The sequence below is a fragment of the Castor canadensis genome, chromosome 2 (genome assembly GCF_047511655.1).
Source record: "Castor canadensis chromosome 2, mCasCan1.hap1v2, whole genome shotgun sequence".
In the NCBI taxonomy this organism is placed as follows: domain Eukaryota; kingdom Metazoa; phylum Chordata; class Mammalia; order Rodentia; family Castoridae; genus Castor; species Castor canadensis.
In genome coordinates, this window is record NC_133387.1 from 144,957,695 (window position 1) to 145,101,873 (window position 144,179).

The 144,179-nt window shown below is 39.7% G+C and overlaps 5 protein-coding genes across 14 annotated transcripts in view; 1 reads left to right on the forward strand and 4 right to left on the reverse strand.

The window, feature by feature from the left end:
- Positions 1 to 16,394: 16,394 nt before the first annotated feature.
- On the reverse strand, positions 16,395 to 30,749 carry Rsl24d1 (ribosomal L24 domain containing 1). The gene is made up of 6 exons (XM_020159679.2): positions 30,593 to 30,749; positions 26,438 to 26,551; positions 22,691 to 22,763; positions 20,020 to 20,083; positions 17,997 to 18,082; positions 16,395 to 16,832 (listed from the first exon to the last, which is right to left on the reverse strand). The coding sequence occupies exons 1-6, from the start codon at positions 30,671 to 30,673 to the stop codon at positions 16,759 to 16,761; spliced, it is 492 nt and encodes a 163-aa protein (XP_020015268.1). The 5' UTR covers positions 30,674 to 30,749; the 3' UTR covers positions 16,395 to 16,758.
- A 1,098-nt stretch (positions 30,750 to 31,847) lies between these two features.
- Rab27a (RAB27A, member RAS oncogene family) lies at positions 31,848 to 98,885 on the reverse strand. Of its 4 annotated transcripts, none has more exons than XM_020159699.2 (6): positions 98,732 to 98,885; positions 53,600 to 53,771; positions 47,558 to 47,643; positions 46,072 to 46,175; positions 45,295 to 45,418; positions 31,848 to 34,040 (listed from the first exon to the last, which is right to left on the reverse strand). In XM_020159699.2, exons 2-6 carry the CDS (start codon positions 53,750 to 53,752, stop codon positions 33,845 to 33,847), a joined length of 663 nt encoding a protein of 220 aa, XP_020015288.1. In that variant the 5' UTR covers positions 53,753 to 53,771; positions 98,732 to 98,885; the 3' UTR covers positions 31,848 to 33,844. The 4 variants fall into 4 exon arrangements, with proteins under 4 accessions (XP_020015288.1, XP_020015287.1, XP_073922088.1 ...); XM_020159698.2 differs by having other exon boundaries at positions 98,639 to 98,774; XM_074065987.1 differs by lacking the exon at positions 98,732 to 98,885 and adding an exon at positions 81,030 to 81,182.
- A 9,478-nt stretch (positions 98,886 to 108,363) lies between these two features.
- Positions 108,364 to 110,037, reverse strand: Pigbos1 (PIGB opposite strand 1). The gene is made up of 2 exons (XM_020159678.2): positions 109,871 to 110,037; positions 108,364 to 108,750 (listed from the first exon to the last, which is right to left on the reverse strand). The coding sequence occupies exon 2, from the start codon at positions 108,658 to 108,660 to the stop codon at positions 108,496 to 108,498; it is 165 nt and encodes a 54-aa protein (XP_020015267.1). The 5' UTR covers positions 108,661 to 108,750; positions 109,871 to 110,037; the 3' UTR covers positions 108,364 to 108,495.
- Positions 110,038 to 110,098: 61 nt separating this feature from the next.
- The window catches only part of Pigb (phosphatidylinositol glycan anchor biosynthesis class B), a 61,828-nt gene continuing 27,747 nt past the window's right edge, over positions 110,099 to 144,179 (forward strand). The window contains exons 1-14 of one of the 4 annotated variants that reach the window (XM_074065992.1): positions 110,099 to 110,380; positions 111,198 to 111,331; positions 112,343 to 112,462; positions 115,925 to 116,029; positions 118,115 to 118,245; positions 120,479 to 120,619; positions 127,723 to 127,774; positions 129,522 to 129,733; positions 130,372 to 130,436; positions 133,956 to 134,169; positions 134,896 to 135,076; positions 135,403 to 135,536; positions 141,191 to 141,266; positions 143,271 to 144,179. The exon at positions 143,271 to 144,179 is cut by the window's right edge and continues 3,934 nt beyond it. In XM_074065992.1, the coding sequence (XP_073922093.1) occupies positions 110,245 to 110,380; positions 111,198 to 111,331; positions 112,343 to 112,462; positions 115,925 to 116,029; positions 118,115 to 118,245; positions 120,479 to 120,619; positions 127,723 to 127,774; positions 129,522 to 129,733; positions 130,372 to 130,436; positions 133,956 to 134,169; positions 134,896 to 135,076; positions 135,403 to 135,536; positions 141,191 to 141,266 (1,701 nt within the window). In that variant the 5' untranslated portion in view covers positions 110,099 to 110,244 and the 3' untranslated portion in view covers positions 143,271 to 144,179. The remainder of the gene's footprint in view (positions 110,381 to 111,197; positions 111,332 to 112,342; positions 112,463 to 115,924; positions 116,030 to 118,114; positions 118,246 to 120,478; positions 120,620 to 127,722; positions 127,775 to 129,521; positions 129,734 to 130,371; positions 130,437 to 133,955; positions 134,170 to 134,895; positions 135,077 to 135,402; positions 135,537 to 141,190; positions 141,267 to 143,270) is intronic. The other 3 variants (XM_074065996.1, XM_074065993.1, XM_074065994.1) reach the window with 3 other exon arrangements.
- Positions 129,518 to 144,179, reverse strand: part of Ccpg1 (cell cycle progression 1) — a 47,844-nt gene continuing 33,182 nt past the window's right edge. For 3 of the 4 annotated variants that reach the window (XM_074065991.1, XM_020159692.2, XM_074065989.1), the window contains 3 exons: positions 143,448 to 143,569; positions 138,600 to 140,002; positions 129,518 to 136,484 (listed from right to left, as the gene is read on the reverse strand). In XM_074065991.1, the coding sequence (XP_073922092.1) occupies positions 136,295 to 136,484; positions 138,600 to 140,002; positions 143,448 to 143,569 (1,715 nt within the window). In that variant the 3' untranslated portion in view covers positions 129,518 to 136,294. The remainder of the gene's footprint in view (positions 136,485 to 138,599; positions 140,003 to 143,447; positions 143,570 to 144,179) is intronic. The other variant, XM_074065990.1, reaches the window with a different exon arrangement.

A 144,179-nucleotide genomic window follows, 5' to 3' on the forward strand; every position in this document is an offset into this window, starting at 1 on the left:
TATACCCTGAAGGAGGCTGAAGATGGGCTGAGTGCCTACTCTGCCTCTTCTCACAGCAGATCCCAGGTCATGTAATAAATCTCCTTTCTCTGCCCTTTACCACTACCATTTCCCTATTTGGCACACAGAGGCAAGAGGCCAGACCTGACATGTGGAATCCCATTGAGTTTGGTCCTTGGGTCCAATGCTCCAGTTTCAAATGGAGCATATATAATGCTTAAAAGTTTAGATTTCTGTACTAAAGCCAGGTTGCTATCACACTGAGTGAAATCTCATATTTGGGGAGATAGTTACTTAGTTCTATAAATTTCCATAACCTCTCTTTCCACTGTCTTGGAGCCTGTGGAGTCCTGCTGGATCAGGACTTCTAAAAGGCAAACATGTCTAAAGAGCTGTTCTATATGGCCGTTTTTGCTGACTATAAACGGGGTTTCCAGAACCAAAGGGAGTATGTGACTCTTCTTAAAACTGAAGATGTTTATGGCTAAAATGAAACAAGTGATGTGCTTATATGTACAAAACAAAAAAACCAACCCAGTGATGCCTGTCAACTAAACAAAACAAAAATCAGACTAATCTGGAAAAAAGTAACTCGTGCCCATTGGTCTGGGCCAAATTCAGAAGCAACCTTCCTGCTAAGGCCATTGGACACAGGATCCATGTGCTGGTGTACCACTCAAGGATTTCAACTAATTCAAAGTAAATAAAATGAATTTCTGCTCTTATTTTTTTAAAAAAAGTTTTCCATAGCCTAAATTGTACTTGCTCCTTTCCATGGTATATAACTTTTTTTGGTGGCCCTGGGATTTGAACTCATGGACTCACATTTGCTAGACAGGTACTCTACCACTTGAGCAATAATTCCAGTCCTTTTTGTTTTAGTTATTTGTCAGATAGAGTATTAAGTATTTGCTGGGGCTTGCCTTATACTGTGATCCTCCTACCTATACCTCCCTAATAGCTGGCATGATAGACTTGTTTGTTGAGATGAGGTCTCACTAACTTTTTGCCAGGGTTGTTCCAATCTCTGCCTCGTAAGTAGCTGAGATTACAGACATGAGGTACTGTGCCTGATTTACTGATGGAAAATATCCCAGCTCTTCCTTGTAAACAAGTTCATTTCACTATTATCTTCTTTCATAATGTTTTTTCCATTCAAATCAACAGCTGAGTAATTCAACCCATGTATGCAAGTCCCATACCTTCTGTTGGTGAGATGTAGAGTAGAGATGGGAGGACAGAGGGCAGAGGAAAAAGTGAAGCCAACCCGTATTCTGTTTCCATTAGAGACCTTACCCAGAATCTGTCCTAAGCTCCCTAGCTTCTCCTATTGGTGAAAATACTTCCTGTTCAAGCTTTTGTGACTGTGTTGGAGACACTTGCCCCAACTGGGAGACTGGTGACATTGTTATCAGTCACCTCAGCTTGCTTATCCACCTGCCTGCATTATCTTTCACATCCATCCAAATTGCCACCACAAGGTCAGCCAAAGACAGGCAGTCTTTCCATGTGCGTTCAGCAGGAGCCCAACTCCATGCCCTCTTCTGCCCACGACTTCTCAGCCTGGGTCCAGAGCCTTAAGCCATTATTTTCTACCCAGCACACACAAGCCATATTTATTTTTTCCCTCTCCAGCAGTAGAGCAAAGATAAGTTATTATATTCAAACACAATTCCTACCCTACGGTTCAGACCTAAGAAATGGCTCACCTTCCCAGGAGAATCTTTCAGATCTTTAAAAGTCCAAAGTGACTCTGGTTATAGTCAATAATTAGCCCTAAAGTCGCCGATTTCATTTGTCTGTTTTACTGTCAAACTCAAGGTGACAGGAATGTTCTCTTGGAAGTGGGCCAGCCCTTCAAGTCTCATTGCTCTGTCTTCAGCAAGCATGTAGTTTGGGGTATAAGACCCCTGGTAACCCATAACACCTTTCTAGGGCTAGAAGTTCTGACAGCATTTTGGAAAGGTTATCACTTTTTCTCCCTGTGAGCAAAAACTGCAATGTAGCAGATTTTTAGCCAAATTTAGGATATCAAAAGTGAGTCCCTCAGCAGCATATGAGAAAATGTATACCACTTTACTCTTGGTTACTATTTCCCAAAAGAACAGTCTGTCTTTTTTTCAGTAATTGTTTCCCATAGCAACTTTTTCCACACCAAGAGTCACAGGAGTAGGCCAAAGTTGGTCTGAGAAGATCTGTAATATTTATCCCCAAGTTGCCTTTCATGAGTCTCAGACAATCTCAGATTAGGTCAGCTTTCTCAGCCCTTCTGAAGTGGGGACAAAGTCTTTGGAGAAGACTTTAGGTCCTTTGTGGTCAGTTTTGGGAAACAGATGAAAATATTTTACAAAGAAGCAAATAAGCCATGAAAAATTCTATACTTCAGCACAAAGTCCATGCTGACATCTCAGCACACTGAAAAGCTTCCCTTTTGGTAATGTTGGTCCACATCTCAGAGAGTTAGAAGGAAAAACAGTAAGAAATAATTTTCGTCTTCATAGACTAATTTGTTCTTTGACAGAACCATACAGCTGAACAGCATTTCGTAATAAAGCACTTGGGGAATTATTTGAAACAAAATAAGCAACATTCATTCTTTCACTCATCATTCTATAATTATTTATTGAATACCTATTGCATACCAGGCTCTTTGGGACTCAGTGGGACTTCCAAACCTGAATAAGCCCTGCTGGAGTCCCAACTGTAGGAATTTGAACAACCTGTTTGAAAGGAAAACATCAGCATTAGTAAGTAGCATTAATAAAAGTTCCTGCTAGGAACTATGCCAAGTTATTCTCTTACAGGAAGGTATAAAGGAAGTCAGTGTGATACTGCAGACTTTTTGGTCAGCACATACACAGCTAGTGACTGGCAAAGTCAAGGTGCAAACCCAAGCCACTCTGACCCCAAAGCCTATAACTGAATGAAACCATAAGATTCACTCAGAGAAGGCAGGCTGGCAATTCTTAAGAAGGAGATAGTACTTCTCAGTCTTTCTGTAACTTGTGGCCTCAAAAATGACTTTCACCTAGACTTGATGGTGCCAATTCAATATACATTTAACACACTACCTAGAAAAGTGTCTGACTTCTAGGTAGTGCTGGGTAAATATTTGTTGAATGAACCTCAGTCTTTTTGAGCCATAGTTTCTGTCGTTAATTTAGCTGTTTGTCATCTGATTGGAAAAACCAGCGTCCACTTTACTAAACATAAATATCAGCAAAATCAAATGGCCTACAAATGAGACCAGAGCTTACTTCAGTTTCTTACCCTCAATATACGCACATTTATTACAGACTTACATTCCTATACTAACATATTACAGGATTATAAAGCAAACACAAAAGTATATACATTATAAAAGCATCATTAAAAGCTATATAAAACAAAAGCTTTAATGTGTTCTTTCTAAACCATTATGATTATCTTGCAAAGCTCCTGGATGGTCACAGCCCACTCTAGAGACCCCTGCATTGAAAGATGGTATCAACTGAAGCCATATTGGAAGGCTTTTCTTCAGAAGGCCAAATGTTCTGTCAATAATCTAACTTTTATCCAACATAAATCCTCAGAATCAAATAGTCCTAGTATAAGTAAATGCCAGATCAGTAGCTCTTAATTGTGTACTTAAATTATAAGCATTTCCCAAAAAACACTATTTCTAATAGCAACATCTAAAACTGCATGGAAATGGAAGATGATCCAAGCACAGATTCTGGCCAGAGCTGTGTCTACTCTCTTCTACCAGGGGAAGAAATAGTAAAAGCTGTACGACTTCCTGAGCTCTGTGCCAGAAGCAACTGATGCAAAAAGAAGAGTATGTCAAGAGTGCCGAGGGGCCTATGAAGAAAAACCCATCTTCACCCATATCAAGTGCTCAATAAAAGTTTCCGGAATAGTTAGGAAATCGAGAATAGTTAGAAAATCAGAGCTCAGGTCTGAGAACCTGAAGCAGTTTCTATTGACAATGCACTCTGAAGTATTGCTTTTCTGGTAGGGGATGGAGATCATTAGTAGAGATGAAGGTCCTTGGCGCTTAGGAGCTTGGAGAGTTCAGAAGACAGGAGAACAAGTAGCCCAATCTTATCAACACCATCACCAAAACTATTTCCACCCTCCCCATGGAACTACAAGCATTCCAACATTTCCCACACCTAATGCTTGCTTAATACAAAACTGGGCAAATTCTGTGGTGGACAGTTGCTTGTGTTACCCAACTTACAGCCAGAAACAAACCAATTTGAGACTCTTGCTCGACAAGAGATAAGACAGTAAGAACCCTAGTGTAACACTTCTCAGCTAAGAGAACTTTCCAGGCTCTGTCTGAAAATGGAAAGAGGATAAGAAGTGTTGAGCCTTGAAGCCAGTCCTTATGGTACACACCTGTAATCCCAGCACTCAGGAGGCTGAAGCGGGAAGATCGTAAGATCAAGACCCTGTCTCAGAAAAAAAAAGTCTTCAGCCTTATTTGGGTCACTTTAAACCCATGTGTGGTAAGACATACAACTTGAGTCTACTTCAAAAGGAAAAGAGATCCTTTCTTATGCTTTCTCAGTGACTAATTAAGATAAAGACAATAAAATAATAAATATTCAATGTATATAGTAAGCTCTTTATCTGCATTGACAAACAAATACTGACATCCACAATTTAGAGATGTAAAAATTGACATTTACAGAAGTCAAATAATTTTCCCAAGTTGACAGTCAAGATTCAAACTCTGAATTTAGCTGTGCTAAATTAGAGCTTTCTTTTACTAAGCAGCCTCCTCTCCTCTGGACTGGCCTGGCTCCAATCCCTGTCAACCAGGATCTTAGGTCTAATGCTTGAGTCCTGGCTGATAACATCTCCCCTAGCCTCTCTGCTGACATCCAGCCTTTACAGCCTCTGCTTGGTGAGACCGCACATTCAGAATTCCGGAAAACATGTCATCCTGATTCTAGCAACTCTCTGCTGCCCCCTCCTGGCACCCAGAAGAACAGACTTCAGCTAATCCCTTACCAAGGAGTGCTAAGAACGCTTTGTAACTTTAAATTTTCTAAGACTAAATTAGTCTTAATATATTTTTATTTAACGTGGCATATCCAAAATATTATCTTTTCATATGAAAAATTTATTAGTGAGATAGTTTACATTCTTCTTGGTTTTTGGGTTTTTTTGGTGGGGGGAGGGAGGCAGGAGAAATTTAAAACAGGGTCTCACTTACATAGCCCAGGCTAGCCTTGAACTGGTGATTCTCCTGCTGCAGCCTCCCAAGTGCTGGGATTACAGGTATGTACCACCACGAGGTGTGGCTATATTTTATATTCTTTTTCCATCAAGATTGGGCATATATTTTACACTTAACAGCACACCATAGTTTGAACTAACCACATTTCAAATGCTCAGTCACCACATGTAGCTAGTGGCTACTGCAGTTGACAGTTTAGCCTTTGACACTAAATCCACTCTTCACATCCCACAAAGTTAGTTTAAATAGTTCCTGTCTGCAAATGAAATGGCATTACCAAATTTCATCTTAGAAAATGAAATCTAGAAATGCTTAGCTAATATGCTACACCAAACTAAACTTAAGTATAATTGATGTATATCACTTGTGAGATAATCTCATAATAAGGAAAACATCAGTTTTACATTCAACCTGCCTTAACTTTAAATACCAAGAAGTGACGATAAAATGATCTTTACTAATTATAATAGTGAGGAATCAGGTATTTGTTTACATTTTCCTCAGTAAGATAAAGAATAACAAATTATAAAATAGTCTCAGGACAGAATTTTATACATCATTTGTATCAATAAGCTAAAGCTACATAGATGCACCAGATAGATATAACTAACAATAATAATGTTTACTGAAACAACTGAATGATACAACAGGGTACTTAGAGTATGAGTCCACATCTTAAAAGTTTAAATACATGCAAAGTAATGCAATAGGTTGCTTGTGGATATACACTAAAAAAGTGAAATTATAAAGACATGCTTGGAAGGTTAAACGTCCACTTCAGAATAGTGGTTCTCTGAGGATGGAGGGAAAATGGGTGTAGTGTAGAAGGGGAGACTTCAACAACCTCACTTGTATTAGTTTTGAGGTAACAAAACCAGAAAGCTCAATTCTTAATCTAGAGAATTTCTAGATAATGACCAATCTGTATTCCAAGGTAGCTCATTTTTCCATAAGGCAAACCCACACTTCAACAGTAGCAGCTTAGGGAAACACAAAGAGACAGCTACTAAATATTGAATTTACCACCTAGACAAGTCTGAGAGAAATGACTTTCTGAACAGTCTAATGATTTAAGTTAAATGGAGCATGACAAGGACGACTCCACAGTTTGCTCAGTCTGTAGGATTTCTACTCAGAGCTACACACAGAATAAGAAATTTTAAAGTAATTAATGCAAAGTTACTTATCTGCAGGCATTTGGAATTTAATACAGTGCTTATAGAGGATTTATTCCTAGACACCTTATCAACATCTCCTAACCCATCTGTGCTTCTGCAGTGAGGTTTCTAATACTGAAGCCCTCTGATAATTTCTACTCACTCCATTATAATTATGCAAAACTGCATGTTTTGTTCTGTCTGATCCTAGTTCATTTTAAACACTGATTAAACGGGAAATAAATCGATGTTGGAATTATCATAAACTGACACTTCTCCCTAGAAGCAAACCATCCACTAATGAATTAATTGTACTCCTTATTTGGGGAAGAACACACACACTCGTGAGCCCCAGAAAATGAGTAGGTTAGAAGAATGACACAAAGCTAATTTGAAGAAGCTGTCTGGTACAGGATATGCAGGCTCTGATTAGAAAAGAGAAAACATATGATCCGCCCTGCCCAACTGACAATACCTTGTCCTTCCAGGGAACCAAAGAGAATGAGAATGATAGATTCCCTGAATAGCACGCTCACAGTCGAAGTAATGGAAATCCTAAGTTCACCAGAAACAGTTTCTGCGAAGACCACAAGTCTTCTACAAACCAACGTAATGCCACTGACCCTGGGTTCCCTGCAGATAAAATGCAGGGGCTCATTAGAGGTATTTTATGACTAGTCTTTATTTTCACAGTGGGCTTAGAAACCACAATATTCCAACCCAAGTAGTGAAACAATTACCCCATAGCTTTTCTGGATGTGAGCCCAGATTGGATCTGTCAGGGTACAGTTCTCAGCAATTGCAGCATGTGCTGTGCACCTGGCCTGTCTTTTTGGTTTCCATGCTGAAGGACAGAAGAGGCTCCTCTGGCTCTGTTGGACTAGAACCCATGAACTTCTAGGAGCATGCTATTTAATGCAAGGAACAGATAATTTCCCTAGATAGACATGGTTCATAATTTAAGCCGGCAAGTACATCAACCCATGTTATGAAAAAACCGACCAGGCGTTGCCCAGATTCCATCTGAATAAAGGCATCAGTAATACAGGCAATCATGTGTGCACAGGGAAGGATAGGGAAGAAAAGGGGGGAGGAAATACCTGAACCATTTCAGAAAAATTCCCAGGTCTCGTCCAAATTTTAGCATTAAATTTTTAATAGTTATTTGTTTCCTAGTATATATAAAGTCAGTCCATCCTCACTTAAAATCATGTCCAAGCCTGGTGCCAGTGGCTCACATTTGTAATTCTAGCTACTCAGGAGGCAGAGATAAGGAGTCTGAAGCCAGCCCCACATAAAGAGTTCACAAGACCTTATCTCAAAAATACCCACATGTGAACTAAACAGAACTTTCTCAAAAGAAGAAATTCAAATGGCCAGAAAACACATGAAAAAATGCTCACCATCTCTAGCAATAAAGGAAATGCAAATTAAAACCACGCTAAGATTCCACCTCACCCCTGTTAGAATAGCCATCATCAGCAACACCACCAACAACAGGTGTTGGCGAGGATGCGGGGAAAAAGGAACCCTCTTACACTGTTGGTGGGAATGTAGACTAGTACAACCACTCTGGAAAAAAATTTGGAGGCTACTTAAAAAGCTGGACATCGATCTACCATTTGATCCAGCAATACCACTCTTGGGGATATACCCAAAAGACTGTTACTCCAGAGGCACCTGCACATCCATGTTTATTGTGGCACTATTCACAATAGCCAAGTTATGGAAACAGCCAAGATGCCCCAGCACTGACGAATGGATTAAGAAAATGTGGTATCTATACACAATGGAATTTTATGCAGCCATGAAGAAGAACGAAATGTTATCATTCGCTAGTAAATGGATGGAATTGGAGAACATCATTCTGAGTGAGGTTAGCCTGGCCCAAAAGACCAAAAATCGTATGTTCTCCCTCATATGTGGACATTAGATCAAGGGCAAACACAACAAGGGGATTGGACTATGAGCACATGATAAAAGCGAGAGCACACAAGGGAGGGGTGAGGATAGGTAAGACACCTAAAAAACTAGCTAGCATTTGTTGCCCTTAATGCAGAGAAACTAAAGCAGATACCTTAAAGCAACTGAGGCCAATAGGAAAAGGGGACCAGGAACTAGAGAAAAGGTTAGATCAAAAAGAATTAACCTAGAAGGTAACACCCACGCACAGGAAATCAATGTGAGTCAATGCCCTGTATAGCTATCCTTATCTCAACCAGCAAAACCCCTTGTTCCTTCCTATTATTGCTTATACTCTCTCTACAACAAAATTAGAGATAAGGGCAAAATAGTTTCTGCTGGGTATTGGGGGGGGGAGCGGGAGGGGGTGGAGTGGGTGGTAAGGGAGGGGGTGGGGGCAGGGAGGAGAAATGAACCAATCCTTGTATGCACATATGAATAATAAAAGAAAAATTAAAAAAAAAAAAATACCCAACACAACAAAGGGCTGGTGGAATGGCTCAAGAGGTAAGAGTACCTGGCCAGCAAGCAGGAGACCCTGAGTTCAAACCCCAATGCCACCAAAAGAAAAAAAAAAATCGAATCCAAATAAACTAAAAAAATATATCATTTGGCTGGGCACCAGTGGCTCAAGCCTGCTTCAGGAAGCATAAATAGGAGGATCAGTCCAGGCCAGCCAGAACAAAAGATGAGACTACCTCAAAATAACAGAGCAAAAGGTGTGGTAATAGAGCACCCACCTAGCCAAGCACAAGGTCCTGAGTTCAAAGTCCAGTACCACCAAAAAATAATAATACTTAAAACACTCATTTATTTAGAAGGTATTTGTCTTTTTGATGCTGTATGTCATTGAGAGCACAGTTTTTCAACCTGGGTACTATTGACATTTTAGCTCAAATAACTTTTTTTTTTGTTGGTAGTGGAGGATGAACTCAAGGCATTGTGCTTACTAGGCAGGCTCTCTACTGCCTGAGCCACTCCGCCAGCCCCCAAATAACTCATTGTGGGGGATGTGTATTATGGAACGTTCAGCAGCATCCCTGGCTGCAACTCAACAGAGCCCGGTACCACCAACCTCCAAGCCGTGTGACAACCAAAAGTGTCTCCAGATGTTAACGAATGTCCTCTGAGAAGCAACGCCACTTCCATTTGAAATTCACCATTTTAGAGGAAACCTATCAGTTTTGAAACCAGTGATTTTCATTTAGTGTATCTTTCTGCAGCTTCCTTCCTAATGGCTTCAAAGTAGTCCATTATATGGTGTGCAATGATTTTTAATCAGTCCTTTTACCCCATGTTATACTAAAATACAGTGAACATCTGTGTACATGCATATTTGAACACATAGTTATTTCCTTAGAATGTATTTCTTAAGTAGGATTTTGCAGTCAAGGATTTTTTGGTTTGCTTTGTCACTTTTGACACCTATGGTAGGTACCATCTTCCATTTGAGATTGGTGTCTGCCTTTATCTGCAACATTCTCTCCCACCCTCCTCCACGAGTGAAGGATTTATATCTGTTATGGTCACAGTATCCCCACAGTGTCCAGATGTGTTTGGCACATAGTACTAGCTTTTAATATTTGCTGAATGGGTGAAGGGGTAGTAGTAGTGAAAGAATGCCAGGTAAAATTTCAAACACTTTGCAGATTGCTAAAGTCGTCCAAGTTACTTTATCCAAAAAGACTTGAAGTTGATCCTGAAGTTACAAATAGCCTATAAATACATTCTGCCTTCAGAAAAAAAGGGAAGGGTATTAAGAAGAGACTGCTTAAAGTCCAAGATTTCAGTTTCAAGTTTTCAGTTAGAGTGAAGAGATTTTGGTAAAAGTGGGGGGGAAAAAAACCCAGGGGTTTCTTTAGAAGACAATACTTATTCACTGCTCTCATAGTTATACAAGCTTCCTTCCTGGGTGAAAAAAATAGAAAAGTCAGAAAAGTAGTAAAGACAGAAAGTGCTTACCTTCAATGCCTTTAAAAGTCAAGAAGAAACTCAGATGATTCTCCTTTGACTAAGTCATCTTTTTTTGTGATAGAAATCCTCTAAAGTGAGACCCAGTAGTTCATCTGCATAACATTTGTACCTGTCCATATCTAATTAATGGACTTTGAATCTCTACGTCATTGAGAAAGCACATCTCTGACTAAAAACAGGCTTCATAAAATCTTCAATAATACTTAGACTTTCTGCTGATGCCCACCCACAGATGGTACAATACGCTTTTCTTAGCATAAATCCCCTCCCCCCAGTTCCTTTCTCTCACTCCTCTTCACCTCTCTAGTTTTGAAGTTAGGCAGGTTTTATTTTTGTGAGAAGCTAGACCATGACAGGAGCACCAGCAGGAGACAAGCTTATAACATGGCTCATTTAGGATTCATGCAGGTGTCTTAGCCAGGAGTTTCATAATGGGGAGAATTAAAAAAGGTAAAATATGTAGATCCTGGCAAATGGACCATAAACTCTCTTGCTTAACTCCAAGGTTACATAGATCCAGACAGAATATTAATCAAACTCCAATAAAAATAGAAATGGTTGTCTTTGTACCCCAATTTATTTTAAAAGTTGAGAAACATCCAGTTGGCTGTCATAGAAGAGTTATTAAGTACTTGGAAAATTATGTAACTGCAGTTAAAGTTATCCAAACATCAAACTAAAAATGTTTCCATTCTTTTGGCCAGCATTTTGATCACAAAAAAAAAAAAAACCCTGAATATTTAGAAAATGTTTCTTTGAGGGGGAGGGGGGAAAAATAGTCCAAATAATGTATGTACATATGAATAAATGAATAAATAAATAAATAAATGTTTCTTGAAAAGGTATTGTTCAAATGAATTGCCTAAACGAAGAAATTTCAAATGTCATATATCAGTAGTTTTCAACCTGAAGAACACATTAGAATCACCTGGTAGCTTTTTTTTAAAAACACCAATGGTTGGGCACCAATCCAGAGGTGTTCATTTAATTGGCCTGGGGAGTAGGGCCCAGGCACTGTTAATTGTAATCCTGCCCCAGAAAATTCCAATGTGCAATCAGCTTGGAGGCTGCTCTCTCCATGCTACTGTAACCGGCCTTGACTATTATGATCCAAACCTTTTATGATACAGTCTTAAGTCCTTTTTGTGCTACTGTAACAGAACACCTGAGACTGGACAGGCAAGTTTTATTTGTAGTGATAAACTCCATGACAGAGGCACCAATGGAAGGCAAAATTATGACGAGTGCTCATTTAGGATTCAAGCAGGTGTCTTAGCCATGATTTCATAATGGGGAGAATTAAAGATTTGTTGTTTACAGTTCTGAAGGATGAGAAGTCCCAAGATCAAGGAGCTGCATCTGGTGAGGGCCTCCTTTCTGCAATGTCCAATGATGGAAGATCAGAAGGTGAGTTCAAGCTCAGCCTCAAGCCTTTTATAGTCAGCATGATTATTAAGGTGGAGCCCTCATGACCTGAACAACCTCCAATTAGGTTCCGCCTCCTAACTGCTGCATTGTGGATTAAGTCACCACATGTGCTTTTTAGGGGGGACATAGTCAAATCATAGCAGACACCTATTCTCTAATGATTGTAGGCTCCCCATCAATTCAAAGAAAGGATTTGCTCAGTTGGGCCCATGCTATTTCTGAAGTTTCAATTAACTAACCCAGAGGGGATTAAGTGTTATCTTGTGTGCTGTGCATTGTGACAGTATCATCTTAGATTCGCTGTCAGAAAGATGACTCAATAGCACCTTGGGTGTCTTCAAAACCTACTTTTCACCTCAGATGAAACTTGATGCTTGATGCTTGTCAGCATCAGAACTGTCATCCCCCAGGACAAGGACAGAATTCTTGTTGGCAGTAATCCCAACAATCTTGGAGAATTTAAGAACTGGCACAAGTGCAATAAATAGCTATTAGATTTAAATAGTTCTGTAAAACATGAACTGTAACTAGAAGAATATACTTTCCAATGACTCAAATTTGCAAATATAACATGAACTCTTTTGTTGCTAAATAAGGTAAACAATGCCTCACACACAATAAAAATTTTAAAATTAATACTGAAATTGCTCATAAATGGAAGCAGCTGTTGAAAAAATTTAGAATTCTTCTCTAGATGACAAGATTAGCAAGCATTCCAAGGCTAAATGTAAATAGTTCCCCCAATAATTATATTGTAACTAGTGGCATTGCTATAGTAATTTTTCAACAGTAAACCTCAAAAAACTTTATTTAGCTAAATTTGCTGTTTTAATTACACTCAATCTTAGAATATCACCCATCACACCTAAAACTGGTGAAAGTATCACTCTAGTGACATACAAAATTAAACTACTCCATAAACTCTATTATTTCCTCTAAAACATTTTCTTTTCCTGCTAGATTTTTTTTTTCCCTTGCATGCACCAGGTATCAGGCTAGCTGCTATTTAGGATTTAGGCTAGTAATCAGTCACACTGAGCTCAAATCTCAGCTCTGCTAGTTGTGACTAGGGACATGGATGGACGTACCCAACTTCCTTACCTGCATGCTTCTCATCTGCAAAATGGAGAGGACTAACTCACAGGACTGACGGTATCAGGTGATGTCCTGATAACCCTATGTCCATTGTAAGTTGAAACTCTGGGACAAGGTAGTACTTTATCCTGTTTGCAAATGCGTAGCTAAAAGGCACTGAGAAGTTGCAACCTGGGTGTTTTATTCCTTGAGGTGTTTTCCCCTACAAAACTTTTATTTTCATTGTGTATCCTAATGTATCTTCTGGTAATTCTTGTGGAACTTCTAGAAATGGAGAAATTGTAATCTCTACAAATCAAAAAACTACCAGCTGTGGTGTTGTGGCAACAAGAATATGGGAATATTGAAGAAAAACTCAATGGAAATCCAATATCCAAGTGCCTATAATTTAACACAATCTGAGCAGTATTTTGTATCATTATCTGCTTTTAGAGTAGTGGTACCTCTTAATGTACTGACATTAATAATTTTTTACTACCTACACTGCAATCCTTGGTATTAGGAAATAATTGATAACATCATTAAGTATAGACTAAAATACTGTATGGGGTAACTCATGAACTAATTTTTTTTCCAATACTAGGAATTGAACCCAGGACCTCCGGTGCTCTGCCACTAGAGCTATGCTCCCAGTCCTTTGTTTTTGTGGTAAGATCTCCAGCTAACTTTGCCAGGGATCCTTGAACTTGAGATCCTCCTGACTCCACCTCCCACATAGCTGGGGTTACTGGCATGCAGTCATACCTGGCTAGGCTGTCATGTTTTTCATTGGTGTTCCTCCAAAGAATTCATGGCTTGATTTCTTAAGGCCCACAATATAAGATGGTTTACTCATACTTTTTGTTGGTAAACTGTGGACATTTGGTAAGTTAGGTGTATTAAATGTATTTTCACTTAAGATATTTTCAACTTACAATGGACATAGGGTTATCAGGACATAACCTCATCAGAAGTGGAAGAACATCTATATACACCCTTACTAGACTATAGTAAACAAAGCAAGTATTTAACAGCTGGCATTCTAAAAACAGGCATGCACTGTACCACTGAGCTACATGCCCAGCCTCCCCCTAGGGTTTTAATCTTACTCATTTGAAACTATCATGTAGGGACTGGAGGTAATGGTTTTATTATGATCTTCCCTGGGGTACCAGTTCTTCTTCTAAAACATAAGCTAAAGGACAGGAGAGGGTGGGGGGCCAAGTTCCCTTGTATCACGTATATAGTCTATAAAATATATGGCTACTTATTCACTTAAAAAAAAAAAGCTACTAGTTTTTTAGAGCAGGAAAGCTATTCCCCCTCCCATTTCTAAAAACAATGTCTGGGGAACATGATGTCCTTCTTAATAACTGAACTTTCTAGCTAATTCAAAGGCTAATGCTAATACTGAGATTAAATGCACTGTACCTAATGTAGCCACAGCTATCACCAAATCCTAACCCCACCTTTCTCCCAGGTCAAAGCCCACTGCTGCTGGTAAGCCCACAGTCACACTTAGTAGTTAACATTTTAATGCTAGCTTACATGGTGGCAGCCTTGAAGTATTTTATATGATTGAATCCTCACAAAAACAACTCTAAGACTTGCCTTATTATGGTCTCTATTTTTTCAGATGAAGAACCCAAGCCACAATCAAGCTGGATGTCACTCAAGTAACTTGCACTCATCTCTTGGCAATCATCTGGGCTTGTGAGGACTGCATCTGAGACGCTGGCAAAACACTGTCTACATACAACAGGGTGACTTCACAGACTTGTATGAATATAAATTCCACCCCCTCCATCTTTTAGCTGAAAATTCTATGGGCCTCAAACTTTGGCATCTATAAAATTAAAGTATTCTATATAGCTCATAGGGCATTGTAAAATCGACCAGTCCTTCTCCAACTCCTATCTACAGGATAAGTGCCCTCATAGGATTTCTATTTTTAAGGTTTTGTTTTTTGTTTTTGTTTTTTTAATGTGAAATTTTTTTTCTGCATTCTTAAAAGGCATCCTAGTCAGGATGGTGGTGCTTACCTATAATCCCAGCACTTGGAAGGCTGAGGCAGGAGTATCTCAAGTTTAAGGCCAGTCTGGGCTACGTAACAAGACCCTGTCTCAAACCACAACAACAAAAAAAAGAGTATCAAAAGGCATCATAAAGAATACATATTAAGGATGTTGCTTTCTCTGATTTCCAATACTGCACAGGTCTTAAAAACAGTTACAGCACATAAAAGCTGTGTAGGGAATGTCTATCCCTGGAGTGCTCAGCATAGGTCTCAGCCAGGTAAGCTGGTAAAGCAACCTAAAAGCACCAAGAAGGCACCTCAGGCAGTGTTTTAAAAGAAGTAACTCACATATCTGTGACCCAACTAGACACAGAACGGTCTTAGAATAAACCTGTGCATGAATGTCCTTACAGCTTAGAATGATATTGGGGTCCTCACAATACTATATTGTGACAGTGACAGAACCACTAGGACACTACATCTGAACACAATGTAAATTCTTCAGCTCAGCCAATTTCCCCAAACTGATGGGCTCAAGCCACAGCAGCTTGCTCTCAAACTAGCGAGTACAAAACTTGTTTCCTAATAATAAATAATTTTAAACGTGTTCGTATTGAACATAAGTATGGTAACTAGAAAAAAAAATCAAGAAATACCTTTCCTTGTATATATCATTCCCCTTAGTCTTTACATAACAAGTGTTTCCAAATAAGCCACATTTTATAATAAGAAAACAAGGCAAAACCACACTGGAATTTAGAACTTCTAAAACGTGTCCAGAGATGGATCCACATTTTACTACCTAATACTAAAATAACAGATTAACCATTACTTTATCATTATATAACCCCAAGGTTTATAATTTATTCCAAATTCTGTCCTTAAAAAACACTATGCAAGCTGGTATTTAATATCTTCATGCACTTAATTATAAATAAAAATATACTGCCATGAAATATTAAGCACATTATTTCTCCTTAATTAACTATATTTCCTATTAAAGTGGTGTGTATAGAGGAAGTTCTTCTAAGTAACAGATACTTCATACCTTTAAATAATATACAGGCACTTACCTTAGAAATGGTTTTATTTTATGTATAAATAATGGACAGATATTCTGTCCATAAATTCTGTTTTCCAATATCAGCCAGGAGGTTTTTTAAAGAAAACCACACAATAAACATTAAAAGGCACTGAGATTCTTCTCTAAGCTGGTAAAGTAGGGTAGTGGGAGAGGAAGAAAGGCTTGCTCTTTCAATAATCACAAGTTAGAACTGAGTACTCTCCAAAGCAGAAAAAAATACAGTGCCATTTCAGGCAAAGATTATTCAACTCAACTCTCCTCCCAACATCCACAATTATCAGAACAGGTAAACCAGGTCAAACATCACAGCATAACCTGGCTTCACTGTATGAGGCCACCATGCTCCTCCAAGAAGCCAATAAATCAAAAAAAAGAAAAACTGAAATCAGAATAAAAGACACTGAGGTTGTCATATAAACTTTTAGTTCCTTGTTATATCTACCTTCTGTAATATTAATAAAAGGAGAATTTTACTGCAAAGAAAATTTTATTTTGTATGTCACAGCCATGGAATTCTGTAGTAACTTACTACGTAAATGTTGCCTGGGGCCAGTTTGCAAATGTCATGATCATTGAATGGCCACAATTCACTTCTGTGTTCACACAGAGAACTTCTGAGATTTACTTAAGCACATCTACCAATGAAGACAGCTGCAATCTGAGATGCAACCTGACTCCATAATCTGATGTTTTGCAGGCAGCAATGTAGGAGAAAAGTATTTTTAATAGCCTTCCATCCAAGTGACCATATGTAACAAATCAATAATTTAGAAGTTCTAAGTCTGCACAGATTTTTAAATGCATATACAAAAGGCTATAGGCAGTGAGATTTCTAGGAAATATCCTCCATGTCCACATCCTGTTGTAACTGCTGTACCATTTTTTCTTCCAGCTGCTTTCCTTTGCCTTAAAAAAAAATAATAAAAAACACTGTCAATTTAATGTGACCTTGCAGAATTTATGTCACTACTTTGTAAAGGATCTCGACTTACAAAACTATAAGCCATTTCTAAGAAATTCAAGAATGGCTAGACTTACACAAATCTTATGAATGCATAAAGTAAGCATTCTACAGGCATCTATCATTTCATCCTCATAAAAACCCTCATTTAAACAATGAGAAAGTTAAGTCACAGAGACAGATTCACTTGCCCAAAGTCACTCAACTAGTGAGTCTATTAACTCAAAAAACTGGTATCTGAACCCTGGTCACCTGGAACCAGGGTCCACGTTGTTAACACTGCACTACCCACTTCCAAGTCGGCTGTTTACCTAACAAATAAGGTAACAATGGTTCGTTCCTGTCGCTTTTTGGGTATCAGTTCATATTATCTACATTTGAAACAAATGCTCCAGGATTTTGTCTATTTAGTTTTAATAGAATTTGGCACAAACATAACCTAGTAGGACTTACACACAAATCAACTCTACTTGTGGACCTTACTGAGGCAAGATTTCTCTTCTTCCCTTTAAATAGTCTGCATATGTAGTAAATTAGATAACAAACTGTGCTTCGATCCAGTTGAGTAAAAGACTAGTTTTCTAGGACCTCACAACAACTGCCCAAATGAGTGACTACTAGTAAGATTCATAAGTAACAGGTTTTAATACAAAAAAAGTCACACTCAAATTCTAGTGTCAGCACCACCCTGAGAACTACAAAGGTTCTGGGCCTTCACATTTATATTAGTTCCCCAAATAATTCCAATACAAACCAGAGTTTGAGAACCACTAATATAAAACATGTCTTTTAAACAAAACAGGCATGAGGCAAAAATCATCTATGACATTGTAACTCAAATCACTTCATTTAACTTGGAGAGATAATGAGTGCAAGACAGGACTGTATGAAGAGGGAAAAGAAATTCCATATACAACAGACTGGAACTGGAAAAAATAACGAATACATTACATTTAATAAATCACATCATATCATAAATGTACTGTGAAATAACACTTAAATGAAAAAATACCCTTAGAAAGTTAACTGATACCTAATTGCAGGGACCACAACTCTAACTTTGTCCTCTCTCTACATAGAGCAGAACTACCGTGCAACGTGGCACTCACCTGCGAGAGGGGCCCGGATAAGGTGGATGTTTTGCTTGACTTCTTTAATGTCCTGAACTTTCTGTAGCTCCTTATTTTTCTTCAATCTAGGATAAGACAAAAAGTCAAACTTTCAGTTACTAAGATTTCTTTAAAAGATATCAATTCACAATGTAGCTACTAAATTTTATTAAGTTAGTCACATAGATGAGAAACAGCAACGAGATGATTGCCCTTCTATTCTCTCCCTTTGCTTTGCCTCTCTTCTTCCACCAGGCAGAAACATCAACAGCTCTCTCAATTTACACCCAAATGGCAAGTGAACTCTCCATCTTATATTTATCCCGAATAAATATAAGGCAAAGTTACCTGCTGAGCCTAACAGATGTACATTTTCTTCCCTAACAACTCAATCTCTAAATTATTTTCAAGTTCCTAATTGGCTTAAGCAGGATTCCAAAACTACCAACTTATTGTATTCCTGTGCCTAGTCCACCACAAAATTGGGGCTCAATATATATTTTCATAATGAATGAGGGGTATGATTAAGGAACTAACGGACCTCAGAAACCAGTGATCATTATACACATACAGTGTTCTACTACATAAAACAATCTCTAATTATGCAAGTGCCTAGATCTTTTCTCCTCAAATAAATAACACAATCTGTGTTATGTACTTTTTAAAAAATCGTTCAGTAATTACAAGAGCACAAAACACCTATGACATTAAGCAGAAATGCTAACAGACTAGTTCTCATTCAGACCCCTTTTCTGAAGTGCTTTAGTATTTTCTGGGCAACAAACTACCAGCACATGCCTTTTTCTATAAGACTTCCATGGCATGAAAGCTAATCCTCCTGCTCTGAAGAAATAATTCCAAGCTGGGGCATGGAAAGTACAGGTTGAGGCTTGAAACTTCTCATTAACCATAAAACAATGAAGCATTCAAAGAATAAAAGGGAACCATCAAAATGAAATGAGAGCCTGTCTGAAGAACTCCTACCGGCCAAACTTGGGCCCCTTAGAAAATCAAAATAAATCATCATGACAATAAAGAATTATAACCCACTGAATACATGAGAATCCATGAATATATATATGCACATGACATAACCATGAATAAAGGAGTGAATTTTGAAACTGGGGGAAAAGGGAAAGCTCTTACATAGGACTGCCAAGTAAGAACCATAGAAGAAATGATGCAATTAGAAAAACCACTATTTGGTAATAACCACCATCCTGATTCAGGCAAGACTCTGAAATGGATGCTAAAACCAATAGGTGCAAGTGTGAGGAGAAAAGTGTATGCTTTTCTTATTGTGTCTTCCCTAAGATATGTATCAGTTACTAAAGGAAACTCTAGTAACTTTCCAGTGGAGAAACCAGCAGACACCACCATAACCACATGATCAAAGTTAATAGTAAAGTGAAGGTGACATCATATACCTCCTGATTAGAGGACACATCAGCCCTTCTGTGACATTCCTGCCAAAGGTGCCTAATCTAAATCTAATCATGAGGAAAACATTAGACCAGACCCAAATTAAGGACCATTCTATAAAATGACTTGACCAAAATGGCAAATGTCATGTTAGACAAAGAAGCTGAGAAACCATCCAAATTAAAGAAACCTAAAGAGATAAGATCACTCTTCAATGTAATGCATTAGCCAGAATTTTTCTGTTGCTATGAAGGACATTATAAGAACTTGTGAAATCTAGACATGGTCCCTGGAATACATAACAATAGGATTGCACCAGTGCTTATTTCCTGACTTCAGTAACTACACTATGTATATAAGAGAATGTTCTTATTTACAGAACATATAAACTGAAATGGCATTATGGCTTCAACTCACTATACATAGTGGCAATGATAAGTAAATGTGGCAAAATGCTAACAGAATAAGCAACATATCTTCATACAAGTCTTGCAAATTTTTTTAAGTCTGAAGATATGTCAAGCTTTTAAAAAATGCTAATGCCTCCCAAAATCTACTAGTACTTATTTTTTCAGGAGTAACTCTACACAACTTTTCATACCTGTTCATTATAAATTTAGCTTGACGTTTCTGTTTGATCTCTTCCACTCTCTTCATTGCATCAACTAGGAACAAACATTAAAAATTAGCACATTCAAGCAGTATGATTATAATTAACACATTTATGCACATTCAAGCAGTATGATTATAATTAACAAATGCTTTAACACACACTTCATTATTCTGATTTAAAAACAAATTTAAATGAAAAAACTGCAAAAACAGCCTTTACTGAAAAAGCTAAAAGGTATGTACTTGCGCTGTCATCAGTGTCGATTTGCACTTTTGCAAAAATCACTTCTCTAATTTGTGTTTTACAAAAGCCTTTACTGCTTTGAAACTCTCCTTCTATTTTAAACCAATCCAATGTTTTTCAAATTTTATTCTATAGAGATTTTGGATTTATGGCAACTAACTTCATTCTTAGTTTGTAATGTCCATAAATACAGACAGTACCCTTCTTATCACAAACACTTGGGATATAGATTGCAATGAACCAAATCAGTCAATACCACAACATTTCAACCACCATAATCCAACTGCTTTGGAAAATATCTATGGGATCCTTGGCTATACAGGAACTGCGTCCAACTGAGTCCAACTATATTCTAAAATCCATGTCAGTACTGTCATACCAAATGTTATTTTAAATTTTCTAGTAGATATTAAAAAAAAAAAAAAAAAAAGGGGCTGGAAAGGTAGCTTGAGTGGTAGAATGCTTGCCTCACATGTGCAAGACCCAGGGTTCAATCTCCACCCAGTACAACAAGAAAAAAAGTAAAAGATGAAATAAATAAATAAATAAAATTTCCACCTGGAAATTTAATGATATATTTTAACTCAACATATCTGAGACACTGTACTTTCCAAATGCAGATAAATATAAAAAATGTTTAATCAGATATTTTATTCCTGTCTTCATACCAAGTCTTCAAAATATAGCATGTATTTTACATTTACAGCACATCTCAATTCACACCAACCACAGTGACACATGAAATATGAGGCATGGGAAAATGAGCCAATCTCTCAGAAGAGTAAAATACATTTTTCTGGAATACTAATTGACAGCAATTTTGTTAACTGCAAAACAGAAGAAAACAATTTTTAGACTCTCATACTTTCTACTCAGATTTTCAAAAAGTCTACTTTTAGGATCCTAATACAAGAAGAATAACGGAATCTGTGCAGAAAAAAAATACAGTACTGCTTCTTATAAAATTTACAGCTATATAAATGAATGAGGGAGGTAATACCTGAACCAATTACATCTAATGAAAACCCTTAATAGGAGAGGGCAGTGGCTGTGTATGACCTATTCATCTTTGCCCATGAGAGGGAGAGCTTAATAAATGTATCTGAACTGAAATACATTAAAAACTGCAGAGGACATCACTATTAAACACCAGTACTTCTCTTGAGCAATGTAAATAACATGAAAACAGCACTGAGTAACTGAATATTCACATAACTAACATGAGTGTTCGTTTGATCTCCAGTACCACAAAAAAAAAAAAAAGAAAAAGTCAATATGAAGTAATACTGAATGTGGTCCAGAAATGTTGTAGAGCCTTATACCTTGACAGGAGTTGACTTTTGAAATTAATGTGAGAATCCTATGAACTTATTAACCTTTAAATAAACCCTAGAAATAAACTCCTTAGTCTGAATCAGTGTTATTTCCTTATCAAATAAACCCAATAAAATTAAATGCTTTTCAGAAATTAACTCTGCCTCTAATTACTGAACAAAATAAAAAGACTACTTAGAGTTATGTAGTAAAAAAGGCAATTCTGATATAACTCTGATACCAAAACAAGGTCCAAGAAGACAAAGTTTGGGAAACTGTCAAAAACTACTACAAAGGTTCATAGCTTTCTTATTTCTTTCCCTGAGGCAGCTGACTTACTGGAGAAAATGTATTGAAAGGGATGTCCTCCAATCTTTGATCCATTAGGAAAGTAATAAAACTTGTGGAATTCTAAGCTTACACTACAGTACACTACACTACACTACACTACACTACACACACACCTGAATACAGGGAATGGCTAAAGGCTGTATAAAGAAGGCAGGCCTAGAGCTTCAATCACATGCAAATATAGTGTGATCTATGAGCACACTCAAGGAACTAAGGTTTATACATGTGACTTTTTTCATTAGTCTCTGGCGACTTCAGGGAAAAAAAAAAAAAGACACAAGCTAGAAATTATTGCTTTTAATTTCAGTAGCCTATAACTTCATTTTACCTAAGTCAAGCACTTAGAAGTTCTCTTAAAAAATCTGTAATGATCACCTTAGGTACTGCACTTTTTAATTTTAAAGAAGCCCCTAAATTTTATGTTATACAGTAAACAGTTTATCCCTAAACCAACTGCTCTAAACGTATAAAGGTTTTACAACTATTTTAACTGTGCCACATTCACCTCAAACAAGTATTTTCCTTATCTACTTCACTCTGTGTGGCAATCCAAAATTAATAATTACACTATTTCTATAATGGGTACAACAGCCAATTCTGAAATTGGGATAACTTATAAAGCTACAAATACAACAAAAGCACTAAAATGAGGATGGAAAAATAAAAACCAAGCAATAAAAACAAGAAAATGGCATTTAAAGTTATAGTACTACCCCCCAAACCAGTCTCCCAGTGTTCCCCGGTGACTTACTTGTTTTATTCCATAGTTCTCGCTGGTATTTAACAGGTTCATTTCTACGTTTTTCAAATTCAAACGAGTTGTCCTGTAAGAAAGAACGGGTGGTGATAAGATACAAAGGTTTTTTTGGTTTTTTTTTTTTTTTCAGTACTGGGGGAAGGGTGGTAGAACTCAAGGTCTTGTGCTTACCAGGTGGTTGCTCTACCACTTGAGCCACGCCCCCAGCCCTTTCTATTTTGGTTATTTCTAAGTTAGGGTCTTGCGTTTATGTCAGAGCCAGCCTAGACCTCAACCTTCCTATTTATAATTCCTATGTAACCAGGATGGCAGGCATGTGTCACTATGCCCAGGTTTTCATTGGCAGAGATGGGGTTCTTTTTGCATGGGCTAGTCTCAACCTGCAAGCCTCCAGATCTCAGCAAGTAGCTGGGCATGGAGCCACCATGCCCAGTCAAGGAAGCATTTTTTAAAACATATATTCACAGACATTTTGAGGGGATGCATATGGTTCCTTAGGGCATCAGAGAGAATGTAGATTTTCAATCTTTTCCTACTTCGCATACCTCCGTGTACAAGACACCCTACTGAAAATCTCTCTTTATACAGGTAATCATCCAAGGGAGAGAGGTACACCCCATCTCTCAGAGAAGCGTATAACAACCATAGGGATTATACACAAACCAAAAAAGCTTCTCCAGTTCCCCCCTCCAAGATGAGACTCAAAGCCAGAAAACACTATTACACACCACATGAAATTAACATTTTTCATAGAGCCAAACACCCAGAATTTCATTATGGTTCAACCTACATACTTATCTCTTATACCAAAAAGGTATGAAACTATACATCTTCAAATAAATGTGCTGCTTCTCTGCAGAATATAACCTTTGCCCTGAATTTCTTCAGGTCCCCTCCAAAATACCACTTCTAGTTGTTAGTATTTTGAAAATAAATGATCCTTAATCTTAAAACAATTTTGGAAAAGCTATAGGCATTCCTAGGTTTCTAAATGTGACAATGGCATATGGAATATCGCAAACTCTATATTTAGCTATTTCATTTATAAACACATCACTTTGTCCAGAGCACATTACTGTGTGCTTGCTAGGTAGCAAATTACAGAAACTGGAAACCAGCAAATAACTGTGACTGGGCTCTTTCTTTACTCATGTCATGTGCACTGGAAGTGGCTATGCTACTTTTTGCCCACACTGAACTAACTTGGCCTTGCTTCTAATCCAGTAATATTCTGTATGTTCACTGAAAAGCTCTGGTGTTAGGGAGGCCAAGGAAAGGCTTCATACCAATGCTTGTAGATACTGCCCTTAAGGAGGAGAGGAGAATGAGGTTGTGGGCTTGTGGGAAGAGCAACCATGGAGGGAGGGGGCAACTTAAAGATCTTCCTCTACCAAGGGAGCCTGTGCTACAGTTTTCATCTTCTTGCTTTATAGGGATCAAATGTGGAAAGGCTCCAACAGACCCTTGTATCAATTCAATAACACCAATATGATCATGGGGGCGGGGAAATCCCCTCACCCCTTGACTTCCTACTAACTAATTTCCCTGTTCTCAGATACAAAGTCCTGCTAAGACACCACCAACAACAGGTTTGGCGAGGATGTGGGGGAAAAAGGAACCCTCTTACACTGTTGGTGGGAAAGTAAACTAGTACAACCACTCTGGAAAAAAATTTGGAGGCTACTTAAAAAGCTAGACATTGATCTACCATTTGATCCAGCAATACCACTCTTGGGGATATACCCAAAAGACTGTGACACAGGTTACTCCTGAGGCACCTGCACACCCATGTTTATTGCAGCACTATTCACAACAGCCAAGTTATGGAAACAGCCAGGATGCCCCACTATTGACGAATGGATTAAGAAAATGTGGTATCTATACACAATGGAATTTTATGCAGCCATGAAGAAGAACGAAATGTTATCATTCACTGGTAAATGGATGGAATTGGAGAACATCATTCTGAGTGAGGTTAGCCTGGCCCAAAAGACCAAAAATCGTATGTTCTCCCTCATATTCGGACATTAGATCAAGGGCAAACACAACAATGGGATTGGACTTTGAGCACATGATAAAAGCAAGAGCACACAAGGGAGGGGTGAGGATAGGTAAGACACCTAAAAAATTAGCTAGCATTTGTTGCCCTCAATGAAGAGAAACTAAAGCAGATACCTTAAAAGCAACTGAGGCCAATAGAAGGGGACCAGGAACTAGAGAAAAGGTTAGATCAAAAAGAATTAACCTAGAAGGTAACACACACACACAGGAAATTAATGTGAGTCAACTCCCTGTATAGCTATCCTTATCTTAACCAGCAAAAACCCTTGTTCATTCCTATTATGGCTTATACTCTCTCTACAAAATTAGAAATAAGGGCAAAATAGTTTCTGCTGGGTATTGAGGGGGTGGGTGGGAGAGGGAGGGGGCGGAGTGGGTGGTAAGGGAGGGGGTAGGGGCGGGGGGAGAAATGACCCAAGACTTGTATGCACATATGAATAATAAAATAAAAAAAAAAAAAAAAACAAAGTCCTGCTAAGGAAATCTAATAAATGAGTCTATTACAAACCTCATCTGAGCCTCACTGCTACATTAACTAATTAATTAATTAATCTCTTAATTTTCTCTCAAAATCCTTGAGTAGCACTTTCTAATTTGACTCCAATCCATTTAAATGATTTTCCTCTTTGTTTGCAAGGGCTAAAAGTAGTTTTGTGAGGCTAAGAGAAATCACTTCTACAAAACTGGAGTGGGAATTTTTTTCCTTTTCAGAAGTCTACAGAATGATGGTTTTTGGAATCATGTGAGAATGAATTATCTCCATAGCCAAATACGATAAAACACTCACAACCCTATTATAGAAACCTGTGTCGGTTACTCCAGAGGCACCTGCACATCCATGTTTATTGCAGCACTATTCACAATAGCCAAGTTATGGAAACAGCCAAGATGCCCCACCAATGACGAATGGATTAAGAAAATGTGGTATCTATATACAATGGAATTTTATGCAGTCATGAAGAAGAATGAAATGTTATCATTCACTGGTAAATGAATGGAATTGGAGAACATCATTCTGAGGTTAGCCTGGCCCAAAAGACCAAAAATCGTATGTTCTCCCTCATATGTGGACATTAGATCAAGGGCAAACACAACAAGGGAACTAGACTTTGATCACATGATAAAAGCGAGAGCACACAAGGGTGAGGATAGGTAAGACACCTAAAAAATTAGTTAGCATTTGTTGCCCTCAACGCAGAGAAACTAAAGCAAATACCTTAAAAGCAACTGAGGCCAATAGGAGAAGGGGACCAGGAACTAGAGAAAAGGTTAGATCAAAAAGAATTAACCTAGAAGGTAACACACACGCACAGGAAATCAATGTGAGTCAACTCCCTGTATAACTATTCTTATCTCAACTAGCAAAAACCCTTATTCCTTCCTATTATTGCTTATACTCTCTCTTCAACAAAATTAGAGATAAGGGCAAAATAGTTTCTGCTGGGTATTGAGGGGGTGGGGGGGAGAGGAAGGGGGCGGGGGCAGGGGGGAGAAATGACCCAAGCATTGTATGCACATATGAATAATAATAAAAAACCTGTGTCGGGGTTAATTAGCTCACATGTCCCTGTGTGTCGTCCCCCACCCCCACTCCCGTCCCCCGTCCCCCGTCCCCCGTCTCCTCCACCCACACCCATTTTACACTGAGTAAGTGCCCACCCAACAGCTAACTGAACTCACCACTGTCAGCTCTTTACCAGCTGCCTTTCGGAACGCTTTAGTCCACCGGACCTTGCGAGGATTGCGCTTCTTTTTAAAGTTTTTATGACACTTGGATTTACAGAATCTGAAAACCTACGAGAAAAGTTAAAATATTGCAATGTCAACATTAAAAATTTTCTATCATAGGATGCAATCCATCAGATAAAAATACTGTAAAGTCTGAGAAAGGACAGTGGTTTCTACTCACAGTTCCTTCTCCTTGCAACGCCATTTAGAAAGGTGAGGGGCATATCAGAATAAATGAAAACTGAACTTGTTCTGTGACCGTCAAATATCACCCCAATTAAAGGCTACTCATTCAGAATATAAATAAAAAACTACTGATCAGATTTTATGCAATAACAATAAAACATAATGATCTTGAATAAAGAGAGAACTTTTTTTAAGAAAATTTAAGTTCCTTCTCAATTCAGGATAATTCTCAAAATTACTTTTCTATATACCGCAATCAGGATAAAAGTTTCAAACAACCATTCTGAAATCTCCTTTAATTCTTTCCATCCTTCTTATCAAAAGCACAAAATAATTTTTTTTCTCATTTTTTGGCAGTACTGGGGTTTGAATTCAGGGCCTCACCCTTGCTAGGAAGGCGCTCTATCGCTTGAGCCACTCCATCAGCCCTTTTTTGTGTTGGGTATCTTTGAGATAGGGTCTCAAGAACTATTTTTGTGACTGGACTGGCAAATAGATCCTCCTGATCGCTGCCTCCTGAATACCTAATATTACAGGCATGAGCCACTGGCACCTGGCCAAAATAATATCAAAAGTAACTAAAACTGTCAGCAGATTTGTATTTTTCCCCTGTAATTACTATTTGATGAGTTCTACAGTGAATTTGCTTTTTGCCTTTTTTTTTTTTTTTTTCCTTTTTTGAGACAGGGTCTTACTACATAGCCTAGGCTGGTCTCAAACTCACGATCCTCCTGCTTTAACCTCCTGGGTACCGGGACTGCAAGCGTACACCATCACATCCGGCAACAGATGCTGAAGTATTTATTCATAGATCTACTAGTAAGAGTCTTTGACTACTTTAATTCTTGACCTTTATCCAAAAGATGTGACTCTGTAATAGTGGTAACTTACAATTTAATGCTTCAATATATGCCTGAAATATATTATTAACTCACTTTATATGTCTAAAGTGCATTATTTTGTTACTTTGTAATAAGAGGAAACACTGCAATTTGTGTATGTTACTAGAAGAAATATGAAAAGTAATTATTTGTGGTTTATGGACTTTGGCAAAGAAAATTAAGTATCATACCAAGAACATATGATCCAATACAATAGGTTAAAATGAGCAGTATAAATTATTTCAAACTAAGAAAGCCTGTATATATATCACAATCATAACACTTTTCACTTTATACACTTTGTCCTATAGGGAACTTCAAGCAGGGCACTACACTAGTAGGGAAGTTTTCTTAGAAACTGTCAATACCAGTTTAATCTGCTCTAAACCTAAATCTGCTGGAGAGGGCTCTCCTAAGAGACTAGAATAAGAGCATGTCTATAACCTTGGGCTAATTTCAATCAACTAAAAAATATGAGAATTACTAGTCTCCTAGTATGTAATCATTCTCAGAAAATTCTGAGTATTTTCTATACAAATACTGCTACCCTTTTAAGTAAAAGTCTTCAACATGTAATATCTAAGAGATAACCTCTAGGCAAATCCTTATTTCTGAGATCTGCCTGATGGATTTGAATCTGTTCTGGGTCTTCTCAACTCTAAATAGAGTCAAGAAGAAGTCTATTTGACTCCATATCTAACATTTATTACCTGAAAAGCACAATGAAGTATCTGAAGAGACTGGAGTCATTGGAGATGTGAAGGGGATTCAATCAGTAAATAAGAAACATCTATGAGCTTAGTGTTGCACTAGGTGACAGGGATACCAGAATGAGTAAAATACTGTATTCTACCTTTGAGAAGTTTAGTCTAACAATGTGATAGTCTCATTGTGCAAGCAAGACTGAAATCAGACCAGCATATAAACAATGCGATAAAGCCATATGGAACAATACATAAAGTAATATAGGAATAGGTATGAGGTATGGGGTAGGCAGTGGACAGACCATATACAAGGCAAAGCTTTATAGGCTCAGTTTCCTTTTTGAGATAATTTTTTTTTTTTCAGTACTGGGTGTTTTGTTTTGTACTGAGGTTTGAATTCAGGGGCTCACATTTGCTAGGCAGGCACTCTACCACTTGAGCCACTCTGCCTGCTCACGTTTTCCTTTTAATCTAGTTTTCTACTGCTTTCGGTTTTCAACATGCCAAAAAATGATCCATATAAACCTTAGTCTCAAAGTTCTTCAAACCTTCCTATTCCACTAGTTCAAACATTTATTAAGCCCTCATTAAAATTGTGTCTTTCTCGTTTGCAAAGGATATGAAAACAGAGCACAAGCAATAACTCTATCCTTAAGAAGGTAACTGAGAAGAGGTAACTATGATAGCCTCACAGGCTAGGAGAACAAAGGCTGAAAGACTTTAGAGAAGGCTATAAAAGTGACAAGTACATATTCAAACTAGACTAGGAGGGCAAAAAGAAGGCAGACATCAATATCCTTGCAGAGGCAGAATGGACAGGATTTGAAAAGGTGACACAACAGGTGAAAGATACAAAGATGACTGTCACATGTCTAGCAAAACTCTGTAGGCACATGAGGGTGATATTGATTGTCTCATTACCCTGGTCAACTCTGTTCTGGATCCACTGGTCTTCCTTAGGTCAAGCTCACTCCTAGCCAACTTAGCACTGTCCTTGCTAGCAGTAATGACTTCTGGCTGGGAATGCAGTTCAATAGTAGAGCACTTGCCTGGTAGGCTCAAGGTCCTGGGCACAATCCCCAAGCACCACCAGTTTTTTTTATATATGTTATATACATACACATATGTGTTTCTTCATCAACTTTAACTTTCACTGTGTCTACAAAATCAAAACTCAATTCTCAATAGCTCCCATGATCTGATGTTACAATTCCAACATCCAGCTGAGAAGCAACGCTGGGAAAAAAAAATCATAAAATCCTGGTGACCAGATCATCTACAAAACCACACTGCCCGCTGTGAACTAGACCCCAATCTGGCAATCTTTTGGTGCATTTCCATAAGTTTTTGTACTCCTGAAAGTAAGTATTCAATATCTTCCACATAGGTTTGGTTCCTCACTTTCTGGAGGATACTGTCCTTCTTAACTTAATGAAGTCAATATGCTTGAATTATACCAAGAGATATAAGCTGATGAAGTAGAAAGTGTAATTCTTCAGCACGTCAAAATCACTTTGTTAGATTCTGAGATCCTGTTCCTCTCTTCCACAGAGGTTTCAACTCAACAAAGCTGGTGGAAACCAGGAATGTGTATATTTAACAAATGCCCAGTAATTCAGCAGATTTAAAAGAGGTCAAATTCTGCGAATGAGGAATGAGATTCTGTTATGAGAGGATGAACTGATGTGTCACTCACAAAGCTAGGCCTCCTATCCATGTTTATATTTACAGATTTATATTTGTACCTGTGGCCCTACCCCAAGTCTGTCATCATTTACAAGCCAAACACTTCTGCAAAGATGTATTGCTCCATTCTGCATTTTTATTTGAACTGCTCACTTTTCTTCTACCTAGAATGTTCCCTCTTCTGCAGGCAAAATTCAAAATCTAGTATAAATGTCACCTCCATCCTGAGTCTTCCCGTACAGGACTCTCCCCAACTCACCTCCAATAACAATATGTAACTCTGCTATTAAGCATATGCAGCATTTCCATCAACATCTACGCATTACGGAGTCCCATCTCTTGTTAGTCCCTATGGACACAGACCTTATTAGCATAATGGGTAATAAGGCATGCATTTAAGTTTGATTGAAGAGCGGGCCCACGCATAAGAGTGTCCAACGAGCCCTAAGAGACCCCCCACATTCCCCGTCGTGCTGGCCAGGATAGCTCCCGAATCTCTATCCAACCCAAGGGTGGCGGGGTGGCCCGCTCCCCTTGCTACACCAGCAAGGAAGAGATCCCGAGCGCGAGGCTGAGGCCGAGCCCCGGCTACGCACTCGGAAAGACCCGGCGCCGAGAGGGCTGGACTCGCGCTGGCCTCGGCCGCTCACCTTGCAATCGTTGCGGACGAACATCATGCCGTGGCCCGGGTAGATGGGCCCTGAACAGAAGTAACACTTCTCGATTCTCATGTTGAACCCGCGTGGGACCCCACCCACCAAACGCCAAACTCGAGAGGAAGTGACGTCACCCGCCCCGGAAGTGATTCTCTTCCCTTCCCCGACCCGGAAAAGGAAGCGTCTGAGCAACCCTTGGGGAAGCAATCCGCACACAACGGCGCTTTCTCGCGGCCGGGCGAGCAAACGCGTCACTGCTCGGCGCAGGTGCAGAGCCGCGGAGAAGCTCTGCTCCTCCTCCTGCCCTCGAGCGGGGCGTGACTCGGCGCCGCCTTCTGAGTGCCTTTTCGTGGCGTTTGTCTTCAGTATTTACACGCCTTCCATGTTTTGTCTTTGGTTTGTGGGCTGGAAATGTGGCTCCAGCGGTAGAGTGCCTGTTTTGCAAGTGTATAAGCCCCGAGTTCAAAACCCAGACCCATCACAAGAAAAAAAAAAAAAGTGCGATATAGCTTTGGTTTGTGGTTTGCTGTCTCCAACATCTTATTTTTTACTAGTTGCCCTAGATAAACTCGGTTTCCGTCCCAAACGGTGGAAGCATGGAGAACCTGCTGCCCCTCCTCGTGCAGCCTGTATCTCAGGGGACGGAGAGAAACCTATGTGGCTTGGTGATGAATAAATAACAGAGAAAAGGGGAGCGGGGTAACGGTCCGGGAGTGACCATCTGGTTGGGGCTGTGACAGTGACTGCCATTTTATTGTAAGGTGGTCACTGAAGTCCTGTTGTTGCACGAGGTGGCATTGGGCAGTCTCAAAGGATGGGGAAGGGGCCTGCAGATACCATGGAGGGCTAGCATTGCAGACAGGGAACAGTCAATGCAAGCGCTGTGGGGCAGGGACACTGAGGGACTGAAGGAGACTAAGACGCACAGCTGCAGGGAATGAGGTAAGAAGGGCCACACGCCTACTTTCCCAATGTCCCTGGCACTGTCTCCCAGCTCTGACCTTAATTCAGCCTTCATCACTCTTTTTTGTTCATTGGAGATTGCCTAGTACAGCATTTCTCACAATAAAGGTGCTCAATAAATACTTGATTATAACATTTTGAATTATTTTTTCTAGAATATAGCTTTGGCTGTCCCCTCAATGAGCATCTATCTAATGGAATCTGTATCTTAAATTTGGCTTAGCATCACAACTTCTGGTTTGAAACGTTATTGGGATGAGAAATGAAGTCATGTTCACACACAAACTTGACAGACCTTTTTTTTATTATCACGTAATTGGCATGAGGTTCACTAAAGATACACTTTACTTTTACACAGGCTTGTAAATAGAAAAAAATACATTGACACACAAAAATATCATACTTTGATATCAAATTTAAACAATTTTCAAAGATAATATATGTTATTTCAATAACTCATGGTGGTTCTTGTATGGCACACTATCAATATATATTTAATTGTATGCTATGCTTAAAGGCAACAGAATCTATCTAATTACACTTCTGGTTCTTGAAAACTGAAATATGCAAACATTATCTTTTATTTACATGAATAGACCATATAAAATATGCCCTGATAAGTAACTGCAAAATTTTAACATACTTCTCTTAAGGCCTATGGCATACTTAGAAGGCACTGCTATATGCTGATGACCCTGCCCTTGAAACATCTGTATCTTTTCCTTACTAGAACACAATTTAAATACACAGGCCTCAATGACTTCTTTGGTATTTAAAAGAAGCCCTCATTTCAAGGATAGGAATATACAAAATTTTAGTAACCATGGCTAAGTTTGTGATAGGTGGACAGTGGAAGGGCACTGGCAAAGACCTTGATAGGTGCCCAATAAAAGGCCATTTGAAAATTATCATGTAAACATAGTTATTTTCTAATTAAAGCTATGCCAAATATTTGCTATCACAAAATACATTTATTTAGATTATAATAAGTGTTATTTCTTCCTAATAAGCTCTCTGGAAATGTTACTCTATTTTATTTAAGCCACTTTAATAAATAAAAAATTCACCCAAAATTAAATACCTTAGAGCTTTATAAACAACTTGTATGAGGCATATTTTCAAACCACCTTCAATTTGGTATGAAGACACTTTGGCAGAATTCATGATCTTCATAGATCCAGAAAATGCCCATGATCCCAGTGAAAAATACAGGCTATTGAACTCTTCTATTTTTTTCTTATATTGAAGTAGAATACAAATGTGGCTGCTTAAATACAAACTTCCATGTTCCACTAAATAGCAAACAAACATTCTATGTAATTAAAAAAATGAATTCCTTCAATTGCACCAATAGAAAAATAAAACAAATTGCAAATACAAACAACACCAAGCCTGATGGTGAAGACAAGATTAGTCACTTATAAGCTAATTGAAACTGAAGTCTGAGGATCCCAGACCAACAGTATAAACACAAGGAGAAAGAAACTAAATGTTTACTTATCACAACTACAGCATAAACACCACCTATATTCAGAAGGCACTGACACACAGGCCAAGTATCATTGCATGGATCACAGTGAACTGAAGTCATGGACTCTCCTTCCCTGATCCTGCAGTCAACCCTCCAGAGCAATGGAAATATAACTGAGAGCCAGAAACCCCTCTTTACTTGCTCGTACTACATTAACCATTCCTGCCCACCCAATCCCTTGCCCACCAACAAAAAGAAGTCACAGTGAGTCAATCCAGTTTATCCAGAGTCAAAAGATATGGCCATACTTTGTCTACATCAACATAAAGGAAATGCTTACATAAAATAACACTGAAAGACATTGAGCCAATGTACGTGCATATTCTTATTTAACATGCAAGTGGTAGAGAATGTCAATTTAGGTTGCCTTGAATTTGGACTCAAGACTGTGATGGTTTTATAATTGCATCTAAGATTTTAATGTGAGACTCTGGGTCTTTCTACTTTAATGCAGGTGAAGGTATCATCAGAATTCTATGAAATAGATACACTTTTCTGTGATCTGCCACTGTGGGCTGGGTTTTATAAGGCACTTTTGGCTCTGTGATATAGTTCTCCTAATTCTCAGGCTGAAATCTTACAAAGCTGTAGCAAATTAATTTTAAAACTGGATGCTTTATTAGCAGGTCTAATGGAGATGGTAAGAAGCAGTTTGTATACAATGCGTGTTGATCTCACTGTGCCATGTACACAGCCAGAGAGATGATCGCAGACCCAGGCAACCTGAATTACTGTGTTGCTCACTTGATTTTTCAACAGCCACATGCCCCTTTCTTCTCTTCACTTGACTGATCTGTCGAGGTGTGGCCGTTTGACCGCACCACTCCTTCCGGAATCCAGGACTTGTCCACACACCGTTCCATTCGCTTCATTATCAGGTCTAGGAGCATCTCAATTGCTTGGTTTATGTTTGTCCCATTGGCAGCACTGGTTTCAAAATAGGGGATTCTGGAAGACAGAGAAAACTCAGGTAACAAATGCAGATGGAAAAGACAGTAACCTTTGCCCTTAATAATTCAGATGAGAGAATAAGTTGAGTAGAAATATACAAAATATCAAAACCATTTGACCATCCCAGGGGTTTGATCTAGCACCACAAAAAAATAAAAAAAGGAAAAAGTAGCTAGGTGTGGTAGCACTAGCACTCAGGAGGCTGAGAGAGGAGGATCTCAAGTTCAATGCCAGTCTGGGCTGTACAGCAAAACTCTGGTTCAAAAAGAGAAAAAAGTGAAAAGACAATAGAATAATTCACACTACATTCAAACAGAGATGCAAAACTAGAAATTATAGACACTTCAAAAGATTAATTCTATTTTTTCTTTTAAGGAGGCATATTTGTGCAGTATATATCTTAGGAACATTGTGGTAAGACTTTTTTGATTTTAATAGTTTAAAACTTACTTCTTTGTATAAAAAACTTTAAATTCCTCTACGTGAAAAGTGGAACTTAAACACTTTCAGAAGCAAATGTAAAGAGAGTATCTTTATGACACTCTCTTTGATACTAGAAGATTTCTTAAAATAGCTACAGAAGCTAAAACACAGAAGAAAAGCTCAATATCTGTTTTGTTCTTTGAGAATGGGTCTCATTGTGTTGCCTAAAGTGGCTTGAACTCTTGAGCCTAGCTTGATAATCTTTTTTTTGTGTGTGGGGGGGGAGGTTACTAGAGTTTGAACTCAGGGCCTCATGCTTGTTAGGCAGGCCCTCTACCACTTGAGCCACTCCATCCCCTATTTTGGTTTAGTATTTTTCAAGGCAGGGTCTCACAAACAATTTGCCCAGGCTGACTTTGAACCATGATCCTCCTAATCTCTGCCTCATGAGTAGCTAGGATTACAGGTGTGAGCCACTGGCACCCAGTTGGTGATAATCTTGATAACAATAAAATTAAAACTTTGGTGCCTTTACATACATCATAAAAGTGAGCTGTAGACCAAAATAATAGTTGTGCTACATAAAACTAACAAATGAACTAGCATCCAAAAACACAAACATCTCAAATTAATTAAAATAATAAACAATATAAAATAAACAAAGGATATGAACAGGAAAACTCAGAAAGAAATACCATTTATAAAAAAAAAAGTTTAACCAAACCAAAAATAAGGAAAATGCAAACTAAAATAATAGCACATAAACTCATATTTGTCATACTGGCAAAGTAAAATCTCCTAGTACCAAGTGTTGTGAAGGATATAGGAGAAGAAGAACTTGCAGGCATGAACTGTTATAACCATGGTAATACCTCATAAGGTTGAAAATGTGCCAGCAACACCATTTCTAGGTACACAGTGGAAGGCATCATGATGAGTGTAAGTGAGTTATAGGTGTACTTAGATTATTGGTCCCTCACTCCTTGGAGCAAATAAGAAGAACTTGGGCAACCAGAGTCCCTAAACCAATCTCCTCCAAGCTTGAGCAAGCCTGTTCATTTATCCCAGGAAACTATTATAGATACCATTTCTATGTGTGCTACGCTGTGAAAAAATATTGAGAAGCACCGTCCTAGAGCAGTGCCACCCAACAGAACTTTTAAGGATGACAGAAATTGTCCATATCTGTGCTATCCATAGCCACATAAAGCTAGCTATGGAGCATTTAAAATGTGATCAATGCAACCAATGACCTGAACTTTTATTTTAATTAATTTTAACTTAAATAACTATATGTAGTTAGTAGCTATCACACTGGCAGCACAGAGACAGAGAAACTCCTATATGTACTAATAGCATCACTGAACAAGTATTTATTGCTATATTTCTTGAACTTGTGAAAATTTTAACCATAAAGCCCATCTATAAATTCATGAATAAATAAATTGTACTGTTTTCATACAATGTAATATTATACAATGCTTATGATGTCTCAACATGGCAAAAATCCCTAAAATTAAATATTGAACAAAATAAAAAACAAATTGCTGAAATGTAATGAACATAAAATAAGTACACATTGCTCTCCTCTCCTCTAGTGGATGTATAACCTCTTGGACTAAAAAAGTAATTTTGAATGATTTTAGCAAAAAGTCACAGAAAATTCTGGCTCCAGTTGACACAGAGCACAGTGGGAAGTTGTTATCTCGCATCATGAGGCCAGAGCAGAAAGGATCCAGAGTTGAGGATGGAGCTGCTGAGTCACATCAGCAATTTCTCTTCTGACTTCTCACTGTCTCGGTTCTGCCTGCAGTCTGACTCCCTTCACAACCCCAGACTACAACATTTCAGACTTCACATCTCAGCACATTAAATTGCAAGGAAGAAAGAAACACTCTTCCTATGCGTGTTTCTCTCAGGAGAGAAGAAAGAGTTCTCTCATGTCCCATTGGTACAGTCAACACTGTACCACATGTCAGTGTCTAACCCAGACTCCAGCAAAAGGAATGGTCCCACTGTAACTGGATGAAACCAGTCTGCTTAGGGGGAGTTCGCTGCCTCTCCTAAATGTCCTAATAAGTGAGTTATGGGTGGGGGGGCGGTTGGTTGTTGTTGTTGTTGTTGTTGTTTGAGGGGATGTTGGTTTGGTTTGGTTTGGAGACAGGGTTGATGTAGCTGAGACTAGCCTTGAACTTAAGATCCTCCTGTCTCAGCTTCCTGAGTGCTGGGATTACAAGCATACACCATCACACCCAGCACTGTAAGTCCTATTGAAGCAGAGTAGATGTATAAAGCAATTGGGATTCTATTAGGAAGGGAAGGAGTAGGCATGGATACTGTCTAGGCAACGAAGAATATCTGCCATTGGAAGTAGACACACTGGTTTTCTCAGAGGCAGAGAGAATGGATTCCAGGAGAAGTATAAAGGGAACTTCAATTTTTATCTGTAAGAAACTTTTCTTTTTTTAATTCATGTATATTAAGTTGTACATTATAAAGGATTTCATCACAATATTTCCACACATGCATGAAATGTACTTTGATCATATTCACTCAAGAAATTCACTCAAGTAAAGTAAGCCTGCGGCAAAGAAGGCCCAGAGAAGTTAAGAGGTCTAATCTATGTCATTTTGCTAATAAATGACACAAAAGTAAAACTGGGCTCTTCCTATTTTCTTATACAAGTTGTCAGCTACTGTATTGCTCTTCATTAATCTAGGAGGAAATGTCTTCTCAGTGCTCAGTTAAGAGAATACTGTTTGCAAAACTACTATCTAGAATGGAAAAAAATGTGACTAAATTCAACTTTTATAACATGCTCTTTTATTAACTGAATCTTCTGGACTATAGTTATCATGTTTGGGGAGGTTTATTTCCCTTTTTTGCTTCAGAAATTCATATTTTCTTTATAATGTTCTACTTTGTATTGAAATGAACTGGTATATATTATTCATTTAAAAGTGAAGGGGGAAAGTGATAGAGCACCTGCTTTGCAATCCTGAAGCCCTAAGTTCAAACCCCAGCTCCACCAATTTAAAAAAAAAAAAAGTGAAGGAAAAAAATAACTCTTAATTCTTAATCTCCCCAGGCTATGTGTTTTACATGCATGACTTCACAAAATAGAGTCACCATTGTATTTGGACACCCAGTGTTTCCACGCCACAACAGGCCTAGGCTCGGAAAGATGAAGTAATTTGCCCGATTTCACAGTGCTAGAAAGTAAGGATCTGAGAAGGATTTGGGTCCACAGTCATCTGATTCCAATGTAACCATCTTACCCATAGACTCTACTGGTTCCAAACTTTATTTTTTGCATAAAGATATCCAAAATAGATAAATCTTTTTTTAATTGCTGTACACACACACACACACACACACACACACACACACACGAACAACTGACATTAGAGAGAAATCAGAGGTCACTGGTGGTATTTGTCAAAGGCTTTGCCACTTGTCAACTCCAGGCTATATTCCTTTGACCATATATTTGGATAAATACGATCAAAGTACCCTTTATGCAAGTATGGCAATGTCATGATGAAACCCCTTACAGTATACAACTTAATATACATGAATAGAAAAACAGAATACACCTAAGATGTTCTGAATTCTGCAGCCTTTTAGAGTTCTTCAAAACCACAAGATCCTAAGGGCCCACTTATTTTGGTATCCAAGGACCCAAGACATAAGTGTAACTTTTTAACAGCTCACAAACCATTCTTTCAAAAATTATGACTGCTTTTCACATAATCTAGAAAAATCAGTCTTTAATCATTTTACATTTCACCAGTCTTTGAAATAGGATCAATTAATCACCTGATAAATTCTTCCTGCTTCTTAAAAAAGCCATGAAATGGGTGATAACATTTTTCTTCCTCCAACTATTGGTTTCATGTCTGCCACTTGGTAAAGATTCTAACCAAAGTGTTCTTAAATACAAAAAAACTACAAAAGAAAGTTGTACCACCTCAGGGAGTCTGCAATTGAACTCAGTCAGACATTACTCACATTTATTGGAACTCAAAATCCTCCTAGATTATTTTCCTTGAAGAATGTTTGTGCTTTCCTATATTCTCATAGTGGTGACACTACATCAGTGTCTCAGATTACAAATTCTCTTGCTCTTTTATTATTTCTTGCTAGTAGTAGCTTCCACAAGAAAGCTTTTAAAGTGGGTGGGGGAGGGCTTGGCTTCAGGGGAGTGTTTTTTGTAGTTTCTTAATACTTTTACAAATCTTTTCAGAACTGTTCCACTTTTGATGTCACTAAGTGGCTTGTTTAGGGGATATGTGTGTAAGGACATAGGTTGTTTCGCCATTACAATTCCTCATCATGCTGACCTATTATCTCCAGAGGCTGACAGACCTTGCACAGAACCTCTGCAATTCTCTGTTTAGCTGTTTCCAAATGACTGTCACCTCATTTGGGCATTTAGCCACCCACCCTGTGACTTGTACAGGCCATGGCTGCTCCATCGATTCCAACATGCCAGTGTCCGATTATCCGGTCACTTGCTGACTCTGAAATATCTTAATAAGAGTAGAATTTATTGAGCAAAACACATGGTCTTACCAGTTCTTAAACCTCCTGCTCTGTGACCTCTAGAGCTATTGGCAATCTTTCTATCTTCCAGTGTCATTTCTTCCATTGTCATCTGTACCTGGTCCATGAAATAAATACAGTGCATCTTTGTAGGGCCCTACTGATCACTTGCAATACTGGATTAGCAACTGTGAAGAGGGCATTCTTTGTGATTGAATTCAGTAAAAATTTATTTACTGAGTGCCTATGATATTACTAAGCTAAATCTAGGGGATAATTCATGGTGCTGCCATTGTCACAGAATAGAATTTTGAATCGATTATTCGTAAGAAGTTCTTCATAATGAGGTTTCTCAACTAGACACAGGAAGAATCAGCTGGTGTCTACAAAATAGTTCTTCTTATACTTAAGGAGAGAGCTTGGCCATTCTACCATCACTCAGAAATATAACATGAAAAGTCAACAAAAAAAAGTAGTTGAGAGAAAACATTCTTTGAATAATAAGTCACAATAATGTATGCCTAATTTTTAAATTCTCTCAGAGTCAATTATAAATATCTGTCCAACTTTAGAGTTCTGGATCTCCTTCAATTCCTCAATGAGTCTCCACTGAGCTATTCCTCCTTTCTATAGTTTCTTTCCATTCGGCTCCTGAAAATTACTTTATGGCCATTTTGGGGGAATAAATGAGAAATCGCAGTTAAAAGTATTTTGAAAACTATAAAGCCTATGCCTGGAAGTTATGGATAGTACAAACAATGATTAAGAGCCATGACCTCTGTAACTGCCTAGATTCAAATCCTAGCACTCCATGGAACCAACTATGTAAATTGGACAAGCAACTAACCTCCTGTGCCTCTGTAATACCAAAAAATATCAGTATTTTCTTGTAAGGATCAAATGAGTTAACATTTAAAACACTTTGACGAGAACCTGACACAGTGGGCACTTGATATATGTTTCTTATTTTCAACATGTATGTCTGGGTTAGGTTACAAAAGTTTATTTATAATTTTGTCTTTTAATACTCAGAACACATCATTCCAAACAAACAATGTCACAGAAAGAAACCATAGCTTAGAAGTCATAGCAACATTGTCCCTTGGCAGTTTACAGATGGATTAATCCACAATACAGATCATCTAAAATATGTACAGTACCATACTGCCCTAATTCTGGTCATGGTAGCATACTTCCCAGTCAAGGATGGCTCACCGAGACCAGTCCCAGCCAAAGTGCCACATGCTCCAAAACATTTGCCTCTCTGATTCATCCAACCCTTCATTGCCCAAGTGATCTCTCATGAAGACTGGGAGAAAAACAGGTCTAACTTTACTGATTCCTATCAAGGTATAAGTGATTAATGCTTCCATCAGAGCTGTGAGCTACTGACCAATATCTACTAGCTGAAGTAAATGGGTTAAAGAGTAGAATTTCAAGGTATAGGAGTTAATCCACAAATCATATATCAAAAGCTTTATCAAAAGCTGTGCAATGTTAACAAGACATGGATTAAATTTGTAACTCAAAATTCAAGTAACAAACTTCTTTTAATTAAAAGTATATTTTTCTGCCATTTGTAAAACTCTAAGTCATAGAACCAGGAGTCAGGTTAACAACTACAAATTTTTTAGGCTAATCATTCAAAATTGTCTGGCCAATTGAAACAATATGAATTGTGTTTCTGCAGGAATTAATGAATGCTAAAGAACACTCCATTCTACTCCCAACTCTGAGCTACCAGAGGAAAAAAAATTAACTAAATGAGAGCCACAAAGAAAGTTCTGAAGTAAAACTTTCCTTATGGCTAGGCATGGCAACTCATGCCTATAATCTCAGCTACTCCAGAGGAAGAGGTTGGGATGATCACAATTTGAGGTAGCCTGGGCCAAAAGTTCCCAAGGACCGCCCTAGCCCCCCATCTCAACAAACAATACAGGCATGGTAATTCATGCCTGTCATGCCAGCTACACAGGAGGCATAGGTCTGAGGACCATGATCTGACAATGGCTTAAGCAAATGTATGAGATCCTATCTGAAAAATAATTATAGCAAAAAGGTCTGCCTGAAAGCCTGTTCCAGTGGTAAAGCACTTGCCTAGCAAGCATTGAGTTCAAACCTCAGTACAAGAAAAGAAAAAAAAAAACAAAAAAAAAAAACTCTCCTTCCATAGAAAATGGCTCCCCAGAGAGGGAATATACCTTGTTCTTATGTTTGAAAACTGGACTGGCATAGGAAATCAAGATGATGAAGTTGGAAATATTTTTATGTTCACGTCATCTAATGTTCACATTTAGAAGGAATTTGAACTACTCTATCTGGATATTTTTTATTATTTTATATATTTTAAAGCAATATAAAATTTCTCAAAGTCTAAGGTTGGAAAGGAAAGTAAGAATAAAGAAAGGAATAAAATATTAAGAGTCTGCACTTTAGAGCTGGGAGCACAGCTCAAGTGAGGCCCTGGGTTCAATCCCCAGGATCACAAAAATAAAAAGGACTTTACTTTTCATGTGTTAATAGCATACATGCCACGCTGAAAACTTAGATCCTGTATCATACTTTTTTCTTTTAGACTTTAAGAAATATTACTTAAACATGTGACTTGCTCGGTATTTAATGCAAGTTTTCATTCTTAGATGATGAAAACAAGGCTAAATATTAACATTCATGTGAGTCACAAATAGTCTTACTCCATTTTACAACTTCTCTATACTTAGCCATTGGATTCCGAAGTAAAAATAAATTACCTCTGACTTTCTGTTAAGAAAAAGAAAGATTCTTGGCTGGAGGCATAGCTCCAGTGGCTTAGTACTTGCCTAGCATGCAGAAGGCCCTGGGTTCAATCCTTAGTACAGAGGAAAAAAAAGATTTAGGTTCTAGAGCCAACCCTTGCATTCCCACCTCCAGTCCTGGGACCTCAGCCTCCTTGTCAGTAAACGGAGAAAGAGCAGTTCATGAGGTGGTGGCAAGGAAGAAATGAGGTAACCCATATGCAGTACCTAGCACAATCCCAGTACCCAGAAAGTGCCCGATCAGCATTCACAACAATTAAATATGCCTTCTCTCAAAAATATTATGCTTTCCAAAAATTAGGCAAAAATTTAGTAATCTTAGCAAACTACTCCCTTTTCAACCCTAGAAAATTTTGTATTGCTCCCTTTCTCCACATGGTGGCGTGAATGTAGCACTATCACGCAGCGGCATTGCCAAAGGTATGCAAAATTATTCTCTCCGGCTACTCTGGATGTCCATCTGTAAATGACCACTTAATGGTCACTTGGTGTGCAGACAATTTAATGTCAATGTAATTTTAATGTTAATTTAATTTTAATGTGCTTTAAAAAAATTAATCACAAATTTTAAAATTAAAAAAATTGAACAAAATGATAGCCTCAACTCAACAAGAGGTGCAGTATGATTTGTTTTTCACCCAGCTATCCATAGCTTGCTCATGCCATAGGTCAGACTCTACAACCAACTGGTATTTCCTCTATTATACACTCCCATAAACTAGACGCTCCTAAATCCCAGTTAGAGGACGCAAGGAATGAAAGAAAGTATGTTTGATGATTTTTGTCAAATGGTTCTGGATATTTCTTTAGTGAGAAGTGACTATTTTTCATAGTCTGCTGAATCCTTACTGAACATTTACAGGAAATACAAACATTTACAGCTGGGGTGTTGACTGTTTTGAGTCTGGGAAATTGTGGCACATGAAATCTAGACCCTCTCCTGAGATGTAATGAGCTTCAAAAATCAGTCTTGCATATGTGCTTGTGGCTTATTTGTGTGCTTTTAAAACATACCCAGCTAAAGGCACATGCCTCTAATGCCAGCACTCAGTAGGCTGAAGCAGGAGGATTGCAAATTCAAGACCAGCATGGGCTGCACAGCAAGACTCTGACACCCTATCCCACCCCACTCCTGTCCCCAAGGGCCAAACAGCCCATAGCACTACACTTCACACTTTCAAAATCCTACAGGAATTCTGATTGCAACCGCTTCCTCTCTTCTCCGAGGATTCCAGTTACTCTTCTCTGCTAATCTCTTCTCCTTTTGAACTCAATTCAAAAACTACAGATTGAGCTTCTCTTGGTGAGATATCCCATGCCCATGAGCGGGACACACGTAAGGACGTCCCCACATTCCTCAGACTCCCAGTGTGACAGAAGGCAGTGCCAGGCTCTCTGACACCAGGGCAAGCCATGGGTCCTGAGACCCAGAATGGAGGGAACAAGCAAATGGCTGAAGAAACCCAGAGAGGGAAGAAGTCCACTGTGACTTTTTCCAATACTTGAGGAAACACTTGCCTGACTAAATCACTCCTCTAAGCACCCTGCTGTTGCATTTGCTGACACACTTATCAAAAGCTTGTGCTAAGGGCTGGTAGAATGGCTCAAGTAGTAGAGTGCCTGATAGCAAGTGTGAAGCCCTGAGTTCAAATCCTAGTACTGTCAAAAAATAACTAACTAAAAAACAGACCAAAAAAATTAAATGTCTTCTCAAAAGCCTGGGCTGGGTTCACGGTTTGCATTGCTTCATCACTGACTTCCTCCTCAGCCCTTGCAACACAGCTCCCCACTTCAGCTCTTGGGCCTTCTTGTGGCATTTGATTCTCTGTTCCCCTCCCACCACACTACTTGAGTGCCTCTCAAGGGGGTGAGGGCTCTCAGAACCACCCAGGGCTCTGAGGTCAGCCTCCACCTCAGAATCTCTGAGTCAGTACTTCTTAACCATTGTACAGGAAAATCAAGTGGAAAGCAGTTCAAAAGCACCTGGAGTGTGCCAGCTAGGCTGAGCAACATTTCATTTCCCAGAATCTCCTTTCTAATCATCCTTTCTAGTAAGGATGAACCACAAAAGAGATTTGGGAGGGATATGGAGAGCAGAAGTAAAGTATCTGCTGGCTCATTTTGTTGGCTTAAGCCAGCAACCAAACCTGCACCTGCTCCATCTCCCTGGAGTCTCCTTCGGCATCTCAGACTCCTCAGCCAGGTATGTGTGTGTCATTCGCTCTGTGACACAGAGCCCTGGTTTCTACAGGACACCCACACTATCAAGGTCAGATGCAACAACTGACATGAGTTTTGTATATTATGGGTCCCAAGTGGTTCTCTCTTTTTGTTTGTTTTGGTTTGGTTTTGGATTTTGATTTTTGAGACAGGGTCTCACTATATACTCCAGGCTGACCTTGGACTCATGATCCTCCTGTCTCAGTCCCGAGTGCTAGGATACCACCACACACAACTGGTTCTCACTCTTTATATCCATCCCCATTTTACATCCATCTTCCCTTTCTGACTGCCTGTGCTATGAACTTCAGCCTTCAGCTTTGACACAAAGACAACTTATAGGAACTTTTTAACCAGCTCCCACGATTGCATAAGTCACACAAGAGATGTCTTCATACACAGTCATTGAATTGAAACTGCCAGCTCAACTATGTGAGAAGCACAGAGTGACAGGCCACTCTTGGTTGTCTGCTAAAAGCTCCCCAGGTGTTTCTAAGGTGGTCCAACACAATCTACCCTTGGGAAAAACCTCCATATTCAGTGAGTCAGAATTGAGAAAGGTTTAAAATCCTCTTCCTCCCTGACCTATGTCTTTTCTGATTTACCCCCTCCTTTTCCTTTTCTATTAATCCGGCCCCTCCCCACCTCACAGACCACTGCAGTCTCCCTGTCTCTAGTCTTTCCTCCTCTGATCACTCCAGCCACAGCTCCTGAACAGATCTGAAAAAGCTAGCAAGACCCCATCTCAACAAAATACAGTAGGGCACATCTATAATCTAGCTACATGCAAGGCCATAGATAAGAGAATTGTATCCAAAGCCAGACCTAGTCAAAAACTTGAGACCCTATCCTATCTAAAAAATAAAAGGGGGGAGCTGGGAGTGTGACACTTGGGTGGTAAAATGCCTGTCAAGCAAGTGTAAAGCCCTGAGGTTGAAATCCAGTACTGCTAAAAAAATTGTTTCTCCTTCTGAACATAAAAGGATTTTCTTATCCTAGAGGTCTCCTGTTTGCATCTCAGAAAGACTTGGTAAAAACGGCACTCAAAGCTGTCACTTTGCAAAAACCAAAAGAGAGAAGATGAGAGCAAGATGCTGAAGGGACACACACCGAGTCTTCCCTGTGATGTAAGATTAATATGAGAAGTAGTCATTTGACACCTCCCAAGGCCCTCAGCTGAGCTTTGGCCTTTGATTTTTCCCTTTTGTGACTGTTCATTCATGTGTGAATGTCTGCATTGAAAATGTTTTCTCCACAAAAATACTCACCCATATTTCTCTGCAAGTCCTCTGGCTTCCTCTTCTTTTACTACTCTCTGGTCTTCCAGATCACTCTTATTCCCGCATAACACTATGTCTGGGTTTTCACAATATGCGTGCATTTGTAGCTGACCTGTTAATGTAAGAAAGGTTATTATAGGTAAGCAATAATACAAGCGCAGGAGCAACAGGGAATGCATGTGAAAGTGTTTTTGAAAACTATACCCATATGCACAGGTGTAAGGAACTACAATAATGCTTTCTACACATCAATTAGCCAAACTGAACTGACACATCACTGTGTCAAACTGAATGGATGGGGTAGAAATATAAAAGTCCTCCTGTCCTCCTTAACACATACTCCAGGATATTTATATGAAAGACTTAAGGGACAATGTGTTAACCCTCAAGAGTGTGTCCATGCACACCACAAAAACACCTGTCTTTTTCACGAAGTCCACTTCAAAAGGATTTTTGAAGAATTTCCTGGTCTTTTTTGCTAATCTTAAACTCTGTTTTTAATTGTTTCAAGAAAAAAAAAAAAAAAACCCTTGTTCTTTTAAATACCCTTTACATTCGCTCCTTCGAACAACTCACAACAGAAATAGACACAAGAGGGTCTCTACTTGTCCGGATCTTCCTTTCTGAGACAATCTGCTTTCAGTCTATTGAAAGTGTATTCCTTTCCTAATAAACTTTAATATCACTTTCACTATTAAAGAAAAAGAGGGTAGTCTATTCCAGGGAGAGGGAGCAAAAGGCAGGGAAACAGTAAGTAACACTTACTTATCCAGTTTCGGACATTGAGGAAACTTTGCTCATTTGTGATATCAAAAAGCAGAAGAAAACCCATGGCATCCCTGAAGAATGCTGTTGTCAAACTACGAAACCTAGGAACACAAAAACAGATTAGTCACCTAAACATGGCCCTGCTCCTGAAAGAGAAAGCTGCCCGCAACGCCCTCTGCCTCTGACAAAGTTCAACAGTAGCAAAACCCATGATGCCATTCCTAAAACCGTACAGGACAGGGATCAGCACTGACACAGTTTACAAGCTAATAGACATGTGATCTGAAGACCCAGCCTGCTCCTCAGGATGAGGACTAGCTCGTGACCTCTTAGCCTCAGCCAAGAATTTATTGTACAATTACAAGTTCATGGGACTGCTGTGTATGCTGCCCTCTGTGTGGTCTTGATACATGACAACGTGTTCCTAGATCTTTCAATTTGAGTCTCACTCAAGACCTGTGAAAAGAAAATGCAAGAACTCACCGACTCCATCAATTTGAGTCGCTATAGAAATCTCTTATCTTTGATAACCCTTTCTTTGGCTCTAAGGAGGGAAGGGTATTAACTCAGATCCTACTCCCTCTCGGCATTCTGCCTTCCAAGGCATTCTATCTGTCTGTCAGTCTTTCTCTCTCTTTCTCTCTCTCTCTCTCTTCTTTCCTCTACAGTCACTTTTCCTCTCACTTTACCTATATGCAAAGTCTGTAACTAACAGGGAAGTTCCAGGGAAGAAAATATTAGTATAAATTTGTCAGCTAATCATAATATTTTAATCAATGTTTCTATAAAAACAGTCCTTATCTTTAAGAGGTACACATGAAAATAATTGCAAATGAAATGACATGATATCTAGCATTTGCTTCCAAATAATATGGGAGGAAGGAAAGGAAATGCACTAAGGAGCATAAGTGACTGCCACAACTTGATAATGGTTGAAAGTGAATAATAGAGAATGAGCCCATTGTACTATGCTCTCTACTTCTGTATAGACTTGAAATTTTCCCTAACAAAAATTCAGGAAGCAAATCTAATCCTTCAAGGAGACAGTGAGAGAAAACAGAAGCTGAAGCTCACAAAAAAATCAACCTTCCATTGGGATATCATATGGCTTATCTTACTCAGGCAACCTCTCACCATAGGAATTCACCCAACCAGACTTTCCACTAGATTGCAGCAGTCAAGGAAGAATAGTATAGGCATATTTGCATCTTTCTTATATTTGAATAAATAGCAAAAAGTCAATTTTAAAAGTGTACAGATCTAAAACAAAGCAGAAAAAGAATGAAAGTCCAAAGTAAGAAGGTCCAATTTGAGAAGGATTCATTCTTTTCCTTTGACCTTGAATGAAATAAAGCCACCATTATCATCTCAGACTGATAAATTCATTGCTAATTTGACAGTATATCTTATCCAGGAACAAATCAAGCAGTTGGCTGGCTTTCCTGCTCAGGTCACTATGTGACAAGTGTAATAGCTGTCTTACCTCTCCTGCCCCGCAGTGTCCCATAACTGCAGGTGGATCCTCTGGCCCCTGCCAGTGGCTCCATCTGGCCCATTGGCTCTGTAGACCTAAAGCATCAGAGAAAAGAGAAATCAGAACAGAACCTCTGCGCTCTTCTTGTCTTTCTATTCAGAACAAATCCCCAAACATCTAAGCTTCTCAAGAGAATCCCACCTGAAATTCAAGCACATTTGTGTTTTATGTTAAATAACTGTATTTGGATAACACAATAATTTGTATTAAAATGTGTATGTTTTATAAATATATCATAAAATATGTCAATAATACAACAGTTTATATAAAAAGCAAGCAGCTTGCCTTTTCTCAAATTTCTTAAGATCACTACTTTCAAGAAATATTCCCACTGGCGGGATGGCTCAAGCAGTAGAGCACCGGCCTAGCAAGCGTGAGGCCCTGAGTTCAAACTCTAATACCACCAAAACAAATTAAAGCAAATTTTAAAACATAAGAAAAATAAAAAGAAATATTCCCTATCTATCACTTTCCGCCATCCTTTCAACAGTGGTCTTAAACAGTTTTATAGAAAGAACTTCCGGAATGGTGGGGAAAGGACCTCCACAATCTTCCACCAAAAAAATATTGACCACAAAATGTCAAAATCAATTTTCACAGAACCCTAGAAATTAACAGACTCACAACATTTCAAAAAGAGCATTTATTCAAGAAAAACTGGTCTTGCATCTGTAAAAATTAGAATGCTTTGTGATGTTTTTAACTTGCCCTATTCCCGTTTCCTCACCCCCGATCTATAGTGGCCTTAAACACCAATAAATGCACAGCCAGCAGCCACTGAAGACAATACAGGCAAACAGGTTCCGAGCATCCTAGAAGACCCATCGTCATAGCATTGTCAGGCGGCTCCCAGAGGAGCTCCATCTGAGGCGATGTCTTCCCTGGACCCTTCCTCAGAGCATGCTCTATAAGAACAGCTTATCCCTATGGCATTTGTTAAAAAGAGTCCCCAGCGATTACCTAACATCACAGTGCCAGGGCTAGTACACCAGTTGGGGCTAAGAAAGGTATAACCAAGGAGTAAAAAAAAAGGAAAGGAGGTCTCACAAAGAGATTTTTGTGTTGTCGGTGGTGGTGGTGGTTTTTTGAGATGGGGTCTTGCTGTATTTCCCAGGCTGGCCTTGAGTTCTTGATCCTCCTGCCTCAGCCTCCTGAGTGCTGGGATTAGAAGTATGCAATACCACACCAGTTCATGCAGAGATAGTTAAAGTTTCCAAATATTCCTCGGAACCTATGAGGCCATTCACGTGCAGGCTCTACATATGCCCAGGAAAGACTTTAAAAGCCCCTAATCTTTTTTTTCTAATATGGCATTACTGTTGTACTAGGGGTACATTTGTCACATTTACAAAAGCTCTTACAATATATCTTAGTTAAATTCGCTCCCTCCATCATTCTCCTTTATCCCCCCTCTCCCCATTCCTGGAATAGTTTCAACAGGTCTCATTTTTCTATTTTCATACATGAGTCCATAATATTTCTACTATATCTACCTCCTACATCCCACTGGTATCAATCCCCAGACAGGAACTATTTTGCCTTCCTGTTCTCCTTTTTCTGAAAAAAGACATTTTTGTTTGTCTAAGATAGCTATACAGGGAGTTTCCTTATGACATTTCCATGTATATATGCATTATAACCCAAATTGATTCGTCTCCTCTATTTTTCTCCTGTCTATCTTAGTCCCCCTTCTTATGGTGATTCCAACAGGTTTAAAAATTACACATTCATTTTTGAATCGAAAGTACATCACCCATATTCACCTTCTTAACTTCCTTTTTTTTAACCCTGTAAACTCTCTTAGTGTGACCTGTTTTTCATAATATTGCTTATATTTGTATTGGGCCTATATTCCACGTATGAGAGAAGAAAAAGCCCTAATCTTTCACCTCTGACTGACCTTGAAGCTATTCTCAAGCAGGAAGTAAAAGCTAAGACAGAGAATTAATAAACAGCAAAAATGAGAAACCCAAAGGGTGGGGGCCTGGTTTCTAGAGTCACCTCATTGCATTATTTTAAATGTCCTGTTTCTAACACTTAAAGGCAAACAAAGAAATGGGAAACTATGGCTCATACATGGGAGAAAAACAACCAAAATAAACTGTTCTTGAGGAAACCCAGATGTCTAAGACAAAGATTTTAAATCAGTTATTCAAAATACATTCAGGGCTGGGCATAGTGGCTCAAACCTGTAATCCCAACTACTTGGGAAGAAGAGATAGGAAGATTAGGCTTGTCAACCAGCCCAGGAAAAAGTCACCAAGACCCCAGCCTCAGGTATGGAGGCACACATCTGTAATGCCAGCTATTCAGGAGGCAGAGGTAGCATGATCAAAGTCTGAGACTAGCTTAGGGCAAAAGCAGAAAATTCTGTAGGAAAATAACTAAAGCAAAAAGGGGAGGGGTTTGCGGTAGCCAGCATGAGGCCCTGAGTTCAAATGCCAGCGCTGCAAAATAAATAAATAAGACATAGGTAAGCAAATGTTCAAAGAAAAAGGAAGCCATGCCTAAAGGATGGAAAACAAAGTTTAAGAACAACAGCTTGCTAAATACAGAATATCAATAAAGAGATAGACGTGAAAAGAGAAGTGCAGGAAGTTCTGGAGTTGAAAGTTCACCAGAGAGGGGCTCAAGGGCAGATCTGAACGACAGAAAACGTAAGCAGTGAATCTGAAGACAGAACAACAGAGATGGTCAGTCCATCTCCTCACTGGTTACAGGCCTGTTGAGATTTTCTATTTCCTCTTGAGTCATTTTTAGTCATTTCTGTCTAGGACTTTCTCTTTCTTCTACATTACCTAATTTGTTAACACACAATTGTTTACAGTATTTCTTCATAATCTTTTCTCCCCTTTGGCTTTTAGGCAGGTGTTCTACCACTTCAGCCACAACCCCAGCACTATTTTTGTTGTTGGTTTTTGTTTTGGGGGGTTTTCTTCTTTTTCTTTTTTTTTGGTGGTACTGAAATTTGAACTCAGGGTCTCATGTTTGCTGTGCAGGTGCTCTTACTGCTTGAGCCATTCTGCCAACCCCTGCTTTTGCTCTTTTGGTTATTTTTCTTGTAGGGTCTTCTATTTTGCCTCGCTGCCCAAATAGTTGGAATTACAAGACTGAGTGACCACACCTGACCCTCTTCATAACCTTTTTAAGGTCAGTAGGGTTGTCCTGTCTTCCATCTCTAATTTTAGGAATTTAGCTGACCTTTTCAGGGAAAAGATTGCTTGTCTATTTGTTTACACCTAACCTTTATTACTTGCTTCCTTCTGCGTGCTTTGGGTTTAGTTTACCCACTATGCTCTGGTTTCTTAAGGTGGAAGGTCGAGTTGTTGATGCTAGAGCTTCTTCTTCTCACTATGTCGCCCACTTGTCCTCAAACTCTCAATCCTCCTGCTTCAGCCTCTGGAGTGCAGAGATTTCAGAGATTACAGGTAGCTCAGGCCTGGATTGGGATCTTCTTTACTAATACAGGTGTGTTAGGCTCTAAGCATCCCCGAGTCTTGCTTTCGTTTTGATTCCTTTCCTATTTATGATTGACATTTATAGGCTTGTATTTGTAATGCAGAACATGGACTCATTATACATGCTATGTATTCATATGGATAAGGATGGCTATTATGGGATAGAAAGTAACAAGCACAGGTGAGAATGTGGAGAGACTGGAACCCCCATCCATTGCTGGTGAAAATGAAAGTGGTGAGGCATCTGTGAAAACACATGAACATTCCTCAAAAAGTAAACACAGAGTCATCATATAGCCGAGCAACTTCACTCTTCAGCATATATTCAAGAGAACATTAAGAACTGAATGTTGATGTTATTGAAAGCAGTATTAAGGGTAGCTAAGAAGGAACAATGGAAATGTCCACTAAGAGATGAGTGGGTAAACAGTATGGCCTATCAACACAATGGAGGATTATTCGGCCATAAAAAAAAATGAGGTCCTGATACACGTTACCTGGATGAACCTTGGAAACACTGAGCCAGGTGTAAGAAGCCAGACACAAAAGGTCATATATTCCATGATTACGTTCATATCGTATGTTTAGAATAGGCAAATCTAATGACAGTAGGTTCACAGTGGCTGCAGGGAGGAGAAATGTGGAATGACTGCTAATAGGTATAGAGTTTCTTTTTATGGTGATAAAAATATTCTAAAATTAAACAGTTGTGATGGCTACACAACTCTGAATATGCTTTAAAAATTCCCACTGAGTTATACACTTTTTACATTTATTGTGAGTTATATATCATTAAATCTATTTTAAACAAAAAGCAAAGTTATGAACTAAGAATTAATTAGCAAAAATGATTGCTTACACATACGGTCATTCCTCAGTATCATTTTTTTTTCTTTTTTGTAGTACTGGGCTTCAACTCAAATACTACACCTTGAGCTACTCCACCAGTCCTTTTTTGTGATTTTTTTTTTTGAGATAGGGTCTCTCAGACTACTTACCTGGGCTGGCTTTGAAACACCACCCTCCTGATCTCTACCTCCTGAGTAGCTAGGATTACAGGTGTGAGCCATCAGCACCTGGCATTCCTCAGTATCCTGGGGATTGGTTCCAGGACCCCACGGACACCAAAGTCCACAAATGCTCACGTGTACTACATGAAGTGGCACAGGATTTTCAAGTACCTGCACACATACTCCTATACTCCAAGTCACCTCTAGAGCCCTTCAAGTGCCCAGTACAGTGTAAATGCTGTGAAAAATAGTTGCTAGACTGTTATTTAGAGAATAATAACAAGAAAACCAGCTGGGGACATAGCTCAATTGTTAGAGTACTTCCCTAGCATGCACAAGGCCCTGGGTTCGATCCCCAGCACAGAAGACAAAAAAATAAAAAACAAAAAAAAGAGAAAGAACAGGTACAATCATTGAAGGCCTGACTACACAGTCAATCACAGCTCAGTCTGTAGTTGGCTGAATCTAGTTGCAGACCCACAGATGGAGGGCCAACTGTGTAAATATTCTACCAATTATCTGTCAATAAAAACTTCATAAGGACCACTTTCTTACTCAGTGAATCTAAGTCTCTAGAAGACACTCTGGTTGCTGGGCATGGTGGTACTCCCCATAATCCCAGCTCTGGGGAGGCAGAGGAAGGAGGAACTTGAGTTCAAGGCCAGCCTGGGCTACATAGTGAAACCCTGTCTTAGAAAAAATTTAAAAATTTATGGTAGAAGAAAAGACCTAGGAAATGAACTCTGCCGTCTTCAAGCCAGGCCCCGTGCTCCCCTGGCAGGACACTCCCCATGGAAGGGCCTTTGTCATTAGCCACCTGACCGCTTGACCTGCTTCATGGTAACATTTTTCAGCAAGAAACAGTCCGTGAAGAAGGCCATCTTCCTCCTCTGCACTGTGACACAGTGACCTGCCTTCCCCTCTTACTCTTACTCTAGAATAACTTTCAGTCCTCTGGTCCTCTAAAAAAAAAAACAAAAAACCAACAGACACAACAGCCTCTCTCCTTGTGATCCTGCAGAACATTACACCATCCCAGCATTCTATATTCCTACTCCAACTTCACCCTCCTGGCAGCACAGCAGTCATGAATTCCACCACGCATGTTCTGTGTGGAACTGCTGAGACTTCAAATAAGAGAAGTGCCATAAAAAAATGATAAGATACCAAAGGAGGAAGATACAGCCCTTGAAACAAAAGCAGGCGGGGCACAGTAGTTGACAGGCTTTATGACAAAGGCAGAACGATAACTAGAATTCAAAAGGGAAGATACAAGCCAAAAGGGAAGCAGGAGGAATTTTAATAGAACTGTTGACTTTAATTTGTCTGCTTGGTTTATAGGAAGTATCTTCCAGGACAGCCTTTTCAACTACACAGCACAATTGAACATGACACTCCTTTGTATGTACCCTTTAATTTCAGATCCCAACCTTTGTCCCCTAATTCCTACAAAGTAAACTGAACAGACAGGCAAATGTTGACTTGGAGATTATATTTTTGTTTTAGAAGAACATAGAACTTACCACTCTCTTTTCCCTGAAATCAATGCCCACGGTGGTGATAAATTTGGAATTAAATTTACCATCTGTATACTGGTAGAGCACACTGGTCTTCCCTACTCCAGAATCTCCCAAAGCTAAGAACTTGATGAGGTAATCATAATCTCCATCAGACATAATGAATTCTGTGATTCACCTGCAAAATACAGATAAACACATGTCTATTAAGGTCCATTAGAAAATATGAGTGTAATCCATTAAGGAAGCGATTACTTAATATCCAGCTCAATGAGTACCTCTACGTAACACCTGTGTATGTGTAGAAGTCCCATGAAGAGAGGGTTACATAGTGTTCATTGTCCCTGAGGAACTAATAATCTGCTAGGTGAGATGCTACAGAGGTAGTAAATTACTAACCTTTTAGTTTTAATTTAATGGGCATATTAGTATTAAGATAGAACTTCCATGTGAGAATGATAACCAATAAGAAGGTAGAAGTTATTGGACTGGGGTTGTAACTCAGTGGTAGAGCATTTGCCTAGCAAGTTCAAGGTCCTGGGTTAGGTCCCCACCTCTGGAAACACACACACACACTAGTCATCACTGCTATCCTCAGACTATACAGAATAAAAACTAACAAAAGAACAAAAGGAGGAAGGAGAATGTTAGAAGTTACAATAGTAATTCTTAGACTGCAATGGTTCCAATTTCTGTCCCTTCCCTTTTTTCAAAGTCACCTAATGGTAGATTACCAGCTTTTCTGTCTGTCTTAGACATCGAAGCAATTTCATTTATCCTATCTGCTTTCATGTTACTAGAGTTCCTTCAAAGACACTGCTAATTCACAAGTAAAGTTTGGCTTGTGTCTTCCTACCATTATCATCATTACTGTATACTATTTATTAAATCAGACTTCTCTGGAATATCACTGGGAACTAGCTTCCAGATTTTAGCAATTAGTGCTTAAAGACCATAGTTTCCAGCTAAGGGGTCACTTACCCCCTCCCCAACCTCAGTATTGTACCAAGACTGCTAAAAATTCATCTCTTCAATATCAACTAAAACAAAAGTTCACTTTAAAGAAGACAAATTCATTTCACCCCCAACCACGGTTATGTTTGGTCCTTTGCAATCATCATTTTTCATCATTTGTTATCTTCTAAATAGATGTAAACCCCAAACACTAGTCCAACTAGAATTGTAGTCTCTCTCCAAGGAAGCCCTGTTTACTTTTGTCCTTCATTTTAAATGCCAATAAACTCTCCTGAAAATCAGAAACTAACCAGCTAACAATCCTACCGCCCATTCAAATGTCTATATTACCTGTCCAGATCCACTGTCCTATCTACTCAGTCCCATTGCCAGAAACTTTCCACAATGCTCAGTGCTTCCTGTAGGATTATTTCTGTAGATGCATAAAATTAATAAAAACTTCAGAAGAGACACTTATTTATTTTCCAGGTTGCTTCCCCACCTGGTCTCAACCTAGTGACTCACCTTGAACTCAAAAATTGAGAATGCTTGAGACCCAAGAGCTATGCAATGCCCTTCCTCAGAGAGAGAGCCTTCCTGCAGGTCTGAGACCTCACATTCCAGATATGACTGACCAGTTGATAAGGGCAGAGCCTCTACAAACATTCATAGCTCTATTTGCACACCATAAAGGGTGACACTTTGCAGAGGATGGCTTTGTATGATAATTGCTTCTGTATGCAGGTGTTGGTCCCCAGTATTGCTGACAAGCAACAGAGTTCCCTCCAAAAGATGACCACACAAATACAAGCACAAATACATCATATCATACCATTTCAGTTGGCTCCAAGTTATTCAGAAATATGAGATAAGGTGCCAGGTGTTGGTGGCTCACACCTGTAATCCTAGCTACTCAAGAGGCAGAGATCAGGAGGATGAAGGTTTGAAGCCAGCCCGGGCAAATAGTTCTCAAGACCCTATCTTGAAAAACCCATCAATAAAATGGGCTGGTGGAGTGGCTTGAGGTGTAGGCCCTGAGTTCAAACCCCAGTACTGCAAAAAAATAAAATAAAATAAGTAACAGCTAAGGATTGAAAGCAGGGATAGGTAAAAATTCAATCATTTGAGAATGGGAGGTCCTCTCCAACTGAGGTAGAAAGCAGCTCCAATAAAGATGAAAGAAGACACCGTGGCTACCTTTTCTTTTTTATTAGCATACATTCCTTGTATAGGGGGGCTCATTGTGATATACAGATGCATATGATGCACTTTGAACAAGATCCTTCTCCCATTATACTCCTCTGAAAAAAGAGGAGGGAGGAGGGACGGGGCCAAACAGTATTTACTGGGTTTCAGTGCCTCTTTTCTTTTCATTTGGAAAAAGTTTGCCATTTCTGGACCTGTTTTATAAAAACATGTTATCATTTAAGGTACAGGAGAAAATGCTGTCCCCAATGGCATGAATCTTTTAGAACTCTCTATCACTTGAGTAGAACTCATATACTTAGAGAACACTATCTCTGCATTACCAATGACAACGCATGGTGAAGAATCACATAGGTAAATCTACAAACCATCGTTCAAGGTTTGTTTTCTATTTCTGACAGTGGTACTAGCCAAGGCATAGTAAAAGATATAGTAACAAATCAAATACCACCAGGTTTAGCTATTGCCATCAGTTTTAATCATAGCTTGCACTTTTCAGAATGGATCTTTATGGCAATTATCTGTTTTCTTCATCTAAAAATAAGTATTCAGACCTTTCACTCCCTGAGTTTGGTTTTCTAAAGAACAAAGCAGAACCCAGAGATGTGAACTGATGTGCACAGTCTCAAACCTAGCACTACTAATTCTAAGTCCCATGCCTATACTAACCAAAGTTTCATGTTCTTTTCTTTCTGTTGTTGTTCTTGTTGTTGTTGATTTTTTACAAATGCATTATCAGGCTTAAAAGGAACCATTGGTGTGACATCTTAGAAGTCATGGAGTCAAGCAGAGCTGTCTTTGAATCCCAAGTTTCCTATCTACCAACTACTTGGACATCTCTGAGCTCAGAGTTCCAGGTTTCAAGTCTACGAAAGGAAGATGTTACACTCTACCTCACACCATGGGTCTGAAGATTAATGAGATTCTGTTTGTGGAATACCCAACATTAATACTTAGCACATACTTGCTACTCAGTGATGTCAGCTAACTAACTCCCTTCTCCCTATTCTGGTTTTTAAAACCTAGAATGATTTCTGAAATTAGGCCTGGTCAGCTCAAAACACATTGATTGCTGCTTCAGCTGAGCATTGGCAGCTCACATCTGTAATCTTAGTTTCTTGGGATTGGGAGGATCACAATTCAAGGGCAGTTGAAGCAAAAAGTTCACATGACCCCCATCTCAACCATTTTCTGGGTGTGGTAGTGTGAGCCTGTCATCCAAAGCTGTGTGGGAGGCTGAGATGTGAGATTGAGAGAATCTCAATTTCAAGCCAGCTCAGGCAAGAAAACATTTCAAGACTTCATCTCAATGGAAAAAAAGCTGGATATGTCATCTCAGTTGAAGTGGAAGTCTAAAATAGGAGAATCATGGTCCAGACTAAAGGCAAGACTCTATCTCCAAAATGACCAGAGCAAAAAGGGCTGTAAGTGTGACTCAAGTGATAACGTTCCTACCTTGCTAGCTCAAAGTCCTGAGTTCAAACCCATGAAAACTCAAACTACAAAAAAAAAGATTTTTGATTGGCACAGAGTAGTTTTCCGAGTCAACAAAGATCATTCTCAAACTAATTCTGATCTTTTTTTTTTTTTTGACTGATTCTAACAATTTGCAATCTGATCATCTTAAAAACAAATTTAAAATACTCCCATCCATTTTAGCAGGCTCATATTTGTAAAAAAAAAAAAATTACTGGTTCATATTAAAAGAGCTAAGTTAAAAGAAGCTCTATCTACAAAACAATTTCTGACCAATCTAAAAATCCCTTTGCCTAAACCAGATATATCTAACCAAAATTATTTGAGTCTCACTTTAAAAATGGTTTCAGACAGCTCAACAAGATTCTGACCTGCACAAGCAAGGTCTAACTAGCTCAAACACATTTTGATTGGTTGAGGGTCTGTTTTATTGAATCTACTTCTGACTAGGTCACACTTGCTCCTCTTATTTTATCAAACTTCTGGTAACTAGTTCAAGTCAGAGTACAATCTGATTCAAAACAGTGTGAAATGACTGTTCCAATCGAATTTCAAATGTTCAAACAGTTCAAAACTAGGCATGTAAAATAACCATCAGAAGTACCAAAGACAACAATTCAGTGCTTTAAATTTGTTGCAAAGCCAACAAACTTATAATTTTACTTATAAATTTCCTTCTCTGTAGACACTGTGTACCCAAAAATGTATCCCCATCAGAATATAGTTTACTTATACATTTAAACAGCAACTACACATTACACTACAATAAGTAGATTGGGGAAAGGAGAACTGGCTGAGGAGAGTATGATAACAAAGAGGAATCAAACAAGTGACACAGGTTCCAAGGTTGAGATCACCTCTCACTTCACCTCAAGGACCTGATGGCAAAACAGTAACCCACCATCCAAAAATAAAAGGGAGACTTCAGTTGCAGGACACCTTTAACAAACATGGATGGAGTGTAGAGTAGGCCCAAAGTTGGTCACAGTGGCCAAGCTGATCTTGTTTAACACAGACCAGAATTCTAACAAATAAAGAAACTTAAAGGAAATTCATGGATTCAGGGCCTGATAGGTTTTCAAAAGTGAGAAAAAAAAAGATTATTTTTTTCAAGGTTTGGACACAGTGTTGATGGTAACAGGCTCCTTATCTGAATTCAATTCATCAAACCCTGGAGTTAATGGAATTGTCCCATCTCTAGCAGGGTGAATTCTAGTCCATAGCAGACTATACTCAACCCCATTCTACAGTTCCCATGTGGTTATCTCACCACTACTCACACCACCACAGGTGAGGACAACTTAATCTTAAGTCTCAATAAACAGTAGGGTTTTATATTTAAAAAATCACTTTGCTTTCTTATTTATTCCTCAAAACCTAGGTGGTGTTCCTGGGGCCTGTTTTCCAGAAAGAAAATACTTCACTCCTTAAATGTGGACACCTGGAGATTCCAAGATGGCGACTAGAGGGATGAAGCAGAAAGCATGCCTCCTAAAGTAAAATCTTGGAGAGATGCTGGAGATACACCTTGCAGGAAAAACCACCCAGAAGAGGTAAAACTCCAATACCACCACACCCCCAGCCCACACATAGCATCTTCACTCCATGTTAAGCGGAGAAACCAGGAGGGCTCCCATGCCACCAGATGCCATCTTCTACTGGCTTGAGAGAAGCAGACCACCAGGTGAGCTAAGCGGCACATGGTACTCCCATGGACAACCCTGGGCCAGATCAGCATAGCCCCCTGGACAGACCAACCCCCACCCAGGGAAAACAGAGAAAAAAACAAACTGAATAGTAAACAACAACAATAAAAAAGACACTTAGCCAAGAAGGCGGGGCGCCCTGAGCACCGAAGAAGGGGGGAACTGTAAACAAACAAGCCGGCTGGAGAAGGCAGGAGCAGCAGCACACACCCAGCAACCAGGAGCGGGAAAGCCTGTAAAAGTGTTGGTGGGGGGAAAACTCCACAGGAGCGGGGGGAAGTTTCACTTGCCACATGAACTGTAAATAAACATGCTGGCCGGAACACAGGTGTAGCACCACCTCCCCCAGTGTGCTTGGAAAGGGGAAACCTTGGAACAGTGGCAGCCGTGCCCAGAACCCTGAGTAAACAAAGTCTGTGGGGCCAGGTGAGTGCTAAGCTCACTCCTGAGATCTGCATAAATAGTGCCTCCAGCAACAGCAGGCTGACAGCAGCAGACAGGCGAGCCACAGCCTCAGATAGACATTCACAGAACTGTCTCCAGACTCTTTTTCTCTTTTTTTTTCCTCTTCCTTTGATAAGACAACAACCTAATTACACCTGCATGCTGAAAAATTTACTGAAATTGTATTGCACTTGAACTTGGGACACTTTGTTGTGTTTTCAGGGCTTTTTTCGCCTTTTTGGGTTTTTTTCCCTTTGATGAGACAAGGACAGAAATACTTCTGAGACACCAATCTCCAGGATTGGAGACTGAGGGACTAACACCAAAATTATTAAGACTGAAACTTTATTGCATTTGAACTTGGAGGTTTTTTTAATTATTTTACATTATTTTATTTAATTTTACTTATTTTTATTTATTTTTTTCTTTTATCCTCTGTCACTAATGCCTGTTTAGCTTACAGTTGATTAGTACATTATCTCTCCCTGTTTATATCTTTGACACTTTGTTTTGTTTTGTTATTTATTTGCTTTTCCCTTTTTCTTTAACTTGTTTGCTTTCCCTTTCATCTCACCCTTCCATTCTAAATATCACCACTGTTATTATTACAAGCTAGAAAATACTTAATTGCACACAGTACAGGGACAGTAACAATACCAAGGGTAATGATGGGAAGACAGAAAAAAACAGGGAAACCAGTTTCCCCACAGCAAAAAATTAGTACAGGAACCAAGGGAAATGAAGAAAACAGATACTCAGATCCAGACTCCAACACAATGAAGATAAATTATGCCAAAGAACCCAATGAAGTCCACAAGAATAATCTGAAAGATGAAATCCTCCAAGTAATCAATGAGAATTTTATAGAGATGATACTGGATATGGTCAACCAAATGTACAGGAGACACTCAAGAAATTCTAAGACAACAAAAATAGAGAATTTGAGAAAGCATAAGAAGAAATAAAAGAAACCATAGAAGCACTGTATAAACACCAGAGTGAAACAAAGAACACAATTAATAAAGAGATAAATGAACTCAGGGTGAAAATAGACAACATTAAAGAGGAAGGGACTCAGGATATGGAAAACCTCAGAAAAACAAAACAGAAGTGCAAAACAAAATTGTAGGCCAATCCAGCAGAATAGAACAAGCAGAAGACAGAACCTCAGAACTTGAAGATGAAATGGTAATTAAAGGAAAAACTGAAGAACCACTAGTTAGAACTCAAGACCTGTGAAAAGACAATGCAAGAATTCAAAAGACCAAACCTGAGAATCATGGGCATTGAAGAAGGAGAAGAGGTGCAAGCAAAGGGAATGCGTAATATATTCAACAAAATAATAACAGAGAATTTCCCAAATCTAGAAAAATCTATGCCCATACAGATGCAAGAGGCCTCCAGAACACCAAACAGACCAGACCAAAATAGAACTACCCCACGGCATATTATTAAAACAACAAACACAGAGACTCAAGAAAGAATACTGAAGGCTGTAAGAGAGAAAAAACAAATAACATACAAAGGTAAACCCATCAAAATCACAGCAGACTTCTCAACAGAAACATTAAAAGCAAGAAGAGCTTGGGGTGAGATCTTCCGGGCACTGAATGAAAATAACTTCAACCCCAGGATACTCTACCCAGCAAAACTATCATTCAAAATAGATGGAGCAATAAAAGTATTCCATGATAAGCAGAAACTAAAACAATATGTGACCACAAAGCCACCACTACAAAAGATTCTGCAAGGGATTCTGCACACAGAAAGTGAAACCCAACATAACCATGAAAGGGCAGGCAGTACCAAACTACAGGAAAAGAAAAAGCAAGAAAGTAGAGAGTAACCTCGATTTAGGTACATACAATCAAACCTTCAAACAACTAAGACAACTAAATGACAGGAATCACCACATACCTATCAGTACTAACACTTAATGTTGATGGGACTTAATTCCCCCATCAAAAGGCACCATTTGACAAACTGGATTAAAAAGGAAGACCCAACAATTTGTTGCTTACAGGAGACCCATCTCACCGACAGAAGAAATAAGCATAGGCTTAGGATGAAAGGCTGGAAGAAGATTTACCAAGCCAGTGGCCCACCAAAACAAGCAGGAGTAGCAATACTTCTCTCTGACAAAGTAGACTTCAAACCTACATTGATCAATGCTGAATTCTATCAGACCTTTAGAGAAGAACTAATACCAACCCTCCTTAAACTGTTCCACGAAATGAAAGGGAAGGAAAACTGCCTAACACATTTTTTGAAGCCAGTATTACACTTATCCCAAAACCAGGCAAAGACACCTCCAAAAAGGAGAACTATAGGCCAATCTCCTTAATGAACATTGATGCAAAAATCCTCAACAAAATAATGGCAAACCAAATTCAACAACACATCAAAAAGATCATTCACCATGACCAAGTAGGCTTCATCCCAGGAATGCAGGCGTGGTTCAACATATGAAAATCAATAAACGTAATAAACCACATTAACAGAAGCAAAGAAAAAAAACACTTGATCATCTCAACAGATGCAGAAAAAGCCTTTGATAAGATCCAACACCATTTCATGATAAAAGCGCTAAGAAAACTAGGAATAGAAGGAAAGTACCTCAACATTATAAAAGCTATATATGACAAACCTACAGCCAGCATTATACTTAACGGAGAAAAACTGAAACCTTTCCCTCTAAAATCAGGAACTAGACAAGGATGCCCACTATCTCCACTCCTACTCAACATAGTACTGGAATTCCTAGCCAGAGCAATTAGGCAAGAAGAAGGAATAAAAGGAAAACAAATAGGTAAAGAAACTATCCCTATTTGCAGACAATATGATCCTATACCTTAAAGACCCAAAAAACTCTACTCAAAAGCTCCTAGACACCATCAATAGCTATAGTAAGGTAGCAGGATATAAAATCAACATAGAAAAATCATTAGCATTTCTATACACTAATAATGAGCAAACTGAAAATGAATACATGAAAATAATTCCATTTACAATAGCCTCAAAAAAAAATCAAATACCTAGGTGTAAACCTAACAAAAGATGTGAACGACCTCTACAAGGAAAACTATAAACTTCTGAAGAAAGAGATTGAGGAAGACTATAGAAAGTGGAGAGATCTCCCATGCTCATGGATTGGTAGAATCAACATAGTAAAAATGTCGATACCCCCCTAAAGTAATCTACATGTTTAATGCAATTCCCATCAAAATTCCAATGATATTCATTAAAGAGATCGAAAAATCTACAGTGAAATTTATATGGAAACACAGGAAGCCACGAATAGCCAAGGCAATACTCAGTCAAAAGAACAATGCAGGAGGTATCACAATACCTGACTTCAAACTATATTACAAAGCAGTAGAAATAAAAACAGCATGGTACTGGCACAAAAACAGACATGAAGACCAGTGGAACAGAATAGAGGACCCAGATATGAAGCCACAAAACTATAATCAACTTGTCTTTGACAAAGGAGCTAAAAATATATGATGGAGAAATAGCAGCCTCTTCAACAAAAACTGCTGGGAAAACTGGTTAACAGTCTGCAAAAAACTGAAACTAGATCCATGTATATCACACTATACCAAGATTAACTCAAAATGGATCAAGGATCTTAATATCAGACCACAAACTCTAAAGTTGGTACAGGAAAGAGTAGGAAATACTCTGGAGTTAGTAGGTAAGAACTTTCTCAACGAAACCCCAGCAGCACAGCAAATAAGAGATAGCATAGATAAATGGGACCTCATAAAACTAAAAAGCTTCTGTTCATCAAAAGAAATGGTCTCTAAACTGAAGAGACCACCCACAGAGTAGGAGAAAATATTTGCCAACTACACATCAGACAAAGGACTGATAACCAGATTCTATAGGGAACTTAAAAAACTAAATTCTCCCAAAACTAATGAACCAATAAAGAAATGGGCAAGTGAACTAAACAGAACTTTCTCAAAAGAAGAAATTCAAATGGCCAAAACACACATGAAAAAATGCTCACCATCTCTAGCAATAAAGGAAATGCAAATTAAAACCACGCTAAGATTCCACCTCACCCCTGTTAGAATAGCCATCATCAGCAACACCACCAACAACAGGTGTTGGCGAGGATGCGGGGAAAAAGGAACCCTCTTACACTGTTGGTGGGAATGTAAACTAGTACAACCACTCTGGAAAAAAATTTGGGGGCTTCTTGAAAATCTAAACATTGATCTACCATATGATCCAGCAATACCACTCTTGGGGATATACCCAAAAGACTGTGACACAGGTTACTCCAGAGGCACCTGCACACCCATGTTTATTGCGGCGCTATTCACAATAGCCAAGTTATGGAAACAGCCAAGATGCCCCACCACTGACGAATGGATTAAGAAAATGTGGTATCTATACACAATGGAATTTTATGCAGCCATGAAGAAGAACGAAATGTTATCATTCGCTGGTAAATGGATAGAATTGGAGAACATCATTCTGAGTGAGGTTAGCCTGGCCCAAAAGACCAAAAATCGTATGTTCTCCCTCATATGTGGACATTAGATCAAGGGCAAACACAACAATGGGATTGGACTTTGAGCACATGATAAAAGCGAGAGCACACAAGGGAGGGGTGAGGATAGGTAAGACACCTAAAAAATTAGCTAGCATTTGTTGCCCTCAATGCAGAGAAACTAAAGCAGATACTTTAAAGCAACTGAGGCCAATAGGAGAAGGGGACCAGGAGCTAGAGAAAAGGTTAGTTCGAGAAGAATTAACTTAGATGGTAACACACATGCACAGGAAATTAATGTGAGTCAACTCCCTGTATAGCTATCCTTATCTCAACCAGCAAAAACCCTTGGTCCTTCCTATTATTGCTTATACTCTCTCTACAACAAAATTAGAGATAAGGGCAGAATAGTTTCTGCCGGGTAGTGAGGGGTAAGGGGTGGGGGGAAGGGGGAGAAATGACCCAAGCCTTGTATGCACATATGAATAAAAATTTTTTTTTAAAATTGTTAATTAATTAAATGTGGACACCTAATGATATAAAATTTTTTTTATGTTGGCATTTTACAGCAGGTAGGAAAAGAGTGAGACTACACTGTGTAAGAAATTGATATTTAGGACCACTAAACAACATTTTGTGTACACCGTTTGCCATGTGTACTCCAGCTGTTTGATAGTTGGGAAGCCAGTTCATCAGACCTCTCTTCTTGCACTGTTCTTCCGGAAAAATGGGCCTGAAGCCCAGGTCAGATGTCCAGTGCTTTACAGGTGTGGCACCATGATCTTCACCATAGCCCTACAGGCAGGTGGCCTGTAGGCAGAAACCACACACATTGCCTCCACAGAGGAATCTCCATGCTGGTGTATCACAGTTGCCACAGTGAGGGGAAGTAACTGGGACTTGGTCATTCTGTCTACATGTTGGCATGGGCTCAATCCAAACAGGTTTAGACAAAAAAAATATGGAAGTTAAAAGCAAGGACTCTAAAACCACATCCCCTAGATTTGAACCCAGTCACATAACTTTGGAAAACTTATGTAACCTTTTTTGCCTGGGGTTCCTCATCTGTAAAATGGGAGTGGTATTAAATTTATTTTAACTTATACATAGGTTGTACATATTTGGCCAGCCATGATGGTACATTTCTGTAATCCCAACAACTCAGGAAGCAGAGGTAGGAGGATTATGGCTCAAGGCCAGCCAAAGCAAAACTTAGTGACATCACATCTCAAGAACAACTCAGGTGCGTGCTGTGTCCCAGCTAGTCAGGAGACACAGGTAAGAGGATCGGAGTTTGAGGCTGGCCCCGGCAAAAGTACAAGACCCCATCTGAAAAAAACAACCTAAAAGCAAAATGACGGAGGGCATGGCTCAAAGTGACAGAGCACTTGCCTAACAAGTGGGAGGCCCTGAGTTCAATACCTAGTTTTGCAAAAAAGTACACATACTTTGTGTGGTACTGACACATGTATTCGTTGTACAGTATCTAAACCAGGACAAATCAAATATTTCTTTATGGTGAAAATCTTAAAACCAGTCTCGTAGCTTTTTGAAATCTATAGTATGCTATTATCTAAGTCGCCCTATTGTGTAGGATCACACCAGAACTTCTTACTCCTACACAGTGAAGACTTAGTCTTTATTGATCAACCTCCTCCCCCAGCCTCTGGTCACCACCATTCTGCTCTCAACTTCTATAAGATCAACTTTTTGTGTTCCATATATAAGTGAGATCAGGCAATACTTGTCTTTTTGTGTCTAGTTTAACACAGTGATCTCCAGTCCCATTCATGTTGTTGCAAATGTCAGGAAATCACCCTTTTTTATGGCTGAATAGTATTCTACTGTATCTATGATATATACCACATTTTCTTTATCCCTAATTTTATTAATTCTAACATGCATATTCTTTCTTACTAACTTCTTTAAAATTTGGATGAATCCTATATTTCACAGTCTTACAATGCAAGACATGCAGAGATGCAGTTGTGAGAAAACCTTTCACTGGCATCTTCCAGTAAAATTGAGAACAATTCATCATCACATACAAAGTTCAGCACAGTGCCTGGTGTACAGCAAGTCTATATAAATATTAACTAGCAGCAGCAGCAGCGGCGGCAGCATCTAGAACTCTTGCTCCCATGGGTCAATATGCAGCCATATGCCTCCCTTTCCTAGAACTGTAAAAAACAAAATAAAAACACACTGAGCCCCTAGACTAAATTTTTAAAGGTTCAAAAGAGAAGAAAGTGAAGATCTATTAGGAGCACTTGAACCTAAGAGTACATATCTAAATTCTGTACCTCCTTCTTAAGTGCTGTCTAAATACCTCAAGTAGTATCTAAAAAGCCGAGGTAGACCTAGTTTGGGCCATGCCACAGACTTGCTCATTCAGCTCACTTCTATCTCTCCTCCTTTCACAAATATTTTTTCAAAGTGCTCTCCACCCTCGTTCTCATCAGATTAGCAATAGAAAACAGGGAACACCCACTTCCTCAACATGGACTGTGTGATAACTGCCTGGGGAGAGAAAGTCTTGTGATGATCTTCCGTATTTAAAAATTAAAATATATTTTCATTGCTTTTCAGGAAATAAGACAAGAGGATGTAGATTTGGTTCTCTCTCTCTCTTTCATACACACACACACACACACACACACACACAAATAGCCCAAATTCTCCATGAAGCTTCATGTTAAAGTCAATCAAACTTCAACTTTCGAACCTCCTATCATTAAGCAGAATCATTCTGAAATTATTCCAGGTGACTCACCAGGTTTTGGGTTTTTTTTTTTTTTAATTTTTCCCACCAGTTTTTAAAAGACAAATTTTCCCTCTATCACTCATATTTAGTATAGAAAGTAAAAAAAAAAAAAAAAAGGAGGAATAGCATTAACTAAACTGCTACCATATGTCTTAAACAGTACTAGGCCTACATACTTTTATCTGCTGAGTTTCTGTTTTTGTTTTGTTTTGTTTTTGCGATACTGGGGTCTGAACTTAGGGCCTCATGCTTGCTAGGCAGGTGCTCGACCACTTGAGCTATTCCACCACCATTTTAAAGAGAATTTAATGTTTGTACAAGATTTATACTATATAAAGAGTATTTCCTCAGTATGAATGATGGGTAGGCCTGGGTTCAATTCTGACTCTTCTACTTTTTATAGCCTGGTCCAAGTTCTTTAAACTAAGTCTCATTCTTTCAACTGTAAAATGGAGATGGCACCACCACTATCCTCTCTGGGATGTTTTAAGGACTGAGATAATCCACATAAACCTTCTAGCTCATTGCTTGCTCTGTGATAAGTATTCAATCACTGAAACTTATTACTAGCAATGCTGTTATAAATAGCCTGATCAAGTTCTTTATTAGCAAAGCATGTAATTTTATAAGGTATTCTTAATATGAATAGTACCTGAACCTTCAGAAAAATTCAGCTTAGGTGAACTCACTTTGGGGGTCTCCATCCATCACTTGGGTACGCCAATCTAACAATGTGTGGCTCTAGGCAGTTTCAGAGCTGGAGTGTTCATCAGGTAAGTGCTCTAATTTCCAGAAGAGGAAACTGAGGCCAGAGAAGGCAAATGAATGATCTAAAATCGATTGGCTAATTGGAGATGGAGCTAGAATCAATTCCAAGCCTCCAAAACTCCAGTCCTATGTCCTTTTCTAACATATTTTTATCCTCCGTACTTCTTTCAGAATTGGAGACCTGTTTTGATTGCTTTGATTCAGGAAGCAAGCATTTTTATCGGTGCCAGCAGATGTATGGTGAAGTGCTTTACAACTAAAATTCAGGCTCAGAGATGCTGGGTGAGAAATCTGCACTTTCACAATTCCAGCCCCTCTGTCAAAAAGCTCTTCCTGATCTATGTGTGATGGTACATGCCTGTAATCCCAGCACTCAGGAGGTGGAAGCAGAGGATCACCAGTTCTAGGCCAGGCTGGGCTAGATAGTAAGACCCTGTCTTTAAAAGAAAAAAAAAAAAAAAAAAAGCAACAAAAGCTCTTCCTTCTGCTGAAAGTAACATCAGATACCATATGTTAGGAGAGGCAAGGGCATGGAATGATTCTTGGAACTAGAAAATGTTCTGGAAGACTCAAATGAGATACTGGCTTTTTAACTTATGGAGACTATTCACTCATTTACTCAAGAGACATTATTTGTTGCCGAAGCCTCTTTGTGGATGAGAATATGAGTGTTTATAGGGATTTACGGAAAGAAAATTTATCAAAACACTGGGTTCTAGAGTGCTATAATTTGAGAAAAGTACTTACTTTATAGGTAAAATACATTGGGGGAAAGCACACAATATGTCCTTGGTGAAATACGGCACCACAGTGGAACAGGAGTGGCTGTTTGATCTGCTGAGTAATATTTCAAATAATGTGGAAGCAGCCCCATGATGACACAGCCACATGTCCCTGTAACACAACGCCCGGCCCAGGGATCAGCATGCGCGTCTTAATGACACCATGAAGCTGGGCTGTCTCCAAGAATTTGGTAAAAGTGCAAAGCGTGCCAAGTCTATGCCTACCAATGGCTGCTTTTCACGGAACATAGACTCTGGAGTGAGGGTCCTCTGAATGCCAGGAACAGGACACCACCACCCACCCGCGTAACGTGAGCAGCAAAGGCATGACTTGAGATCTATAACCCTTAATTGCTCATGTGTTTACAACAGATTAAGGCCTGAACACTGGTCATATGGCTTTAAGCCTGGCGCTCTTCCACTGTACCTTAAGAATGACATGCAAACATTATAAAACTCTCAAAGAAGGCACAGAAAGTATTTCCCAAAAATGGAAAAGGAGGAACAACTTAAACTACTCAGAGGTGTACTCTGTGGTTGAGAGCAGTGACTCACACTTGTGATCCCAGCTACTCCAGAGGTGATTAGGAGGATTATAGTGCAAAGACATCCCAGGCAAAAAGTTAATGAGACTTCATCTCAACCACTAAAACCTGTTTGTGTTGGTACACACCAGATCCCTACTATGTGAAAAGCATACACAGGAGAATCGTGGCCCAGGTGGACCCAGGCCAAAAACACAAGATCCTATTTGAAAAATAACTAATCAAAAAGAGCTGAGGCCATGGCTCAATTGGTAGAGTGCCTACCTAGCAAGGTTGGGGCCCTGAGTTCAAACTCCAGTATTGCCAAAAAAAAAAAAAAAAAAAGGAGGTAAGGTATCTGAAAGCCCAAGTAGTTAACAGAGAGAATTCTGTTATTAACAGATTCTGAAGATGTAGAATATGAGGCTATGAAGTCAGAGAACCACCAAAACCTGGGCCGATTCAAGGGAAGAAATATTAGAAATGGCTGCACTCCCACCACAGCCAGGACTGATAGCAGTACAGATCAGAGAGCACCCGAAGGACCTGGAGCTAGAAAAAGAATTACCAAGATCCTAAGTACCACCAAACAACAACAACAACAATCAGGCAAATGTCTCTGAGTTGGCTGTAACGAGGAAAATGCGAGCCTCATTTATCATTGACTTTTCAAAACATGAGAATAGGACTGGAGGAGTGGTTCAAGAAGTAGAGTACCAGCTTTGTAAGCACAAAGCCCTGAGTTCAAACCCCAGTCCCACTAGAAAGAGATTGGGGGGGGGAAGGGTGGAACTTTATATTGGTCCTTCCTGTAGAGAAACTGAAACTGTGTCCGGAATTTTCACAATTGTTTTATAAGAACAATTCTGCAGTGTGTGTAATTGCTGACATCTTCAACAAAGGTCACAAACCATGCTTTCACTTTTCTATTGTGAGCTATGCTGTCATTGCATGCAGGCAGGACCCTGAATGGTCAGGGCTCCTGCCCCACACACCTTGCCCCAAGGTTTGGCACAGGGATGCTTACAAATGCTACTGAGGTACACCACACATGGCTTTGCTCCTCCCTTGCTGACCCCGTGGCCTCCCCAGCCACACTGAAGCAGAGCTGCTCTCTGTACACAGGACATGCTCTTCAGGTACGTGGAATATGTGCTTTCTTTGTGACACAGTGAGCTGCTGTGCTGACTTCTAGATTCTGAGTTCAAACACACACACACACACACACACACACACACACACACACACACACACATTCCTTAAGGCTCATCTCATCTAGGAGGGAGAATCTCAAATGTATGGGGTGTCCCTGGTGAGTACTCCAAGAGGGGCTGTTAAAAGCTTAAGAGATGCAGTAGACTTTAGGAAAGAGCCCTGGGAGAGTACCATTGGGTCACTCACAGGAAGGAAAAATTTGGAGCCTAGGGTTAAATACTCCTAGAAGAATCTAGGCCAAACCAAGCAAAGAGAATCAAGAAGCATCACCTACCTTACGACAGGAAAACAGTGTCCTTACAGAGAGAAGGAAGGAATTCTGGTGGTTCACTCCTGTCATTCCAAGCTACATGGGAGAATGGCAGTTCCAGGAAGCTAGGGCAAAAAAGTTTTTGAGACCCCATCTCAATGGAAAAAACCTGAGTGTGGTGGTACACACCTCTCCTTCCAGCAATGGTGGAAAGCATAAGAATAACAGCCCAGGTTGACCTGAGAAAAAGTAAGACCCTATCTCCAAAATCCCAGAGCAAAAGGGCTGGAGGAACGGCTGAGGTGGAGAATACCTGCCTAGCAAGTGCAAGGCCCTGAGTTCAAACTCTAGTATGCGTGAGAGCAAGCGAGCAAATGAGTGAGTGAGAGAGAGAGAGAGAGAGAGAGAAAGAGAAAGAGAAAGGAAGTACTGGGAAGATGTTTATAACCAATTACATTGGTGATTCTTTTCTGAGGCCATCAGAAAATTCTTCGGTCTTAAGGGGTCAAGACTGTATACTTAGCTGAGCACCTGTGGCTCACGCCTACAACCCTGACTTCTCAGAGGCAGCGATCAGGAGGATCAAGGTTGGAAGCCAGCCCAGGCAAACAGTTTGTGAGACCCTGTCTCTAAAATACCCAACACAAAACAGGGCTCTTGGAGTGGCTCAAGTGCTAGAGCGCCTGCTTAGCAAGCATGAGACCCTGAGTTAAACCCTAGTACCAAAAAAAAAAAAGAAAAAAAAGACTGTGCTTGGAAAGAACCCTCAAAAGTCAAGACATGAGAGCTGGAGGCCTGGCTGAGGAGGTAGAGCACTGCCTAGCAAACACAAAGCCCTGAGTTCAAACCCCAGTCCCACAAAAGTAAAAATACGCTTCAAAGAGGACACAAAATACAGCAAACCTAAAACAAATGAGAAAGCTACTTTATACTAACTTATAGTACAGGACAGCCTTAAAAAGTGTTAACTCTTTCTAGATACTGATCAGAGAAAACTAAAAATTATCTCTATTAACTTGATTTTTCTTCTATTAATTCAGAAGAAATTTCTGGAATTGCATTTTAGCCACAGAATCCTTTGGCCTGACTAATAATGGCTATGTCATGAGGAATATTTGATATGAAAACATTGTTACTTAAAACCATTAGAAAGTTCTAGGGAAAGGACAGAAGGAGAGGGGCCAGAGAAACTCATATTATTCCCTACCTAGGCAAATGTGAGGGTAGCAGAGTCAACTCTAGGCCACAGAGATTAGTACAAAAGGAGGCCCCAGACAGGTAGTCCAAGTTTTATCAAAGTTAAACATCAAGAAATTTAGTCAGGTGTGGTGGTCATGCCTGTAATCCCAGCACTCAGGACGCTAAGGGAGGAGGATTATGAATTTGATGCCAGCCTGGGCTACATCGTGAGACTGTCTCCAAACAAAAAGCCAGCCAAAAACCCAGAGCAGATTAAAAAAGAGAGAGAAGTGACTTAGGGATTTGGGGGTCACATGGGCAAGCATTCCAAGAATTCAAGAGGATCCAACTGTGGAGAAAACACAGCTCATCAATACCAATGGCTAGAAGAGGTAGCTGTCAATGTTGCTATATCAAAAGCTGAGACATTCTTTTACCTTTTAAGTCACAGCCACTCACTCGATCCACCTGCCCTGCCTTGCTCAGTCCATCCAATTTCAAAGGTTCCCTACCTATTCCAAACAGGTTCACTCACTAAATTTCCTCTTCCTGCCCTAAACTGGTGAAAAGCCAAGCATCTGGGTTAGAATTCATCCCCCAAGGCCATACCTTGTCTCTGTCATGAGTCACGCCTGGAATTAGGGAATCTGTGGAACAGCAACTATTTTCTGAATGCCCCTCTGAGAAAGATATTTGAAGCCAGGAGGTTAAGAAAACAGGAGCTCAAGTGAACAGACAAAAGAGTCACTCAGAAAGAACAAGAGCCTGATTTTGAAAGGAGTGGGGAACCTCAGTACAGATTTACTACCAGTTAGGTGAAGATTTCATGTGAGCAAGGAGGCTAGGAGTCAGCAGGACAGTCAGCCAGGAGGGGATAGGGAATGGTAGAGGAGTGTAAAGCCTGAGGATCTCAGGACCCAAGGGTTTGCAGGAAATTGACACACAACATCTTTAGAAACTGCACTTCAGGTTGGGCACTAGTGGCTCACGCCTGTAATCCTAGCTACTCAGGAGGCAGAGATCAGGAGGATTATGGTTCAAAACCAGCCCGGGCAAATAGTTCATGAGACCCTATCTTGAAAAAACCCATCACAAAAAAGGGCTAGTAGAGTGAATCAAAGTGAAGGCCCTGAGTTCAAACCTTAGCACCGCAAAAAAAAAAAAAAGAAAACTATACTTCAGTGTTCAGAGGAATGTGAATATATGATATTATACTTAAATCTTAAAACGAGGATAAAATGAGCTCTGCACATGCTAGCGATGACTTGAAAGCAGGGAAGAAGGCTAGGTGCCAGTGGCTCATGTCTATAATCCTAGCTACTTGGGAAGCTGAGATCGGGAGGACCACAGTTCAAGGCCAGCCTGGTTAAAGAATTTGCAAGACACCCCCTGCCTTTTTTCTCCCAAAATAACCACAGCAAACAACTGGAGGAGTGGCTCGAGCACCTGTCTTGCAAGTGTGAAGCCCTGAGTTCAAACTCCAGTACCGCCACCACCACACACACAGAAACAAGCAGTGAAAAAGGTTTTATAAGCAACATATGAAAAATCAGTCTTATAACTCTACAATCAAATTTTAATATGTCCACACTTTAAAATATAAAGTTAGCCTCTGCATTCCAACAAATTTGATCACAAGACTCTGAGTTAAGTGTTCAATCTTGGGAAATACTTTCCAGTTAAAAGAAATGTTATAAATGATATTCTTTATAAAAGTTAGAACACTGTATGCATTTGTACCACATAAAGATACAATTATTTTACAGCTGTCAAGTACTGGAAATGAACCAAAAATAGGCAATGTATAGCTTTTGTAGACTTCTAAAAAGTAGACAATGGTATGTATCACTCCTCTCTTCTACCTAAATCCTCCTAAAACTTTATTTATGAATGTCCAAGAAATAGAAGGTTTTACATTTAGTTGGAATCTACTGCAAAGAACACAACAGAGAAGTTAATTATTATACAAGATAATGCAATTTTTAACTTGAAATAACTTCCCTTAATTTCTAGGGTCTCTAAGTAGTTGAGATACACGTGCGTTTAACTCTTATAATATACTTAATTTCCGACACAGGAAGGAAAAGATGTCAAAATTCTGTTACTTTCAATGTAAAAGGTCTTAAAGAGACAGAAGCTCATGAAGGAAAATGTGCAGGCTTCCACTGTTAGGAAATTGGACACTTCTCACATGCACTGTGAAAATACAAAATGCTTATGAATGTGGGAGCAGCCCAAACATAAAGACAAACACAGCATGATTTTCCAAACAAATACGATATGATAGTAGATTTTTGTGACCCTTTTTATGAAAAGGCAGAGCTGAGTTGAAGACAGAGACTTGGGGAAGCTTTGTTGTCCTCATTTTTTGAGGCAGGGCCTCATTATGTCGTCCAGACTGGTCCTGAAAGTATAACCCTCCTGCCTCAGCCTCCTGAAGGCTGGAATTATAGGCATGTGCCATCACGCCCGGTTAGGGAAACGTAGCTCCAATTGTCAAAGTATTTTATGCAGGACATGCCCAAGAACATGTGAAATGAGACAGTCCCAGGAGACATGGTCATCACAGTAAACCCTGTGCGAGGATGACATGTGAGACGATTTGTTTTCCCTTCCCTTTGACCATCAGGGCTCGGGGTTGATGCTGTATGGAGTACCCATAGCAAAGAAAGGGGAAGGGAAATTGTTTCAAGGAAACACCCCAACCCATTGTGCTGCTTTTGTCACAGTCCCAGCAGTTAACAAGATAACTGTGAACGAAGCCCACTGCATCTCCATCCATCCCACTCCAACATCCCAAGTCTTCCTCATAAACCACATCCTTCTCTGGTAATCCTTTAGCCAGCGTTAGCTCCACGTGTATGAATGCTTTACCTTGCTGGTTAACTTGTATGGGCTGCACGCCACATCCAAGTACCCGATCCCATCTCCTGAACCGGTCTCATCTCTCCAGGAAAGCTGTAATGTTTCCTTGTGTGTTTCTCCACTACACCTCACCACTTTGTCACTCAAATGCTAATTGTGGCTATCATCTAGCTTCTTCTAACAGCCTCTTCCTTCCTCTGGTCCCCCTGTTCCCTGCCGATTTCATTCAGGAGTGACCAAAAGGTATCCTGGGGCTCCAATGCCAGCTTCACTTTTGTTTTGGAGGGGTAAGGAGAAGGGTCAATTAAACTGTAATTGCTTGCAACTCAATGGTATTTGCTAAGCAACTATTGTGTATCCAGTACTGTGCTCCCAGGTGAGGAAACCAGATGCACCCATGTCCAACATCAAAAGCAAAAGAGACTAAGTCAGTAGCCCGGAATTCTGCTACTTGTTTCACAGAGAAATGCTTGAAAATCTTCCTCAGTCCTCAGGACAGAGCCAAAGTGGCCAACAGTGAAAGGCTCTCTTCTGTCTACAAACCACAGAAGAGGAACACACTGAGTTCAGTGTGGAAGAGACCAGGAAGATCATAGCACTGCCTTCTCAGCCAGCTGAATCACACAGGACAAGAGAGCAGTCTCTGCTGTTCCGATGAAACTTTGTTGCCAGACATCTTTCCTCTATTGGCAGGCGCTTGGTCTTCCCAGAAAGGGAAGAGCCAGGGAACACAGCCGGCATCCTTGACTTGCACGGCATTCTGTCCTCTCAGGAGCTTGTGTCAGGGCATCTCCTTGGATCCAGGCTCAAGTGTCACCCATCATCACATAACACCTATCTGACCTCGTTAGCGAAAGCACAAAGCACACCCTGCAAAGAGCCAGTCGTCTTTTCTCTCTCCCCTTGAAACAGTTACCACTGTTACTGCAGATATTAGGAAATTAGATGTTACAATTCTCCTCTAGTTACTTAATGTCTGGGGATTTTCAGAGGAGAATTCCCTAACCACATCTGCTATGTTTTTGTTCTCATTTAAAACACACTGCCATTTGTATGCACATATGAATAATAAATTAATTAATTAATTAATTAAAAAAAATAAAACACACTGCCAGGGCTGGGGGTGAAGCTGAGTGTTAGAGTAGCAAGCATACAGCCCTGGGTGCAATCCCTGGCACCAAAAACTAAAGTAAAATAAAGCAAACTGCTACGACTATGTATATACATATCTGCTGCAGAACGCCAACAAGGTTCCTTAAGAAATTGCTTTTCACCTTTTTTTTTTCCTGTTTGCATGACCCACTAGGGCAGGTACTTACGATCACGGACAAAAGGCCTGAGACTCCAGCAAGGCCAGGCTCTGCCCAGCCCCCCTGTGGGAAGAGGGTTCAGTACATCAACACAGGCTCAGTGCACACTAGGGGGAATGTCAAATAAGATTCCTGGGCCAAACTGCATGATCAGAAATATGAGATGATGTCAACATTTACAAATGTCTTCAAATGTTATGTTACCCTCTCGATTTCTTGTCTTCATCTACATTTGGTGTTTACGGTCCAGCTTCTCAAAATGGTAAAATGCTGGGGTCTAAATTAGCATTTCTCTGATTGGTAATAAGGCAGAGCTTCTTTTTTTTAACTTGGTGGGCATTGTGTTTCCTCTTAAGGAAAAGCACGTTCACCTCCTTCCCGCTTTTCTACTGCTTGTCTTACTTTTGGAGTGGGTGGCTCTTCTGTATACAGGCTGCTAACCCTTTGTCAGTTACATATGTTGCAAATATGTTCTTCCTGTTTGTGGCTTATTTTTTCACCTTTATAATGGCTCTTAATCTTTATTTTTAGGTGGAACTAGGGTTTGAACTCAGGGCCTTGCATTTCTTAGGCAAGTGCTCTACCACTTAAGCCACTACCCCAACCCTTTTTGCTTTAGCTACTTTTCAGATAGGGTCTCACGTTTTTGTCAGGGGCTGGCCTTGGTCCTCCCTATACCTTGCACATAGCTGGGATTATAGATGTGAGCTACCATACTCAGTTCTTAATATTAAAGTAGTTCAAATTTATCAACTTTTTGTTGGTTGGTTTCTTTGAGATAGAGCCTTGATATATAAGCCCAGGTTGACCTCAAACTTACAGTCCTCCTGCCTCAGCCTCCTGAGTGCCACCATACCTAGTCATCAATTTTTAATACTATGTTGAAGATATTCTTGTTCAGAGTAATAAAGATATTCTTCTATATTACTTTCCTAAAGATACCGTCATTAAAATTTGTCTTAATACTTTGGAAGTTTTTAAAAGTATGCATATTTAAGGATTCAATTTCATTATTTTTCTCTTAGGGATATCCAGGTGATAGCACTGCTTACTGAGTAGCATAATCCTTTCCCTAGTGACTTGCACTGTGTGGGCAGAGCTGTTTCAGGCCCACCTCTGTCCCACTGATCATTCTGACCATCTCTGGGTCAATGCCACCTGCCTTAATTATTATGACCTAAAAATATAGCTTCCTATCCAGCAGGACATCTTCCTGGTTAGTGTGGGCTCTCCTGACCCCGCACACTCCCGAGTTCCTCAAGAAACTTACGAGGGTTTTGACTGGCGCTGCATCAAATCTGCACAGCAAACCAAGAAGATTGGCCTGTTGGTGATTTTGAATTTGCCTATTGACCATGACCTTATCTTCATTCATCTGTGCATTATTTAATGCTGTTAGGAACATCCTCAAATCTCACAAAAGAAGACTCGCGAACAAGCATCTGAAGAGAAGCCCAACACCATGTGGCACTGGGCAGGTGCAAATTAAAACAATGGGACACCAGAACGTGCCTACTAGCAAGTCAAATCCAAAACCCTGCCACCACTAAATGCTGGTTGGGTGTGGAGCAACAGGAACCTCACACACTGCCGGTGGGGGGGTGCAAAATGGTGCAGCCACTCAGGAAAACAATTTGGCAGTTTCTTACAGAATTAAATATACTCTTACCATGATCCAGAAATTACACACCTTGGTATTTGCCAAATAGGGTGAAAAACTCTTATTCATACAAAAGCCTACATGGATTTTTATAGCAGCTTTGTTCATAATTGCCAGAACTTGAAAGCAAAAAGACATCCTCCAATAGGTGAATGGATAAATAAACGATGATACATTCAGACAATGGAATATTATTCAGCACTGAAAAAGAAAAGCTGCCAAACCTTGAAGCTTTTCAATTGTGTATTATTAGAGGAAAGAAGTTAATCTGAAAAGGCCAAATGACATCCTGGAAAAGACAAAAACATGGAGAATAGTTTACCAGAGGTTACAGGAGAGGACTTGGGGGCCAATGAAACTACTCAGTATGATATTATAATACTGGATACATATTTCTCAAAACCCATAGAATCCACAACACTACAGAAAAATAAACTTGGCTCAAATGACTAATGTGAAATTACAGAGAAAAGCAGATGATGATGTGGGGGAGGGTTGGATGGCCCATGACACATGCAAAGGTACTGGCCAAGACAAAAGTGTCCTTCAGATGTAGCAGAATCTGAATGCAGAACATTACACACCAATCTCCAAGCTGTTAGTAAATTTAAATGAAGTTTGCTAAGTGGCTAGACCTTCAAAGATGAAGAGGCAGATCAGCAAACCCTGAAGCCACTGGAGGGGAGGGAGCCAGGTATGAGGGACTGAAACTCAGACAGCAGCCTAGGAGCATCTCAGTGAAACACCAGGGCCTTCAACAAGCAGGCAGTGCATACATGCATGAACCCGTCCCTATGGAGAGGACCAAGGAGGCAGCCCTAGAAGGGCACCAGTCTAAAGGGTGAGACAAGAACATTAACAAAAGCATGCACAAAATGCTGAGATGCCATAGGGCTGGGGAGATAGAGCCAGCAGCAGGAGGCGCCCATGTGCCTAGGGAGAGAATCAGAAAAACTTCACAGAAGGGCATTTGAGCCAAGCACTAAAATCAGATTAGGCCTGCACAGTGGCTCATACCTATAATCCCAGTTACTCAGAAAGCAGAAACAGGGAGGACTGGGGTTCAAGGGTAGCCCAGGGAAAAATTAATGAGGCCCCATCTCAACCAATAAACCAGGAGTGGTGGTGTGCACATTAGCCCAACTACACATCTGGCATAGGTAAGAGGATCACAGACCAGGCCAAGCCCAAGCAAAAACCACAAGACTTATCTAGAAATCTAAAAAAAAACAAAACCAAAAGCAAAAAGGGCTAGGGATGGGGAGGGGAAAGAATAGTTCAAATGGTAGAGCACCTGACTAGCAAGCTTGAGGCCCTGAGTTCAAACCCCAGAACCACCAAAAAAGATTAATTAAATAAGAATATGAGTATCCAAACCAGGAGCGCTTCATCAACACCAAGCGTGCTGAAGAAAGTGCCCTCTGGGAAGGAGGAAAACCACCAATGACTCCTAAAATGATGGCTTCTGTTTTTCACAGGCTTCCTCTGACTCATTGGCTGTCACATAAGCCCTTCCCCTGAGCTCTGGCTCTAAATCAGTCAAGTTCAGGAGGAAGAAGGGAATAATCAGAGAGGTGGGTGGATCTCTCAGGAAGCTTTCATCCCACAGAGAAAACAGAAATGGGGTGGGGGCTGGGAGGGTGACCTTTTCCCCTGGAGCCTTGGGTTCTGAGGGTCTGGAGGGGGTGGAAGCTGAGAGGCAGCTGGCTCAGGGACCTGCTGACATGCACAGGCCCCGGTTACCATGGTGCCATCCTGCTGACCTGCAAGCTCTCATCAGCCCAACCTTTTCTGCCACAGTTCCTGTCTTGGCGACAGCAGCAGCAAGCAAGAAGAAATATGTTGCTTATATTCGAATGGCTGCCAGATCACTGAACCCTAGATCTAGAAGGGACAAGCATAAAGTGGTAAGAGACAGAGGAAGCAACTAAGATGGGGGTGAACTTCTTTAGAATGTATTAAATCAGCCAGGATCTTCTATGCATGGGATGCCATCATGAATAAACACTCCTCCCCAAAACTGTTTTAGGGGGAGGGCAGCACTTACACTCCACAGATCTTTACTGAGAATGTCAGCTTTTGATCAAGGGTCTCTCCCACAGTGATTTCTGATGGGGCTCTGAATTCACTCCAAGGTGAAAAGCATGGGCTGGTGGCAAAAGCATGGTGCCTCTGGTCAGCACAGAGGCAGAGGTCAGGACACCCCCAACGGTAATCAGCCAAATGACTTTAGCACATCTAAGCCTTAACGTCTTCATCGATAAAAGGCGCAGGTTGGACTAAATGAACATTAACAGTCCTCCACTCCTGAACCTATGTGTGGGCACACTTGGGGCAAGGGAGCCCTTCTAGGTGCATCTCATGGCACCTGATTGTGCCTCCAAGGACATACAATTAGCAGAGTGTCTACAACTCAGTAGAAGAAACAAGAAAATAGGCTGGGCTCAGTGATTCATACATATAATTCCAGCTATGTGGGAGGCGTAAGGTAAAAGGATTGTGATCTATGGCCAGACCCAGGTAAAAACAAGAGCCTATCCAAAAAATAACATGGCTCAACCGGTAGAACACTTACCTAGCAAGTATGGAAGCCCTGAGTTCAAACCCCAGTACCGGCAAAAAAAAAAAAAGAAGAAAGCACACACATTCATCTGGATATCTACATTTGATTAAACCAAGGACCCTATCTTATTCATCTTCATACACTCAACATCCAGCACAGTCTAGCACTTGACAACAGATGGCTACTACATGCATTTGTTTAGGGAAATCTTGGAAATGTGATATTATGAAAATTTTCAAACATATATGTTATGGGTTGAATTGTGTTTCCCCAAAATTCTAACACTGAGGTCCTAGCTCCCAGTTCCTTAGAATGTGACTTTTTTGGAAATCAGACACTAGAGGTAGTCATGTTGAAAAGGAGGTCCACAGGGTGGGCCCTAAACCAGTTTAACACTTGCTCTTATAAACAGAAGAAATTTGGACAGTACATGCACAGAAGGAAGATGACAGAGACAGGGAGAAGGCAGCCTTCTAGGACAGGCCTGGGACTGATTCTCCCTCACAGCTCTCACACGGAGCCAACAGTGCTGACACCTGATCTTGGACTGGTAAGCTCCTGGAGGGCGAGCTAATAAATTCATATTGGTGAAGCCACCCAGTTTATTTGTTATCACAGCCCTCCCAAACTAATACAGTACCCAAAAGTAGAGAGAATCGTGTAATTGAAACCACCTGTCACACGCCCCACTCTTTCACTCCTCCATACTTCATTTTGCCTCTCTAAAGCATATGCATCTTTGCTAACATAACCACGCACCCTTATCAAACATTACAAAATTAACTAGAACTTGACGGCATAAAAGGTACACCTTGCATTAAAACACATGGTCCATTAGAGCCGCTAATAAGATTGAAAACAAAATCCTTTTGGTAAACTTGAATTCTCATGGATAAAATTCTCGGGCTGAGCAAGACTCTCAGTAACTCAATTATTTAGTGAGCTCTTACTCAACATATTATCTAAGACTGAAAACTTGTATGACTTTATTAAAGCGTAGAAATACAAGGAATAACACTTTAGGTATTTGTACCTGCTCCCTGATCATTAAAAATGCACCTTTCAAATTATCCCAAGAAACTTAGAAATCAGGATGTATCTAGTAAAACCCAGTAACAATCTGTGCAATGGTATTTTCTGAGAATTTGTACATACTTTAAGTACCTGAAAATTGGCATGGCAGATCTCAGAACCACTTTAAGAAAAAAACGACAAATATAAAACCATACCCACTTCAAGAAAAAAACAACAAATACAAAACCATACCTTGACAGGACAGAGAAGCGTTTGTTGTATTTTTCTAAAACTTTAGAGACAAGTGCCAACACCTCAACAATTGACAATTTCTAATCGAATATCCTCTTCAATGAGGTTTTTTTTTCTCTAATGTTAAGACAAAGAAATAATAAATTCAAAATGGCCTACTTATCAGCTTTTCAAAAGCAGTTGAGTCTACCAACTTTCAAAATCAGGCATCTTTGTAAAAACCCACAATCCAGCTAATTAGTCTCAGCTGTGTGTCATATGGCCTACAGCCCAGTCAAGTGATTTTGCCCCTTAAAAGCTTACTGAGATCCAATTCCCCTGGCTTTCAGACAGAGGGCTGCTTTATTAACCTCTTCCAGTGTTAAGAGGCTCATATTTCAACTCTTATTTTTCCCCTGAATCAAAACATACAATATTTGCTTTCTTCAGAAAATATTGTGTTCTCAAGAGCCTTAAAAATTGTATTAGTATGGTTTCTTTGCAAATACAACACCTGGCCCAAACAAATAATTCAGGAGATCACATGGAAATGAGACAAGGGCTAGTGCTAGATTGCGTGCTAGACCTTGATCCTGGCCTCTAGGCCTGTAAGGAAAACTGAATGGGGGGAGGGTCCACCCAGAAATCTCACTAGTGTCTCTAAGCCAACATGTCCTGCATTCAGATTACCTCTCTTGCTCTTCTCCCCATTGCTGCTTCAGAACCACTTCTCTTTCTGTGTCTTGAGTACCAATCCCCGCACACACCCAGAGAGCCCAGGGTCTTCAGTGACTTTCCCTCTCTTCCACCAAGACCTGAGCATCTTTTCTCCTTTTGTTCCCATTTCAGTTTTTCATTATTTCTGGTCTGGATGACAGTGATAAACTACTTATTAGGTCTTCTGGTTCCAAACCTGGTCCTACCTCTCATCCATTCTCCACGCCATGCCCAAATTGTTCTTTCCAAAAGGCCAGAGAGTCCATCACGCTCCTCCATAAAACCTGTTCAAGGCTCCCTCCAGCATAGTCTACCATTCCCTGTCTCCTGCCTATGAGCCACCAGAGTTCAACCACCTGAACTATTTGTACTTCACTAAACCAGTGGTCCTCAAAATCTGGTACCCAAAGCAGCATCAGCAGCACCACCTACAAACACGTTAGTGAGACCACCCACTGATTCAGGACTCCTGAGCAAGAGGCACGGGAGTATGTGGTTTACCAAGACCTCCAGGTGATTCTGACACATAGTTAAGTGCAAGAGCCACTGATCAACCTCTGATCACCAACAGACTCTACCCTTGGCGCCATTCTCTGTCAGCAATGTTGAGTTAGATGCCTACTCCTCGAGCCCACTATGTCTAGAGATGGTCAACCCGGTGTGATAAGCATGCAACTTATTTCTAGGTCTCCCTTGTTGGTGTGTGACTATTTTGACAGCAAGGATTGTTGCCTTATTTATCAATTATTTGTTCATCCCACAGTCACTTCTTGAACACTTAATAGTCATTGGATGGGTTGCTGGGCATATAACCCATCCCTTGCCTCTGGAAGTTACCCTCTCATTTTAGCAGCTCAAATGTGACTGAAGACTCAACTTGTCCAATCTACAAAAGGGGATGTAACTTGGCATTAGGGACTTCCCTAGCATACACAAGTCCCTAGGTTTGAACCCCAGCACTACAAAAGAAGAAAGAAGAAGGAAGAGGAGGAGGAGGAGAAGAAAATAATTAGGTATAACTTTAAACAAGGAAGTGAAACACCTGTATGTTGAAAACTATAAAATATTGATGAGAGGAATTAAAGTAGACATAAAAAACGGAAAGCTATCTCATGTTCATTTAACAACACTGCTAAAATATACATATCACCCGAAGTGATCTACAGGTTTAATACAAACTGAATCAAAATTCCAATGGTATTTTTCACAGAAATAAAACAATCTAAAAATTCATATGGAACTTCAAATGACCCCAAATAGCCAATGCAAGTCTGAGCAAGAAGAAATTGCTCAGCAATTTCTGAGCAAAAAGACTCAGGAGGCATCATACTTCTTGATTTCAAACTATATCCCAAAGTTATAACACTCAAAACAGTATGGTACTGGACTAAAAAACAAATACACAGACTAAGAGAACAGAATAGGAGCCCAGAAATAAGCCCACACATATGGTAAAACAGTCTTCAATTAGAGGGCCAAGAATATACAACAGGGAAATGTTAGACTCTTCAATATATAGTGTTGGGAATGCTAAATACCCCAATCCACGAGGATGAAATTAGATCCTTAACTTACATCTTATCCCAAAATCAACTCAAAATGAATTAAAGATTCAAATGTAAAACCCAAAATTTAAAAGCTCCCAGAAGAAAACATAGTGAAACAGCCAAGATGTTAATCTTAGCAATAATTTCCTAGATATGATACCAAAAGCATAGGCAACAAAAGCAAAAATAAACAAATGGGATTACATGAAACTAAAAAGCTGGCAGTGTGGCTCAAGTGGTAGAGCACCTGCCTAGCAAGCAAGACCTTCAGTTCAAACTCCAGTAGGCCCCCCCAAAAAAAACCAATAAAATGGGAGATAATTCAGATAAGAAATTAATATCCAAAATACACAAGTCATAACTGAAGAGCAACACACACACACACACATACACACTAAATAAGCAGAATCAAAAATGAGCAGAGGACCTGAGCAGTCATTTTTCCAGAGAAGATATCCAAATAACCAAAAGGTATATGAACAGCGACTCTGTATTACCAATTATCAGGGAAATGCAAATCAAAACCAGTGAGATATCACCTCTCATCTGCTAGGATGGCTATGTTAACTTAAAAAGAGAAAGGAGACTGGATATAGCTCAGTGGTAGAGCACTTGTCTCAAACGTGAGAGCAGAAAAAAGAGGGTAAATGGCTGAGAGGAACGGAAATTTATAGCACCACTATGGAAAACAGTGTGGAGGTTCCTCAAAAAATTAAAATTAGAACTATCAAATGATCTAGCCACCTTGCTTCCGGGCTTACATCCAAAAGAAGTGAAAGGAGCCGATGACTGGGGTGAGGAGGAACAGGGAGGTGTTGTTTAAAGGGGATGAAGTCTTAGTTGTGCACATGAAATAAGTTTCAAAGGTGTAAAAACAGCCTAGTGCATATAGGTAACACCAGCGTATAAAATACTCAAAATGTGCTATGAGAGCAGATCTTACAGTACATGTTCTTACCACAAAAACAACACAATAAAGAGACAGGAGGAAATTGGGGAAAGCAATGGATATGTTTGTGGAGGTGATGGTGTCATGGGTGAACAGCTATCCCCAAATAAGATGGTTTTTTAAATCCTGTTTGTTTTTTTCTTTTTCTTTTTGGTGGAACTGGAATTTGAACTCAGTGCTTTGTGCTTGCAAAGCAGGTGCTCTACAGCTTGAGTCATACCTCCAGTCCAAGATGGTTTTTTTAAAGACATTATTAAGTGTGAACATGGAAAGGAGTTCAGCCCTATGTTTTCTTGCTGCTGCTGTTCTTGTTATTGTCTTGAGATGGGAGTCTCACTATTTTCCCAGGCAGGTCTCAAACACCTGGCACAAGTGATCCCTCCCACCTCAGCCTTCCAAACAGCTCAGCTGGGACTACAGGCATGCAATGTCTCTCTAGATGGATATAGATATAGATATAGATACAGATACAGATATATAGATATAGATATAGAGGGTAAAAGTCTCACAGTGTGTCTGAGGCACACCAGCTTCAGTGTAGGCCGTGAGGTGCTATATAATAAACACCGAGACAGCCCATCACCCACTGGACCCACGCACTGGCCTCCCACGAGGCAGGCCTACTCCACAGGCAGGTGGTTGCCATGGTCTTCTCTGGTGTCCACCCAACCCAGGAGGGAAGGCCTGAAGATAAAAAACTATGCACCCATGATTTTGGCCTCCTTAAAATTATGATGTAACTATTTGGAGATAGAAATGGCAGGAGGGGGTGGAGAAATGAGCTAAATTCTCTTCGTTAGTAAAGTGCCAATAGGTGACACCTAACACAGGAAAAGTGGCCCATGAAAATCTAAGTGCATCCTGTAGAGTCTGGACATGTAACTACAGGCAAAGTCAGCATACAGCAATGCTGAGCGGCTGACAGGGAGCAGGAAATGGGCGGGGGCAGGGCAGTCTGCTGGTTTTTAACTGGCTTGAAAACTATGTAAACTTAGTACATGACTTTCTTATAAAATTGAACACCCATGCTTTCATTTTTTTTCTTGGATGATTTAGGACATCACAAGAAAAACTTGCCATCCTGTGCCCCTAGGATCTGGGCCCTAGCCTGAAATAGGATGTTGTAGGGCTGAGCTCTGGAGACAGGCTGGCTTTGAATCTCAGCTTTACCACTCTGGCTGTGTGATCTTGAGCTAATTAGTTAACCATTCTGCCTCAGTTGCCTCAGCTGTGGAGGCAGTTATTAATTATTATTAATAATGGTATTATTAGTAGGATTACTTTGGAAGGCTTGAGTTATACAATGTATATAAAGTCCCTAAAACTGTGTCTGTCACGCAGTAGACGTTGGACAGCTATTCTTATAAAGGCATGTTTCTCTCTGTAATAATGACTGTAAATAATGCATTGACTTCATGTCTTTTATTAGTTTTTCATTCTCCCAGTCCCACCTGTGCTGTCTGTCAATCAGCCAGCTGGCTCTCGACTCAGTAATCAGTGCACGTTTCTAGAAAAGGCTCTAGCCTCTTCCAGGGTGCTGTTTCTAATTGACAAGGCACCTGGAAACCAAATAACCAGGCTTATTAGAACAGCATGTGAAATGGAGGGAATTAGATACCAAGAAACGTTCAGAAAGTCTCTCTTGAGACAAGCTGGCAGGTTTCCGTATACTTGCCATCTGTCTGCCTGCTCAGCCTTTAAATTCACCTCCTTCTGCCAACTTTGGGTCAATAGACTGGTGACATTCAGAGTGACTAACCAACCCACCCTGTCAGAGTGATGGCACTGATAGTCCTCCCTTCCTGGAAACTCCAACCACACATTGGGCAAATTACTTAATCCTTTTGAGCCTGTTTCATGAACCATAAAGTGAAGGATAGTCTCTATCCTGCAAGACTGTTGAGGATCAAAAAGAGAGATTACGTAACTCCTGACACATGGTGGCTGTGGCTACTGCACTTACATCTTTATTATCAACATCAGGTGGCAAAAGAGTATACTTAGCAAAAACACTGTAATTTTCTTTATATGTGATGGGTCCAAGGAAGCTGAAATGTTGGCTTTTGTGATTTTTTTTTCACATTTGTTCCAGGGACTAAGACATATAAAAGGAATTTATAAATGAGACCTATTGAAACTGTTCCAGGAATAAATGGAGGTAGGGGAATAAAGGAGAATGATGAGGATGTGAATTCAACTATGATATATTGTAAGAACTTTGGTAAATGTCACAATACCCCCAGTATAATAATTTTTTTTAAAGGGCAAAAAAAAAAAAATTTAATAGTTTAACATTGTTAACTTCTCTACTAGGCAGAGGACTGGCAGGTTTCCACTGTCTTTTCACACATGTGTCTTTTTTTGTACCGTGGGAGCCCCAGAGTAATTGTTGTAGGAGCTATTTCTAAACTTGTGGACAGACATTAGCATGCTACCTCACAAAGATAACAGGCATCATACCCGAAATTTGCTTTCAATTTGTGTCTCACTTTTTTCCTTCATAAGACCAGATCATTCAGTCTCCCAATGGATTACCAAATCGCTCACTTACTATGTCAATTCTGTCTCTAAAAAAAATTAATAAGGGCCTTAATTACTGAACAGATGAGATACTATTTCTGATCTCAAAAGCTGAAAAAATTCACTACTCCATAGATACTACTATTGCCTAGAAGTTGCTCACATTTGTGCACCCCACAAACATAAGGGCAAAATTGCTGTAAGAAAAGTTATAAAATTGGAGAATAACAGAATAGATCACAAAGTCCTCAAAGTGTAAAACATAGCCTAAGAGGCAGCAGAGAGAGCTGCCTAGCACCTAGCGATTTCTTTTTATTACAAAGACCCCACGCTCCTCCTCTCACAGTCATAGTTCTCCTACCAATGTCCCTACCCAGCACCCAAGGCCTGTGAGCACAAAACACAGAACCACAAAACCTCAAGAAGCTTTGAGAGGGATCTGGTTCAGTCGATTAAGGGAGAAGTGAGTGACTCTAAGACAAGATCTCTCTAAGTATAGTCTGATCCCCACCTAGGGTATTTGATGAAAACCCAAAGTTCTGAGCCCACCTAGGCCTCTGAATTAGGATCTTTTGGAGGGAGGCCTAGGGAGTTTGTATTTACAACAAGCTTTGCAAGGACTTCCTGATTACGTTTAAGGTTTGAGAGCCACTGTTTAGAGAGACAACAGATAGCCAGACACACAAGTACAGCTAGGCAAATAACCAGCTAATGAAAACCAGCTTCGGCTCCCAAATCTGTAATGTAGGGAGAACAATATCTACCTAGCAGGATGGTTGTGAGAATGAAATAAGAGTTAAAACAGGTGCTCAATAGGAATTAGCCCATTCCCCATCTTGGGTATGACATTGAAGACTTGTAACAACAGTTCATGTTTTGAATAAATGTTACTAAGAAAAGCAGGGGGCGAGTTTAAGGCCTCCATGTTAATGAGTCATCAACTGCAAAAGCCAAGGTCAGCAGTTTTAACCAAGCTTCAGCATCCGTCAGAATCACCGGGATGGCTTTAACACAGACTCAGAAGGTCTGGGGTGGGGCTGAGAATCCTCATTTCCATCAAGTTCCCAGGCGGTGCTGATGCTGCTGGGCCCAGAGTGGCACTTTGATCACTATTGCTATAGCATGTGCTCTATAGCCCCAGTCACTGATATCTAATTGATATGACAATTGCAACGAGAAGGAAAGCTATGCCTTGTGTATTTCCTGTTTGACACCAGACTGGTTAGCTACATGTAAACAAAGAAAAAAGCAATAAACCAAAAATTTCTGCGGCTGTGTTGCCTCTGCTGTCTTGTTCTTACTATGTTTTCTGAACAATGCAGAGGGAAGCGCACTGGCTGTGTGACCCTCATGTCGTTGAGCCTCAGTTTATTCCCCTGGGAGGAGTGGTGGGAATGGTCACTGGCTCCCAGACCTGCCTGTGCACCAGCAATCACTACAGCAGCATTTTAAAGAAAACCTGCATTCTCAAGCCCTAACCCCAAACCTGACAAATTAGAATCTCCAAAGGAGAGAAAAATACGATTTTTTTGGGAGGGGGGGCAGGGGGTTGTTATAAAGAAAATCTCCCTGTGTGACTTGGTCATTTTTCTGGCTTCTTCCAGCATTAAAGCCCTTGGGTGTTTTGATTTCTAGGTCCATGTGCCTGAAGTCAGGACTCACAAGTAGCCTCTCCTATATTTGCTTCCCATGGAGGATTTTTTGGTTGTGGTTTTTTGGTTGTTTTTTTTTTTTTTTGCAACAGCAAACAAGTACACTAGTCCTGAAACAAAATTATCCAGTCAGCTTAACAGTTCCCATTTTTCTTGTATCATAAACTGGCATTCTGGGTTTAATTTTAAAATAAAGTTCAATTTATAGGAGAAAATGTGAATCACATGGACTAACTGTAACACAATCTTCCCTAACCGTTTGCTTATTCATTCCCTCGTTATTAACATTCACCACATTCCAGGCATTATTCTAGGTACTCAGCAGATAGTAGTTTACAAAGCAATCCTTGCCCTCACAGAGAGGATAATTCAGCAGGAAGGATAGACAGTAAATAAGTATGGGTAAAGTAACTTCAGCTGGGTGCTAGTGGCTCACACCTGTATTCCTACCTGTTTAGGAGGATGAGATCGGGAAGATCACTTTTTGAGGCCAGCCCAGAAAAATAGTTTGCAAGACCCCACCTCCAAAATAAACAGAGCAAAATGGACTGGAGGTGTGGCTTAAACAGTAGAGTGCCTGTTTTGCAAATGTGAAGCCCTAAGTTCAAACCCCACTACCATCAAAAAAAAGACAAAATAAGTTTGAATAGTGACAAGTGCTATGAAGACAATACCACACAAAATAATATTATTCAACAGACTGATCAGGGAAGACCACACTGTGAGTGACATGAAATTAAATCCAAATCATGCCAGCGAACCATCATGGCTGGCACCTACATATTTCTGGATTGCTTTAACATAGGTAAAAATCACAATGTATTTATCTCCTGCAATATTTCAGAAGGTTCAAGAAAGACACGTTAGTGGTCAGTAAAGATCCATTTAAAAGTCACTTACTTTGAGTGGCTGGGCAAGTGGCTCAAGTTGTAGAGTGCTTGCCTAGCAAACTCGAGACCCTGAGTTCAAGCCCCGGTACAACCAAAAAAAGAAAAAAAGTCACACTTTGCTTTGAAAATGTTCAACATCCTTACCCATAAAATAAATGAAAATGAAAATGAACTGAGATTCTCCCTCATCCCAGTCAGAGTGGCAATCTCAAGAAAACAAACAAGTGCTGGCGAGGATGTGGGGGAGATGGAAACCTTATTCACCATGGTGGGAATGTAAACTAGTACAACCACTAAGGACGTCAGTATAGAGATTGCTCAAAAAACTACAAGTAGCATTACCATATGACCATGCTATACACTGCTGGGCACATATCTGAAGGAATGTAAATCAATATACAAGAGAGATACCAACACACCATGTTTATAGCAGCACTATTTACAATGGTCAAGATATGGAACCAGCCTAGATGCCCAACCAGCAATGACTGGATTAAAAACATGTGGTACGTACATAGAATGGAATATCATTCAATCATAAAGAAGAATGAAATTATGTTGTTTGCAGGAAAGTGGATGTAACTGAAGATCATCATGTTAAGCAAGATAAGCCAAACTCAGACAGACAAATATTGGGCTGGTGGAGTGGCTCAAGTGGTAGAGCACATGCCTAGCAAGTATGAGGCCCTGAGTTCAAACTCCAGTACCCCCAAAAAAATGAAAATTAAAAAAATAAATAAATATGAGCACAGGAGCATGAAAACAACCAAGCAGGGAACTTACAGACCTGCTCCTAGAAACTTTCCTCCCATCTATTCGCCACATGGCTTGCAGCCTAGCTCTGAACCCCCAAGATGGAGTGGAAAGACTAGGCTGCGTGGTTTTCAACACCTCTTCCAAGCCTCCTACCAGCTCTTAAGTTACACAATCCTCTAGTGCAACAAATGAGGTTTCCTTATCTGGGTGGCAAAATGGGTGATGAGTCAGGGGGAGGTTTTGCGTTACTGACTCTCAAACTGGAAGAGAGGCTCCAGTTAAGCAGGAAATGGGGTGTTGATGAAGAAACTGTCCAGTCATGCTACTTTCTTGGCACCTCTGGCACAGGGCACAGGGGTCAGCTGGGAATTCGGGAAGCAGGCATTCCTGGTGAGCTCGTAGTTCAGTGAGCATTGGCAGGTACCTGCCCTCTGTGGTCCCTCCCGCAGGCTCCCATCAGGTAGAATTGCACATAGATCGGCCCATAGGTCCAGCCTCTCACTTCCTGTTGCTCATCTTCCCAGCAGGGTTTACTCTTCTCATGTGGCCAACCTGGCACCCCCACAAAGACCCCACCTCCTATGATCCCCAGAGGCAGTGGTGCTTGGACCTCTTGTAGAAATTAACACTATATGTACAGATATTTGAGTCCTACCCCACATTTAGTGACTCAGACTTGGGTGAGGGAGAGGTAAGAAAGACAGCAGTGGTGGAGTTGAGGCAGGACAGATCAGGGACAGTGAGGCATGGGTAGTCAGGAATTCAGAGGTAAACAGTACGTCCATAAATTGATTATGAGCTTATAGGCCCTATTTTGTTTGCTTTAAACATCACAGTCCTGCAACGGTTAGTAAAAAGAAAAAAGGCGGGGGGGAGCATCTCTCTTCCCCTGACCTGCACCGCTTGCTCAAAAAAAAAAAAAATAGTGCACTCTGAAAACTGAGAAAGAATATCTTAAAAGAAAGATACTTACTCAGGGGAACAAAACTGTTGGGAAAATGACTTCTCTGGGCACAATAGGTTTCTACAAAGAAAAATATTTATCACAAGGATGACACCTCTCTTGAAAGGATCATCTGGCAGGACCCATCCTTTGCTTAAAGGGATGTTCAAACATCTAAGTCATCGTGCCCCAAATTTGATAAGCGTGCCAATCTTGAAATCTTTGGGCCCAATTGATAAGACAGTGTAACAGCAAAAACGACTAATTATACCAGGTGTCAGAACAAAGAAAAGCACTTTTCCTAAGGTAAATTCAAGCCAACCCCCAACCCACTTTTTTACCATAAATACCCCTGCTATTAAAATACTCATTGCACCTGTTATCAGATGTGCCCACACCCATGTCTGAGCTGTGTACTGTTTCTATCTTTCCTTTGCTTTGCTTTACTAACAAACTTTCTTGTTCTCTACCTTGATGTGACCTAAAATTCTTTTTTGTGACAACATCATGGGCTCAGAACTCAAGGGCTAGGCAGAGCCCTCCTCCATTTTTGAGACCTCCTCCCTCAAGTGTTGCTGGCTCCAGTCACAGAGTCAAGTTCAGTCAACACAATGAGCAGAATGTGTAACTCAGGAAACTGCCAGCCAAAGAAGTTCAGGCCTCCTTGGCCTCAGGACTATTGACATTTTGTTGCTCTGTGTGTTACAGAGTACTTAGCAGCATCTCTGGTCTCTGCTCACTCTCCATCCATTCACAACTCCCCAGCAGTGACAGTCAAAAATGTCTCAAGACATTGTCAAATATCCCTAGGGAGATGGGGCAAAATCACTGCAGCTGACAGCCACGGGTGTGACAGCACAGTTCTCAGCAATATGGAGCCTAAAAACCAGCCAGCTGATCTCTGGCCGTGTTGGTTCTTTCACCTTCAAGCAGGAGCTCTGGAACACAGAGATGAAGAAATACCGCAACCCACTTCACAGTCCTCGTGCCTAGACAGAGAGACACAGTGGACAGCTGGCCTTGTCCCTAACAAGAGAATCCACGCCCACAACAACCAGCAGCTTGTTTGGCACATCACGTCTACAGTCTGACTATGAGAACAGTAATAACGCATCTTTTCAAGGGCTTGCTAGACCGCTTCATTCATTCTTGGGGGTCACTCTCTTGAAGTAGTGAAATTCATAACAAAAATCAGTCACAAACAGCAAGAAACAAAAAAGTTCTAACCACAACTATGGGCTATATTTAAAAGTCCTTATGTAACTCAAAGTTACAACCTGTATCCATGTGTCTCATACACACACCCCCATTCTAGGACCAGTGTATCAAGAATAAAAGTGCCCTATTACCACGTCTAACCAGCTGATTGAGGCCTCCTCTTTTCTTTTTAATGATACAAATTCATAGGGGATTACTATGCAGTGATATCCAGATAGTCCCCAACCAATCACCCATGTGGTGAAATGAGCTACAGCAATAAGAGCAAACTGATTTTTCAGTCTCTTGGCAACCAATTTTATTTTGCCTTGACCTGGCAGCTGGTAAGGCTTTATGTGAATTAACCAACAAGGCTATGAAAAACCAAAAAAAAAAATTAGTGGCTCTGAAATATGGTTTTTCTAATGGCAGTTGGAGAAAGCATGTTCATTTTCAAGGCTGCTTTCTTAGATGGGTACAAATAATTTTTAAATAATAATAATAGTAGTAAGGTAATGTTGAATAAGTGCGCATTTGACCAAGTGTGGTGGTTTATACCTGTAATCACAGCTCTTCAGAAGCTGAGACTGAAGGATTGTGAGTTTGAGTCCAGCCTGTGTTAAATATCAAAATATTTAAATAAAACTACACATCTGGGGGCTGAAGGTGTAGCTCAGTGGTAGAGTGCTTGCCTAGCATGTACAAGGCGCTAGGCTCAATACTCAGCACCGGAAAAAATAACAAAAAGGATACATCTCTAAACAGACTATTCACACATTTCTCTCTACCTAGTATGGTCCTTTCCATATATCTTACATATTTTTCTACCAAATACAAAGCCATGAGTTTTGTAGAAGGAGGCTACTCAGTGCAACCAGGCATTCAATAGAACAACAATTGCATGCCGTGGAAAAATTCATGGTAAGTGCACCTCAATCAAAGCATCTTATAATAAATACTTAAAAGGGACAAAAATATTAACAAGACCTTAAAAGGAATAAACACCCACTGAACTTCAGGTTTTCTGGCATTATAGTAGGGAACACAACCAAATGGTGGCCTTCAGTAGTCATGTAGTTTTCAGAGAAAAGTCAAAGATGTCTCATGAGAATGACTTTGGATGGCTCTAGAGACTGGAAGGACAGCGTGACTGGGTGACAACCAAAGTGTTTTCAGAAGCAACGTGTACATTAAGGGAAGGAGTCGTCAATAGGCCAGCCACTGGTCCTGCAGTGTCAGTACTGTCTCTCTCTATGTGACTTTGACAAAGTGACTAAATCTCTCTAGGTGTTAATTTCCTTAACTATAAAAGACTAAAGCAAAACTAAATATTCTCTTATTTGCTCCTTAGACAAACACTGTTTGACTTTACAAATCCTCTTCATTAAGATGATATATGCTTAGTCTCCAAAGTGGCTATAGTTTAGTCATTATTTGAACATTATTATGTTTAATGAATTTCCTGTTCATAAACATGACTCACTGTAACTGAGGTTACCAGCAGAAATTCACCATGTCCAGTTAAATGTGCATTTTGAAACAGAGCGCATGATGGTACACGCCTGTAATCCTAGCACTCAGGAGGCAGAGACAGGAGGATCTAGAGTTAGAGGCCAGCCTGGCCTCCACAGCAATTTCAAGGCCAGTATGTACTAAACAGTAATCCCCCATCTCAAAAAAATAACAAATTTTTTTGCTAAAAGTATATTTCAAATGTTACATGGAGTATACTTAGGTTAAAAAAATGTTCATTGGGGTGGGAGCATGGCTCAAGTGGTAAAGCACTTGCCTAAGCAAGATCGAGGTACTGAATTCAAACCTCAGTATGGAAAAAAAAAATCATTGTTTATCTAACATGCAAATTTAACCCTTTTTGTAATTTGGTAAATGTGATACTCCACATCCATCCTCAAATTAGAACCTCACATTTAAGAATCAAAAGTCAGCAAGAGACATTATGGAATCAGCCTAGGTATCCATCAAAAAGAGATGAATGGATAAGGAAAATGTGGGGGGGGGGGTGTACATACAAAATGGAATTTTTCGCATGGGGCTGAAGGTGTGGCTCAAGTGATAGAGCATCTGCTGCCTTGCAAGTGCTAAGCCCTGAGTTTAAACCCTAGTCCTACCTCTCCAAAAAATGGAGTTTTAATCAGCCATAAAAAAAAAAAAAAGATGAAATGATGTTGTTCGCAGAGAAATGGATGGAGCTGGATCTCATCACGCTAAGTGAAACAAGCCAGTCCCACAAAGATAAGCGTCATGTTTTCTCTCATACGTGAAATCTAGGGGAAAAAAAGAAGGAAAAAGGGGGATGTGGAAAGGAGGGAGGGGATAAGAAAGAGTAATAGAGGGGATGAATATGATCAAAGTATGATATACACATGTATAGAAATGTCATAATGAAACCCCTTTGTGCAATTAATTTTTTTAAAATTTAAAGATTTTTTTTAAGTAGGGGACAGGAGTAAAACACATACTTAGCATGTGGGAGGCCCCGGGGTCAACAAAGAGTGACTCCACACATGCAGACAGTTCTAAGAGTGCTGGCAAAGACACCAAGTGGGAGGGTTTCCATGGGTAATGTACACAGAGGAACAAACAGGAGGAGAAGCAAAACTTGAACAACCCTCTGGAATAAGTGAGGCACATAACGTTAGTTAATAGTAAAGAAAATGTGAGTGTTACTAGACCTCCATCTTACAAGGAAAAGAATGGGCCAAGCCCTCGGAGTACTGCACGATGGCACAGCAGGCCAAACAAGCTAGACGCTCCTGCTCCACACACCTCACCCTATGGACAGAAAGTCATTACAAGCCCTTTATCTCTGCCTCCAACTCAGAGCTAATGTCTGCTCCCAGCGTAATCAGCTTAAGGGAAACAAGATCATAAACTCGAATTTCCTGACCAAGAGGCAAATGAGAAATATGGTCCGAGCAAATCTGCATGAGGCATAAAAGTGAGAGATATGAAGGGGAAAATTACTCCTGTCAAGAGCCAATCTTATTTTAACAATTGCAAAGAAATTTTGCTGTGCAGGAGCTCACACTTTAAACCTGAAAGCCTATTTTGTTCTTCAGGAGATAGTAAACCTATCACAATTTATCAGGAAAAAGATATAAATGTATGTAAGCCTATTTGTGTCAAAATAATTCTTTTGAATTTTCTAGCGAAGCTATATCAAGGTCGTATTTTAAGTTTAAAAAATAAAGGAAGGTGGACCAATTTTAAAAATAAAGAAAATAAGCTATTATCCTTTCTAAGCCAAATTAATTCAATTCTCAGTGAGAGGTCCCATAATTTCTCATTCAGCAGGAAACCCCATTCAACTGTGGCCAGTCAGCAGTAGTAGGAAAAAGTGGTCTATAACAAGATAAACTTGCTGAGAAAAATTAAATATATGGGTTAGATTTTTCCAATGATGACAACATATCCAGGTTTATCCATTAACTTAATTGCCTGTTCAGCAAGAGTCTATTGAATGCTCATTTTTTTCTAAGACACAGTCAGATTTTGTCTCTAGGATGTTACACTCTAGTCATGGAAATAAGGCTAACGAACACAGAAACAGTTGACAACCTAAGGTAGTTACGTAATAAAATGCCAAGAGTTGGCAATTCCTGTTAGAAACCACAGAAAGATTAATTCAGTGTGATGTAAAATATTCATCAAGAAATGAATTTCAAGTTTTTGGAATTTCCAAGAAATTTCATTCTTCCCCTAGACCAGCACAAGAGGCAAAATGCAGGAGAGAGGCACTGAAATCCCCTGCCTTGTCTTCCCAGGCTACAGAGCAAGTGCTGCCCTGTGCCACCATAGAAAGGACCAAAAGTCCTCACCTTTCTATTTATTTCACTTTTCTCTTTCCAAAGCGGAAAAGGCCTTTATCCTAATGGAAGCAGGAGGGCAGAAGAGGAGAGACTTAGAAGATGGTGTGTCTATGGACATTGTTTCTTTTAGGAAAAACGGAAAGGAATAGTGGGAAAGAGACAGAGTAAGTCCTATCACTCAGTCTTCCATCCCTTCTTCTTCATTTGACACACATTTTTAGTGCTTGATGTATGTCAGAAACCATTCTATGTGTATAGACATCATAGAGAACAAGACAAATTACTGGCCCTTGTGAGTCTTATATTCTGTCAGTGGGAGACAAATGCTTTGTGTGCACATCTGTGTTTATGATGACAGTTAGTGTTATAAATACCCTAAAGAAAAAAGGCTAAGTAAGGAGACAGAAAATTAGGGACGGGGTGAAGGATGCTACATCAAGATGGGGAGGTCAAAGAAGGCCTCTCTAAAAATGTTGGACCTGAAAGAAATGAGTGAGAAAGCTATGAACACATAGGAAGAAAAGAGCAACCCGGGCAGAAGAAACAGCAATTGCAATGACCCTAAGGTGTGGCTGGAGCAGAGCAAGCAAAGTAAAGAGTGATAGAAGTTAAAGCCATACACCATGGAAGGGTTCTACAGGCCACAATGAAGACTTTGTTTTTCATTCTGGGACAAAAGGAGAGTTTTGAGCAGAGTGAGTGACAGAATGCACGCTGGCTGCTGTGTTGAGAATAGACTGCAGAGAGTAGAAGCAGGGAAGTTCCTTAGGAGACTTTGGCAGTGAGCCAGATAACAGATGACAGGAACTTAGTGGAAGCAGCACAAATAGTGAGCAACAGTCATTATCTTAGGTATAATCTCAAGGTAGAAATCAGTGACATTTGCTGAGGGATTTGACGAGGGGTGTAAGAAGAGTTTCAAGGTGATTCCAGGGTGCTTAGGCTGAGTGTCTACAAGAGTAAAGTTGCCATTTACTAAGAAGGGGAAGACTAAGGGAGAAAGCAGGTTTGAGGAAGAAAAATCAACACTTTGGTTCCTAGAGACTGTTGTCCACTTCAAAACTCTTATACCTGTCCTAAAACCAAGGTAACAAAAATTAAGATGATTCTTAAATTTCATATGACAACTCAAGGGACTCAAAGCAGCTACAAACAATCTTGAAAACAAAAGCAAAGTTGGAGGACCACATGTCCTGATTTCAAAACTTACTACATAACTCCAGTAATCAAAACAGTATGGTACCAGCATAAGGATAGATGTATAGATCAGTGGAATAGAAGTAGGAATCCACAAATAACATCCCCCACCCACACACCCACACACACTTATGACCAGTTGATTTTCAGCAGAGGTGCCAAGATCATTCAAAGGGGAAAAAGAGTCTTCTCAACAAATGGTGCTGGAAGAACTGGCTATACACGTTCGAAAGGATGAAGTTGAACGTCCCACCTCACAACATATACAAAACCTAACTTAAGTGCTCACTTCAGCAGCACATGTACAAAAACTAACTTATAATGAATGAAAGAACAAAATGGAAGAGCTAAAACTATAAAACTCTTGGGCATGGCCCAGAGGCATGGCTCAGATGGTAGTAACTGTGAGTTCAAACCTCAGATCTACAAAAAAAAAAAAAAAAAAACTCTTAGGTATAAAAAGAAAACATAAGTGTAAGTTTTGATGACCTTGAATTCTTATGTTCAATGCCAAACACAAGGAACAAAATAAGTTTTTCTAGCAAAACTAAAAATTAAGGCAGGCCCTAGAAAGGAAGGAAGGGAGAAAGGGGAGCAAGGAAAGAAACAGGAATGAAAACCAAGGTAAAATACAGAAAAGAACAACCCTCAAGACAAGTTCTTTCAACAGTATTTTAAGCTTTCTTCATTTCAAACAAACTAGAGAAGCCCCATTTTCCAGACTGTGTTTTCCCTCTAAACCAAGTGTTTAAAAGATAATTATAAAAAGCTGTGTGCCCTTACCCACCCAGTATCTAACTGATAACTAACCAACCATAAAGTGAGAGTTCATCCAAGAGGAAGGAACAGCTGTTAGCCTGTTGGGGTAAGGAAGAGGAGGTGTGGTAAAAGATTCTGAGGCCATATGGGCCAGGTGGCCAGCAGGAGCCAAAAGCTTGGGATGGCTGTCAAGAGGTCACAAGATTTCCTTTGCTTCAGACCTCACTTTGCAAATAGGTGACCTATGGGAACAGAGATGGGACTTTGGCAATAGTTGCTAAAAGCTGTCATCACATCAGCCCGGCCTCCAAGTCATGACCAGAAGGCTTGGCGTCCAAGTAGGACAGGAAAGGGGAGAAACCCTACCCCATGGCTAGCTTGCAGTTCAGACACTTACCAACAAGGGTGCAAACCCATTAAATAATTAAACTGGAAAAGAGGGGGAAGAAAAGAACTGGGGGGGGGGTAGACGTTTCCAGGCCTTCCTCTCCTCCCCACAGTGAGCTTTTCTCCCCTCTTTATGGGGACCTCGCACCTGGATGCTCTCGGGAGGTGACCTTTGGGACCGCCCCGGCCCAGCATCTCGCCGCGCTGACCCCTGTCCCCGGCGGCAGCGGTCATCGCTGGGGTCTGTGCCCCCCTTTTCGGGTTGACCTGGACGCCCGCTGCTCACCGGCTGCCTTGTCAGCCCTGGGCGATGGACTGGAACCTGCGGGGCGGGCGCGGGGACGTCGCCTGCCCTCCTGCGGCGGCCGCTCGCCCTCACCTGGCTCGGCCGCTCTCCTGTCCCCGCCGGGTCCTGTCCCGCGCGCCTGCTGCACTCGCTGCTGGCCTTTTTTGGGTCCTTGGCGGGTATTTTTCCGTCTGGCCCCACATCACTTCCCGTGAAGGAGAGCGAGGTGGGGCGGGACCTCCTCTCTTCCCTCCACCTCCCGCCTCCTCCTGTCACCTCGTGCGTGGAGCACCCCAACCACAGACCGGCCCTGTCGCCTTATTCATCCCAAGACAAGTTTCCACCGCCCTATGGTGGAAGGCGTGAAATGATAGCTGGTTGTTTCGTTTTGAGACACGGGAGTGACACGAAACGCCCCGGGATCGGAGCACTACATGGTGTGGCTTGGTGACTCTCAAAGCCATTTATTTCCTAACGGTGTTTTTCCAGGGCGACAGATAGCCGTCTGCCCTGTAGCAGCCGGAGGTGCTGCGAGTCCCGGGCGGCCCGGGGTTCGGGGTTCCGCGATCCGGGGGGCGCCCGTCGGCTGCCGGGGTCTCACTGTCCCCCGAGCGCCCCGAAACCGCTCTGCGCCGCCCTCCGGGCCGCTGCTCACCCGGATCAGCCCCAGCATGGCCTTTCCAGGGCAAAGGGAAGGTGCAGGGATCTCGGAAATGACAAGGGGAGTTAAGTAAGGTAAAATCCTAGCAAGGAAAAGGAACGTGATTCTGGGAGGAAATGACACACGGAGTCGCTGCTCACACGGTCTAATTCGGACTACAGGAGCCTCAGAATTTCTAAGAGACTGCTAGAGAACATAAGGAAAAGGAGAGGGGGAAAGTCCAGCTGGTTAAAGAGCCGCGGTGGTCAGGGGAACCCTGCGGGCCTTTGCTGCCCCCCAGCGGCCTCCCTCGCTCCGCGCTGCGGTTCCGTGGACCTGCAGGACCACTGGACCCGGGCTGGGAAGTGCTCAGAGGCAGCCAGGTTCATCCAGCAGTGGGCTGTAGTTCTGAACAGTGGTCCCTAGGCCTGCCCTTTGGGCTCCAAGCCAAGCAAGATGTTTGGGAGACTTTGTCCCCCTTCTCACCATCTATGGCAGTTTCACCGGCCTGTACCTGCCTCCACTGCTGTCCCTGGCTCACCTGGCCCATCCTTCCAGTCTGCAGCCAATCACACTTTGCATTAAAGTGCAGCGAGCTCCTCAAATGTGTCCAATTTACAAAATCGCAGAGAGGACGAACCACATGAAATTGCTGACACCAGTTTGAACAGACCATTGGGCAATTCCATAAATGCAATATAATACTTGCAGGTAAACATATGAGCTGGGCATGTGGTGCAGGCCTGTAATCCCAGCATTCAGGAGATGAGGCAGAAGCATAATGAGTTCAAGGGCAGCCTGGGCTACATACCAAGATCCTGTCTGGGAGAGAGAGGGAGCAGGGGGGAGGGGAGAAGAAAACAGACTTCATCATAGTATAATTTCACAGGTTCCCATCAGACTATCAGACTGTTGGTGAGGTTAAGAAAGGAGAGAGCCCCATGCATAGAGGAACAGTCCTAAGAGTCACGGATCAACTAAAACCTGGGACACAGTCCATTTTTGTGTTGCTATAATAAAATACCTGAGAACTTTATAAAGGAACGAGGCTTACTTGGCTCATAATTGTTGTGGCTGAAAAAGACAAACAGCACAGTCTGGTGTCTTGTCCTCCCCCACATACACATCCCATGTCACATCATGACAGAAGCAGAAAGGAAAAAGACTGCTTGTAGAAGGAGCTTGTGTATGGGAAAGAAATCAAGAGAGTGAGGGCCAGGCTCATGACTTTATAACAACTTGCCCTTGTGGTAACCAATTCAGTTCCACAAGACCTAACCGATTCCCACGAGATGAACTTATCCCCTCCCAGGTTGGTGCCACCATGACCTAATTGCCCTCCTTTAGGTGCCACCTCTTAAAGAGCTGTCTTTCAGTGGCTTTACACTGAGTGCCAGTGGGGACAAACTATACCAAACCATAGTCCAGAAAAATGCAGTAACTACTAATGGCCAGAGTGATACAGGGAAAGCCCCCCACTTCAGCCTTCTTCACTCATGCAGCCAGGCAGGGCTACGGCCAGGAGTTTACCAGAGAGGAGCTCACAAGACAGGCAGTAATTCTACAGCCCATTCACACCTATACATTCATTCACTTATTCGTTCAAAGAGTCAAGCCCTGTGCTAGGTACAGAAGATGCAGTTGTGAGCTAGGTAACTGGTCCTTGCCCTCAAGACTTACATGAAAGACCAACAAAAAAGTAGGAAACTTACTCACAGTGTGATGAGAGCCTTCATAAGGGAGTCAGTCATTGGCAGATCGGTGCAGTCACTGGTAGATGGGGAGGACATGCCTAGGTCCTAGTTACTCCAGAGTAACTAGGCAGGAAGATCACTTGAGACCAGCCTGCAGCATAGCCAGATCCTACTGCACACACACAGAAGTATCTTTGGAACACAGAAAATTGACACGGAATTAAAATTTCCCAAAGAAAGTAATGTATAAATTAAGACAAATGAATAAGGTGGGAGGTGAAGAAGAGAATTCTAGGAAGAGGGAGCAGAAGGAAGCATTGGAAGCAAAAGAGTATTGGAGCAACTGAAGGAAGTTCAGAAAAGCTGCAAGACAGAGTGGGAGGCAGCAGTCAGAGAAGAAACTGGAGAAATAAACACAGGCTGCATCATAAAGAATGATGATAATGATATCTAACGTGTGTGGATCATTTACTATGAGCCATCCCGCAAGCTAATAATTTTGTGTTCATCACCCCATTTATTTCTCACAACTGCCCTAGGAAATAGATTCTAACTATTCTTGTCTTGATACTACAGATGAGGAAACTGAGTCTTAAAGTGATAAAGCAATCTGACCAAGGTCAAGCTAATAAGTGGCATAGCTAGGACAGAATTTAGAACCCTGGCTTTTTAATGGCTATATGGCCAAGAATGGGTTTGAAAGGCCAGTCAGCATGCTAAAATCCAAGTGAGGTGTAATAGTAACATGGCTAAGGCATGGGACATATGAATGAGATGGTAGAGTTTTGCAAGTGTGAAGCTCTGAGTTCAAATCCAGTCCTACCTCCCAAAATAAAATTCTAATGACATTCTTCACAGAACTATAAAATCAATCCTAAAATTCATGTGGAAGCACAAAAGACCCTGAATAACCAAAGCAATCCTGAGCAAAAATAATACTAACACTGACAATCATAATACCTGATTTCAAATTATTCTAGCGTCATAGTAACAAAAATAGCATGGTCATGGCACAAAAACAGACACGTGGGCGAACTGAATGAATAAAGGACCCAGAAATAAACACACACAGCTACAGCCATTGGATTCTCAATACAGGCACCAAAAACATATGTTGCAGAAAATATTCTTTAACAAATGGTGCTGGGAAAACTGGATACCCACATGTAGAAGACTCAAACTAGATCTCTCCCTCTCACCCTGTACAAAATCAATTCATTATGAATCAAAGACATTAAGACCCCCAAATTTGAAATTACTGGAGGAAAGCACAGGGAAAACACTTCAATGACTTTAAGAATAGACTCTAATAGCTCAAGAAATAGAAAGAATTGACCAATGGGTCAATCAACAGTGAAGAAACATCATACAGAATGGGAGAAAAATCTTTGCCACCTATTCATCTGACAAGGGATTAATATCCAAAATATATAAAGAGCTCAAACAACCACCAAAAGAACAAGTAATGCAATCAATAAGTGAGCAAATGGATCGAACAGTTCTCAAAAGAAATATAAAGAGCCAGAAAGTATGTGAAAAATGTTCAGTATCTTTAGCCAGGGAAATGCAAGGGCAAAACTACATTGAGATTCTCTCTCACCCCAGCCAGAATGGCTGTCATCAAGAAAACAAAAACAACAAATGCGGGGGGCACGGAGGCACACTTTATACACTGTTGGCTTCAAGGTCAATTAGTGCAGTCACTATGGAAATCAGTATAGTGGTTTCTCAAAAAACTAAAAACAGAAATACCATATGACCAAATCCTGGGTATATACCTGAAGGATCAAAGTTAGCATACGATAGAAATACCTGCACACATGTAATCATTGCACTACTCACCATAACCAAGTATGGAATCAGCCTAGTTGCCCCCAATAACAGATGAATGCATAAAGAAAATGTGGTATGTTTATACCGTGGAGTATAATTCAATAATTAAAAAAAGAACAAAATTATGTTGCTTGTAGGAAAATGGATGGAACTGGAAATCATCATGTTAAGTGAAAGAAGCTAGACTCAGCCAGGAAGCTCAGGCCTGTTATCCTAGCTATTCAGGAGACAGAGATCAGGAGGCTAGAGATTCCAAGCTAGCCCGGCAAATAGTTCCTGAGACCCTATCTGGAAAACACCCAACACAAAAAAGGGCTAGCAAAATGGATTAAGTTGGTAGAGCACCTGCCTAGCAAGCAGGAAAACAGGAGCCTTGGAGTTCAAAAATAGCCAGACTCAGAAAGAGAAATACGACATTTTCTCTCATTTGTGGAATCTAGATTAAAAAAAAAAACATGAAAACAGAAGGGGACTATTTGGGAAGAGGAAGGAGATCAGTAAGAGAGGGGAGAAGGCGAAAAGAAAGGGTAGTGGGAGGTGAATTTGATCGAAGTACATTATACACAGGTATGAAAATGTCATCATGAGGTTTGGGCACAGCTCAAGTACAATTCCTGAGACCCTGAGTTCTAACCTTAGTACTGAGAAAAAAAGAAAATGTCATAATGAAAACCGTTATTTTATACAATATACACTAACAACAACAACAACAACAAAAAGTTGAGTCTAGAGAATTGCAATTTCAAGGCCAGCTCTGAACTGTCTGAACTAGTGAGATAATCCTATCTTAAAATAAAATGGGCTAGGGATGTAGGGCCTAGCTTGCACAAGGCCCTGGGTTTAATCCCAGGACTGCAAAAAAAGAAAAAAAGGCACAGGAGCCAACTTGAAAGGGTTCCCACTGGCCAGATGGGGAACAATTCAAACACCAAAGTAGTGCTTGTCTTCAAGTTGCTGGCTTTATGGGATTGAAATGAGTAGTCAGAGAGGGCTTTGAGCTTCAAATGTTAACATTGCAGCCAGTGTAGATAAACTTTTAATAATTTTCTCTTTGGATTTGTGTTTTGTAAGTGAAGTCGAATAGCATAATGGAACATGCTGATAGCTTGGGGTCTCTGGTGACACATGGGTCTGAGTCCTGCTGCTGCTGCTGGTCCCTGTCCAGCTTCACATAACTCTCATGTGAAGGTTGTATGACCGCCAGCCAGTCCATGACCTAGTCACCTTCCGCCATCATCTTCCACCCTGGTGCAGTGCAGGCGAGGATGATAGAAGATGCTCCTGAAATAGGGCTCCCTAGTATCTGTTAGAGATAAAAGAATTCCAGATGCTGGGCGCTGATGGTTCACACCTGAAATCCTAGCTACTCAGGAGGTAAGATCAGAAGGATCAAGGTTCGAAGACAGCCCAGGCAAATAGTTCTGCGAGACCTTATCTCAAAAAACCCTTCACAAAAGTAGGGCTGGTGGAGTGGCTCAAAGTGAAGGCCCTGAGTTCAAGCCTAAGTACCTCAAAAAAAAAATAATAATTCCAGAATGGTGAAGGACAGATAGCATAGCAGGTCATAACCTGTAAGCAAAGCATAATGGGAAGCAAATCTGAGGTACAACCAAGGTGTCTTGACGCAGAGACCTACTAGACCATGACACTCTGAAAGAAAAAACAAAAGGGCTGCTATTAGGGTTTGTTTTTGTTTTTGATAGGGAAAGGATGTGTCTCTTGACTTGTGCACATACACATACACATTGGGGGGGGTTGGGACTGAGGTTTGAATTCAAGGCCTCATGTTTGCTAGGCAGGTGCTCTTCCATTTGAGGCACTCCACCAGCTTGTGTGGCTTAAAATATAAAGGAAATAAAAAAACCTAAAGCACAGAAAGCTGATGTTAGTCTCCACAATGCAAATCATGGTCCCTCACCAGTTTCCTAATCTAAGTCACTTCACAGATGTAGAGCTCAATGATTAAAAAAGCCCTATCCAAGTTTGCTACAAGAGAACGTGAGGAAATTTTCTTCAATGCCACAAAGACATACAATAATTTCCTGCTACTTCCCCCAAGCGGTCCAAGGCCGTTAACCAGGATAAACGTACACAGGATAAAGAGGGTTGGATGCTGACTGGATTACAGGAATGGACACCACTAACAGCAGACTGGCAATGGCACGGTGGCCTGGAATGGGAGCTTATGGATGTGAAAGGATGAATGCAGGTTCTGCCCCAACCAATTTATCAGACTCATTCTACAAAGGTGTTTTTGTCCCCAGTCCTTAAGTAGGATAAATATAAACTCAATACATGACAAAAACTTCACACTGATCTGTGAAGTGCTTTTATAGTAGGCTCTTCTTTCAGGACCAACTGAAAACCCCTGCATCTGTTTTACCTATTAGAAGCAGCTCATGCAAAGAACTGCAGCAGTAGTAATACTTTCAGAGAGGTGAGGGATACAGTGGTGAAGTCTCTACAACCCAATTCAATACACCTGTCAGGACTTTGCAAAAGCTGGGAGATGGAGGTGGTGATAGCTGCACAATCACAAGTAAACATACCTAATGCCACCGAATGTACCTCTAAAAAGGGCAAATTTTGTGTATGCTTTACAATTTAGAAAACTAGGACTGTGGACTACCATAGCAATTGAAAAGGGTGCAGTGCCACTTGCAGCTGATATTTTGGATGTGCTATCTTTTTTGTGTTTGTGTGTGGTACTGGGGCTTGAACTCAGCCCTTTTTTTATGATGGGTGTTTTTGAGATAGGGTCTCTCAGACTATTTACCTGGGCTGGCTTCGAACCACAATCCTCTTGATCTATGCCTCCCAAGTAGGTAGTATTACAGGTGTGAGCCACGGGTGCCTGGCCAAAATGTGGCATCTTTTTAAATTATAGCTTCATGGTGTAATTCATACACAAATTCACCCTTTTAAAGTATATAACAGCTGGGCATGGTGGTATTCACCTGTAATACTAGCATTCAGTAGGCAGAAGCAGAAGAATCACAAGTTCAAGGCCAGCCTAATATACATAGCAAGATCCTATATTGAAAAAAAAAAGGCCAGGCATGATGATTCACTCCTATAATCCCAGCTAATTGGGAGGTGGAGGTAGGAGGATCAAGGTTTGAGACTTGCCTGGGCAAAGTTTGCCATGAGACCCTATCTGAAAAGCAAACTGAAAAAACAACAGAACTGGGGACATGACTCAAGAGGAACAGTGTTTGCCTAGCAAACACAAGTCCCTGAGTTCAATCCCCAGTATTGCCAAAAAAAAGATACAATAGTGTGTTCTAACAAAGTTGTACATTTTTCAGCACTATCTAGTGATAGTTCCAGATTTCATTAAATATACATACACACACACACACACACACACACACACACACACACACACACACTGGAGTCACTCTCTACTCCTTCATTCAGCTCCTGGCAGCCACTAATCCACTTCCCCATATCTGGACATATCTGGACATGTCATATTAGAATCACACCAATAGGTGGCCCTTTTTTGTGGCTTCTTTCACAATGTACTCTAAGTTTATCCATGCTGTAGCATGCACTTCATTTTTGTGTGTGTGGGGGGGGGGCACTGGAGTTTGAACTCAGGGCTAGAGCTTGCAAAGCAGGTGCTCTACTGCTTGAGCCACACCTCCAGCCCATTTTGCTCTATTTCGGAGATGGAATCTCTGGAACTATTTGCCCAGGCTGGCCTCAAACTCATAATCCTTATTTTAGCCTCCAGAGTGGTGAGACTAGAGGTGCACCACCATGTCCAACTCTGTACCTTTTTTCTGGCCAGATATTCCATTGTGTAGATATGCATTTATCCATTAACCACTGATAGCCTTTGGGATGTTCCTATTTTTTGGCTGTTATGAACAACGCTGCCATGAACATTCATGTAGCAGCTATAGTGTAAACTTACGTTTTCAATTCTTTTGGGCATATCTACCTGGGAGGGGAAATGATGGGTCATATGGTAGCTGTGTTTAACTATCTGAAGAGCTGCCAGTGGTTGCACCATCCTCCATTCCCACCAGCAGTGTACAATGGCTTCAATTGTTCTACATCCTTAATCCGTAATTTATTATTACTATTGTAGTCATTCCAGTGAATGTAAAGTGGCATCTCATTGTGGGGTTTTTTTAACTTTGTTTTTCTCTTGCTGGGGATTGAACCCGGGGCTGTGTGCATGCTAAACACGCTCTTGTTCTACCGCTGAGCTACATACCCAGCCTCCTTTACTGGGAAAAAGGAAACCTCAACTCTAGCAATCAGTATATGACTACTAAACTGGCCAGCTCATTTTTCTCAAAAGGAGGATTAAAAGCAGCTCAATTCAATTTAGATGTGTTAGATAGGATTCTTATTCTTTAGACACAATAGGATTATACATACATACATACCTACCCATTGTTATGTGACTTGACTGTGTATCCTGTGGGAAAATCCATGTGCTTGCCATCTTTGGGCTTGATAATGCAACATGTTCTCAAACCAACAAAATATGGAAAGATGTGACACTCCTCACATGGACCAGAAGCTTACAATTGCATGAGTTCTCTTAGTCTCTCTTTCTCCCTATGCTGTCATGCTTAGACAGAGGCTGCTCCTTAAGTCTGGGTCTCAAAATGAGAAAACATACAGAACACAATCCTAGTCTACTTAGAGCCAAACAAACCTAAACTGTCACACAGTAGAAACTTGAGTATTATGCACTATTTTTGAGTGCATAATGTCAAAAGCTTACACTAAACAAGGTATAGAGTTAAATAAATTTATACATGGTTCTTAAGACATTTTTTGTTTAAAAAGAAATCACTGTTAATCTGCCCTGATTATAAAGACATGAAATGGCAAATAAAAAGATAGTGAATGTTGGGGACCAGGCATGAACCCTGGACTGGGAAATAATGGAGCTTGAAGTCTCTCCTACTCTCATTCTTCCCAGCATCTGGTGTCTTGACCTTCGTTCCCGCATCTCCTTGAAGAAAACAACCTCCTGTCCGCATACCAACCTCCGATACGGAGACTCCCTGATGCCAGATTCATCAATACCTTAGATAAGGTGTCCTGTGTGCCTTGATGATTCCAGAACAGATGTGTCGTAATTAAGCTTCATTAGCCTTAGGAAAATTAGCCCACCAAACCTCATTCCTTTCACCTTGCATCAAGAATTGTTAAAGCTTGATTTTTACCTAAGTCTTTTCCTTGTACTGACCTATAAAATGAACACTCTGGCTCACGTAGGCACTCATGCATCCCACCAGGAACGTGCATTCCTTCTAATCCCAGCTTTCTGTTTTATGTTTTACGTCTGTATGTCTGTGTGTGTCTTATTTCTCATTCCCTGCTGCTCTTAATTTCATGCAGCATACCCATGCAGGTAGTAGGCAAGTGAACAATAAAATTAATAGTGCTATTTATAGCTGGGTGTGGTAGTGTATATCTATAATCCCAGCACTCAGGAGGCTAAGGCAGAAGTATCTCAAATTTGCAGCCAGCCTGGGCTATTTAGCAAGATCGTGCCTCAAAAAACAAAACAAAACAAAAAAAAGTGCTAACTTAAAAATCACTTAAATTCATTATCCATGATTTATGCTTCAACTATAAATTCTGAACTAGATTATTAACAGTTAATATATACTTCAACAGAACATTAAACAATTATTACAGATCAGCTTCAGGCAGTATTAACTCTTCTTTTCTTCTGATTCTTGTGCCAATTTCATCTTCTGTTTCAATTCCTTCTGATCTCTGGAATATTGTTCAAATATTGGTTGATAAATATACATTCCTCCAGCAATTCCAAGAATGCTAGCAAAAAGCAGTTGTGGACCAGTCAGTCTCCCAAACATTGTTGCAACAACCACTGCTCAATACAAAGGTGGTTTTGAAAAGTTACATCCCAAGTCCAGCAAATCTCTTCAGATCTGTGTACAAAGAAACTGGGGGGGGGGGGTTAAGCAATGATTTAGTACAGTAGTTTTTAAAAAGATTTCATGTCATATTTCACTCTGGAGTGAACAATAGTTTTGTAATAATACCTAAACACCATTTACTAACGAAAAGAGAAATATAAATATATAGGGAATATGGGAAACAGGATGACGGCGTGGTATAGAACAAGGCTAAATCCTTTTCTATTACAGAATGTTCTCAGTGGTTTTAAACCGACTTTCAAAATGCCAAGAGTGGGAAGTTGGGAAACTTTATACCTTTAAAGTCGGACCACAAAACTCAGTACTACAAGAAATGGCTGAAATAATACAGTTAAAAGTGTTCGCACCCGAGAAATCTGATCTGGAAGGAAGAGCAAGATAGAGAGCTGTTACTTTTCAATAATCTTCCTGTACTATTAATCTTTTTTTTAGCAGTATGATAAAAACAATTTCTTCAGATAAAAACAATCTTTTTGACTAAAAGATTTGGCTGGGACTATCACTCAAATGGTACAGTGTCCAGCTAGCAAGAGTGAGGCCCCTGAGTTCAAACTCCAGTACCGCCAAAAGAATAATAAATACATAATAAAAAAATAAATCTGAGAGCTGGAGGTGTAGCTCAAGTGGTAGAGTGCCTGCCTAGCAAGCGCAAAGTCCTGAGTCCAAACCCCAGAACCTCCAAAAAATAAACTGTGATTCCAGGTACTGGGAGGCGGGGACAAGGAGGTCACCCAGCCCAGGCAAAAGTGTGAGACCCTATCTGTAAAGAACGCTAAAAGCAAAAGGGACTGGGGACGCCTAGCAAGCGAGAGGTCTTGAGTTCAAGACTCAGCAGTATGAGTTCCCTTCAACTCTTCCGTACAAGAGGACCTCATCCACCTTGCCGAGCACCAGCCGGAAGGTTTCACTTGTTCAACTTTGGGAAGGGGATCTGCACGCGGCCTCCCCAGCCCCCGGCGTGGGAGCTCAGCCCGTCTGTTATCTCCGCGGCCCGGGATTGAGCAGATGGACGACGGCTTCAGCAAGCTTGCTCTGGTTCCACCGCCGGGATCAACACACCCGGGAACCGTGTGTGCCTCGGTCTCCGCACCTGCACTACATGGCAAATCAGCCCTACCCTGCCTACCTCATTCGACAGACAGCTCTTTTCTGCGAGGCGGCCACCACAGTGCAACGTGACCAGGACACACACGTTTCCAGTGGCCCAACCACCGCGGACCGCACTCGAGCACCCGACCCGCCCCACGCCGCCGCCGGAACCGCGGGGGAGGGCGCGCAGCTTCCGGCGGGACTTCCGGCGCGGCCCGAAGACGCAGGGCAGGCCCGCCCCCGCCCCTGCTCCCGGAGACCCCGGGGTTGGCCGCACGCGGAGAGCGGCGTCCCGGGACCCGCGCGTGGAGCGACGGCGGCCGCGAAGGCCAAGCTTAGTGGGAGAAGCGGTGCACGCGGCCTCCGCCCCTTCCTTCCCGGAAAGGTGGCGGCCCCGCTCCTCCGCCGGCTATGGATCCGCAGGGCGGCGACGGCGGGCTCGCTTTCCGCGGCCCCCACAGCCGCCCCCACGAAAAGGTGAAGCTGCGGAAGAGGAAGTCCACCCTGTACTCCGGCGCCCAGGACAAGGGCGCGGGGCACCGCCGGGGTGAGCCAGGGGCGCCGCCTGAGAGGTCTGGGAGGTCCCAACACCTGAAACGCTGCACGTAGACTTTAAAGCCATCTGATCTTGAAATGTCGGTGACTGAACTCAGAGTTCACAGAATACCCTGTGTTTGGCGTGCGGGCTGCCTGTCCACCTGCGCTTATGGGCAAACCCGGTTTCAGTTTTACTTCGGACGAGGCAATTTAATTTCTGGGCCATAAATTTCCTCCTACATAAAATGGAGCTAATCCTACCTACCCCATCGCATTGTTTTCAAGACAAATGAGATGCACGTAAAAGAATTAACACAATGATTGGCGTATATTAAGCATCAATAAGAGGTTTTAAGTGTACAAAGCATTTTATACACCACTGATGGTCATGTATACAAAGTTGCACTCTAAATTAGTGTGTGAGAGCTCCTTTCTCATTAGACACACATGCAGCATAACCCAATTAGCATTAGTCGTTTTTTTCAGTATTTATCTCATCCTCTCTTCGTACAGTAAGTTGCAGGGCATGTTGATTAAATGAAGAGTGGTGGGCTCTGCCCCCTCCACCCCCGCTCCTTTTTAAGGCAGTGTTGGAGCTGAACTCTGTTCTGATGCAGTCCAGTTCACAGTTCTGCTGCTGAGCTAAATCCCCAGCGCCTTCAGCCCCGCAGTGTAGATTTAATCCAGGCCAACCTTGAGAGTGAATTCACCACTGTGTCCTAACAGAGCCTGAGCAAGGGGCCATCCAGAGCTGCATATTTTAACTTCTACAACAGTAATTTGCCCGACTTTTGTGCCACACTTACCTGCTTTGTTTTGTTTTTCAGATCTTCTTGGAGAAAACATTTATCTGGTCTTGTTTACCATTGCTTTACGGATATTTAACTGCTTTTTAGTCCAGACAAGTTTTGTTCCAGACGAATACTGGCAGTCTCTTGAAGTGGCACATCACATGGTTTTCAAATATCCTTTGTAGTTTCTTTTCCACGTTATGAGTGTATATTCATCTGAAGGATTGAGGTCACTTTTCTATTACGTGTTTTCAACTGGTATTCTGTATTTTCTCCAAATAATTCCATCAACTTATACTGTTAATGTATACTAATATTTCTTCTGCATCTTCCTTTGATGTTGATGTATTTGACACAGCTTTTTTACCTAGTGTATATGCCCACAATGCATAGTATTTGGAGAATACAGATGAAGTAAAAAACACATTCCTTTCCAGCATTTGGGAAACTAAGGCAGGAAGATGGCCAGTTTCAGGTAATGAGACCATGTCTCAAAAAAATCCAAATGAACCAACAAACAAATTCAAACAAACAAGCAAACAAAAAACCTACATTCCTGTCTGAAGAAGCTAAGAGTTTACTGGGCTGAGCAGGGTGCTAGTGGTTCTCACCTATAATCCTAGCTACTTGGGATGCTGAGATTGGGAAGATTGTGGTTCAAGGCCAACCCCAGCAAAATGGACTGGAGGTATGGCTCAAGTGATAGAGAGCCTGCTTTACACGCACAAAGCCCTGAGTTCAAACACCAGTCCCACCCCACCCCCCCCCAAAAAATGCTGTATTTTAAACTTCATTGTCAACAAATAAAGTATTGGAAGCTAGATATATGGTTGTACTCTCCAGTAATCTCAGCTACTTGTCAAGGAAAGACAGAAGGGTTGAGGTCAAGGCCAATTCTGACAAAAAGTCAGTCAGATCCTGTCTCAAAAACAAATTGGGTAGGGTAGCAAGTTTTTGTAATCCCAGTTACTTGGGAAGTGAAGGTAGGAACGTCAGGGTATGAAGTGAGCTCAGGCAAAAACACTAGACCCTATCTGTAACAACAAATAAACTCAAAGCAAAAGGTCGGGGGTTTGGCTCAAGTTAAACTGGTTACCTAGTGGGTGTCAGGCCCTGAGTTCAAGCCCCAGAATCCAAAAACATGTTTCAATACTATGTGACATTTAATCCTTAATATTACTAATTATGGCTATTTGACCTGGGAATGGGCAGAAAGACTGAGGGGTTACACTTACCCCTTAGTGTTTGCAAGCATTTACAAGATTCTGCATCTTTTGGGAAAAGACAGTGTTCAGTTACTGGTGAGTGTATTTTTTTTTTTCGGTACCAGGGATTGAACTCAGGGCCTTGCACTTCCTAAGCAAGTACTCTACCTCTTAAGCCACACCTCTTAAGTTGTCACTGGTAAGTATAAATAAAAGTATCCAACATAGTTGTTAAAAACATAGGTATTCCAGGCTGGGAATGTATCTCAGTGGTAGAGCATTTGCCTAGCATTCACAAAGGTCTAGGTTCAATGCCCAGCACTGCAAGAAAACATAATGTCTTTCTTCAAGTTCAAGATTTCTGCATGACAGCTGTGTTAGCTTTCTATTACTGCAACAAAGTACCTGAGATCAGCTTTAAGAGGAAAGGTTTATTTTGGGTCACAGTTTTGGAGGCTTCTGAGGTTTCTGTCCATGATCAGCTGGCCTGCTAGTTTGGGGCCATCAGCAGGGCAGCACATCACAGTGGGAGATGGAGGGAAGGAAGCTGCTCACCTCACAGTGTCGAGGAAGCAAAAAGAAAGGGGCCAGGTGTGCTCAAGTGTGCTGAAGTATATCCCACAATGATCTGACCTCCTTTCACTAGCCCCCCTTCCTCCTAAAGGTTTCACCACATCCCAGTAGTGCCACGGACAGGGGACCGAGCCTTCACTTGGACCTTTGGAGGACATTTCAGATCCAAACTCTAGCAGCAACCCTTCAGAAAACCTTCTTTTATCCGGACTAACCATCTCCAGTCATTAACCTCAAAATCATAGATTGTGTCTTCTAGAAACATTGTCACTTAATATCCATCTTAAAATGTGGATTTTCAAACTGAACAAAATATTAAAAGGTAGGGTAACTAGTTCAGAATATAATGGAACCATTAACTTCATAAAAACTATACACCTTTCAGTGCCCAAGACTGCTTTTTACTTGTTAGCAGCTATCTCACACTGTTGGCACATAATGTTTGTAGCAAGACTGACTTTTCATAGGAATTGCTTTCAGGGGGCCTGGGAAGTTAGAATGAAGCTGACAGCCTCCTATGCAGAGTAAACAGAAGGTATGTATATATGTGCCTTTCACTGTATTTTACAGGGCACAGTTTTCAGTACAATTAAAGGCACCTACCTATTTATACACAATTGACAAAAGTTGAAGTGTTAGAAGTGAAAGTAAGGCAGTTCTAATTATGTGAAATTAATAGTTTAATTGAGCAAAAACATTTACATTTGTTTAGTTTTTTATGGTGGTACTGGGGTTTGAACTCAGGGCCTCACACTTGCTAGTCTGCCAGCATACATGTTTTTATAAACATTCCCCCTTGATCAAAGGTTAAATTATACTATGATAACTGTGGCATGCTTTTTTTTTTCCTTTCTTTCCTTTTTTATTATTCATATGTGCATACAATGCTTGGGTCATTTCTCTCCCCTGCCCCCACCCCCTCCCTTACCACCCACCCTGCCCCCTCCTTCTCCCCCCACACCCCCTCACTACCCGGCAGAAACTATTTTGCCCTTATCTCTAATTTTGTTGAAGAGAGAGTATAAGAAATAATAGGAAGGACCAAGGGTTTTTGCTAGTTGAGATAAGGATAGCTATACAGGGAGTTGTCTCACATTGCTTTCCTGTGCATGTGTTTTACCTTCTAAATTAATTCTACTCGAGCTAACCTTTTCTCTAGTTCCTGGTCCCCTTTTCCTATTGGCCTCAGTTGCTTTAAAGTATCTGCTTTAGTTTCTCTGCGTTGAGGGCAACAAATGCTGTCTAGTTCTTGAGTGTCTTACCTATCCTCATATCTCCCTTGTGTGCTCTCGCTTTTATCATGTGCTCAAAGTCCAATCCCCTTGTTGTGTTTGCCCTTGATCTAATGTCTGCATATGAGGGAGAACATACAATTTTTGGTCTTTTGGGCCAAGCTAACCTTACTCAGAATGATGTTCTCCAATTCCATCCATTTACCAGCGAATGATAACATTTCGTTCTTCTTCATGGCTGCATAAAATTCCATTGTGTATAAAGACCACATTTTCTTGATCCATTCGTCAGTAGTGGGGCATCTTGGCTGTTTCCGTAACTTGGCTATTGTGAATAGTGCTGCAATAAACATGGGTGTGCAGGTGCCTCTGGAGTAACCTGTGTCACAGTCTTTTGGGTATATCCCCAAGAGTGGTATTGCTAGATCAAATGGTAGATTAATGTTTAGCTTTTTAAGTAGTTATGGCATGTTTTTTAAAAAACTCTCAGCATTAACATTTCTAACTGTAATTTAGTTGTAATACATTTAGTTTGTTTTGGGTTTTTTGTTTCATTTTGTTTTGCAGTACAGGGACTGAACCCAAGGCCTTGTGCAGGCTACTTATCTCTTAGGCCCCAGCCCCATCTCTTAAATTTCTTTTGAGTTTTAAGTTTATTCCTTAATGTCATCTGAATATATTGATTATAGAATATCTGTGGGATTTTTAAGGTAATTTATGGGATTATTGATCTACATTGCAGAATGGGGAAGCAGTATAACTTAATAATTAAGAGCAGAGGCTTTGGTGTCAGGCTGACTTGGGTTTGAATTCTTTTTTCCATGCTAAGTAGTTCTTCAGCCGTGGGGAAATTACTTCACTTCTCTGCACCTTGGTTTCATCATTTATAAAACAGTTCCTGCCGCTCTGTCTTAGAAGATTGTTCCACCTGGATGAGCTATGTAATTTATTTATATAAATATATATATACACACATACATATATATATCCATACATACATAACTACTTGGCTAAGGCACAGTACTGTAAATGTTTGATTATTTTTAAAGACTATAGAGTGCTAATGAAAATAAATATACTTCTAAAATAGAATCTTAACACAATAAAATGGTTTGCTGGCTATTTAAAATTCACATTATTGGGTTGGATGGCTATGGGAAGACTTGAGGCCATGAGTTCAAGGTCAGCCTGGGCTGCATAGTGAGACCCTGTCTCAAAAAAGAAAAAGAAAAGTGTGATATATAAGTCAATATGAAAATGGAGGGCTGGTGGAATGGCTCAAGTGGTAGAGTGCCTGCCTAGCAAGTATGAAGCTCTGAGTTTAAGCCCCAGTGCCAAAAAAAAAGAAAAATGAGAGTGGTAGGACTGGGGCATGGCTGAAGTGATTGCCTGCCTAGAAAATGTGAGCCTCTCATTCCAAATACCAATACCACCAAGAAGGGGGAAAAAAATGAGAATGGTAAAACTACCTTTAGAATGTCCGTGAGAAATAAAACTCTCATAGAAATAAATCTTTTGGGGGCTTGGGACTTAGTTCAGTGGTAGAGCTCTTAACCTGGTAAATATGAGGCCCTGAATCCAATCCCCAGTCCTGCAAAGTAAACAAATTCATATCTTTGCAGAATACATTGTCTTATTTTTTTTACTAGAATTGGCTTTCAATTGACAGTTGGATCAGCTTGTTCACTTTTAATTCTGTCTGAACCAAGAGATGTGTTTAACATATTCTTGTTTTTCTTTTTAACTAACAAAGATCTGGATCCCGAGACTTGCCCAAGCACTTCTGTCTGCTATAGCAGATGTCAGGCTTTACTCACTAATGAAGCAACTAGAAAATCAGGAACTGGGAAGATGGGTGGTAAGTCCTAAACACTTCAGGAATTGTATGCCAGTTATTTCATTCCCAGGCATAAAGCATGTGGAAAATAAATAATGGTTTCCCAAAATAGTTTTAGAAGGTAATTCATAGAATTTTAAAGAGCTACTTCCATAATTAAAAAGAGTAAAATCATGGGCTGATGGAATGTCTCTAATTGTAGAGGCCCTGAGTTCAAGCCCCAGTACTGCCAAAAGAAAAAGTAAAATTTTCTAAAAAGTAAAAAAAAAAAATAGTAAAATCAATTTTACAGTATATTAAGCACTGGGGCGTAACTTGCTAGGAGGTGTGGCTCAAATGGTAGAGTGCTTGCTTTGTAAGCACAAAGCCCTGAGTTCAAACCTCATTCCCACCAAACAAACAGTAAAATACAAGTGGCATATGCCCTATCTCTCCTCCTGATTGAGTCCTGGGTGATGGAAGCCAAAACTTAGGCGAAGCTAAACCCTAGGAGACGGCCTTGGGAAGCCCTTTAACTCCTCAAACTGTCAGAATCCTTGGCTTCCTTTACCTAGAATTCAGTAGAGATGGTTCTAAATCACTGCCTACTTCACAAGCACCACCTCAGCTTTTATAGCCTTTGTTGATCATTCCTTCAGCTACAGAGTCTCAGCCTGAGAAATTGCTTTGCACCGGAATATTCTTTCACTCCTGGCTGGGATGCTTGAATAGCAAGACTTGTATAAGGGAGAGAGTATGATGAAGACTGTCTTTGGTCATTTGGCTTATTTCGTGGTAGAGATAATCAATTCCTGACATCCCATTCAAATCTTGAATAGGGTTTCTCATTCAGACCATACCCTGAAGAGTGACTGGATTCTGTAATACTCTATTACTTCACTTGGCTCTTTCCAAAATTAAATAAACTACTACAGTTTTTGCTTCTATTGGAAAATACATTCCAAATTCCAAGTAAACCACTTACCAACATACTTCTGGGATATAATTTTTAGTAAATCAGAAAAAAAGACATTTTTCTGCAAGCAGTGCATTTTGCATTTTGAAAAGACTGGTTAGTTTAGCAGTTAAGCCCTTCTACTTGACTCAGATATAAAGTCATCCTCATTCCTTTGTGCTTATATGTTATGTACATTCCTGAAGGCTCAACATAAAATGGTAGGCAAAGCTCATGATGCCTTTTAAATCCTCCATCATAACAGCATGAGGTTCTTCTAGTTTAGGAAAAGCTCTTGATTTCATGAAAATTGGAACTTTGATTTTTTGGGGGGCAGTACTGGGGTTTGAACTCAGAGCCTCACACTTGCTAGGCAGGTGCTTTACCACTTGAGCCACCCTTCCAGCCCAAATTGGAACTTTTTAAAAGTGTATTGGAAGAGATGAAGTTAGTACCATGTTTAACAACCTTGCCTCAATTATGACGTTTCTCTTAAGACAAATGTCTTACTGTATTTAATGTTTTATGGATTTACTGATGCTTTTGTTTGCATGTTCATTCATGACCTGGTTTATTAAGTTAGTCCATTTTCAACTTAAAATTTAATATACCTCTTGATATTTTTTCTCTCCTTTTAATTTTTTACCAAGAAATGGATCAATTAAAAAAATTCAAAGTGACTTGTGTTAGTACTATATGATTGTTTGAAGAACACCAATTTGTAAATCTAGTTATGAATTTCAATTCTTTATAAACCTTATCATAAAAAAATAAGTTTTGAAAAAAATAAATTTTGGGGGCTGGCAGAGTGGCTCAAGTTGTCGATCCTAGAAAGTGCAAGACCCTGATCAAACCCCAGTATTGTCCCCCGAAAAAATATGTTTTACATCTTTCATTAAGAGAAGTGGGATTTAAGTGAAATTCAATACCATAAAATACACCTGCAAGTATAAACTCCTTATCACTAACAAATATAGATCTGACATTGTCACAGAGCTATTTAATGTAAGTTTTTTTGTTTGTTTGTTTTTTTATGAGGCAATGTGCTTTTGAACAATGTTTGGGCATTTATACTTTAAAGATCATGTACCTTTTGATGCCAAATGCCAAACTTTCCCATTTCCTACTTCATACATGTTTGCTCATATTTTTTTTTTTTTTATTGCTCATAGTTTTTTTGCCAGTTGTGTTCTTGGTTCACATGGTATTGCTGTACTAGAACCCTTACAAACACCATGGAAACTGTTCTTTCTATAATTGCTCTTTTCTACTATCCTTGGGAAGGTTCAAAGTCCATGAACAGGTGAGCTATATTATTGTTAATAATTATCTACAAAACTCTAAAGCATGCTTTTGAAAAATCTTAGATATCAACATATTGTAATATCAAGTAGACTCCCTAATGTTTATGAGAGTTAGAAAAACAACAGATTTTCAGTGGATATATTATACGAGAAACAGATAACACATTCAAACTGGATAATTAAGGAGAGTTTAATAAAATCACTGTTTACAAAGGTGTAGATGACACTTAGGAAGGCCAATAGGAAATACTGTAGTATCCAATGCTAGTCATAACAGGAAATCCCTATTATCTCTAGACTTCAGTGAGCTAAAAGAAACAGTTAATAACTGTTTATCTATGGAAACATAGATAGCCTTTAACAATAGCAAGGACATAGCCAGAATAAACAACCTTACTCATTCTCCTCCTGCCTTCCAGTTAGCCAAAGCCAATTAAAAGCCAGCAAGCAAGCCAGGCACCTGTGGTTCACACCTGTTATCCTAGCTACTCAGGAGGCAGAGATCAGGAGGATTGCCGTTGGAAGCCAGCCCAGGCAAATACTTTGCAAGACCCTATCTCGAAAAACCGTTCACAAAAATAGGACTGGTGGAGTGGCTCAAAGTGAAGGCCCTGAGTTCAAGCCCCAGTACTGCAAAAAAACAAAACAAAACAAACCCAGAAAGCAAAGTAGATGTAACCCATGCAGCTCAACCTCCCTACACAAAGAACAGGTAATGGGTGGAGAACAGATATGGAAGGGCAAATAGAAAATATTTGGACCTGATTTGGGTCAGTGACACTTAATAAACTTAATCAGATTGATTTTGGCTAACTGAAAGGCAGGAGGAAAGTGGCCAGCCTTAGATTGACTGCCTGGCCTCAGGTGACCTCCCCTAATTTAGTAAGGAAGGGAAGGGTCATGCATGTGGTACAAAGGACTCCAGCCAGGTGTAGTGGTGCATGTCTATAATCCCAACACTCAGAAGGCTGAGGCAGGAGGATCTAGAGTTCTGGGCTACACAGTGAGCGTTCATAGTGAAATACTGCCTCAGAAAAACAAACGTTTTTGATATAAACATGAAAAGTACTACTCCAGATCTGAAAATAAAACGCTATTTTACACCTTCCATTTTGAATGCAGGTATTATAAATGAAAGATCCCTTTAAGGATGGCATTAGACTATCTAAGCTTTGATTTCTATAAAATGAGAATAAAACTGCTCTCAGGATTAAATGAGAATCTATAAAGAGACTATCCTAGAGCCTATTAAAAATAGATGTTCAGTAATGCTGACAGAGACAATATTGTTAAGCAAAGGAGTTTTTCTGGGCAACATAAAAAATGATGAAGAGGTTCCAGGTAAGTGACAGATTTCAGTGTAAAATGATGACAGCATGAAAAAGAAACAAAAGTGGGTATGTATTATGAGAAATTGCTATTTAAGGTGACTCAGAATTTTCATCTTAAGCTTAAGAAATAAAGTGATTCTGCTATTGAACGGTATACAGTGAACAGGTTTCAGTTAAAGTTGTGGGGTTTGTACATATATATCTTTCAGATGGATAAAATTAGCTTATTTTCAGAACAAAAAAAGCAGGTATTCAGAAGTTCATCATTGCCATTGCCTAAATAATCCTAATGATCATTAAAGGTATATGGTTTTTCTTAGAGAAAGGATTTGTGTGACTTTCTTACAACTCCTTAGGAAAAACTTGATGACTATTCTATCAAGAAAGTAACTGGCAGAGTTGTGATGTTAAAATTTAGTATACTTTTTAGCATTTAAGACTAACAATAAGCCAGGCTCCAGTGGCTCACAAGCCTGTAATCCTAGCTACTCAGGAGGCAGGGATCAAGAAGATCGAAGTTTGATGCCAGCGCGGGCAAATAGTTCTCGAGACCCTTTCTTGAAAAATTCCAACATAAAAAGGGGCTGGTAGAGTGGCTCAAGGTGTAGGCCCTGAGTTCAAACCCCAGTACCACCAAAAAAAAAAAAAAAAAGATTAACATTAAGACATTGGATAACTTCTTACTTGAAAATATTAGAAGATATTAGGGCTCTATAAGACATTAGGTACTACCTCTTCTTACAGATTAAAAACAAAAAAAAGATTGAAAAAATACAAGTGACTTACCATTATATAGCTATTTATACCAAAAGCAAAAATACCAGTTTTATTAAAAATGTATTACAGTGAAAATAAATTAACTAACTTCCTAGTTTCTCTTAACACATTTCCTTGCTTTTAGTGTTACGTACTCATTCCTGGTGGCTCTTGCCTTCATAATCCGTCCTACAGCTCTCATTCCGTGGGTGCCTTTACTCTTCAGGCATTTCTGGCAAGAACGGAGAAAGCTTGATCTTATTCTACATCATTTCGTACCTGTAGGGTAAGTATGGCCACAGTCCACCTATTAATTAGGATTTTATATCTTTCAGTTAATTATATCTTCTGATGTCACTGAGAATTCCCAATCTTTGGAAATAGAATTTTTCCAACTTTATATTTTATATGTTGATATTTATGATACTGATTAGCTGTATTTTAACTTGCTTAAATGAGGGTCTGTGCAGTTATTTCTTAGAATTTCCATATGCTAAAAATTTCTCAAATTTTAGAGATGCATTCTTTTTCATTTGTATACGAGTTTATCATTTCTAATTGGCTTTCACAGTGCACAGGAGTTTCACTGTTCTTGGGATCTAGGCAGTGGATGTGTTATTTTGTAGTACAGGACACAGGAAACAAATTTAAAATTCGCTGGTTGCTGGGATTGAAACTCAGGTCTTCTAACTATACTGTGAAGATAAGACTTACCCAAAACACTTGGTAGAACATCCAAAATCATTATCTGTTGGACAGATGAATGCACTCTGACTCAAAGACAGTGATCTTTTAAATATACTAATACGCACTCTGCACAAGTATTTTTGGGGCAGCAACTTAAAAGGACATTATCTAAGTTAAGTTGCCACTATTTTCATTTCTCAGATTAACATTGTGTCCCTGCCTTTATGAGGTTTACATTCTAGTGGGGAAACAGTGAAAAACACAAAAGTCAAATACATATTTGTCAAGTGATGAGAAGCACTATCGGGAAGAATAATGCAGAAGAAAGATAGAATGCTGGGGTGGGGGAGGGAAGGTGTTAGTTTTTATAGGTAGTTAGGGAAGACAATCATAATCAGATGTTGTCAGGGCCAAAACCTGTCACAAGTATTTGAGAGCGTGAATCACGTAGATACCCGGGAAAAGAACATTCTAGGCAAAGGGACCAGCAAGAATAAAGTATGTTCTCCCTCATGTGCGGACATTAGATCACAGGCAAACACAAGGGGATTGGACTTTGAGTACATGATAAAGCGAGAGCACACAAGGGAGATATGAGGATAGGTAAAACACCCCCAAAACTAGATAGCATTTGTTGCCCTCAATGCAGAGAAACTAAAGCAGATACTTTAAAGCAACTGAGGCCAATTGGAGAAGGGGACCAGAAACTAGAGAAAAGGTTAGTTCAAGAAGAATTAACTTAGAAGGTAACACACATGGCACAGCAAAGTAATGTGAGTCAATTCCCTGTATAGCTATCCTTATCTCAACTAGCAAAAACCCTTGTTCCTTTATTGCTTATACTCTCTCTTCAACAAAATTAGAGATAAGGGCAAAATAGTTTCTGCCAGGTAGCGAGGGGCTGGGGGAAGAGGGGAGAAATGACCCAAACATTGTATGCACATATGAATATAATAAAAAAAGAAAAAAAAGAATAAAGTATTTGTGGCATATCCAGGGATCAGCAACGAGACCGCTGTGACAGGACAGCGATCTTGGGAGATTGTGACAGTGATGGTAGGGCCCAGATCAAGCAGGTTTTTACACTGAGGGAGATAAAAGGCTCTTTTAGCTTTTTATGATACAGTTTATTCATTCAAAAGCATTTAACTGGGCTGGTGGAGTGGCTCCAGTGGTAAAACACCTGCCTAGCAAGCATGAGACCCTGAGTTCAAACCCCAGTGCCTCAAATAATTTTTTAAAAAAGGATATACAAAGCATTTAGCCTACTTGGTATCAAGCATTTGACTTTTCAGAAGTAAAACATAGCGGGGCACCAGTGTTTTGCGCCTATAATCCTAGCTATTCAGGAGGCAGAGATCAGGAGGATGGAGGTTCAAAACCAGCCCAGGCAAAAAGTTCGCAAGACCATATCTCAAAAAACCCTTTACAAAAATAGGACTGGTGAAGTGGCTCAAGGTGAAGACCCTGAGTTCAAGCCCTAGTACCTTAAAAAAAAAGGAGAGAAATAAAACATAGTATGTGTTCTCAAAGCCAAAGACTGGGAGAACAGAAATTGTAACTAATTCTATCCAACAATTTAAAATGTACTTTAATAGAAGTGTAAAATGAAATACTGTAAAACAGAAAATTGCTTGCTGGGGAAACATTAGAAACGTTGTAAAATAAGTAATGTTTTAGATACATCAAAAATGAGTTGCCTGCCAGGCACAGAAAATCAGCACACTTCAGGCTTAAAAGATCTGAAAGAAGCTATTCATAGGTAAATGCTTGTCTTGTTTCAAAAGAAAATACAGAATAAGATAGTGCATATGAAAATCTTTGTAATTATGCAGTGTAGAACAAATGTCAATCAGTCTTACGCTCAAATCCTTGATGTACACTTGGCCCCAGACTTGAACTATTCTAACAGCCTTTTACATACTGAATACTTAAAAATATCCAGAGACTGGTGGAGTGGCTCAGGTGGTAGAGCACCTGCCTTGCAAGTATGAGATCCTGATCAAACCCCAGTAACCAAAAATAATAAGAAAATAATAAAATAAAATATCCACTTGTAGCTGGGCACCAGTGGCTCATGCCTATTATCCTAGCTACTTGGAGGCTGAGATCAGAAGGATTGAAGTTCACTGTCAGTCTGGGCAAATAGTTCTTGAGACTCCATCTCCAAAATGACCAGAGCGAAATGGACTACAGGTGTGGCTCAAGTGGTAGAGTACCTGCTTTGTAAGCATGAAGCCCTGAGTTCAAACCCAATCCCATGAAATATAAATACATATATCAAATTGCATATCCAAATAGTATCTCTAAATAGAGAAAAATCTTGAATTACTCATAGGAAAAATTGTAATGAATGTGCACCTATTTTTTTTTGCCTTTTACGTATCATGAGAATTTGTCATGTGTAAAATCAAAAATAGGTCAGTTGCCTCTCAGCTGCCACATTTTCTAACCCACAGTTAGCGAGACTGGAATAAAGGAAGGGACATTATTGTAGGTTTTAAGGCATTATAGAGGTAAGAAGAGGATATTAGCATGGTGTTGGTGAATTGCACCTGTAATGCTAGCTACTTCTGAGACTGAAATGGCAGTTCAAGGCCAGCCTGGGCAACTTGGGAAACCCCATCTCCAAAATAACCACAGCAAAATGAACTGGAGGTGTGGCTCAAGCAGCAGAATGCGTGCTTTGCAAGTGTGAAGCCCTGAGTTCAAACCCCAGTCCCACCAAAAAAACAAAAGGACATTTAAATAAACTTCTTGCTAATATATTTGACAGCTTACAGGAAATGGAGAAATATATAGAAAAATACAACTTACCAAAATTGGCAAAAGAATAGGAAAATCTTAATAGTGTGTGTTTGTAATTAAGACCTTCAAACAAAGCATCAGGCACATGGATGCATAGGTGAATTCTTCGAGATATTTATCATAGAAGAAACATCAAACTCTTCCACAAAATAGAAGAAGAAGACTTTCCAACTCTTCTAATGAAGATAACATACCCTTGACCAAAATCTAACTAGGACATTATAAGGAAAGTATATTTATAAGCCAGTATGTGCCATGACTCAATGTAAAAATCCTAAACAAACATTACCAAACTGAATCCAGTTACATACTAAAAAAGAAACTAGCTGGGTGCCAGTGACTCAGGCCTATAATACTAGCTACTTGGGAGATAGAGATCTGAGGATGGTGCTTCGAGGTCAGCTCTGGCAAAAAGTTTGAGACCCCCTGTCTTAACCAACACCTGAGTGCACTGGTATGTGCCCGTCATCCCAGTTATGCCAGAGGATTGTGGTTCCAGCCAGCCCAGGCAAAAAAGTTCACAAGACCCCATCTCAACAGAAAGAACTGGGTGTGGTAGCTTACACTTGTCATACCAGCTACGGCGGAAGGCACAAATCAGCCTGGGTAGAAAGACCCTATATAAAAAATAACAAAGGTAAAAAGGGCTGGAGGTATGGCTCCATCAGAAGAGCACCTGTTGAGCAAGTACAAAGCCCTGATTTCTGAGCCCAGTATCAAAAAAAAAAAATTTTTTTTAATTTTATTTTAGGAATATGAAATTAAGTTTTATATTTGAAAATCTATCAATCTGATTCACAATATTAAAAGAATAAGAAAAATCATAGCACCACTTTCCCAAACACATAAAAAGCAAATGATAAGATTAAAAGCCTACTCATGATTGGGGGGGAAAATGAAAGACAGCCCTTAGAAATCAAGCAATGTAAAGGGACCTATTAATATGATGAAGATTTCTATTAAAGTGTTGCAGCAAAATCATACCTAGTATAGAAATTTTGAAATCCTTTCCCCTAACATTTGGAAAAGATAGAAGGATACTCACCCGAACTCCTGTATCCTAGCTAGGGCAACAGTGAAAGCAAGTAAGTGGATGAAAGGAATTAAAGAAACCAGATGACATGATTATATGTTTAGCAAATCCAAACGAATCTAAAGGAGATACACTTTAAGTATGTTCACTGAATTCATCATCAATATACAAATGTTAATTATGTGTGAATACTAAAATTAGTGGGCAAAAGTTTGAGATTAATAGCATTTACATAGTTTCAAATTGTCTTCCCACAAGATATTTATTAATTACAAAAGAAAAAATGATAATTTTACAACAGAGAAACGTGGTAGATATACTTTAACCAAGTAAGTAAAGTTAACATTGTCAGAAATAGGACAAATCAATGCTGTAGGACTCCTGATCTGAAACACTGACAAAACACCCTATTGTTTCAGTGTTACTTCTGCCAAAAAACAAAACATGAATCTAATCATGAGAAAACATCAGACAAACCCAAAATAAATGACCTGATTCTCCAGAGATGCCATGTTCATGAAAAACAAAGATTAAGGAATACTTCATATTAAAGGAGTAAAGAAACATAGAACATGAATCTGAAAACTGAATATAACCAAAAACTGGGTCTTTTTTCTTTGCTATTATTAGAACAGGCAAAATTTGAACCATATCTATAAGTTAGGTAGTAAAGATTTTAGAATATATCCTAAAAAGAGCCTGCAACTTACTCTCAAACAGTGCAGAAAAAGATGTACATTTAGAGAGAAAGAAATAACTAGAGCAAATATGGTAAAAATGTTAACGATTGGGGAACCTAGATGAAGGGCATATGGGAATAACCTCACTAGCCACAGTGAGAGGTGTATAGGAATAGGTGAAGGGTATATGGAAATCCAAAATATCACTCAAAATGGCATGAAAAACATCAGATACTTAAATATCAATTAATAAAAGGTCTACAAAATCTGTACACAAAAAACTGCAAATCATGATGGGAAAAATTTTATAAAAGCCTAAATAAATGGAGGAATGTACCATGTTCTCCTCAAATTGAACTATATATTCAGTGAAATTCCAGTTGAAATCCTTGTAGGCTGTGTATGTATGAATGTTTGCCTGAACATACGCTAATTCTATTTTTATTTTTTAAATTTCTTTTGTTTTTGGTGGCACTGGGTTTGTTAGGCAAGTGCCCCACCACTTAAGACACACCTCCAGCCCTGATTCTAAACTTCTGAGCAAAATGCAAAAATTTTTTTTTCAACAACAACAAAACAAGTGAAACAGGGTCTCATAAGTACAGCCCAGATTGGCCTTGAACTTTCGAACTAAATATAAAGATACATTTGAGTACATTAAATTTAAAGATCTTTGGGCTGGTGGTAAAGTGTTCAGTGATGGAGCACTTGCTTAGCATGCAAGTCCTGGATTTGATCCCCAGCACCACAAAAACAAAAACAAATTGCAGACCTTTGTTCATCAGATTCACTATTAAGAGTGAAAAGGCAAGCCACAGATCAGAAGGGATTTGCAATACATATGGACCAGAGATGTGGCTCAAATGGTAGAGTGCCTGCTTTGTTCTGCAAGCATAAGCCCTGAGTTCAAACCCTAGTACCACCAAAAAAAAAAGACCTTCCAAATGGCCAGTAAATGTAAAGGTACTTATCTCATTAGTTACGATGAAAATTAAAACTGACATACATCTGCTCAAATGACTAGAAACAACATGGAACCCTTGTATGTTCCTATGAGACTATAAATTGATAAAACTAAAGTTGACTGCTTATACTAGCAGTTGCAATCCTAGATATATGCCAAACACAAATACATACTTATGGGCACCAAATGATTTGTAAAAGAATGTAGCAACACTATTCATAGTAGCTGAAAATGGGCACAGTCTCCATTAACACAATACAGTGTAGTGTACAGTTACACAGTATTATAAGTTAATAAACTGCAGCACACAGAAAAACATAGTTCAGTCTCTCAAGCATGATGATGGAAGAAAACCAGGAACAAGAATGTATGTGTTACGATTCCATTGTCATGAAATTCAAAAGAAAGGTTGAAAGTCATCCTTTGCCATCATACAACCCTGTACTCAAATGTGAGCTACATTTGTTCACACATTTCTAAAGAGCAGAATATTGAGTTGGGCATCACTCCCAAGACTAGGTTATAAAGACTGTGGCTTCCATTTTGGGTGCCTGATTCGCTTTCACGTGGCTAACTCACCTGGAAGCAGCCAGTCACTGTGTCATGAGGCAGTCTTAAGGGGAGGGCCCTGAATCAAGGCACTGAGCCCAGCCAATGTAAGGAGATTAGAAGCCAATTGCTCTTCAATCCCTAATCACTCTCTTGACCTTACTAGTTTGTGAGAGATCTTGAGCCAGAACCACCTAGCCAAGCTAAACCTGGAATTTTTACCACAGGAAATAGGAAGTAATATATTCTTATGTTGCCAAGTTTGGGGAAAATTTGTTACCCAACAGTAGGTAAGTATACTTTGGTTCTTTTTGCAGTGTTGGGGTTGAACTCAGGGCCTTATGCTTGCTAGGCAGGTTCTCTACCACTTGAGTCACTCTGTCAGTCCTTTTTTGTATTGGGTATTTTCAAGATAGGGTCTCTTGAACTATTTGCCCAGGGCTGGCTTTGAACCATAATCCTCCTGATCTCTGTCTCCTAAGTAGTTAGGATTGTAGCCATATTACAGGCATGAGCCATGGTGCCTGGTCAGTCTTTCAAAATGTATAAATACATATTCAGTTGATGAAATTTTAAAGCATTTCTAAAAGTGTCTTTTAAAGCCATATGGCAATACTGGGTTTTCAGTAGGTTCTGAATGTTAGTCACAATTCTATTTTGTTTTTCAGATTTGTAACCTTGAGTTTGTCTCTGGTAATTGATCGTATTTTTTTTGGCCAAGTAAGTAAAAATATATTAAGAGCTATTTTTATTTCAATCATTTATTTTAATGAAACCTAGATTTCAAGTTCAAGGCCAGCCTGGGCTACAGAGTGAGACCATCTCAAAACAAAAATTTAAAAAAGACTTAAGAGTATGCTTTTGGTTTAATTTGCTGTGATTTCTATAATGTATTCCTAGCTGGTATTCAGAAGAGTCCATTTTTAAGAGAGGGAGGCATACCTACATCTTTGTTGGGTTTATAATAATAAAGGTTAAAATTTTTTACAACATTGATCACCTTAATCATCCAGAAATCTATCAACCAAAAATATACTTCAATCATTTGTTTGTTTGATATTTTAATCTCATAATTGTAGGTAATGGTCTTTGGTTGGTTTTAAATTCCCTTCACTAGGAGGGAAAGGAAAAGAGAATGACAAAGCATCAACAATATCATAAAACAACATCTGTGAAGGTACAGGATATAAGGATATGTATTGAAAAATGGGGGGTGGGAGGTAAGGGTGAGTAAAGGAAGGGGTTAAATGGATCAAAGTAAAGTATACCTACAGTGGGCATACACTTTGAACATCAACTTAAATATTAATGACAAAGACAGGACTATAGAATAGGTTCAGTGTTGGGGGGGTACTTGTGGGAGGGTGAACAAAGGAGATTAAGTTGAGTGTATATTGGTTGATGGACTTCAGGTACTTACATGAAATAGAACAAAGAAAACTCTTGCAATTGCTTTAAGTGGAATGGGGAAGGGGTTGAGGGGGAGAGAAGGTGGGTGTGATACGACCAATGTACAATATAAGCCTATTTGGAATTGTCACAATGAATCCCCCTTGTACAACGAATATATCCTAATAAAAAATTTTAAAAAGTGAATTCCCTTCACTCCGCACCCCTCCCCCCCAAAAAAGTTAGCTGTGGCTCTGGAACCCCAAATCACAGTTTGAAACTTAGAACTCTCACTTTTAGCTATGTGATCTTGGACAAGTGGAACTTGTCTCATAAGATTAAATGAGGTAACAGGTATAAAATGCTTACATTTTCTGGCACAAGTGAGCATTTAATGTACCTAGTATTATGTTACTGTTGCTGTCATTACCAGCTTTGTGCTCTGACTCAAATTGTAATGTTAAGTTTTTCATAGTACCTGATGTGATATGGTGAAGTACTAGAGTAAAATTGTTACTGTGAGTACCACACACACCATCTAATAAAAGTTACTTTTAGGCTCCTCTCTCTCTAATTAACATAAAACTTAAATTGCCAAAATATGTATGAACATTTATTCATAATTTGAGTCAACTTAAATCTCAAAATCCAGTATTTTACAAATTAACAAAGAACACATCAATTCGTATTCTTATAGAAGAAAAAGACAATAGTTAGGATTGATTTCATATAGTCATTACTCAGAATTATTATTGGTGGTGGTACGGGGGTTCAAACTCAAGGCCTCACACTTGTTAAGTGGGTACTCTACCACTTGAGTCACTCTCTGCCAGCCCTTTTTTATGTTGAGTGTTTTCGAGATAGGGTCTCACAAACTTTTTCATCTGGGCTGGCTTCAAACTGTGATCCTCCTGATCTCTGCCTCTCAAGTAGCTAGGTCTACAGGTGTGAGTCTTAATGCAAGTTACTGCCTAACTTATTGACTGAAATTTTAATATCGTTTGTCAAATTCCAAATGCCAAAGATTAATATTTGACCCTAATACATTTCTATTTCTCTTTCCTTTCAACTATGTTAGTGGACTCTGGTTCAATTTAATTTCTTGAAATTTAACGTGCTTCAGAATTTGGGAACATTTTATGGTTCACATCCGTGGCACTGGTACTTCAGTCAAGGATTTCCAGTTGTGCTGGGTACTCACTTACCCTTCTTTATTCATGGCTGCCTTCTAGCTCCAAAGAGATATCGGATACTTCTGGTGAGTGTGCTGTGGACACTGTTAGTATACAGGTAAGATTTCATTTGTCCAAGTAGTAACTTTTTAAATGAACTGAAGTGAATTCTTCAAAAAGCAAGCTAACATAAGGTTTTGTTAGTGGGGATTATTTTAGAAGACAGATGTAGTAATTATACTGGTGCTCAGAATGAATACTTTAGATACATAGAGTGCTAACAAGGATTGTATTCAATTTTTTTTAAGGTTTTATTTCCTTTAAAAAAAAGGAGCTCTCCACCCCAGGTCACCGCTGCCTGCACCGTTTCCAGGCTCAACAGCCTGAAGCAAAAAAGAGAAAAAGATATAAATAAATAAATAGGAACTTGGGCTGGTAGAATGGATCAAGTGGTAAAGCCACCTGCCCAACAAGTGTGAGGCCAAATTCAAACCCCAGTACCACCACCAAAAAAAATGAAACCCTTTCTTCTGACTGTAATTGCACTTTGAAATTTACCTTGATATTAAATACTGTTAGCTTTAACACATCATAATCACCTTCTAACTAAAGGTGAATCACCTCCTTTCCTGAAGAAATTCAGTCTCCAAGTAGAAAACAGATGTTAATTATATTTCAGTTTAAATACATTTATTTCTCAAACTGTCCTATAATATTAAAAATAATGTTTTCTCCTAATATCTTTTATTATTATAGCATGTTGGGTCACAAAGAATTCAGGTTTATCTATCCAGTTTTACCATTTTGTATGGTGTTCTGTGGTAAGTGTTTTTGTTTAATATGGAACATAATTTATATAGAAAGTTAAAAGATAATGAAATGCTCATTGAACTTATTTTCAACTAGATAAAGTGAAAATTGCTTCTTTTTGGGGGTGGGATGGGGCAATACTGGGGATTGAACTCAAGGGCCTTATGCTTGCTAGGCAGGTGCTCTACCACTTGAGTCACTCCAGCAGCCCTTTTGCTCTGGTTATTTTTGAGATAGGGTTTCCATTTATTCCTGAGCTGACTTGGACTGATCGTATTTGTGCTTCCCCAAGTAGCTGGGATGACAGGAATGCCCCACTGCACCTAGCCATTGATTGAAATGGAGTCAATTTTTTGCCTGGCTGGCCTTGAACTGTGATCCTCCCAATCTCTGCCTCCCTGCAAGTAGCTAGGATTGAAAATTGCTTAATTACAAATTAATTATATTACTGCAGTATTTCCTTTCTGTAATTTAAATATTGTGTGTGTGTGTGTGTATTTGAGATGAGGTCTGACTATGCAGCTCAAGCCCAGGTTGGCTTTGAACTCTCCTTCCTCCTGCTTCTACCTCTCAAGTGCTGAGGTTACATGAACCACCACATCCAGCTTGTAATCTAAGTATCTTTTTTTGTATATTATATAAAGTAAGATAAAAACATTAGGACCCAATATGCAAACCACATTTGGGTGGTGTTTCTTAGAAATCTTTCATTAAAAAAAAAAAGAATGTCTGTTTTCAAATAGATATTTTAAGTTTATGGCTAAACTGCAGGGTCTTCAATTTCACAAAAGTATATTCACAGCTGTTGAAACTAATGCCTCCAGCCCTTATTTATTCCTTTAACACTTACACTGAACTCTAGTGAAAATATAATTTTTAAAATAATCACTGTTGTGATTTTAATTTTGGCTTTTTCTCCATTTTTCCATGAGGTCTCGGCAAGTATAATTTTTACTTGTAACTTGAAAAAAAAAATCTTTTTACCCAGCTCAGGGAAATCCAGATATTTATATTGGTTGGTTTGAAAGAATTATAAATCAAAACTTTAACAACTTCCAAGTTTAATTCAAAATAAATGACTACTGGCTTACTTCAAATATTAAGACCTTAAGGGGGAAAAAAAAAACTGGATTGGGAAGGAAGGAAATGAGTAACCAAATGAGCCTGGAGGCTGGAAAAAAAAAGTAGGAAGTTGCAGGTATCAAACTCACTTTTTTCTTAAAACAAAATGCAGTCAGGCAGCTTTCAAGTATACAACTCCTGTAGATCTCAGACATAACGTTGTATTGTCTACAGTTTAGATAAATATATACATCTGTGTATTGATACATCTGAAGTACTGAAACCAAAGCCTCATTTTTTGTTTGGTTTTTGGGTTTTTTTGGTGGTACTGAGGTTTGAATTAAAGGCCTCTCACTTGCAAGGCAGTCACTTGAACCACTCCTCCAGCCCTGTTTTTTATGTTGGATATTTTTGAGATACGGTCTCAGGAACTATTTGGGGGGCTGGCTTCAATACTTGATCCTCCTGATCTCTGCCTCCTGAAGAGCTAGCTAGGATTACAGATGTGAGCCACTATTAAGGTGTTATGTTACCTGAGCGTTAGTTACAATTAAATCAAGCATTGCCAGAGTACTAGAGGACAGATAATGTGTCTTTTCGTGGTTTGATTAATTTGGGAACTTGATTTCCGTTTTAATCTGAGCTTTCTAAGTTCACCTTCTCTGCCCTGTTTCTTTACAAAGTATTTAGAGAGTGATGGAAGTTGTCTGGATATTTACTCCCAATACAAAAGTTAAGACTTTTTAAGTGGCAAGATCTCTGCAACCAGGGCCTGTTCCTATCTCAGAGGTTGAAATAAAATGCTACTGAGAGGCAGAGCGATCCCATGCTATTTCAGAAAAATCACCCTTTATTCCATCACCCTGTTAGTCCTGACTGACACCTACAGATACCCCTGGTGTCCTCACAGGATGTCATCTTTCCCTCATGATACAAACAGACCCAAGATTCTGGAATGGCCCAAAGAATCTGATTGCTAGATTTGTACTTCCACCAAGAGTCAGAGGTCTTTACAGTCAGGAGCTTCAAACAGTAGGACCAATTAAGTACTAAGCTCTCCTCCACAGAAGTCTTTGGACATTCAGGAATACTGTCAGACAGTTGTCTTTGAAGTTTTTCATGTTTTAAATTACTGAGTCTCTTAACCACCTGGAGTTTTTAGTCATATTACATCTCAAATCTTAGCCTTATTCTGCTTGTGTGACCTATTTTAACCTGGTTACATATAAATGTTAACAACTCTGTTACCCACTGCTGTAATAACAGGTCCCTCAAAACTTAATAGGTTTAAATTCCATTCATTCTCACAAGCTGCATCTCATGTCTGCTGTGCTCACTTACACAGATGTGATCAGCTGCAGATCGAGTAGCCAGCTTTGGTGACCTACGCAGGGCTCTCACATGTTTAGGGTTCAGCTGGCTGTAGGATGAGGCACCTCAGCTCTTCTGTGTTCTCTCATCCTCCAGTTGGCTAGCGGATTCCAAGAGAGGGTTTGGCCTAGAATCTGTACATGTCACTTCCACCACATTCTTTTGGTCAAAGCAGTCAAAAGACCAGGCCAGATTCAAGAGATGAGGAAATAAATACCAGCCCATAGTGGAGAGAGGAAGAATTAGAATTCTGTTTTCAATCTGTAATAACCTATCTTGCCTAACCAGAATCCCTCAATCCTATAAAGACTTAACACTACAAAAACATGTTTACTGAACTTCATAACACTGTGTCTCAGTTCCCTCATCTGTAAAAGGAAGGTGCTATTGCTTTAATAAGACTGCAATTCTTAAGAGTGAGCTACTCATTTTTTTTTTTTCCTAGCACCTGCTACCTATTCTGAGTTGGGTGTGATGCTAGGATCAAAGCCAGTCTTGTGAATGTTGGACAAGCACTCACCCATTGAACTATGCAGTATTGGGGTTTGCACTCAAGACCAATAGGTAGTCTCCTCTACTGAGTTATGCCTCAGCCCATTTTTTTAAAAAAGTTGGGATGCTATTGAAGCAATGTGCATGTGCAGTTTTGATTTTTAAAAAACAGAAAAAGTGGCTTCACCAGAGAGAAGTCTACATTGGCCACTGACAACCCAGAATTGGTAGCAGTACTACTGCTTTCATGTAAGAAAACCATGGACGCTAGGCTTCTCTTGGGCTCATTCAGTCTGGCAATATAATGTGTCTTTCCAACTCTGCCTTTTAAAAACTCCAATTTCTGTAATTCCGGTAGTAAATTTTCAATGTCAAGACACTTTAAATCTGCACGTTATATTTGGCAGCCATAATATGTCTACCATACTACCAAGCTTTTCACTGGGTGGAAATTACTAAGGCCAAGATCTACGTGACAGCACAATGAGGGTGAATGGTTAGAGGAATTACGACTGCTTACTGTTTCCATGACAAATTATAAATGTATTTGCAATTAACATAAAAGATTGCTAGTGTAACAGTTCAATGTACCTCTCTTCACATAGGATACTCACTTACCCACCTGAAATCATGGAAGAAACCAGCTCTAAGTTTCCTGTTTTTATCAAATATGCTCCTTGCACTCTATACTGGTTTAGTTCACCAACGAGGCACTCTTGATGTCATGAGTCATATTCAAAAATTCTGTTACAACAGTCCCAATAAATCTTCAGCCTCAATACTTATACTGATGCCATGCCATTCTACTCCTTATTACAGGTAATGTATGTGATGTTATTAAGAAAACTGAAAGTTAGCTGTGGATGTAGCTCAGTGACAGAGCACTTGTCTTGTCTAGACATGTACAAGACTCTGGGTTCAACCCAGCAACATATACACACACAAAATTTAAAAATCTCCGCATCCAAACAATTGGTCATTGTTCAGATGGTAATAAATTTTAAAACTCAAGCCAGGTGTGGTGGCACATACCCATAATCCTAGCACTCTAGAGACTGAGGCAAGATCAAGACTTGTCATTTTAATGGTTTGACCTTAAATGTCCTTCTGGCACATAAAGGGAAGACAGCAAGAATCCTTTCCCTTTTATCACCAGTTTTCTACTTACCAAATAAGCCTTCAGAAAACTTCTGTGTTAACAAGGTAACTTACCTGGTTTCAAAAACCACTTAAGACTTCTGGACCAGCATACAAATGCAGAGTTCCTCAAGCTGCTAACTGGCCCTACTTCTCTCCTTGAAATGGAGTTTTATGCTTTAGTCTGGGCTTGTTATGCTTTTGTTACATAGGAAAGTCAGATGCTCCATCTTTGATAAAATGTACTAAGGCTTGCTTCCTCACCCTTCACCTTAACTGGAATACAACTTACATATTCAGATTTCTCATTTTGCTAAATATATATGTGTGTGTGTGTATTAATAATAATATGAACTTTTTTTTTTTTTTTACTTCTTCTAACTATTATGGTAACTTCTCTTTTCATAGCCATGTTCATTGTCCACTTCAAATGAGATTTCTCCAGTGTCCCCCAGACTTGACTGGAAAAACTCAGTATCTTGATGAAGCAGACATATTTTACCTAAATCCCTTAAACTGGTTACATAAAGAGTTTCACAATGATGCATCATTGCCTACTCACTTGATCATCTTCAGTGTTTTGGAGGAAGTAAGTAAACAAGGAAAAGAAGAAAATACAATTATTTATATTTCACCTCAAGATTAGCAAACACTAAGGTAAATAGACCATATAATTTATTTTATGATCCCTTTCAACTCCTGTAGTTGATCTTTTCCCCCATCAAAAATCAGTTCCAGTTCTATAAATGTCAAGGTACATTCGTTATCATCAATAAGTTAACTCTTTTATTAAGAAATCTTGTATGAAGAGAAAGATGCAAAGGGCACAGTTAGAATTGGACATTCTAAAATTCTTTTAATCGATAGTCAGAAAATGTAGCCTTTATTTACATAAAAACATTTATTTACTTCTAGGAAATAAGTGCTTTCCTAACTGCAAGAAATTATGAGAGGACTGCTGTTTTCTTCCACACTCACTTGCCAGAGGGTCGAACTGGAAGTCACATATATGTCTATGAACAGAAGTTAAATGGGAAACTCAACAGAAGGTGAGATTCTGAACTGTGTTTAGAACTTCTGCAGAGAAACTGGTATTACCAGGTGAAAACATTCAGACAGTGCTGAAACACTTTAGTCAACACCAAGTGTGATTCATGGAATTTGCAATAAATAGTTATGGACTGCTTTACCAAATACCACTACTGAGGAATTGTGTAAAATACCACAAAGTAAAACACCACATAGTAATACAATGCCAGATTTTAAATAAAGACCTTTCGTTTTCCTCATGGTGTAGTTTTATTGTTTCTTCCATAATATTCAGATTGAAAGAAATTTCACAAGAGAACAAATCAGCAAGCTCTTAAGAAGGCAGCAAATTCTTCACAAGTCAACGGGCTCTTGAACCCACAAAAAGATAAAAAGTGTAAGATTAAAACGTTAAAGATGAAATTCCATCACAACATACTTTTTTCAAGATCTACTGCAAATCTAACACTGCTAATTACACATTATCTTGTATCATTTGGGCTTGTTTTAAGCTCATACACAAAGAAGTTTTCATTTCATGCACAAAATCTGTCACATGCCTGGCTTCCTTAATAAAACTGTTTTTTCCACTCCTCTCCCCCCAAATTCAACAAAGTAAGTTACAAGAAAATGCAGGTTAGTAAGCTTTTGACTGATGCTTCTGAGTAGTGTAAAGCCAGCAAACTGATCCTTTTGATAATTTCATCTTAAGTTTCAACACCAAACATTGTAGAAAGCATCCATCTGTCTCAATTTTCTAATTTAACTTAAGCATAAATCAGTATTTTGGATCAAAAGGTAATTGCCCCAATTCTATCTCAACATTTGCCATGTGTCTTCCATTAGTGCGACCATATTTATGCCATTTACCTTCCCTTTTGTAAGGCTGTGGCTGAAGGTGCTTCTGCTCTTGTTTTCGATGCCTGGAGTTTTCAATATTTACCATACGTTGCTTTTTATCAGGTCGACTGAAAGTAGTAAACACATTTTTTATCTATGTTAGTTCTATTTAATCTACTCCATTAATCTACTATCCATTAATCTACTATCTGAACACTGTGAAAAGATGTTAATGTGACACATAGATTTGCCCAAAACAGGCAGGAAAGGGGTGGATTTGGTGAGTATTGTACTTTTTTTTACCCTAAAGAAAAAACAGGCAAATATAACCATACTTGCAAAAAGGGGAAATGCTGAACAGGTTTTTTTTTTTTTTTAAAGCACTAGAAATGTGACAATAAAATAATGAGATGTATTTCCATTGTTTTTCCTTTCCTTAAAAATCCATCCCTCCCCCTATTGGCTTTATCCCTCAGCAGAAATATATACACATCTCTTACAAACAAAGCAAAACAAAGTCTCTAACTTTGCCTCTCTTACAATAAAAGTTCAGTATCTATACTGCCTTTCTTCAGTCTCTGTATTAGGTTTCTGTTACTACTTCATGGAATCCATACTGCCATCCATAGTCACTCAATTCCTAAGCCAATAAACATTTTTCAGTCAACTTTTGAAAAAAGCATTTGACACATTTGAATATTCTTTTACTTGACATGATTTTTTAGTTGTCAAGATGCCAGTCTGTAGTCTTGTCAACAAGCCCATTGATGTCGGATGTTCCCCAGGAGCCTGGTAACTACTTCCAGCAGAAATGTTACAGAGTAGAGTCTGGGCTCAAGAGATGGCCTTTATAACTAAATTGCCAACTAACCCTCTCCAAACAATTCTCACATAAATTTCTCTTCCTAAAACTGTCTTGTATTCCCTAAGTGCTAATGATCAGGCAGGCAAACCATACCAAAAAATCTAGACGTCACTGCTTTCTCCTCTTGCACAAGACCTAACTAAAGTTTTCTATTGTTCTGTCTCCTGTCCACTTCAACTGTTCTTGTTTAGATACTCATCAGCTCATGTCTGTATTGTGTTGACCACAGGATTCTGGCTTCACACCTTTCCAATCAATCCTCTAGACTACGGCCAGTTACCTAAACGGGAATACAATCCCCCACCCCACTACAGTATTCTTCTGAAGTTCTCCATGTCCTACAAGACAAATACTTTGGTCTAAAATAAGGACATTTTAAAAAATTCATCCCCAGCACTACTTATGTAGTATGTCTTCCTATCTCCATGCCTTTGTAAATGCCTTCCCATCTGTGTAGCTAATTCTCATTTCTCTTTCACAAGCTATTTAAAAAACAAGGCTAGCTGAAAGGCCAGTTCATTCATGAGGCCTTTCCAAACATTTCCATAGCCTGCGATCACTACATACATGCCCCATCTTCATTTCACTTACTGTATTTACCTAGCTGTGAGCAACTTTCTAGTTTTTCATTTGTTTTCTCAAAGCAGTCTCCCAGCACAGCACTTTGCTTATTATAGCACTAGGTGTTTGCTTAATAACTGAAGATACCAGAAATCAGTCTCATTATTTTATAGACGCATTACATTTATTCACACAGAAATATAGTAACGTATATATCTCAAAAGTAAAAAGTGAAACTAACATTTGAACATTAGGAGAGTTTTGTGTTTACATAATAAAAAGCTGATAAACAATGGGTAAAAACATAGGAAACACACACATTAGAATGTCTCTCGCTTACTGAGTTTGCCTCTTCCATCATGCTTACCAGTAACACCCCTGTGAAAGTATTAAGTAGAATACTTAAGTTGGTATGTGGACTGGACAAATGAAAACAGATGGATATCAGAACTGCATGAGCTCCTCTGATTTTAGAGTAAAATTCATGTTGTTCATTTCTAGCCTCCTAAAGTAAGTAAATAAAGACTAAAAGAAAAATAATTTAATTTCACATAAACTGAAAAGAACCAAAATTGGCCAAAATAGGATTTATATATCCTTAACTGATTTATAAAATAGAAATTAAATCATTTGCTCAAGTCTATAATGTTCATGAAATTTTCAGTCTATAATTTAAGAACTATCTTCCAATTTATTCTGTCTTTTCAGTGGCATCTCTTAAATTGTAACTTTCCAAGAAACTCATCAAATATAAAAATTCTGTTTAGTTTATAACTGTTAGAAACTATTATAATAGCATGGTCTTATGTAAACCGACCTGGGTCCATTTGAAGGGGAAAAAGTGAGATCAATGTGTCTATATATATATCCATCCAACTTCTCAAACACTCCATCATTATCTACTTGATACTCCTTCATGTCGGTAAGATAATCTTTCACATCATTAACAAAGTCTGTGAAGAGCTTCTGATCATGTCTAAAGACACCATTTAGGAAAAACTTATTGATGAATTGGTCAAGTTCTTTCCAATGATGAAAAGCACTCAGTTCTTTTAATAAGTACCTTTCAATTATTCGTCTGAATTCATCTATCCTTATGGGATTGGCTACATTAAGAAGGTTAATGGCTTTTTGTTGAGCACATTCAAATGCAAGCGAATAACCTTTTCTGAAAGAATGATGGTTTTCCCTATGGCCATGCTCAACACTACACTTCTGTGAATTTATATTTTTTCTATGTTCTTCAAAGTGAATTGGCTTTTCCTTCCTTCCGTCTTTTTGCATATTTGGGCCTCTGCGGTCCTGATTTTGGGTAGGCACCTTATATTGTGGGTGCAAATAGTCACTAAAAACTGTTTTTGGTTTCTCAGCTGCTGCTTCTTTTGCAGGACCAAATCTTTTATTGCCCTTTTCATCAAAGATATTCTTGGTGGTATCTTTGAAATGTCGGAAAGTGGATTTAACTGAATCTGAGAACTTTTTCAGATTTTCCTTCACAGCTTCCTTAGCCTGCTTAATTTTTTCTTTGTGATGCCTCACAAACTCCTTAGTAGAATTCTTCATGGCATCAAATGTTTCCTTAACCGTTCCCAAAAATGTTTCCTTTGACTTATTCTTTGCCTTGTGGCTTCCTCTGCTCCCTTTCTTTTTCCCATCAGTTTCTTGCTTCCCATTTTGTTCTTTTGCCTCAACATATAGTCTTTCCCACAAATCAGAGCGCTGCTGTTCAAAGTTCAACCTCTGCTCCATCTCAGTGAGTCTTTCCCGTAAGACCACTATTTCCCTTTTCTCAGCCACTACATTGGGAGAATCTGAGTCGTCCTGTGACTGACTAGTGCTTAACCGCTGAAGTTCAGTCTTTAAAGCCACTGCTATTACTCGTTCTCTCTCTAGTTCCATCTTTAGCATCCTTGCTTCTGCCAACAGAGTGTCCCTTTGATTAAGGAAGTTGTGTGTCTTCTGTTTTTCCTCTTCCAAATGTTGCTTAAGTTTCTGATTTTCCGTGATGAGCTCAGTACTTGTCCTGTCATCTTCCAGTATTCTTATCTGTTCCCTTAGCTTCCTTAGCTCCTCCTGTAATGTAGATACAGCTTTCTCTTCCACCTCCAGAGTTTGTCTTAGATAGTGATTTTCTGTAGCAAGATTGTTTTTCTGAGTTTCAAAAGAAATCTTTTCTGTTTCAGTAAGGGCCCGACAGCTTGCAAGGTTTTCTTTCAATGACTATAAATGTTTTTGAAAGAGAAGAGAAACATCATGTGCTTGAAAAGCTGATTTAAATCTCTAGCATATACTATATTACATACATCATAAACCATAGTGTATTTCTATAAGCACTGTCCCCTACGTAACATTTTAACAGCATTAAAACCTAAAATGATAAAGCCCATTAAAAATGAACAAGGCAAGAAAATGCCTAACAGAGAGCTATATCAAATTAAGAACAATAGCATGGTAGAATAATTAAAATAAGGAAAAGTTAGCTAGAGCTCCATTTCGCCCTAACAGTACTTTTAGGGCTGGACACTATTCACAATAGCCAAGTTATGGAAACAGCCAAGATGCCCCACCACTGATGAATGGATTAAGAAAATGTGGTATCTATACACAATGGAATTTTATGCAGCCATGAAGAAGAACGAAATGTTATCATTCACTGGTAAATGGATGGAATTGGAGAACATCATTCTGAGTGAGGTTAGCCTGGCCCAAAAGACCAAAAATCGTATGTTCTCCCTCATATGTGGACATTAGATCAAGGGCAAACACAACAAGGGGACTGAACTTTGATCACAAACAATATAAAAGCAAATGCACACAAGGGAGATATAAGGATAGGTAAGACATCTAAAAAATTAGCTAGCATTTGTTGCCCTCAACGCAGAGAAACTAAAGCAGATACCTTAAAAGCAACTGAGACCAATAGGAGAAGGGGACCAGGAACTAGAGAAAAGGTTAGATCAAAAAGAATTAACCTAGAAGGTAACACACATGCACAGGAAATTAATGTGACTCAACTCCCTATATAGCTATCCTTATCTCAACCAGCAAAAACCCTTGTTCCTTCCTATTATTGCTTATACTCTCTCTTCAACAAAATTAGAGATAAAGGCAAAATAGTTTCTGCTGGTTAGCGAAGGAGTGGGGGGGAGAGGGAGGGGGTGGGATGGAAGGTAAGGGAGGGGGTGGGGGCAGGGGGGGAGAAATGACCCAAGCATTGTATGCACATATGAATAATAAAAAAATAAATTAAATTAAAAAAAATTAAGGCTGGAGACATGCTCAGTGGTCAAGCACAAGGCCCTGGAGGTGGAGAGAAGAGGAGGGAGGGAGGGAGAGAGAGAGGGAGAACTGCAGCACTTGTGATTAGTGTTTCCCATAATAACATGAAGTTCTTACTGGTTTCCATAGACTCAGAAGAATTGAGGATAGCCTTCTGTCTTCTGACTACAGGACATTATCCCGAAAAGGCTCTTCGAGAATTTAGGTAGGACTAAAAACTTTTCTGGTTTTTTAATGAGGGAAATAATGTTTTATAAAAGGTAAAGTTATAAGAGAGAGAGCGAGGTAGTTACATCTAGAACTGACTTTGGGCTTCAAAAACTTGTTTATAGTCATTGCACTCTTTGAAAGAACAAATGCTGCGATAATCATAGTCCCAGTTGAAACATTTTAGTCCTATACAAATTAACATTTCTAGGTATGTCCAAGTAAGTCATAAGATTTTACAAGCACATTAGAGGACAGACTAAATACAGATAACACACATAACTAATTCCCCCAATTTCAAATACACTTCTGAGATCACTATAACCCAGATTATAGTAACTCTGTAATCTGCACAGATTAATGTAAATCTTAAATCAGCATCCATGATTTACAGAAATGATGGTCAATCAGGATTACAAAATTCTACTGCAGTTCAAGGTAGACTTCCCTGACCTGATTTTTCCTTCAAATTCATCCATTAGTAACAAACTTTAACCACAGGTAACAAAATAACATTTCAACAGGTTGTTATAGCACTATATAGTTAGTTAAAGTATGTCATGGGGGTAGAATGTACCTCAATAGTGCAGCTCTTGCCTAACATGTAGAAGGACCTAGGTCCCCAGTAACACAAAAGAAAAAAATATGTATAATAAGGATGATACTTTATTTTGGCTTAATTAACTACAGATATTAAGGTTAATCCTATTTGAATCAGACCAGTAAATAATCTGATTTCACAAACAAAGATGAAAAGGAAAAAAAAAGTCCTTTAAGGTAATAGCAGTATTTTACACTTGAAAAGCAACTAGCTTAAACAGTTGCTTTCACTCTCTAGCTCATTCATCTTCAGAGATTAAATTAAGATTTAAAACAGCCAGGCATGGTAACACACACAGGCATTCCCAACACTGGGAGGCAGAAGCAAGAGGATCACAGTCCAAGGCTATATAACAGGATTTAAAATGTAACCATAGTCATTTCATTTGCACTACCTGTTTGAGAGAAAACAAGTTTCAGCTACCAAATAGCAGAGGACCATTGAACAGAAGAGAGTGACACATTATAATCTATCTTTCTTTGCTTGTTTTGTGGGAATGGGGTTTGAACTCAGGGCTTTGTGCTTGTAAAGCAAGTGCTCTACTGCTTGAGCCACATCTCCAGTAGGTAGCAGAGCAATCCTCATCTGGTACAAATGATCTTGGAATTAATTTGTGTTCTGGGGCAGGTCTTCAAAGAGCTCCAGCATCTGAATCACACACACCTAACAGCTGCAAAAAAGAAATCTGAAAAACTCACTCTCTAGAGATTTATGTCTCCTAAAAGCCAAAGTCATTCTATAGAATCAGAAACCAAGGTGATGATGAACAAAATGGCATCTTCTCATATACCTAGGGAAAATGTGTTTTTGTTTTGGTGTGTTGTTTTTATAAGACAGGCTTCTCACTATGTAACCCAGGCTAGCCTAGAATTCACAATCCTCCCTCCTCCATCCTGCCTCAGTCTCCTTCCCAAGTGCTGGGATTACAAGGCTGCCTCACCAGGCTAACAGATTGGCTCAACTGGTATAGCATCCACCTAGCAAGTGTGAGGCCCTGCGTTCAAATCCTAGTGCCACAAAAAAAAAAAAGAGTACACCACCATGCCCAGCTTGGAAACTGCATTTTTGACAATTTCAAAAATAAAATCCTTAAAAGACACAATTTGGATGTAAAATAGGATTCCATTGTTCCAAGAAATATAATTATAATCCTGTTAAGGACACAAATATAAATTGTGGGGAGACTTTGGAGGAAAAAAAAGCTACAGCTTATTTTTATGCCCTGCTTTTAAATCATCTGCAATTCCTTTACCCCTTCACCCTTCCTAGGAAAGAAATGGGTAAGAAACCAGATAGATACTTAAAATCAATTTAAGCTTTGCTAGCCTTGCCAAAGTTGTATAACCTTTCTGAACCACTTTTCCACCTATATAATAAAATTAATATTTGCTTAATTCACAGGTAGTCATGAGAAACAAGAGATACATGATGCATTCCATGATGGTGACTATGATATAGCAAGTACTCAGTAAACAATTGTCAACATTACTGATTTACTCATCATCATTACACTTGTATCTATCTAAATAACACAACTACTGGTAATAGTTAATTTTAGTATTTGCTAGTGGTACGCACCTTAGAATCTATAAAGGATTCTTGTTCCCGTTGACACAGAGAAAGATAATCCTTCATATCATTCAATTCATCTTCATGTATCTTTTTGACTAACTGTTGACGCTTCTGAATCTGAATTGTGCCTAAAATGAAAAATTGTTATTATAGGTATAAACATTATGATCACCAACAATTAAAAACATATAAAACATTTAATCTATATGCAACTACTTAATCTGGATAAAATAACTGATTTCTGTTAAAAAATTCTTATAATATATAAACAAAGACTATGCATGTGAAAGCTCACAGTGTCATTTATCAAATGATAGTGGATGTTAACTGTAATACAAACCAGGCCAAGAGCAGGTTAATTTATGTTTTAATTTATTTAGCACACACATAGAAACATTTAAGCAGTTCACTATCCTTTTGATTAAAATAAACAAGCTAGCCTATATTACTCTAACAAACAAACAAAAATTATGAAATGTTCTTGTCTTACTATAAATTGCAGTAATTCAGCTTTATTGTTTTAAGGTGATCTTTGAAGTATATAATGTGTTTGAAACTTGCCCTTTACACAGAAAAATTAACAATCCATGGTGTTTTTTCCCACAGGATATTTTTCAATATGGATAAATAAAAATATCTTTTCTTTGTGGTCCTGGGTTTGAACTCAGGGTCTACCACTTGAGCCACTCTGCCAGCCCTTAAAAAGGTCTTTCTTAATAATTTACCTATAGGATACTG

Excerpts from the sequence above, each read along its gene's own strand:
- Rab27a (XM_020159699.2), bottom strand. The coding sequence starts at position 53,752 with ATGTCTGATGGAGATTATGATTACCTCATCAAGTTCTTAGCTTTGGGA. Across the intron at positions 47,644-53,599 it reads ATTTCAGGGAAAAGAGAGTG|GTCTACAGAGCCAATGGGCC; the intron begins GTAAGTTCTATG and ends CTGATGCTTTAG. Across the intron at positions 46,176-47,557 it reads GACACTGCGGGGCAGGAGAG|GTTTCGTAGTTTGACAACAG; the intron begins GTAAGACAGCTA and ends TTGTGTTCCTAG.
- Rsl24d1 (XM_020159679.2), bottom strand. The coding sequence starts at position 30,673 with ATGAGAATCGAGAAGTGTTACTTCTGTTCAGGGCCCATCTACCCGGGC. Across the intron at positions 18,083-20,019 it reads GCTAAATTTATAATGAACAG|ATTGAAGAAAAATAAGGAGC; the intron begins GTATGAAAAGTT and ends GTCTTATCCTAG. Across the intron at positions 16,833-17,996 it reads TATCCGGGCCCCTCTCGCAG|GCAAAGGAAAGCAGCTGGAA; the intron begins GTGAGTGCCACG and ends TTTTTTTTTAAG.
- Pigbos1 (XM_020159678.2), bottom strand. The coding sequence starts at position 108,660 with ATGTTTGGGAGACTGACTGGTCCACAACTGCTTTTTGCTAGCATTCTT.